The following is a 144,179-nucleotide window of genomic DNA, read 5'->3' as shown; positions in this document are numbered from 1 at the left end:
ACAGAAACTAGAAAGAGAGTTGTCAAATATATAAATAGGTTCTTGGTAAGTATCCCACTGTGTCAGTAGGAACAGTAAAAAAGATGCAGTAGGGGAGAAAAAGTAAAAGGAAGTGATACTGCACTTCTCTACCTGAAATGTGTATTTGCAAACACCATACTAAGAACAAACTATACAACCATAGTGATTTAATTGCTTGTTAGACATCATGTATGGGCTAGTCTTCTGCAAGTGTTTTTATTATAATATGAAAGTATGGAGTCTGGAATATTTTAGAAGTTAATATAGAGTACTCTTATTAGTTCCGGATAATTTTAGAGTCCTGTAAAGTCATTTTATACTTGAGTGTTTTATTTTTATGTTATGGTAACTAAGACTCAATTTTCATTTTCAATAGCCACCTTTGAACTTGTGTTTTATAAGCTATTTTCCTTGTTGTACTTCATAGTATACAAACAATAGAGAATACAAGTTCAATTGATTTATTGCTGTATTTATATTTTTTAAATCTTCCTTTGTGTATATACATTGAACATATATATTGAACATGCTACTGTGCTACATAATGTCATTCTCATATAAATGTGTACTGTATATTGAGCAAAAACCTTCATTTTTCCATTTCATTTAGTTTTTAATCAAAGACTTTTTATGAATATCCTACATAGAAAGCCTTATAGCTGACCACTTATCTTTTGTCTGTAACCCTTCATTACTTAACCTCATATGGCCATAAAAATAAGATAAAAGTATGATTTCATCAAGGTAAAGTTATTTTTCTAAAAATGCCAATTTCCCATGCTATCATTTAATTCAAACTCTGCATAATTTTCATTCTCCTTTCTGTTTTCAGAATTGCATAGAATATAACAATATGCTACTTCTCACCTAATCAAGTTTTAATTTCTTTATTCATCCTCTGTCTCTTCCTAAGATTATTTTTATTATGCTTACCAACTTCTACCTACCTGTCAGTTCTATTTCCTTGGCATCCTTCCTGAAGCCCTGAGTTACTTTGTTTGTAACCATGTAAATTTACACATGTGCCCATTTAACAGAGCAGGCCGCATGTCCTAAAAGGGAAATGAAATGCTCAATGAATATAAATGTTTCTTTTAAGTACCTTTTAGTGTTTAAAATGAACAACTACTTTTAAAAAACAGGATAGACATAAATGTTCTTTTAATAACATGCTACCTTATCATTCTATTAAATTATTACTCTTACTTTTCTCTCTTTTAACTAGCAAAAATTGTTTAAAGAATCTATTAAATAGTATGGTAAAATAGTATAATGTTTCTAAAAATAATTAATTAAAAATTAACATTTGTGTTTATTTATATAACTATTACCATTCATATGTATTGAAAATATAATTTTTCTAGATTTGTGAATCCACATTGTTCATTCATGGTACTTGAATGTCCTTAAGAATTTTGTGAAACCATATTTTAACATTATAATGGTGTAAAATGAAATTTCCAGAAATGTATTTTTGCTAAGGTAGCTGCTGTATATTGTTTTCAAGTTTTTCCTCTATTAGCCATTGTGTCCAACTGTACTTACATAATTCAACCTTGTTGAGGAAATAGAAAACATAATAATTTTAATTTATTCACATTTTAAGTGCAAGCATTTATTATGAAAACAATGCTTTTAATTCCCTATAATTTTTCAGAAAAAAAAAAAACAGTGATTTAGAGTCAAGAGAGCATGAGTAGTTACCATGCATACACCTAAAAACAGAGACATGTAGACTGTTTCCTCAGCAGCACATGTACATCCAACACTATTACCATGTTAGGAAGGACTTCATATTTTTAAGAAATCTAAGTCATAAGGAAATTCTTCCAAATATAGAAGCAATTTTTCTGTTTTTCTCTATCTTTGTTTTTTTATTTCTGAATGTATATTCTTCAAATTTAAGGTGACTGCAAAACATAAATTATTTCAAATCCAATCTTATAGTGAAATTTAATTTACTATATTATTTAGAAAATTTTTAAATTGCTTAACATGCCAAGAGATATGTGAATTATTAGTTGAGTTATTTAGAGAAAGCTGACTTTACAGTTTATGAAAGTAATAATATTACATTCTTAGCTAGATATTGTGCTTTGGAGAAATGAGGAAAAGAAAAAAAAACTGTGGTTATTATTTCTTCACCTCTGAAAATGTTGTCTCCTCATCTTCCAATTAATTTCATTGGCTGAAAGCATGTTGCTTTCCAGAAACTCAAGATTCTGAAAATGAATCTTTGAAACCAAGACCAAATATCAAATATGAGTGCTTTGTCCAGAGCCAGGGGATACTGAAGCATGTTACCACAGCAGCACAACCTGGATCCTAGGGATCCCTATATTCCTAATAGGGCAATTACCAACAGGCACAATTTTGACCAAGAGCAAAATCTTCTGGGAAAATGTATTGCAGTCACTGTTTCCACACATTTAGGTCTTTAATATGAGATGTTTCCAGGCTGTCAAGTTACATGCTAGTCTAAGATTGTGAGGAAAGTGAGAATAAATTTCACTCTGAGCAAGTTTCTAGATGAAATACCTGATTCTCATGGAATAATCTCCTTTATTAACATTATCAATATTCTCTGTATAATCAGAACATAATCTTGGAGATCCCCTAACCTGGATACAGGCAAATATATGACATGTCAACCATTGTACTAGGGATGGATTTTTCATATGTGGATTCTGTTGGAGATAAATGAGTTATCCACATTAATTTTTATGAAAAGGTTCTGTGATCAATAAATTTGAGAGGCCTCACATACAAACCTCTTAAAAACTCACAAAGTTCATTGGTACTTTTTTCAAATTCACAAAGCAAAGCACATTGGCTAGAGTTGATTGAGACTACTTTGTTCCAAATCATTTGCCTAAAACTATTTTCTTAAGTAATCTTGAGTAACACATATTAAGAACCCATATAAAACATATATTAAGACAAGTGTAGAGAGATGTCATCACAGAAACATGCTTTTAGAAATTGAGGGAGTACTGTCTTATTGACACCAGCCATAAATCAAGGCTAATAAACATACAAACAGCACAGATTTCATGAAGAACATGAACACAGAGATAATTCTTCTCTGTGATAACTTTCAGAATATTCTAAAGAGAAGACTCGGTTCATTCAATATCGTATCTTAAAACAATCTGGAAACAGGCATATGCATTAGAGAAAAGAAAGATGACCATTCCACAAAAGAAGCTGTCATTTTGAGACATATTTAAGGAATATACCTCTCTCAAGGTCTTCAGAGCAGGAACGGGACATCATTTGATCACTGTTGAATAGGGTCTAAATTAGCAGAAACTCTCTAATGCAAACACACTTTTAGATAAGCTATTAGGCACTGGGAAATGTTGATTCATTAATTAATACCTGTTAGATATGCCTCTGGTACCCTGGGTTCCTTGAGTGAAAAACCAAGGTGGCTAATTTTGTGTCAACTTGATACAAGCTACCATTGTCTGAGAAGAGGGAACCTCAATTGAGAAAATGTACCCACCGTATTAGCCAGCAAAAAAAAAAAAAAAAAAGCCTGTTGTGCATTTTCTTGATTGGTAATTAATGTAGGAGGATCCAGCACATTGTGGGTAGCGTTATCCCTTGACTGGTGGTGCTCTAAGAAAGCACACTTAACATACCATGGTCAAGCAAGCAGGTTTGCAGCACTTCTCCATTGCCCTGGCATCAATTTTTGCTTCCAGGTTCCTGCTTTGAATTCCTTCCCTGACTTCTCTAGATGATGAGCTGACTAAAAATTGTAAGATGAAATAAACCACCTCTTTCCCAAGTTATTTATGTTCATGATGTTTGAACTCAGCAATAGAAGCCCTTAGACACAGAACCTAAGCCAGGCAGCCAACTGGATGGCTCCCATGTCAAAATTGTCAGCTTCAAACATTGAAGTCTTGAGAAAGTCACAGAAAAACTACATTTGCTTGCTGCTGAAGCATAATGTCAGCTCCAGAAGGTACTATTGTAGCCATGGCTGCCTCATACAATTTGAGCCGGACCTTGCCATCACAAGCTCTGATAAACTTCAGATACTACTCATTCTTAGATATTCTTAACTCAGGCCACAGCAGGGAGAACTGTGGTAATAGCTTGCTTATACTCTAGCATGTAAAGCTTGCCTAAAAACCAGAGGGCAGAGGTAGTCACTAATTAATAATAGATGCCTGGAGGAGTGTAGAGACAGGTAAGAAGTGATATGTCTAGGCCAAGAGAGGGAAGGGATAAGGCAGAAAGGAGACAGAAGCTCAGTCTCTTTTTGGCTGGGAAGTTGGGTAGATAAGGTGGCTGTGGTTTTGCTCCTTCGTCTCTCTGATATCTCAGTATTTTCTCCTACATCTGATTCCACACTTTTATTATTAAGACTTATCAGAACTCGTGATACAGAGCACTTCTCTGCCAGCCCAACAGCAGGCCCATGATTGATTCAAAGTAAGTTCTTTCTATGTAAGGTCCATCTCAGAATTTCCTCTCAGAACTCTTTTGCTGTATCATAAAGATTCTGCAAGTTGTGTGTTCACTTGAATTTGATTCCAGGAACTTTCAAATTTCCTCCCTGATACCTTGAATGGTTCAATAGTCTTTCAAAAGTATCTTGTTCTATTCAAGGTGGATTTGTAGTTTCTGTGTGTTCTATTTATTTCTAGTTTTATTGTACTATAATATGGCATAATAAGAGGAAATAACTTTATTCTTTTGTTTTTATATTTCCATTGTTTTAAGATGCCCAAAGACCTAGAAACAAATGCTACCAAAACTGTTTAATGTAGAAACAAGATCTGAATTTACCTATAATGGTTCCATAGACTAAATCGGTGCTCATTTATAAGAGAAATAAGTCCTTGAACAGATGAGTTCTTTGATGTATTCTGCCAACCATTTAATAAAGGATAAATACTAACATTCAAACTCCTCCAAAAGATAGTAGAACATGGACTATGGCCCTCTCTTTTTGTTGCCCAAATCAGGTCAATAGTACGTCCTTTCATGAAGCCAAACAGATCTCTCATGGAACTAAAACTAAAACTAACATTGCTTGTAACAAGAATAAATTAATAACAATAACCTACCACACAATACTAGAGACCAAGGCAGCAGAGTAAAACAATTTACCCACTATATGATTTTTCTAAGTTATCAATAGGTGTATGATATCAGTAACATAATTATTGCAAATGATGTTTTCATTTCATAAAATGTTCCAAAATGTTTTCAGGATTTAAACAAAAGCAGATGATAAATTAGTTACAGAAGGGAATAACCAACATCTATGGCCACAGTCAACTCACTATGATGAGACGAAATCTTTATTCAGCTACCACTAACAAGATAAGAACATAATATTCATCAACGTAACTCTAAACTGAAAGTGCCAAGGTATGAATAAATGCTCTTGTTTGTGAGACTTGTTCTCCAGGAGATGTGGCAATGCTGTTACAGTAGAAAGATGATTAGGTTATTGGGACACTCCCCTTGTGGATAGAGTGACTCAGATGTTCTGCAATAGAACTATTTCTCAGGAGAAAGGGCTGTTGCAGAGTGAGGCTCCTCTGCACAGAGCTGTTGCCCGACCTGTAAAGACTCTCAGGAGGGCAATGAGATGCCTCCTGAAACTCACCAGTGAGAAGAGATTCTGAGTCTCCTGGGGAAAGTAAAATGAAAAGGACTCAGAACACAGAAAAATTTTAGTATAATATGCTTAGGGTTCATTATTTCTCAGGAAAGGAGAAAGTGGAGAAGTGTCTTTGGAGTAGCAAGGCATGAACACACACACACAAACACACACACACGTGTGTGTGTTTGTGTGTGTGTGTGTGTGTGTGTGTGTGAGAGAGAGAGAGAGAGAGAGAGAGAGAGAGAGAGAGAGATACTGGGGTATGACCTTGAAGGATATGGTGCTCTCTCCTGAGGCACTATCTTCTTGACATCAGACATGGTTTCTTACCTTAACATTTCAGTACAATGTAGAGATAAGGATGGGGATGGTGTCTGTCTCCTGTATGTTATAAGGAAAGGATGGCAAGAAAACCAGGAGTGGCTAATCAGAAGCAGATACCACCTAATTATTTCGTCAAGTACTGTAATTGGAGGTACGTGGCACAGTTAATTTATCAAGACTAGGCTTGGGAATAGTGAATTAAAATATATAAAAGATATCTGATACTCAAAACACTTTCTGTACTTGTTATTCTATATGGTTATTGTTTCCTTCTGTTAAGGCTAATAAAATTTGTGCACACTTGAACATTCATCTCAGAAAACAGCTGTCTATTGTTAGTTGCTTTTTAGTGATAAATTAGAATTCACTTGTCACTGTGATACTCATGTTATGTGGTAAACTATAATCAAATGATCCCACTATTAGACTAAAGTATCATTCAGCTGTATAAATGGTCCATGGTGAGTAAATGTGGTGAAACAGGGAAGCCAGGAATGAACTTCCTAATAATCTTTTCCTGATCAATCTACAGAAGTTGTGTGTGCTATTATAGAATTTTAGAAATATTCACTACACTATAGTGAAACTTTCACTTCCTGATAGTTTCTACATACAGACACTGCAGTGTTTCAGAAACAGTATCTAACACTGTGTTGTGACTTTAAAGATCAGATAAGGGACCAAACCCACCAATGAAAGTTCTAACCTCATGACACCAGATAAAATGAGATTTTTCACCTGCGCCATTCACAAAGCAGAACCATGTAGGATGAGCTTGACTTGGATCTCTGAGATATGTAAAGTATCATGCCAAACCAAGACTGTAATAGATAAAGATCCTCTCATCTCATGCACCATCTCTTGTATATATCCAGTTATCAAAAAGAAAAAAAGAAAAAGAAAGAAAGGAAGGAAGGAAGGAAGGAAGAAATGAAGGAAGGAAGGAACACAATTGTTGGTATCAATCTCCAGACTTTACCAATGTTTAGTGCATACTTTATAACACTGAAGGTTGATGTATAAAAGAGAGCTGAGTATTGGTAGGAAACAACTTCAAACCACTTCACTGGAAAGATGGGGAAAATTATATCTTGCAGTGTTTACAAGGAGCTAATGAATCCAAAATTTATGTCAAGAAAATGTACAAGATGAGAGGAAGATGGGATATTTGTATCAAAGTGTTCTGAATCTTATTTATTTATCAAGAATCTTGTTACTCCTTCTGAGTAACTCCACAGATTGAGATGAAAATATATCATTTTAGTTGTGTTTCCTAAGTTGAGTCCCTGAAAATTTAACTAAGATTCAAGACCACACTCTTCATATGGCAGGCTCTCCATACAAATACAGAAACCATTACTAAAAGGTAGGGTGTTTAAGAAAATATTTCAGATTAAAAATTAGCCATTTTCTTTGTTGACTTTTTGGTCTTCTGCTTTGTTCGATCATACACACATTTTGTTAGTACATAATAAATGAGAAATGTGAATATTTGCGCTAATATAGCATAGCTAAATGTTTATAATACTTTAAAGTCAGTGTAAAATGTATCACATCAGAGTATTCAGGGTTTCTGCAATTTTTACAAGAGCTGAGTCCCCTGAAAGTCCAAGTAATCAAAGACTTCCTGCTTCATGCTCATCAGAACTTTAAGTCAACCCATGTGTTTTCTATCCTTAAGTTTTTAGAACTTCTGCATGTAAGGGTAAATGTACTCTAACAGATTCAATAATGTATTATACACAAATATATCCCCTCAGAATAGAAGATTTGGGCACCATTTTTATATATGTATGCATGTTCTATTTTTTTTCTTTTCCATTATCCACAATATAAAAAATACAACATAAAGAACAATTAATAAATAGGAACAAAGTTTATGGATTATGGCATGAAATTCCCCCAAATAGCTGTGCACCAAAAGTAAACATATGTGGCTGTGTGTAGGTATACAACCATGTTCATGTCCTGTGTAGCTGAGAAGCATTCAACACCTGACCAACTGTTTTATTTTTTTATTTAATATTTTTTCTTATTTTACATATCAATCCCAGTTCCCCCCTACCAGCCTTCCATCCCCCTGACAGACTCCCCCATCCCATCTTCCATCCACTCCCCAGGAAGGGTGAGGCCTTCCATGAAGGATCATCAAAGTCTGACCTGACCAACTATTTAAGTGATTTGGGGAATTAACTTAATTCTCATTGCAGGAACCTCATGGGGAATATTATTTTTCTCCACCCCTTTTATAAGTGGTCAATTTGAGGAAGAGAGTTTGAGCAAATAATGTTATGCAGCATTGTTACCAACACTAAGATTTTAACTCATACACAACATCCCCAGAGTGATCTCTTGTTCTAAACCCTTGGACACTTGGTATAATGCTCAGTAAACTTTGGAAAATCACATGATGTGGTAAACAAAGAGTGAGATATGAAAATCTGTGAGAGTAATTACTTCTCAACTTTACTTTTATGACTGCAGGTAAAGATTCTGCCGCTGACTTAACTGGCTCTAAAAGTATTAAATTGAATTATTTCCCTCATCTTAAAGAATCATTCTGGTGACTTGTTGCTCTCTCTTCCAGGAGATGAATGTCAGTTGCTCTCTGTGGCAGGAGAACAGCTTGTCTGTCAAACGCTTTGTGTTTGCCAAGTTCTCTGAGGACCCTGGAGAATGCTTCCTCCTATTCACCCTCATCCTCCTCATGTTCCTGGCATCTCTGACAGGCAATGCACTCATAACCCTTGCCATTTGCACCAATCCAGCCCTACACACTCCCATGTACTTTTTCCTGGCCAACTTGTCTCTCTTGGAGATTGGCTACACTTGCTCTGTCATACCCAAGATGCTACAGAGCCTTGTGACTGAGGCCCGAGGGATTTCTCGAGAGGGTTGTGCCACACAGATGTTTTTCTTCACATTATTTGGAATAACTGAGTGCTGCCTGTTGGCAGCCATGGCCTTTGACCGCTGCATGGCCATATGCTCCCCACTCCACTATGCAACCCGAATGAGTCGTGGAGTATGTGCGCATTTGGCAATGGTTTCCTGGGGAATGGGATGCACAGTAGGGTTGGGACAGACCAATTTTATCTTTTCTTTGGACTTCTGTGGACCCTGTGAGATAGACCACTTCTTCTGTGACCTTCCACCTCTCCTGGCACTTGCCTGTGGAGATACATCCCATAATGAGGCTGCAGTCTTTGTGGTAGCAGTCCTGTGTATATCCAGCCCATTTTTACTCATCATTTCTTCCTATGTCAGAATACTGGTTGCTGTGCTGGTGATGCCTTCACCTGAGGGACGCCATAAAGCTCTCTCTACCTGTTCTTCCCACCTGCTTGTAGTCACACTCTTCTATGGATCAGGGTCTATTACCTATTTGAGGCCCAAGTCTAGCCACTCACCAGGAATGGATAAACTCTTAGCTCTCTTCTATACAGCAGTTACATCCATGCTGAACCCTATCATCTATAGTTTACGCAACAAGGAAGTCAAAGCAGCACTGAGGAGAACTCTGGGCCTGAGAAATATTATAACAATTAATAAGTAACAGGACTATGCAAAATTGTTCACTAATAAGAATTCACAAAGATCCAGAGTAAACAAACAAACTGATACATTTTTCTATCTGATTTATATTGAGTATCTTTGTAATTTTGAAGGTAGTTCTGTACTTAGTGTTATTTTCTAATTACTAATTCTGAAATGATGTTAAATGATTGGGGATGTCCTTCTGTATATATGTTTCTCTTATTGGTTGATGAATAAAACACTGATTGGCCAGTAGCCAGGAAGAAAGTATAGGCAGGGCTACCAAGCTAGGAGAATTCTGGGGAGAGGAAGGCAGAGAGAGGTCTTGAGGGGTATACCATATAGCAGCCAAGAAAACAAGAGGTCTGGGCATCATCAAGTAAGCCAAGAGCTCATGGAGATATACAGATTAATAGAAATGGGTTAATGGGGGAGGGCCTAGGCCCTGCCCCAAATGATGTGACTGACTTTGATGATTCCCCCATAAAAGGCCTCTTTCTATGGATCTGAAGATGGATGGTATGAGGGTCAGTGGGGGGGGGCATGGGAGAATGGGAGGGAGAGGAAACTGTGATTGATATATAAAATAAGATTGTTTCTAATTTAAATAAAAAAAGAAAAATAGAATGGTTTAATAATTAATAGAGAGCGAGCCAGTAAGTAAGCCTAAGCCATCAGCCAATTAATGTAAGTCTCTTATCTGGGTCTAAACAGCTATAGGACCTGATGGGACAGAAACCCCATGCACAGTCAAATACTAAGAAATACAAGTAAAGATTCAATACAGTAGAGAATATTCTATTACATTTTAATTCAGGATGACAATCTAAATTGACTAGTTATATCTCAGAAGTCTTGCAAACTCTAGCCCTTGGTGCCCCCTATGACTTCTGCTTTCTATCCAGACATATCTCACATGACTGTTTATTACATAGTCTCTGTATGCATGGTCTTGTTTCAGTCTGTATCTCTATTTTTATAGTGCCACATACTAAAAGTCCATGAATTCTTTTGTAAATTATATACACCAAAGTGTGTAAACATTACAATAAACTGTGCTATTAATATTTGAAACTATTTACTTTAAAATATTAAAGAAAACATGAGAAATATTTTCAAGAGTTTCCATGACAGTTTTTAAATGTTAAAAGTATCATTACCCTGGAACCACAGGCCAGTCAGGATAGGTAAGCAGGTCAGTTAACTGCATATCGTCACTTCTCCCTCATTTCTCCAAGTCCCATGCTCAGTCTCATTCCCAGCTCTGCAACAGAACACCTACTGTAATCTCCCCTTCCTCTCTGACTCCCAACCCCAACAATTCTCCTACAATATTTCTTCACCCAACTCATCCCACTATCCCTGCCTCTAACATCAAAAGGCATTCCCTGAGAGGAACTGGTCCTGGCTGTCAGGGAAACAGATAGGGTAACTATAGATCTTCACCTCTCCATCCTGTCTTTCAAATCAAGCCCCCTTTCACACCCCCAGCTCTACAGTAGACCACCTGCTTCAGCTTCATCTCCATACCTATCCCCAAATCCATTGGAACACATAGCTCTTCCTCTCCAATACTTCTTCCCTCACTCATCACTTTATCCCTGTCCCCAAATCCAGCAGGCATTCTCTGGGAACTCACATGCTATTCTTGCCAGGGAAAAAGTAATCTAAATGGGGATCTTCAATGCTCCCTCCTCTCCAGTAAATATAATCCTCCAGTCTCACATCTCTGTAGCAGATCATCTGATAAGGCTTCCCCCCCCTCTCTGTCTGTCTCTTTCTCTGTCTCTCTCTCTCTCTGTCTCTTTCTCTGTCTCTCTCTCTGTCTGTCTCTCCCTCTGTCTGTTTCTCTCTCTGTCTCTCTCTCTCTCTCTCTCTCTCTCTCTCTCTCTGTCCCTATCTCCAGTGGATCATGCAGAGCTTCTCCAAACTTCCTCCTCCACTCGTTCTCTTATCCCAGACCCAACTCCAGCTGGCCTTCTCTGGGAACCTGTCAGCCAAGCCTGACTGGGAAGCAAGTAGTCTAGTGAAGAAGGCAAGTGAGCTTCAGGCTTTTACTCGGCCTTCATCTTCCCCATATCTAATCCCCCATCTCATCCCCAGATCTGTAGCAGACTACCTGTTGTAGCCTCTCCTCACTCCTTGCCCCTATTCCTAGAGGACTGAGTAGATCCTGGTAGAACTCACTGCTTTCCTCATTCTAGTGGGTTCTCTCTGCCCCTCTATCTTAACCTATCCCCATTCATTAATGTTAGCTCCAAAAAACTAGAAACACATTTTACCTGGAACACCCAATGACAACATTTATCAGGATCCCAGAAGAATTTCTTACTAGGCAACACACAGCCACCACACTTTCCTAAGAACGAGAGAGGGCAACAGTAACCAAGGAATAAAACATCCATCTTTAAAATATATATATATATATGTGTGTGTGTGTGTGTGTGTGTGTGTGTGTACATATATATATATATATATATATATTTATCAGCATCTATAATCGCAATCTTTCCCCACTATAAAATATAATCAATAAAAGTCAGGACACTATATCTCCTAATAGACCCCAGCAACTCTACCATAGAAGTCTCTGAGCATTGCAACATAGTTGAAGCACAAGAAAAAGAATTTAAAATAGCCTTAATGAATATGACAGAGGTCCTTAAAGAGTAAATGAATTAATCCCTTAAACCCAGTCACAAAAAGAGGAACATGGTATGTACTTGCTCATATATGGATTTTAGACCTAGAGCAAAGGATCACCAGCCTATAATTCACACCACCAGAGGTGAAAGATTTTAGTTTGGAGAGCAAGGAATTAGGAAAGGGGCAGAAGAATAATTCTTGCAAGTGAAATATAGAAAATCATAAAGAATGGACGTTGACAAGGGAGGAAAAAAATCAGGAATTATGAGAACAAGAAAGGTTACTATGGTGATGGGGCTAGTGGTTATATGCTAGACTGATCTCGTTAAATAGGGCTAGTGACAGCCAAGAAAAAGCCAGAGTATGAAAGAAGTTTCTCACAGGTCTTGGCCCACAACAAGGAAATAGGTCCCTAACCCTGGAACAAATGATTCCAGATGAACAGCCCTGTCTGGGTCACTCCTGGCCAACAGTCTAGGGACTTTCCAAGTCATTCTATGGTTTATCCTTTGAATAAGAACAGGTCATACCTGGGTGATCTCTCAAACATGAGATCATACTTTGTAATCAGTCACCTTGTGCCCCATGCATGTATGCTGACTTGCGGCTTGTCTCTATAAAAAGAGCCTGGAACCTTTGAGGTGTGTGCATCTTTCCCCAAGATTGCTGACACCCAAGTGCACTCATTCAATAAACACCTCTTGCTTGTTGCATCTCCTGGTTTTGGTGTTTGTGTCATGGGGCTCTCCCACCCGCCCACCAGGACCCCGGAATTAGGGTCCAACATTGGAACTCGGATACAAAGTGTATTCTAAGAGATTCATATAAGGTCTCTCACAGAAGGGGGAAGGGACAAGTCCCCCAGAGCACATGGGAAGGGGGGGGCAGTGAATGGAGAGAGAAGTAGGACAAAGAAGGGGAGGAGAGGAAAGCATATATGACTAGGAAGATTGAGTCAGGGTAGGAATAGAAGACAGGAGAGAGAGAGAGAGAGATATGGAGGGAGAGAGAGAGAGAGAGAGAGAGAGAGAGAGAGAGAGAGAGAATGAACATAAAAGAGAGAGCCATTATTGGTTTGAAGAGAAAACTGAACCTAAAGAAAGGTCTAGAGACCTACAGGACTGTCACCAACTAACAATTTGAGCAACCGTGGAAAGGCTACCATAAATGCCCTTCCCAGATTGTGAGATCAACAACTAACTTATCCACCATCATGGAGCCCTCACCTAGTACCTGTCGGAAACAGAAGCAAACACCCACAACTAAACACAGAGTCGAACTAGAATCCAGATGCAGATAGAGAGGACAAGACTAGGTTGCACAAACACATAGAGACAGCTGACCTGAACAAGGAGGAGCTAACGGGCCCCCAGAGTGATAGCTGGGAAGCCAGCATGGGACTGACTCAGACCCCCTGACTATGGGTCTCAGCCAGAAGGACTGAGCAGTCTAAGGGACCTCAGACAGTGGAACCAGGATGTATTCCTGGTGCACAAAAGGACCCTGCAGACACATCCCCCATGGAGGGATACTGCCTTAACCTAGAGACAGGAGAGAAGTCCTAGTCCCTACTTCAAATGACCTGACAGATCTACAGGAGCCCACCTGGATGGCATTGCACTACATGTGGAATTGGGGTAGGGGGATGGGAGGGGAGGGTGGTCAGAGTGCATGTGAGGGGGGAGAGAGGGTAAGAGGGAGGGAGGGAGAGGGAGCTGGGATTGACATGCAAAATTAAATAAATAATAAATAAATAAATAAATAAATAAATAAATTTTAAAAACACAAACACTGGGAGAAAATGAGTGAAACTGTTCAAGACCTGAAAGTAGAATAGAGTCAATAAAGAAAACCCCAAATGAGAGAAATGTGGAAACAAAAAATTTAGAGACTCAAAGTAGAACTTCAGAGATAAGCATCACCAACAAAATACAAAATATGGAAGATATTAAGTATTCATCTAAATATTAAGTAAAAAAATACTAGTACAAAACAATGGATACCTAGCTTGTAGAGTTCCAGAAAGTCACTTAAAGACTCTATCAAGGCTAATGCATATTATGAATTAATAATCTGTGGTTCTGGTTCCTGGGGCTGAAAAAAATCAGTTGTGATTAATATAAGATCAGAACCACTAAAGTAGAACCTTTGCTTTACTCAGGCAGCTGATGCTGGTCAGCTGAAATGGAAAAATTAGCAATGATTAAGAAAAGGCCAGCATCAGAGGAGGAATAAGAAAAGAGGTCAAGACCAGGCTACAGAAACCCACAGAGACAGCTGACCTGAACAAGGAGGAGCTAATGGATCCCCAGACTGAGAGCTGGGAAACCTGCGTTGGACCGACTCAGACCCCGTGAACGCAGGTCTCAGTTAGAAGGCCTAGGCAGTCTAAGGGACCTCTGACGTGGAACCAGGATGTATCCCTGGTACTCAGAAGGACTTTGGGGGCACATTCCTCATGGAGGGATACTCCCTTAGCCTAGAGGCAGGAGGGAGGGCCTAATCCCTACTCCAAATGACTTGACAGATTGAGGTGACCCCTCCTGGAAGGCATCATCCTCCCTGTGCAGTGGGGGGGGGCGGATGGGGTGGAAGAAGGGTGGGGAGGCATGGGAGGGAGAGGGAACTGGGATCAATATGTAAAATAAGAAAAAATAAGAAAAAAAATAACCAAGAAAGAAAAAAAAAAAAAAAAAAAAAAGGAAAGATTAAATCTCCTGGGAATTTTTTTCTCAGAGCCAGTGTAGTAATGATGGCACAAAGCTTGTGGTACAAACCAATATATGATTTGACTTAAGGCTGATTCCACAAGATGAAACCCATATCAGACACTTCTTGTGAAACCAGATAGCCCAGAGATAGCCCAAAGACTACTGGTCTTTTTAAAAAGTGGCAATAAAATGACTCCTAATGAAATTCTGCTACACTCATAGGTCAGGGCCTTGCTCAGCCATCGTCAGAGATGCTTCCTCCTGCAGCAGACGGGAACAAATACAGACCCACAGCCAGACATCATGCATAGACTAAGAAACCTTAGGACACTCAGCTCTAAACGGGATGTCTCCATCAAATGCTCCCTTAGAGTGCAGGGAACCCAGAGGAAGAGGAGAAAGAAACAGTATGAGAGCCAGAGGCGATAAAAGACATCAATAAAACAAGGCTCTCTAAATCATTCTGAGCAAAGCTTGTATGAACTAAGAGAGACTGAAGCAACATATGTAGACCCTACATGAACTACACCAGAGGCAAAAGCTCTCAGTTCCTGTCTCCTCCTTTTATTCCTTTCTCTACCCAGCCGTATAAGTTGTCTCCTCCTTAGTGCTGGGATTAAAGGCTGGTGATCCCAGGTGCTGGAATTAAAGGCATGAACACTGTTACTCTTTTAGACTGATTCAATCTCATGTAGCCTTGGGTGGCCTGGAACTCAGAGCCATCTGCCTTGTATCCTGACTCCTGGGATTAAAGGTGTGTGCCACCACTGCCTGGCTTCTACAACTAACTAGTATCTCTGCTTTGCTATTTTGGTCTTCAGTGACTTTAATAAATCATAAACAATATATCACCACAGACACTTTCCAAGCATTGCTGCTGGAACAGATAATGATTCAACTACTGCCCACAGAAAAAATTTAGAGATGTAGATTGTTAGAAAAGTTAGAATAAGATATTGTTAATGGCTTTGATAAAGAAAATCTTGGGAAGTAATTTGAAGTTTAGAAAAGCACACTTTTAATAGTTAAGTGAGGGACTCATTGAGGTCAGGGAAGAACAATGGTAGCCAGTTTATTACTAGCTGACATGCCTTTCTTGCTAGGACTGGATGGTGATCAAAGGTGATGATTAGTTTCCTGATATGATTTAATATTGCACCAATGGCACATCATGCCTGGGATTGCAGCATGTTGGGTCCAGCACTAGATAAGACCATTAAAGTATTTTATCTCTAAGCAACCACCATAGCACCACTTGTCTTTATCAAGAAGGGAGTTTCATAGTCAGCTTAAAATTACTTTCTCTAGGTCTTGCAAAGACCATCTCCAGAAATATGCTATTATCATGTATTTATGAAGGGCAACCAGAGTGATGGCACTAGCTTGTGTTATTTTGGGGGACTCCCACGGCCCCTCCCACGGTCTATTAATATGTAGGGAGGTGTCCTATACATTGCACTGTAATTTTTAGTTAATAATTTATATTTTCTGAAAGTGAAATTGTGTACCATGCAGTATAATTCCATTTCATTTCTTTCATTTAAATTTGTATTTTGAAATTAAAATACTAACTAGTGGTCTTTTGAAAGGGTTTTCTTCATCTGTAGTTTCAGTTAATACACACCCTCTACCCTCTCAACTTTCCCACCCCACCTCCATCTACATTTAAACCTTTAACCCCAGAATTTCATCTCTTCTTTCACATTCAATGATACCTCGTCATTTTTAATTGGGTTGCTAAATAGCAGACTTCCATGTGTCTTTATGTCTTTTCATATGAACTTTCTTCTTGTTAGCTCTCTTGTCCACCCATTTTCTTTAGACTTCCATACTCTTTCCTGCTTAACCCTCTCTACCTTTCTGCTTTCATGTTATATCTAGTATTCTCCTCCCTGAAATGATCTCCCCACAAAAAAAGGCCCCTTTATATTTTCTTGGATTCTATGTGTGCCCCAAGTTAAATTCACAAGACAAAAGATTTTAAGCTAGACTCCATCAATGAGAGAAATTGCAGACTTCTTTTTTTTTAATTTGTGCTTGAGTTAATCTCACTCAATATTATCTTTCCTGTTCCATCTATTTACTTGCTTTTTTAAATGATTTTATTTTTCTTCATAGCTGAATGATGGTCTTCTAGGTTGATTGCATTTTTAGAGCATTAAGCAACATATATATATATATGTATATATATATATATATATATATATATATATACACACACACACACACACACACACACATATATGAATGCCTCTGTGGTGGTATATAAAGCCCATTAGACATATGCTTGGGAGTGTTATATCTAGGTCATATGGCAGAGCTATTGTCAGTTTTTTGAGAAAACTCTGGGCTTCAACGTGGCTTCACTAGTTTTATTCTTACCATTGGGATATAAAAGCCCCACTTTTGTCATATTAATGCCAGGATATTGAAGATGTGGTAAAGGAAGTCCACAAACAGCTGAATAAAAGAATAATAAATATTTACTTGGGGAGCACTCATACAATGGAGGTAAATAGCCACCATAATTTTCTGTCCCTGGAGGCACAGGATGCTGCCATGCCCAGACCACAACCCAAGAGAGAGAGAGCAAGGCCCCTGCTCTTCCTTATAAGGGATCATATCTATACACCGAAGTTACACTGTAAGGTCAGTACCTCAACTATATTGTCAGAACAAGATGCCACCAAACTTCCCCTTTTTGTCTAAAAAAAGAGAGTTTTAAACTTGATACATAAAACTATACACAGGGCTGGAGAGATGGCTCAGCCGTTAAAGCTAGGCTCACAACCAAAAAAAAAAAAAAAAAAAAAAAAAAAATATACAATGATAAGAAATACCAAGTATAGTCCATGAGAAATAAAGGTAAAAACATATACAAATTTAGAACTACAACCAGCAAGAGCAACATTAAGCAAGAAACACATACAAAATGTCTAGGGCAAGGGTAATGGCACATTACAGAGATTACTACAGAGATTACTCCAATAGCTGTCCTATTCTGGAAAGTCTAAGTCTTGAACCTAATATGTTCTAGCTAAAATAAAAGATGATATTAGCATTGACTATCTAGTCTTCAACCTCATCAAAGACCTGAAAAAGAATATATTATTATTTGGGTAAGCAGAAAATTCAAGCAGGTAACTTCCTAAAGGTGCAAGAAATGCCAGAAATATTAGCTACCTAGACTGTCACCCGAAGTCTCACAGTAATGTCAGGGCAAACAACTTTGCCTAAGGCCTAGAGTATCTGACAGATCATTATCAGAAACAGGAAAATTCAAAAGACTCCCCTGTCTTGGCAAGGTTCAGCAGTCTGTCTTTGCTTGTATCTTGCATGTTGAGTTAGGACAACATGGCCACTGTCAGCAGTCAAGGCAAGGGCAGTTCTTTGTCCAATAGGTCAGTTTTGCCAAGAATAAAATGAACTCCAAATGGAGTGTCACCAGTACCCATTATAGTCTCTGGAATAGCTCAGTGCTGCCAGGAGAAATTGTGTCTCATGTCAATAGAGTCCTAAATTATTAAAACATTTAAATGCCATATTCTGTAGGTCTGAAGATCATATGCCATATTCTGAAGATCAAATATCTATGTTTCATACATCTCTGAGCATTTAGAAAACCTGACTAATTCTCAAAAACATATATCGCTTACTGACTGAAGGTTCCCATATATAATCTTTAAAAAGATGTGCAGCATGAGGAGAATGACCTCAAAACTGTAACTATACACACACACACACACACACACACACACACATATATATATATATATATACACACACACACATATATATATATATATAAAATATCAGTGGTAGAACTGTATAGTGCAATATGACAAAATATTCTTAAATTGGAACAATATACAAAATATTTTCATTTTCAGCATATGTAGAAACATACATATATACAATATGATAAAAATAACTTTACACTTGTGTGCAAAAACATTGTAAACAGAACAAGGAACCTACACAATATGACAAATATAATTTCAAGTTTAAAACAATGTACAAATTATCTAAGACAGTATACAAAATTAATTTTATAGACTATGCTGTCATTTGTATTATTGAAATTGGCCATTATGACTGGGTAAGGTCAGCTCATGAACTGGTTAACTAATTAATTAAACCTAATTGAACTTTTTAAATGTTTCTTAGAAATTCACATTTCTTCCTTTGAGAATTTTCTATTTGGTTCTATACTCCTCGCCTTTTAAATTGCATTATCTCTTAATATTTAGGCTTCAAAAATTTCTTTGTATATTCCAGACCAGTATTTCTCAACCTGTGGATCATGACCCACTTAGAAGGAGCACATCAGATATCCAGAATATCAGATTTGTAACATTAGCAAAATTACAGTTATGAAGTAATAATGAAATAATTTTATGATTGGGGATCTCCACAACATGTGGGACTGTATTAAAGGGTCACAGCATTAGGATGGTTATGAACCACTGTTTTATATAGTAATCATCTACTTATTAATAACTGACAAAGGTTTTTTTCCATCACTCTGTGGGCTACATATTCACTTGCTTCATAGTTTCCTTTGCTTTATAGCAGCTTTCCACCAAAAACCCCCTACAGTTTTTAAATACATTCAACAAAGTTGCAGAGCACAAAATTAACATACAAATCAATAGCTTACTTAAAGAAAAATAGACTTAAAGAGAAGTCGTGGAAATAATCTTATTCACAAAATCCCCCAAAACATCTGGAAATAAACTTAACCAATAAAAATGAAAGCCCTGTACAATAAAAATTTAAGGCACTGAAGTAAGAAATTGAAGAAGACACTAGAAGATAGAAGGGCTTTCCATGCTCGTTGATTCAAAGAACCAATATTTTGAAAATGATTACCTGCCAAAAGCATTCAACAAACCCAATGCAATCATAATCAAAATCCCAACTCCATTTTTTACAGACAGAAAAAATCCAAAAGTTTATGTAATGGTACAAAATACTGAGGTTAGCCAAAGAAATCCTTAAAAAAAATTAAAGGCACTGCATGAGGCATCATCATAACTGAGTTCAAATTACACAATAGCATGGTACTGTCACAAAAACAGATAACAGTGAAATAGAACTGAGGACTCAGCTATAAACACATGCTTAATTTTTTTACAAAGAAGAAAAACTGACAAAAAGACAGACTCTTTAACAAACATATTGGAAAAACTGGACTTTATAATGCAGAAAAATGGAATTCAGTTCTTATCTTTCATGCTGCACAAAATCCGATTCCATATGGATCAAGGACCTCAACATAAGACTTGATACCCTGATACTATAAGAAGAAAAAGTATGTCATTTACTTCAACTTATAGACATAGTTGAAGACTTTCTGAATAATACTCTAGTAGCCCAGCAAATGAGATCAACAATAAACAAATATGATCTAATTTAACTAAATGTACTTTGCAGCCTATTGGCCATAATTAGTTATGGATGCCCTTAGATGTGCAAGAGAAAAAAATAACTTCATTGTTCAATTCCCATAAAACTAAGAGAATTCCTCTTGGTTTTATATCTCTTTTCCAAAATAGTAACTGCCAAGATCTAAACCATAATTAAATTCAAGAGATTATGTTTTCAATCAGGAAAAGTATATGTAAAAGTATGAACACTAATGTTTAAGGCTCAGACAACATGTACTACATGTGAACTGTCACAGACAGCACTGTGTCTAGTCATTGAAGATAATAGAATGTCCTACTCAAGAGTCACAATTATTTTCCCTACCATTCCTCTTTTACTTCAACAACACCTTAGATACTCAGTTATTGTGCAATAAATGTTCAGTACCTTACTCATATCTCCCTCACTAATATTCAACTTTTAACTACAAGTTTTGTTGCACATATTTTTGATAGAAATAAGTTGGACCATTGCCAAAATCATATGTGACTAGGAAAGTGCTAAATTTATTAATTTAAATATTTACAGTAAACATGGCAAACATAAGTTCCATCAAAAGATGACTTGAAAGTTAATTATGTAGTTTTCATGAATATTTTGATGACTCTTGGAAAATAAAAAAATAATTTAATATTTTCCTAAGGTCAAATAATATGTCACAATACTACATTTCATTTCATGTCACAGGATAAGGAGAGCTTACAATAGCAGTTGCCATTAAATCGCGTCATTCATTGCATTTAGTGCTGATTTGTCCACTAATTACATTTACTTCTTTTCCTTTCAAATGTCAGAACTTGCCAGCAAACACAGAGATATCCAGTCCAACTCTCAAGAGGGGACTCAGACTGCCTCCTGACATCCTCCAGTGAGAAAAAATGTCATTCTCCCTGAGAGAGTGAGAGGATAAGGACTCAAGAGTGCCTATCGCAGTGAAATATATTTACATCCATTGTTTTTAAGAATGTGGAAATCTGGAAATCTCAAATATACCATTGTGTGACTATCACAGCCCCCCCCATATTTGTGCTTGAGTATTTCTCTCGGTGTGTGTATTATGCTGAATTACTGCCTCAAAGGACGTGGTGTTCTCTCCTGGGACACACAATCCTCCTGACCTCAGGTGTGGTTCTTTACTGCATCAAAGGTTTTTAATGCACAGACTTGGAGATGAGAATGGGGACCATGTGAAACCCTGCATGTTGTAAGGAGAGCATCAGAGAAACGCCAGAAGGTAGCTAATCAGATGCAGAACCAATAACCCTTCTTTTGTGAAGGTATGTGTCACAGCTAAGTTGTCAATACTGGGCTTGAAGAGGTGGACTAAAGTAAAAAATGAATAGCTTTTTAAGATTTTTTTCTTTAGTTCTTATTCCTACACTCCATCTCTGAGGAGTGTAACACTCAACTCACATTCCTGACTTCTTTGTCAGAAAATAGCTTAAATTCGTGGGAAATCAACATATCACTTATTGCTGTGATTTGTAGACACCCACATTACATCATCCACTATTATTTAATGGATTGATTCAAAATTTTTTACTAGGTTGAGCAAAAGTGCTACTCACCTGCAAAATGGTCCTTGGTGAATGATTACAGGGAAACTAGGAAATTAGGAGTATAAGACTCCTAATAATAGTTTCCTAACAATCTACAGAAATTGTATGTACTAACATAGAATTTTAGAAATAGTGTCTACATGATGGTGAAGATGAATATTACCTGAGAATTTCCGCATACAAACACTGCAGTGTTTCAGAAATAATGTCAATGATGTATTATGCTTCCCTTCAGCTCACAGAGGATAAATAAACACTTAGGCAAAACAAAGATGAGATAAGGAACTGAGACCACCACTGAACATATCTAATCATGTGACACCAAAGGACAATGAATCCATTCACCTGGATAATTCATAAAGCAGAACCATACCACATGTGCTAGTCTTTGTAAGGTATAATATAAATCAAATTCAGTGAGATACTAAAATAATTTCATCTCATGTACCATATCTTGCCTATATTGACCTACCACTAAAGACACACCATGCCAGTGTTTACTGTCTACTACACTGTCTACTACACACAATCTTTATAACATTGAATTTCTATGTATAAAACAGAGCTCATAATTGGTAGGGAACACATTATATCATAAATACATGTGAATGGCTTCTTTCTGTTGTTGTGGCTTATACACTTAATACTACAGAGGATAACTATACAATGCCCCTGACTGCCTCCACATGAGGCATCTCAGGGCAAGCAGTTCTGTATTCTTATGAACATTTTATTGTGTATTTATAGTTGACTTCAAAAATGTTTGCAGCTTTAAGTTGAAAGAGTTCAAATTGATGAATCTGAAATTGTACTCTAAGAAAATATATGAGGCATTTTCTAGTGCTTTCTTCTTTCTGAATAGCTGAGGCTCTAAAATTAATAAAATGTGGTACTGCAGAAATAGTTCAGTGAATAGTGTGTTTTCTGTACATTGTGAGGAGGTGAGTTTGGATCCCCGGTGCCCATGAAAGGCTGGACAATCCAGTATATATATGTAATCCCAATGTTAAGGGTATAAGAGGCAAAAGCAGACAGATCTGCAATTCAGTCAAGCAAAAACAAGTAGCTCCAGGTTACGTAACAAAGTTTGCTTAAAAAAAAAAAAATAAGGTAGAGACTGACCAAGAAAAATATTTGAAGTTGACACCCGAAATGTATAAGTGCATGTATGTACATACATTACATATACATGCAACAGGCAGGCAGGCAGGCAGACAGACAGACAAAGTCTGAATAATTTCCTTCATCTGCAAGAATCCTTCTGGTGACTTGTTGCTCTCTCTTCCAGGAGATGAATGTCAGTTGCTCTCTGTGGCAGGAGAACAGCTTGTCTGTCAAACGCTTTGCATTTGCCAAGTTCTCTGAGGACCCTGGAGAATGCTTCCTCCTATTCACCCTCATCCTCCTCATGTTCCTGGCATCCCTGACAGGCAATGCACTTATAGCCCTTGCCATTTGCACCAATCCAGCCCTACACACTCCCATGTACTTTTTCCTGGCCAACTTGTCTCTCTTGGAGATTGGCTACACTTGCTCTGTCATACCCAAGATGCTGCAGAGCCTTGTGACTGAGGCCCGAGGGATTTCTCGAGAGGGTTGTGCCACACAGATGTTTTTCTTCATATTCTTTGGAATAACTGAGTGCTGCCTGTTGGCAGCCATGGCCTTTGACCGCTACTTGGCTATATGCTCCCCACTCCACTATGCAACCCGAATGAGTCGTGGAGTATGTGTGCATTTGGCAATGGTTTCCTGGGGAATGGGATGCACAGTAGGGTTGGGACAGACCAATTTTATTTTTTCTTTGGACTTCTGTGGACCCTGTGAGATAGACCACTTCTTCTGTGACCTTCCACCTCTCCTGGCACTTGCCTGTGGAGATACATCCCATAATGAGGCTGCAATCTTTGTGGCAGCAGTCCTCTGCATATTCAGCCCATTTTTACTCATCATTTCTTCCTATGTCAGAATATTGGTTGCCGTGCTGGTGATGCCTTCACCTGAGGGACGCCATAAAGCTCTCTCTACCTGTTCTTCCCACCTACTTGTGGTCACACTCTTCTATGGCTCAACATCTGCCACTTATTTGAGACCCAAGTCTAGCCACTCACCAGGAATGGATAAACTCTTAGCTCTCTTCTATACAGCAGTTACATCCATGCTGAACCCTATCATCTATAGTTTACGCAACAAGGAAGTCAAAGCAGCACTGAGGAAAACTCTATGTCTGAGAAAATTCTGACAATGAACAGGTAACTGTAGTAACCACAAATCATGAAGAGTTGCCCTCTGAGAAGTGTGCATAGCATGCCTGAGTAAACAAACAAAAACTGGTGTGCTTTTTCTAGCTGTGTTATAAGAACCTTTACTAATTATCACTTTGTTTTAGAGTACTCTCTTACTCAGCACTATTTTTAATTGCAAATAATGGGAAATGTTTTCTAATAAAGAATTTTAGTAGGTTAGTTCAATACTTAAATATTTCTGTCTAGACAGAGTTTAAATGAGCTATGACATCTCAGAAGTCTTAAGAAGTCTCTGTATATTTTCTCAGTATTAAACTTGTGACTTCTGCTTTTACACAGGATCTCACAACATGGCACTTAATTCCTTAATAATTCTAAGAAGCAGGATATTTTCTCTCAAAAAAAAGTTTTAAATTCTTCAGAGGTAATTATAGGCACATAACCTAGAATTAGATATTTCTTTTATGAATTTGTTTATAAAACATGTAAACACCTCAATAAAGCATACTCTCATCTTTTGAAAATACGTTCTACAAAGTATGAGAAACAATTGTTAACATTTGTCTGTTATGTAAATGATTTTTTATGGTTTCTCTCCAGTATGTGTTCTTTAATATTTTTTGAGATGATTGCATAGTGAAAAGACTTTACTACATTGATTACAGTCTTGTGTTTTCTCTCCAGTATGTGTTCTCATACATCTATTAAGCATAGTATGTCTTCCAAATACTTTACCACATTGACTACATTCATAGGTTTTCTCTGCCGTGTGGCATGCAAAGACTTCACCATACTGAACACTTCTGTATGGTTTCTCTCCAGTGTGAATTTTTACATGGCTCTGAAGATGTCTTGTATGTCATCTAGAATTTTGACAATGATCTTCTATATTATGTTCATCCCAAATATACCCTGTAGCAACGAGGTTCCTGTAGGTGTCTAGCATCACATCTGTGTAGAGACACTTCGGTGAAGGATTTAGCAAAGCCCACTCTTCCTGAGTGAAATGGATGTGCACATCATCATAGGTCACATCCTTGCTCAGTCTTGATAAAGGGTAGAGCAGCGTGGTCCTTCCTCAGCTTTGTATGCCAGACTTTGTTGACTCCTGAATGAGGGTCTTATCCTCTCTGACATGCTGCAGCTTCTGTGCTCATCCATGCTCCCCTCACAATTCCCCACAGCAGCACTCACAGAGCAGCAGTCAATCCTCTGGCACCTATTCTCATATAAAACCAAACCTGCAGCATGGCTCCAGGAAGTCTCCCTATGTAAATGATTTTAAAGGAAATATTAGTGACATTACAGTAGAAGAAAAAAGTAAACTAAAATTTATTGGTATATTTGTAAGATTTTCTAAAATTAATGAATGTATGTATATGTAGATGAATCTTGACTCATACATTTGGAGATCCTACAACAAATTACTTGTAAGTGATATCAGCTTGTTACGCTGCAATTCCATGTTTCTCAGCATATCTAAACCCATTGCTTGGATTGGAAAAGCTAGTTCTCAGGTATGTGATATATTATCACTTGCTCTCTGCACCATTAGCCCACTCCACCCTCTAGGCTTTGGGCACCCAAGGCCTGCAATTGTCAGCAGAAGAGTAGCTTCTCCTTTCCTATAAGACTCCTAGCTGAGTAGAATAAAAGAACTCCAGCCAGGTGATTCTCAACATCATTGTTTCAGATAAACACACATATAAGACATATATATTTATGACATATGTAAGTATTGAAAACATGAAGAGAAAGGCAGAAATGTCAGGAATATATGTTGGGTGGTACCAGTCATTATTACACCTGTGCTTTCTGCCTGTTGAATTGGGTCTTACAAGTGATGGAAGACTAATGTAAAAAGTTAACTAGTGTCAGATAAGAGGATTCTGGTTGTCATTCCCTAAGAAAGGAAATCAAAGCTCCTTGGAAAAGAGGTCAGTTTATTTAAAAAAAAAAGTTGTAGACAAGATGCAGAGAACATGCAGGATGCTGATAAGACACAGGAACCAACATGAAGTCAAAGTTGAAGCAGTTTGAGCATGAAAGCAATTTTTTAAAAAAAATTACCATTCACAAAAACTGTAGTACTCACTGCTGCAGGCATGATTCACCAAAGCAAAAGGGCAATAATTATCCACACCTTAGATTCAGTGTTCTGAACCTACTTACATGTGGTAAGGATCATTAAAGCAGAAGTGTTTGGAGAAAATTCACTAAGATGCTAAAATCAATGCCTAAAGTTTTGAAGAGACACAGGATATCTCCAAAGTCTCTAAATATTTCTCCTATGACTTCTATTACAAAAGATAAACACTTTACAAGGAAATACAAAAGGAAACTGCTTTAAAATAATTTCATTGCATACTTCCTTAACCAAGTGATAAAGATGCCTTTGCACCCTCCCTAATGCTGAACTGAGGCAAGCAAAGCAGGAAGCTCTTTTGTAATATTTATGCTAAATATGCACAATCTCAATCTAAAAGAGAGAAATCACTAAATAAACCCAAATTCGGAGACATTCTAGAAAAATAACTGATGATTTCTCTTCAAAGGTGTGGTCACAGAAGATAAAAATACCAATAAATTATCACACACTGGAATAGATTAATGTATATAATAACTAAAGGCCAACTTGAATACTGGATTGGATCCTGTAACTGAAGATATGCAATAGTAGAAACATTGCTGTTGTTATAACTAGGTCAACTTCTCAGGGGACTTATAGCATTATACTTTTTCCAATTTTCTGATTTTCAGAATTAGTATTATAGATTATAGATTATAAAATTTGGGAGTTGGGGTAAGATATAAAACATCTGTACTGTTTTCCTGTAAATTAAATCTGGCATTCTTAAACAGTTTAATTCTTTCTAAAAAAAAAAAATCAAAACATTTGGTGTCTGAAAAGATGCCTAGAAAAACCTGCAGCTGTTCATTTGCCCATGAATATGCAAATCTACAACAATGCTGATAGTGCAGACATCAAGGGAATAGGTGATCCTCAAAAATTAAATATCGTCCAACTACCAGCTTTTCAAAACCAGAAGAATCCCTTGTTAACCAACATACATACCATTGCATGGTATAAACAATAAAATTAAATGCAAGATTCTTACCAAGAGGATTCATGTGAATATGGAAGCACTCTAAGGAACAAAAATACCTTTGTAAAATGCATGGATAAAAATGATCAAAGAGGAATAAAACCAGATAGTAAAGTGCCTGGATTCATCTGAAGAGAGATGAGGGGAAGAAGCCTGACCTGCTAGGGTGTATGTATTCTGCATAATAATGTCTACAAAAGGAAGCCTGTAAAAAACAACAAACTAACCAGAAGCTACAATATTTACTGTAATACTTACAAAGCATAACAAACGCATGGAAAGTATTGGTTTTTCAGTTTATGTGAGTATGCTAACGTTTACTAACTTGTATATTTATTAAATTTTTGAGATGGATAGGTTTGAAATGGTTCAGGTAATCATCACTTTTCATGTATTTGGTTGTCCTGAGATATCAACAAAATGCTTATTTGAATGCAATTACCACTAAAAATATTAATGTAAAACAAATTATGTCGACCAAGAAATGTCATTCTTTTGAAATATGTTTTTATGTGTAAGAGTGTTTTGTCTGTGTGTGTATCTGGGTACCACATGCATTCCTGGTGCCTAGGAGGTCAAAAGAAGGTGTCAGATCCCCTGGGACTGAAGTTACAGACAGTTGTTTGCTGTCCCATGGGAGCTGGAAATTGGTCCCAGGTCCTCTGGAAGAGCAGTCTGTGCTCTTAATCACTGAGCCATTTCTTCACCTCCAATAAATGCCACTTTTTATAGATACAGTGCTGATCTATATTCTGCATAAATTATTTTTCTTCTTCAATGCAATAATTCAATTTTAAATACATATACAACTGATTGTTACATTCATGTAGAGTTAGTTATTTGCATCTAAGTGATCCTTTTGTATTAACCTCTGCTAAAATCATTTTTAAAAATCAGTGTTTAGGAAGTGTTTTATAAGTAAATATGTAGATTTAGGCAAAAATATGAACTTATTAAATTTTTAAAGAGGCCAAAAATCACTACACAGACTATTAGAAGAGATGAAATCTTTATATTCAACATAATGAAAAATCATCTTACACATTCTATTGTTATAGCATAAAGGAATACATTATATGAATACCAAATACCATACTATTTTATTGTTTTTAAAGCTTTATTTATTGAAAAACCTTCTTCATAAACTTTTATAATTAAAAACAATTTTATTTTGGAAAAAAACCTTTTACATGTTGAAAATAGCTGATAATGCTTAAAGTTGCATTGTGTATTTTGTTGTAGAGTCAATATTTGGATATAAATTAGGTTGATGAAAACAGCTATTTCAGACTCAGAAGTGATACTTCAAAGAGTTATCTTTTACCTTATTTATGTGTCTTCCTTTCTTTATTCTGAATGAAGTCTCATCTCCTTTCATCCTTGTCTATGAGTAACACTGATTAATCAGAAAGTGCATGAATGCATCTAACACCGAAGCCCCTGATGAAAAAGATAAGGATAAACGTTTCCAAATAAGACAGTTAGTAGAGGCTTTCTAGTAGATCTTAACACTTGAAACAACATGTAAAGAGAAAATTCACTGCCTAGAGTACTCTCTCACACAGTACCACAGTAGCAGTAGGAAGCATTCTCAGGTGATCTAAAAACTTCTGCACCTACGATCAAAACTGTGCCTCCATGAAGTTGAAAATGTACTTCTATTACAAGAAAATCAGCTTGTCACCTATCAGTTATGTCATCTGTCAGTCATTAGAGCAATCAATAGCCATGCTTTATGAACGTGAACAAAAACGTCTTCTTCTTACATATATATTCTTGATGACCTTCATTTGTCTTACTGATCTTGCTAAGATTTTAAGCACTATATTGAACAGGAAGGAAGAGAGTAGACATCCTTGTCTCATTCCTGATTTTAATGGAAATAATTGGTAGTTTCTGGGAGTGGAAAATTTACTTTTCTTTAAGGATGTGACTCCCTTGTAGGTAAAACAAGTTCCAGTCAATGGTAACACAGCCCAGAGTTGATATGGACTTAGGATAGATCAAAATGTGATGTCAAGTTGATGACACGTGCAAAGCTGTCTAATGATGTCATATACAAATTATCTGTCTGGTCACTGTGGACAAGTAGTGAACTGAAATCAAAGTGATGACTATAGCCATAGATTATGTGAAATACACAGGATAAAGATATACACCAAAATATATACAGAATAAACAAGATTTTGAAACACTTCAAAGAGAAGGATTTTAGAAACAGGTACAGTAAATTAATCATAATTTTAAGCATGAACAGTAATATATATAACTCTCAGTATTGCTTTTATTATGCAATTAATTATTAAAGATGGATGAAGTAATAACATGGAGGAAATGTTGATCTTTTTCAAACAATCCAATGATCTTTTGAAAGTGTATAAATTCAGAAGTGTAGTTTAAACTACTGATTAGCAAAGATTAAGAAACATAATCATAAAACTATATCTTTTTAATTTTAATTTTAGGACACCCCAGTGCTGTAGCTGTTTAAGTATCCGATGTAAATAATCATCCCATATCCCAAAGAAACCTTTCCAAGGAAATAATATAATTTCCCCATAAATATCCTAGTTCAAATGCAAAAACTTTCCCAAGTCTTGATGTATCCTAGCTGGATCCAGTTATGAAATGGTTCACTTTGACAAGATATTCCTTATTTTCTTTGGTGCCAATAGAATACTAAAATGTGTGCTAGAAATATGCCAAGAACAAGCAGTTTCAAGATCTAGTGACAATGGTCTTCCTTTTAGAATTACATAAGAAGATGGTAATGACCAAGACAGTTACCTTGCTTAGTGATTATCTAACTGTGTCCCCAGTGCTCTGATGGTGGATGTTCTTCTGCATATGTTTCTCTTATTGGTTGATGAATAAAACACTGATTGGCCAGTAGCCAGGCCAAAAATATAGGTAGGGCTACCAGATAGGGACAGAAGCTGCCTCAAGGGAGACACTATGTAGCAACCGTGAAGATCAGATGTGTGGGGAGTTCTCTGGTAAGATAAGATTTAATAGTTATGGTATAATAATTAAGAGAGAGCTAGTCAATAAGAAGCCAGAGTACTCGGCCAAACAGTTTATAATATAAGCATCAATGTGTTTATTTGGGGATAAACAGCTATGGGACCAGGAGAACATAACTCTGACCACAGCACTCTGATGCTCCAAAATTAGCAATGGCTTTAGATATCTAAGCACATTCATGTTGGAAAAAAATGATAATGATGAAAATGCAGTTAGAGGATACAGAAACTACTGGAAGAAAGACAATGGGTGAAGGCCCTCATGCACTTAATTTACTCTGTATCCTCACACCTGCTTTCCTTGTCCACTTATGTATCCATGAATCATTCACATTTTCCAAGAAGACTGAATGGCAAAATCCCTTCCTCATCATTCACATGAGTTTGAATTAAGTAGGGATGAGGTGATTTTGCATTCTAAACAAAGAAGGTTGTCGATAGATTAATAAAAACCCAGAGACAGATATTGGGAGTCAAGTTTCAAGTTGACAACAAGGAATGCAAAGAAGCCAAGCAACTAGAGAGTTCTTACCTCTGCCAAGGCTAAGACTAAAGAGGGGCGATCCTGTCCTCAGCATGACTGCAGACTGCAATGCTCTCCACCAAACCTCAGGCTGAACTGATCCTCTGCCTTATATTCCTCGCTAGTGCTGGGATTAAATGTGTGTCAATTCAAGTACTGGGATCAAAGGCATGAGTTGTGTTTCTCTTTTAGACTGATTCACTCTCATGTAGCCCAGAGTGGCCATGAACTCATAGAAATCCATCTGCCTCGGTCTCCTGAGTGCTGGGATTAAAGGTGTGGCCACCACTTCGTGTCCTCTATGGCTAACTAATGGCTTAGTGTGTATGTGTGACTAACTAGTGGCTTAGCTTTTACCTAGGTGTGTAGCTAATTATTGGCTTAGCTCTACACACTAGTCTTCAGCAAACTTTACTTGTTGGATTACAAACAAAATATTACTACAGAAGGTAACCAATTTTACATAACTAACAATAAAGCACTGTGTTATATGTAAAAACAAAATACTTTGTAAAGCAGCCTGGCCTTGAACTCAAAGAAATTCACCTGCCTCTGCCTCCTGAGTGCTGGAACCAAAGGTGTGCGCCACCACTGCCCTTCCCCAAATGATATGACATACTTTAATGTTCCCCCATGGAAGGCCTCACCCTCCCTGGGAAGTGGATAGGGGTGGGGTGGGGTGGGATGGGAGGATTGGTGGGGGGAGGGCATGGGAGGATGGGAGGGAGAAGGAACTGGGATTGATATGTAAAATAAGATTGTTTCTAAATAAAAAAAAAACATTGCTTTGATCATTATAAAGGGAAACTAGCAATGGATTTCATCAGATCTTAAACAAACTTTTAATTTTCTTAGAATATGAAAAGGAATTGCCAACCTTCCAATAGGAAGACAATCCAACTGTACAATCTGTGGGAGGATTATATATATATATATATTCTTGAAACACACAAACACACAAACATGCACATGGCTGACTTGCAGAGGGCAGCCTCCAGTCTACACTAGGGTATGTAAAAAATAAAATCCATGAATATGGCAAGTGCTTAGGAAATTTCTTATCTACCTGAGGGCTAGACTTTTTCTATTTGAGGGGGAAAAAACATACGGAAACACACATGCTTTCTGATGGCAACTTTCTCTTTTATTTCATTTTTCTAAAATGCTCTCTGGAAATCTCTGTCTCCACACAGCTACAGCTGCACATTGTATTTACATAGCTCTCTTACCATACAGTACTTTGCACAGTACCTTTACATAGCACAAGCTCTTTTACACAGCTCTCTCTCTCACACTCACACACATACTTCTACATCATTCATTCACTGTTAACTCATCAATTTATCAAAATAATGGTAGTACGTTCTTCCCTGGAACCCAGGACCTTATTGATGGGTCCTTAGCCAGATTGACAGTATTAGGCATAGGTTCCCTCTGGTTGAATAAATCATAAATCTAATCAGACAGATTTTGGTTATCCCCCCAAACATTGTGCCACTATTGTACCAATGGGCAATCTTCCAGCCAAATAATTATTGTAGTTCAGACTTTACAGGTTAGTAAGACTGTTGATACCTTTGCTCTCCTGACAACCTTCATAGCCTTTTGGAAGTATGCATCCTCACGGAGGAATTTTCTGGTTACTTTTTAGATTTCCTCATGCCCTATGATAAAAGTATGTGGTGTCTTCAGCAATAGGGTCTTACCATCAAATTCTGATAGACAATTAAGAGAAATGCCAATACCATGAGTTTTTTTGGGAGCCCATTAACCAACAACTCAAAAGGAAGTATACACACCTGGGACTAGTGTTTGTTTGTTTGTTTGTTTATTTGACAGTCTATGGTTTCTGAAAAAGCAGTATACCTCTGATTGTCTGTTGCACACTTTTACAAATATCCACAAAAACAATGCTTAATGCAAAATTAACAATTTGGGTAACATTAAAATAACTTAGTATACTGAAGCTCTTCATAACACCCAAAATTGAACATACTGTCTTTTCTTTTGAATCATAATCAATAATTAAATTATTGATTTATAAACTCATAGGTTAGTCTGAGAATTCTACTATATTATTTATATTCTGATACCAGTAAACTTCACAAATGCATTTGGAAAAAAAGCTAACAAAACGTTCTCATCTGAACTAGAAATAAACTACCAGTGTTGAGTGAAATAAGTGTAAGTCCAATATTTCATTTTCCTGATGCTAAAATTTGACAACCCGTGAATCACCTATTGTTCAAAAATAGTCAGTATTATTTCTCAGAACTATATTACACTGGAGAACTCCCTTTAAAACTTGTCTTTCAGTGAAATATTTTCCTCTTAGTTAAGTATTAATTTTCAGCCATAATAATTATCACAAATATGTTTGAAAAATAAAGAACACAAGGCATATTAATTAGTTTGATTTATCTGACTTCATCCTACTATATTAGTTTGCATATCCACAAAAGGCACTTTATTAGTTTGTATACCCACAAAATCACATTAAGGGACCCCTGCAAGTCTCTGCTACTGAACAAAATGAGAAAAACATTTCACCAGGAATCACTCTTCTACATTCTTCTATTTTTTCAAACCTAAAACCTAGTTTCCTGAAAATAAATTGATGAAAAATTTAAAGACTTAAGCAGGTACTATATAAGCTCTCTCCATGACATATTAAAAATGACAAACTATGTTAGACCCTAAGTTAACCTGTAAACCCCACCTGCTCCAATGACCCAAGGACCAGGTAACTTCCTAGGATTCTGGAAGTTGTAGTTCTTGAAAACAACAAAGCCTTCTGGGAAAGTTTAAGGGTCAATGGATTTTGTTCATATAAGCCTCCCACAACACACACTTTGGGGCCACTCACCTGGAAAGTTTCCAGGTGATGATAATCTTGACCAAATTCCATCTTGGTCAGTGTTTATCATCTGAGGAGTGCAAATGAGAATTATAATGTGATGCCCTTTGCATACTACAAAATTGCTTGACATTAAAAGGGCAAAAAGTGCTGTGACCCAGATGGTGGGTATCTGGTTGTAGAGTGTAAATATGAAGTGTGATGGAGGATACACCAATTTCCAATTTCCATAGATCCAAAGAGCCATCAACTCTGGGTGCATGCATATTTTGTGACTGAACAATCCTGTGCTAAAAGCTATTATCAAAATACTTAAAAGTTTTAATTACCAAAAATATACATGAAAAAATATCCAGAGCAGCATTATTTATTAAAGACGAAACCCATAAATGCAAATATAGCTACCAGCACCATTACAGATAAGTTTATGATATATTAAAATAGCAAAATACAGTGTGGGGGGTGGAGGTTGTCATCTGCTGCTAGCATGAACCAAAATAAATGAGTCACATAAAGATGGTATTGGATTAATGCAAAGACAAAACTAGCAACACATAATTTTGCTTACACTTGGTTAAATTCATAGCAATAGTTACACAGGGCCATACAAAACATATGCAAATGTGGTAGATAGATAAGAAGAAAAGACGTAGTAATATATTTAGTGATGGTTAAATGAATTTGAAGTTATCTATACAGTAAGCATGTACATACACACATGCTATAAAAGTTATTAATGAAAATTTAGCATAGAAACAGCTGAATTTTTTAAAAAAATATGTAAATAGGTTAGGAATACAAAAGTTATTGTCTTTGGATTTTTTGCTTATACTTAAATAACTTTGAAAGATCAAAAAAGCAATAGAATCCCCTTCTGAATGGCCTTCTGGAAAGTTCAGCTTTGGATGCAATACAACATGAGGCTAATTGCCATAATGGGAGATCTGTGTCCCTGGGTTCTTTCTAAAGCAGCACCCTGTATTCATGTACAATCTCTCTTGGTTTTTGGTCTTTAGAGAATTACACCCTTAAATAGTAGCCCTACAATCAACACAAAGCCTGAAACACTGATTTCCATTCAAGGTAATAACACTGTGTGCTCTGAGGCTCAGACTTCATTTTTGTTTCAACATTATCTCTATGAAAGAGTGAAGGAAATTATTTTATGTCTGTAGTGACATAGCCACCCTGCCCACACCTGTAGCACTGACCACGCCCTTTTGGCCACCAAAAGGGTGTGGTCACAGGGGAGGACATGATGGAAGGTTAGGTTAGGTCTGGGATCCTGGACCCCAGCTCTCTCTCTTGGTTCTGGTGGGGTCACAAAGAGCAGCCTAGGTGTGAATCCTTGGAGCAGAAACTTTCAGGTCATCAGTTTCTCATGTAAGTGACTTCTCCCTGAATAAAATTAATAACCTATTTTAAACCTATTCCCTTGTATCTTAATCTGTGCATCAGCTTCCAGGGTGATTATGTCATCTAGTTTTCTACCACATATGATTTGGGTTTTATAGACATGTGTGTGATTCTCAACAATGCTTGGGTTTCATGTGATGTTTGCTCACCTATGTGAAAAGAGAGCATGGAACTCACGAGTGATAAGGAGTGCATCAGGAAGAAAAACAATTCTTCTAAAAAGTCAAGATGAGCATATTCTAATAAATAGAGAATTGGTCTTTGGCCATAAAATTGTGTTATCACATTCTCTGGAGGTTGCCTGTATTTGTGAGTATCTTAGAAATGACATAAAGTTTTCACTTGACCAAGGTGAGTAAGATGCCCATGAACAGGAGTAGAACAGAAGTGGTATATCTGTCTTCACTTCATTCCTTTAATTGCAACAAAGAGAGGAAATGATAGTCATGTATTTGCGTTTGTATGGGTGCATGTGAATGCCTTTATTAGAGTTAAAACTACATATGTATATATATATATATGTGTGTGTGTGTGTGTGTATGTGTGTGTGTATGTGTGTATACACACATTATATTTAATGTAAGTTAACACGTTATGTATGAACATGTGTATATTCATATATGATAACAATGTGTATATAGATGTTTAGATGTATATATGTTATTAGCATATACACACAAGATGGTTTGATCCTTAAGGGTTCCTTCATAGTCCCTTTTTATCACTGTGTAGCCCTCTCTCTAATTTCAGTCATCACTCAGGTATACTTCACACAGTTTTTGGTTATTGGATATCTGGATCTGTTACCCATCCCTCCCAGATTTAATTTTCACTGAGTTCTGTAACAATTTTATATAAGTAAAATTTGTCAAAAGAATTATTTCATTCCTTACTTCATATGTTACTTCTACAATTATTTTCCCCAAAATAAAACAAGTACAGGATATGAAATTGTAATTAAGGAATAATTTTAAGGCCTCAATAGTTGTACTGATGCCAGGTACCAACTGCATTACACATGGGCATAGTAACAGTCTTTGGGCACAAATGATTACTATGTATAAAATTTCAAGTTCTTAAAGTTATTTCTTTATTATTCTTGAAGGAAATTAATGCTAGATACACAATGAAACTGCCTCTTCCACTTACCTGAGGAGCCCTAGTTACACTGGCAAATATGCCCTATACTCAAATGCACTCACCTTCTCTTTCAGAAAGCCAGTATCCACACTCAGGACCACACAACTGAGGAAGGGAGCTGTGCAAATGCACTATCTGATCCAATTTGCCACAAGCTAGTAGCTGGTACACTGGATGAACTAATGATTGCCACAGAAGCATGCTTCTGAACTCATGTGTGCATAAACCCTGATATAAATGTCAGTTTCATTAATACACAAATGTTTGATATTTTACATCAAAAGTAGAAGTATATTATAAATCTCCAGAACCCGTTTTTCATGCTTTTTAAACTAAAAAAAAAACCAACAAACAAATAAAGCCCTCACTAGTAGCTGAAGAAAGTAGATGTTTTAAAATAATTATTTATACTAAACATTAAAGAAACCAAACAATTCGAATGAATTGTTATAAGTGGATCAAGTACATTTATTCTTTTGATGGATTTTCCTCTGTGACAAACTGTCTCAGCTCCTAATAGCTTCTAATCAGGCAAATCTTCAACTTCTAAAAGGCACAGAACCATAAGTCACTGCAAATTTCTTCAGTGTCAGCATTTTAAATTATTTTATGAACATTGATATTGTGACTGTCTCTTAATTTTTAATGTTTTCATTGTTGTTTACACCAGGTGACAGGAATGATTAACAGCAGTGTCAATGATGACTTCATTCTGGTGGGTTTCTCAGACCAGCCAGAGCTGGAAAGAACACTCTTCGTAGTTATTTTGATTTCTTATCTTCTCACTCTGGTGGGAAATTCGATAATTATTCTGATCTCTTCGATAGATCCTAAACTCAAAACCCCTATGTACTTTTTTCTTACTCACCTCTCCCTCGTGGACATCTGCTTCACCACCAGTATTGTCCCCCAACTGCTGTGGAACCTGAAAGGACCAGCCAAGACCATTACAGCTGTGGGCTGTGCAGTGCAGCTTTATGTCTCTTTGACTCTGGGCTCTACTGAGTGCATTCTCCTGGCAGTAATGGCTTTTGACCGCTATGCTGCTGTCTGCAAACCTCTCCACTATGTTGCTGTGATGAATCCACAGCTCTGTCGGGCTCTAGCAGGAATCTCGTGGCTCAGTGGAATAGGAAATGCTCTCATCCAGGGAACAGTCACTCTTTGGCTTCCCCGCTGTGGCCACCTGTGGCTGCACCATTTCTTCTGTGAAGTCCCTTCCATGATCAAGCTTGCCTGTGTGGATATTCATGCCAATGAGATCCAGCTCTTTGTGGCCTCATTGGTCTTGCTGCTTTTACCCTTAACACTGATACTGACATCGTATGGATACATAGTCAAAGCAGTTGTAAGAATCAAGTCAGCCCAGGCGTGGCGCAGAGCCCTGGGCACATGTGGATCCCACTTGATGGTGGTGTCTCTGTTTTATGGGAGCAGCACTGCCATCTACATCCAGCCGAACAGCTCATATGCCCACACCCACGGGAAGTTCATCTCTCTCTTCTATACTGTCATGACCCCGACCCTTAATCCCCTCATCTACACACTGCGTAATAAGGAGGTGAAAGGGGCTCTGAGACGGCTCCTTAATAGAGATTCTGGAGTGTGTAAAGGAAGCACAGCACATGATGGCAGTGAGTTTATGACTAGAGGATCCTGAACATACTGTCTTATATTCTTGCCCTGGAGTCCTCTCAGCCTTTGACGCTCACTGAAGGTTTGCCAGTGTTGCATTGCTCTTGGCCTTGCTGTCTTTTAGATCTTTTCCCAGGATGCTCCGGGCCCAGGATATAGTTCCCTAAACCCTCAAAGTCCCTGACTGTTCTGCTTCTCACAATCTCTAGATTCTCCCTACCTTTCTTTTATTTCTCCTTTGCACACGAGCTCACAAACACTACCGTAATTCCTCATTGCATGTCCCTTCCCACAAATATTTTAGTAACCCTACAAAGCAGCTGTTCCCACTTTTACAGCAAACCCCACCATCAACATTGTAGAGAAAAAAAAAGTGGGGAACTTAGAATACAGACTTAGGATTTTTAACTCCATTACTTCTTTCTTTTTGAACTTCTGCAAATTTTAGTCAAATCTTCATTGACTAAATGAAGATTTAGCTGTTATAAGCTAAAAAGTAATGTTCATCATTATAATGAAGAACACTTAGCTGTACTGACTTTGAAATGGAGTAGGCACTTCCCTGACAGAGAGAATACCATTAATAACAGACTGGATAACTTTGTCCTGTGCAAAATGTAAGTTACTGAGAACTGACACATTAAGTTACAGCCCATAACCTGTGTCTCTAACCTCTGAGCTGACTTAACTGTGTCAAGCAAGATTGCACACATCTGCATAGGAGAGTTTGATGCTTGGAAACTGAATACTGAATAGTTCAATCTATCCTCCTTAATTGTACACCCACCAACTCTGTCTGTCTTCATTCATGTGGAAGGAATCAATACATGATGGGAAATTACAGAGAATGTCAATCACCATGCCCCATCAGTCTTTCTTTGTAATGGAGTCCCCTGCAGCTCACTCTCCTAAACTTCAGTCTGTGATCTAGCTACTTTCTAGTCTGTTTTTGCCTGTAGTGTAAACAGTACACAGTTTCCTCATCTTCTGGTCTGAAGAGAGGCCATACTCCACACACAAATCCATTACCTGTTCTGCCATGGATGGGCCATCCACTATGTAACTCAAGTTAGTAATTTTACAACTCTGTGGTGCTGCAAACATGTAATCCAAGATTTAGGGTGGTTAGTCAGGAGGATAACAAAGGCAATGCCCTGTGGGGCTACAGACAGGGTTCAGGTCCACCTCAATCAATATGGGAGGTCTTGACTCGAAGCTGCTTTTGCAAAAGAATGAAGATGCAGATGTTCTAGAATTAATATAACACATCAGAACTTAATGTTGGTTGTGACCCTGTAATAGACCCTTGAGCAGCATTTAGAGGCCAGATTTTTAATGGCAGGATGAGCCCTTCTGACAATTGTAAATCAGGGTTTTCTCCTTTGTTATGGGAATATAGCTGGTTAATCCTGAGTAACAAACATTTACATTTTATGCTAATCTCTAACAGGCACCATTATTATGGTACTTACCTTTGGGATTTGGGGATGCACACCTCCTTTACCTAAATTCTACTTTGTGACTTGATGTCTCCAAATGACTGGTTGTTCCTCATACCATCAATTCTACTCCTCTACAGCACAGTTTAGCAGTGGAGTGCTACTCTACACAGGAAATACTGTTTACAAGCTCCACAGAATTACCTTCAGATGGATCCTAAACTTAAATATTAAATGTTCAAAATACTAGAGAGACCATGGATCCCTAACTTTGATAAATCTGTTTCCTAGTGACAACACAGGCACTGAGGGTACCGGCATTTCACAGTGATATCAATAACAAGGATATTTCAAAGTACAGTTTCACCCCCAATGCTCTACAGAGATGCAGCCGGCAGAGGGAAGTTACTCAGAGGCTGCCAGACTGGCCCCTGGAATTACAAAGATCACATCGGACCATGCTGGACCATACAGGACATGGGGAACTCTTGTGTCTGGTTCCTGGCTCCCACCCGGCCAAGGGAGGACCCACCACACTAGTTCCCATGGCTCAACTGGCCACTCCTCCCACTCTGTGGATAGCAACCCATAGCTCACCATGCCTTGTTTTTCCAGCTTGCCCATGCTCTCTGCTGAGCTCCCTGCAGCACTCACAGCACAGCACAGCACACAGGTGGTGTCAGCTTCTCTCCAAAGCCAAACCTGAAGTTGGCAGCTCAAAGGGCCCTAAGCAGGCTCAGTTAACAAAACTATTTCTGAAGATGATAACAGTGTTAAAACAGAGACATTTGGGTGCATTCTTACTTCAAAGTCATGGAAAAACATATAAATTATGAAAATGATGGAAAGAAATGTCTCTGGCATGTTTGTCTTGAACCACAAAATCTAGCTGAAAATCACATAAATGACATAGTAAAAGGAGATTGCTTGGGGAGACTATGTGACCTATCAATCTTGGTTTCAAATTTAAAAAATAACTAACAACACAACTGTAAGGATTCAAGCATCCTGAAGAAGCTGGCCTGATAGAAATATGGAATGGTCTTTTGAAGACACAGTTACAACATCAATTAGGTGGCAGCATTTTGAAGGCTGAGGCAAGGTTCTCCAGAGGGTAGTATATGCTCTGAATGAGTATCCAATATATGGTATAGTTTCTTCTATAGCCAGGATCCATGGGTCCAGGAATCAAGGGATAGAAAAAAATAAATAGTTCCACTCACTACCACCCCTAGTAACCACCTAGGGAAGTTTTTGCTTCCTGTTTTTTTCATCTCTAAATTCTGCTGACCTAGAAGTTTTGATTCAAGAGTGGGGAATGCTCCTTCCAAAAGCCATAACAAACATTATATAGAAATGGAAACTCAGACTTCCCTGTGGTCATTTTGGGCTTCAAATGTCCTTAAACCAACAGTCTGAAGGAGGAATAACACCATTATGAGAGGTGATATATCCAGATTACCATAGGGAAATTGGATTGCCTCTCAATAATGGAGGAAAGAAGGATTATGTCTGGAGTTCAAGAGATCCTTTAGGGCATCTCTTGTTACTACTATACCCTGTGATTAACATTAATGGGGAACTACAACAATCTAATCCAGGAAGGATGATATGGGTCACAGAGCGATCAGGAATGAAGGTATGGGTCTTGTGTTTTGCTTCTTTCTTGTAGTAACTTTGTTGAGTATACTGAGATAACTATTTGTACATTAGTTGTCTGAAAACAATTTTCCCAATCAAAAGGGAATACCAATTAAAGAACAAGAGGCATACACAACACCAAATAGACTGGCCCAGAAAAGAAACCCTGCATAAATAATCAAAATACTAAACGTGCCAGGTGGGTGGTACCTTTAATCCCAGCACTCAAGAGGCAGAGGCAGCCCAGCCTGGTCCAGAAAGTGAGTTCAAGGACAGGGTCCAAAGATACACAGAGAAACTCTGTCCCAAAAAGCCAAACCAAATAAAAAAAAAATCAAAACAAACAAATAAAAACAATAAAGTGCAAAAATACACTGAAACCTGCAAAGGAAAGAGACCATACCACATACAAAAGCTGACTCATTAGATTAATTCCTGACTTTTAAATGGATTCTCTGAAATACTGAGGTACCTGGGTGCATGTTCTACAAGATGCCAGCATAAACTACTATACCCAGCAAAGCTGTCATTCATATCAATGGAAGAGGAGAAACATTTTACAATAAAATCAACTTTAGCCAATTTCTGTCCATAAATCCAGGCCTAAAAAAATAAGTATCAGTCTGAAGATAAGGCTTACTACATGTAAGAAAAGGGAAATGATACATAATCCTGTAACAGTTCATCAAAAGAGGGAGAAAACCTGGGAAGAGAAATTAGATTCTATCTACAGGGTAAATTGGGGGTAGGGAATATAGTAAGCAGGAGGGGATGAAGGATGAAAACCGGAGGGAACAAGATGTCCTAGACATGGAGGGATGCAATGGAAGAGCAATTAAAATGATATCTTAATAAAGAAAGCCACTATGGGCTTAGGGAGAAACCTGGTGCTAGGGTAACTCCCAAGAAACCAAAAGGAGAACCCCTAAGACTTCTAGCCATAGTAGAGAGGATGTCTGAACTGGCCTTGTAATCAGATCAATGAATACACCAACTGTCATTATAGAGCCCTCTAGATGCTGAGATCACAACCAAGAAAAAGGTCAACCTCCAGGAATTCAGGTGAAGACTGGGAGGAATGAACATAAGAGTAAGGGAAGTCAATATCATGATGGAGAAATTTACAGACAGCTGCACCAAGCTCATGGCCACTCATGGCCACTAGACCTATAACTGTAGAGACTCCAGGGAACCAAACTAAACCTTCCATAAGTGAAAGACATCTGGGAAGCTTGAACTATCAGAGGGGCCCCTGACAGTAGGATCATGATACAAACCCTGTACATAAGCTACCTTGTTGGAGCCCATTCTTTAGGGTGAGATGCCATGCTCAGAGGCAGTAGGACCATGATATAATCCCAATACATGAGCTAGTTTGTTGGAGCCCATTCCCTATGGTGGGTTGCCATGGCCAGTCTTAATGCATGGGAGAGGGGCTGGGCCCTGACCCAACCTATTACAGCAGGCAATGTTGTCTCCTCATGGGAGCCCTTACCCATGAGGAGGAGTGGACTGGGGGTGGTATAGAGGGAGCTAGGTGTTGCTTGGTGTCATTTAACACACAGTAAAACTTTCTTCAAAATCAAGGGCTAAGACTATAGTATAGTTCAGTAGTAGTTTGAGGCCATAAATCTCAATTCTCAGGATAAACATAAGTAGGGAGAAGGGCATAGATAACCTTGCAAGCTACCTGACACTTATCACAAGAACCCACAGTGAAAATCCCTAGGAAGATACTGGTAGATTGATATAGAATGTTCCAGCCTACAGCATAGTAGGTAAACACATTTCCATTTCTTGTAAGATACCCAACATCAGACATTTTATTATAAAAAACAACAGACTAATGTATGTTTTATCATCTGCATTCTAAGCACCTGTGGATTACTTTCAGGTTGCCTGCTTGTAATATGGTTGCTTTCTTATGGGAGACAATAGAGGTCTCCCTGGTTTTGTTGTTTCAAGTAGACCTACAGTGATCTGTTACAATAACTTTTTCCCACCCCATCCTGACTCTACAACTGTGTCAGCCCCAAATGAACACTCAAATGCTGTATTAGTTATGAAGCTGTTGGCCAATGACTAGGGCTTATTTGCTAGCCCTGTCTTAATTATAAACCCATTTCTATTAATCTATGTATTCCCACATGGTCTTATCTTACTGGAGGAACTTCCAGACCTCCTTCCTCCACTAAGTAGCAACTCCTCTCTGCCTACACTTCCCAGAATCCTCCTCATCCCCTAGTCCCACCTATCTTGCTGTCCTATTGGTCACAGTGTCTTATTCATCAATCAATAAAATAAACCTATACAGACTAAAAGGAGAATTGTAGGTATGTGGTCTGTGGACTTGTAACCGCAGCCACCACCCCCCCCTTCAGGCAGATGGAAGTGGAAAGAGAGAGGAGCTTGAGACATGGCTTTCCTTTGTGCACTCTTTCTGGCAGGTCAGCAGATCCAATAGGAAGAGCAGGGAAATGCTCCAGCGGTTCTTTGTAGTGTGTGTGTGTGTGTGTGTGTGTGTGTGTGTGTGTGTGTGTGTGTATGTGTAATTCTTCCCCAATAAGCAACCATCTATCATTTATCTTGGGTCTAGTGACATAATTATATCCTTGCCTTCAGTGGTCAGCCCTATAATGGAGGGGAAGGGAGCTATAGAGTGAAAAGAGGCCATACACAGAGCTTCAGAGCAAAGAGACAAGTCTTGCAATAATAGGGGACCTGCAAGTCAGGTGCAGGACCAGAGTTAAAAACAGGTGCTCATCACAGGAAAGGTGACCCATCCTGGTGAATGACTGAAAGGCAGGGTCTTAGTCTGGTCATTCTATATCCAGAATCCCTCCCCTCCCCCATTCCCTGGAGAACTTGAGATGGCACTTTGGGGACATAAAGGAGACTTTCAATGCAAGAGACACCCATATTTCCCAGAATGGAGCCTCTGTGAACTCTTGAGCTTCTGCAGCTATAGCCAAGGTTCTCAGCCTGAAGGTATTTTGAGGGGAAGAACTATCTCCAACAGAGGGAATGCTCATGCAGGGATCTCTTAATGGAGGTAGAATGGTAGCCATCAAGCTTGTAAGAGAACAGCCTTGTTCTTTGTCTATTTTAAAAAATGACAAGGCTGGGGGTGGGGGAGTAATAAGCTCATTTGGTAGAGAGCTTGCCCAGGATGAAAAGCTCTGAGTTTCATTTCCTGAGCCTAATATAAAGTGGACACACCATTACTTGCCTATAATTTTAGCATTTAGGTGGTGGAGGCAAGAAGACCAGAAGTTCAAAGTCATCCAGTTCAGGCCCAGCAAGGACTAAAGGAGACCCTGTCCCACCATCACCACCAAAAGTACATCTGAATTCAAGCTGAGAAAAAACCGGCTACTGTAACTGGACATTTCTCTTCCTACCACTTTTAAATTTTAAGCTGTTTTTAATTATAAGCTGTTTGGCCTATTACCTCAGGCTTATTATTAACTAGCTCTCACAATTTAAATTAACCAATTTCTACTAGTCTATATTTTACCATGAGGCTTAGGTGGAGCTGCAGGATAGGCAACCTGAGTTAGATCTGAGATTAGAAACCTAAAAGTGGGAAAAGAAACCAGATGGACAAGTGGAGCCTAGAAAACCATACTGAAAGGAGGCACTGTTGCAAGTTGTGAAACAATGTGGTGGAGTACACTGAGCTTAGGTAGTTATGCTGAGCTAAGGTAGTCAGTGTTCAACTCTGACCACCGACATTGTCAGGAATGACTGGTGGAGGTCTGGCCCCAGCTAGCCACACTGCTCTGGCCAGTAGGGGGCACCAGGCCTCCATTGATATAGGGCTCTAGACAGCCTGAAAAAGCTCCTGCACTCCAAGCATCTGGTGGGCCTGCAGGCCACACATGAATATCATTATATCCTGACCAATACTGGTCTCCTTCAAGGGCAGAGCCACCTGCTGCTGGGATGTGGGGCCAACTGTAATGAAGCAGTGTTCTAAGAAGGAGGCCTCCATCTCCATGAATATGCTCAGCCTTTGCCCCACATTAATGACCATATTGAACTTAATTTTCTCTTCCTTAGTGACAACAGCCCAGAAACCACTATAGGGCCTTTTTCTGGGACCTTTTCCATATAAAATCAAGGTAAAGGATTTGCCATGCCAAGCCTTGAAGGGAGCCAACCCTGTAGGGAGAGGACATTACGTGTTTTCAGAGTCGTTTCTGCATGCCTTCCCATTTTTCCTGGTCAGCAGCAATATCTGCCTCCACCTCCACCCCCACACCTACCAAAGATGGAAGTTCCTGTAAGTATCTATCCACCAAAAAAGAAGGAAGGAAGGAAGGAAGGAATGTGGGAGTGTTCAGTGGTGATAGATCATTGTGTCCTATTCACTGGTCAGCTGAGTCAAACGTGAAGGCTTCATCGGTGCTTGATAAGCTGTGCCTTTGTGGTGACCTGCCAACTCAGCCCTCTGCTAGAAACCAGTGATGGGGAGATGCTTGAGCCTGCCCTAGACCCTGACTCCTCCTTTTTCCTGGTCACAACCACTCAAGTTTCACAAAGAAATAGAAGTCTTATCTCAACTTGAAAGGTCATGCTTTGTTGGAAGGGGTAGATTGGGGATGGGGGCAAAGGGAAGGTGGGACAGGGAATGAGTAAAGAGAAGAGGGGAAACTATGGTCAGGATGTAAAGTAAATTGAAATTTTTAATTAATAAAATGAATAAATAGGCCAGGTGGTGGTGGTTCATGCCTTTAATTCCAGGCAGAGAGGCAGGTGGATCTTGTCTACAGAGTGAGTTCCAGAACAGCCAGGATTGCTTCAAACAGAAATCTTGTCTCAAAAATCAAAACAAAAAACCTAAATAAATAAATGAGTAAATACATTCTGAATTAGAAAAAAAAGAAATCTAACTGTATTCAAAATCATATGAAGATGGCATCATGTATCTTTTCTAATGTACGGGACTTTCTGTATCAACAAAAGTGCTATTCACCTATCTCAGCCAAAGGAAAGGGCCCTGAAATATGGACAAAAGCCAAAGAACCTGGTTAAGTTGGAACGAAGCAATGGCCAGGTGAGATGCCAAAGCAAGGCAAAATTCTGTCCTGCAGTTGGGTGAAGCAACCTCTTCAGTAAAAAGGTAGAAAGAATACCTGAAATTTTCATGTAAAATAATGTAGTCAATGATAGCTGGGAAACAAGCATAGGACCAACCCAGACCCCCTGAACGTGGGTCTCAGTTAGAAGGCCTGGGCAGTCTATAGAACCTCTGGCAGTGGAACCAGGATGTATCCCTAGTGCTTGAAAGGACTTCAAGAGCCTATTCCCCATGGAGGGGATACTCCCTTAGCCTAGAGATATGGGGGGAGGGCCTAAGTCCTACCCCAAATGACTTGACAGATTGTGATAATCCCTCATGGAAGGCCTTACCCTCCCTGGGGAGTGGTTGAAGAATGGGATGGGGGAGTTGGTGGGCATTTTGGGAGGGAGGGAAAGGGAACTAGGATCAATATTAAAATAAGAAAAAATATTAAATAATAATAATAAATAATGTAGTCAAGATGTATCACATAGTTTTTATTAGATGACCTTAGCCTTATTTCGTTTGAACAATATTGATTAGAAATCTAGAATCTCAGTGTAATTGGCAATATATGTGAGGGCCCATTTAGTGCTCCTGTGAGTATCTGTGCATGTGGGTCTTCATGCCTACATTAAATAGTTATGCTATCATTACAAAACTTAAGGCAGTCCCCACCAGCTGGCAAGCAGGCGAGAGACCTGGCTCTATGATGCACCACCACTTCTGCAATCCACTGGTCTCTACAAAACCCTCTCTATTACCCAACCCCATGTACCCAAATATCCTCCCAGTGGCCATCCATTCCCCTCAACACCAGTAGACTACATAAGCAAGGCACAAATCACACTAGTGGGAAAAATAGATGAGTGATATGTCTCCTAGCTGAACTACCCCAAGGTCCAGACCCTAAATCCCAAGACACATCTGATGTCCCTACTCCTCCCATCCAAGCACCAGCAAGGCAATTGGGTTTTGCCCCTACCCTGGTCAAACTCCACTGCTCTGGGGCAGTCCCCACTGTTATGAGTGGTTTTCCCCGCTAACCCCCAATAACACACAGAGACTCTATATTACATATAAAAGCTGTAAGCCTGTTACTAGCATTTCTTATTGGCTAGCTATGTCTTAAATATTGACCCATTTCTATTAATATAAGTATTCCCATGTGGTCTTATCTTACCAGAGAGAGGGGCTGGCATTCTACTCTCCCCATCCTACATCTTGAATCTCCTCCCTACTACTTCCCGAATCCTCCTTTTCTCCTGGTCCTGCCTATCTTGCTTTCCTATTGGCCAACAATGCTTTATTCATTAACCAATAAGAGAAACATATTTACAGAATGACATCTCCCATCACTCCACCAGCTACAGCCATCACTGCACCACTACATCCACCAACCACTGGGCTCTGTCCCTCCAAGACCACTTTTCTACCAAACCCCATGCACCTGAACATCCTCCCCATGGCCAGTCCTTGACTGCAACCCCAGGAGACTACCCAGGTAGCCCATGCCAGTTGTAAAAACAAGCAGTTCTTATACCAGTTGGAAGAACAGACTACATAGGCACAGGTATGTCCACACCAGTTAAGAACAGATGAGTAAACACCAGTGTAAGAATACACTCAAAAACCAGAAGAGCAATATGGCACCTCCAGAACCCAGTCTTCCTACAACAGCAAAACCTGAACATTCCAATGCTGCTGAAACACAGGGAAATACCTTTATGAAGATGATAGAGCCCTTTAAAGAGGAAATAAAAAAAATTATAATAAAGAAATTGTAAGAAATCAATAAATCTCTCATAGAAAACCAAGAAAAACATGATCAACAGCTAAAGGAAACAGTACAAACAGTTCAAAACTGGAAATAAACAAGAACCACAGATGCAAGCATAACCAACAGAATGCAAAAAAAAAAAAAAAAGAGAGAGAGAGAGAGAGAGAGAGAGACTCTCAGGCATTAAAGATACGATAGAGGATTCATCAGTCAAAGAAAATGTCAGATCTAACAAATTCTTAACACAAAATATTTTAAATATCTAATAAATCTGGGACACCATGAAAAAAACAAATCTAAGAATAATACGGATGGAAGGAATTGTAGAGGGAAACTTTCCAAACATAAAGAAGGACATGCCTATGAAGGTACAAGTAGCTTACAGAACACCAAATAGACTGGACCAGAGGGGGTGAGAGGGGGAGAGAGAGAGAGCCCTTACCATATAATAATCAAAACACTAAACGCAGAATAAAGAAAGGATATTAAGAGCTGCAAAAGAAAAAGGCCAGGTAACATATAAAGACAGACGTAGCAGAATTAAATCTAAATTCTCACTAAAGACTCTGAAAGCCAGAAGGTCCCAGACAGACTTTTGCATACATTATGAGATCACAGATGCCAGCCCAAACTACTATGTGCAGGGAATTTTTTGATGAACATAGATGGAGAAAACAGATATCCCATGACAAAACCATATTTAAACAATACCTAACCATAAATCTAGCCCTACATAAAGTACTAGAAGGAAAACTCCAACCCAAGGAAGTTAGCTACACTCACAAAAATGGCAAATCCCAAAGAAGGGAAACACACACTACCACCACCAAAACAAAACCAAAAAGTAGCAGGAATTAACACTCTTTGATCATTAAAAGACACAGCCTAACCGAAAGGATGCAAAAACAGGTTCCATCCTTCTACTACATAAAAGAAGCACACTGCAACTTCAAATACAGACATTACCTCAGAGTAAAAGGTTGGGAAAAGATGTTCAAATCAAACAGCTAAGAAACAAGCTGGGGTAGCTATCCTAATATCTAACAAAATAGACTTCAAACCAAAATTAATCAAAAGAGATGGAGATGGACATTTCATATTCATCATAGGAAAAATCCAACAAGATGAAGTCTCAATTCTGAACATCTATGCCCAGAATACAAAGGCATCCATCCACATATTTACAGCCTCCTAGTCATTTCTTGTTTTATGGTTATCCAAATTATTACCAATATTGGAAAAGAATGGAGAGCAGGTAGAGAGCAGATCACTGGGTAGATTAAGCAAAACCTTGGTGATAAGGTCCCAAGAATCCCCTGAGGTGAACTGACTGCCTCCCATTGACTTGGAGATCAAGCAATAGGAAGATAGAGAGCAACCTCTGCATTTGCAACCTCAGGCATGTGTTGGAAATACAAAAATTCTCTATGATTGCCTGCAAAGAATCTGCTAGCACCAGGTCATGAAACCCCTGGGTCCTGTACACTAAACTAGAGAAGACAGGAAATTATGGCCAACCGAGGCAGAAGCAGATGGCTCATTGCACTGGGGGAGTGACTGATTGCAGGCTGTGTGTGGGAGAACACTCACCTGGTGAAGCTATAGAAAGTCTAACAGAAGAGAGTGGCTTTAAAGCATTGCATGGAATACAGAACCAAGGCCAGAGTACATACACACTATCAAGTTCAAAAAGTTGATGGCTGGCCTTTCTTGCTTATCAAACCTGCTGATAAAATGACAAGGAAGCTATGCTGATTGGTTTTAATTGTCAGTTTGACATAACTTAGAATCACCTGGGAAGGAAGTATGTTTCTCAGGAATTGTCTAATAGATTGTCCCATGAGCATCTACGTGGATTGTCTTCATAGCCTTAATTGATGTTGGAAACCTAGCCTGAAAGTAGGTGGTGCTATTCCTTGTTTTTGAGGTCTGATTTGTACAGAGTAAAGAAAGCTAGGTTAGTTAGGACTAGGCACTACCTCATTGATTCTCTCTCTGAATGTGATGAGCTTGAAGTTTCTGTCTCTAGGACTGTAACCACTAATTGGGAGCTAAAGTAAACCTTTTCTTTCTTAAATTACTTTTGGTTAGAGCATTCTGTTTGTTATTGTTTTTTAGACAGGGCTTTTCCTGCTGACCCGGAACTTGCCAGGCAGGTTAGGCTAGCTGGCTGTCAAGCTCCAGGGATTCACCAGTCTCTGCCCCTTAGCACTACCCCCCACCTCACCCTCTTTTCTTTTTTTCTTTCTTGTTTTCTTTTGTATTAACATTGGTTCTGGCTATCAAACTCAGATACTCTTGCATCTGCAGCATTCACTCTATAAAATGAGCCATGTCCCTTCTTTGGTAGTTTGAATGAGAAATAGTCTTCATAGGCTCAGGCATTTGAACACCTACCCTCCAATCTGAGGTACTATTTGAGGCAATTTAAGAGTCCAGCCTTGCTAGAGTGACTATGTCATTAAGGGTGAGCTTGAAAATTGTACACATTCTCTCCTACTTCCACTTTGCTCTCTCTGATTCTTGCTTGCATTTGAAGATGTGATCTCTCAGCTTTCTGCATGCCTGCTGCCTTATCTTCTGACCATGATGAACTTGTCATCCTCTGGATCCATAAGACAAAAGAATTTTTTTTTTCTTAAGCTGTCATAGCCATGGTGTTTTATCACAGCAACAGAAAAGTAACTAATACACTTTTCCTATTTTTTGTTTCTTCTCGAAAGAACAACTAAGGATCACGTCTTGAATACATTATAAACATCTCTCACCTTCCAATTCTGAAAATGCTTGGGCTGGAGAGATGGCTCAGACACTAAGAGCACTGACTACTCTTACAGAGGTTCTGAGTTCAGTTCCTGGCAACCACATGGTGGCTCACAACCATCTGTAATGATGTCTGGTACCCTCTTCTGGCCTTCAGACAGAATATTGTATACGCAATAAATAAAATCTTTAAAGAAAAGAAAATACTTGACAATATTATTCAATCAATTTGATGCTTTATGTTCAAGCTTTTACCTTTGGTAGACATGGATCTATAAAAAATTTATCATGTGATCTTTCTAGTAAAATCAATTGCTTTGAAGCTTAATTAGTGAGAAACAATATGTATTGTGGGTGGGGGCAATATATTTCAGTGCTTTCTTTCACTCTCTTTACATTCACTTGGTCTGAACAAACAATAGTTTCCCACAGAGATTTTTATACATGATTTCATTTACAAGAAATCTGTCAATCTTTGTTCAAAACTCACCCTCACAGATGTGAAGGCTTTTCAAATAACACCTTTTCTTAAAAGATGCAAGGCTTAAATGGAATTGGTTAGCTAAATACTGTTATTAAAGATTATTTTAATGATATAAAAGTCAAAGCCATAAACAATTCTACAAAGAAGTCTGCCTATTATAAAACCCACCTATTTCCACCTTATGTCTTCTTTATAGTCCCCACCCCCCTTTTCCTACTCCTTCTTGGTCCCAAGAGTACCAAACATTCTCATCAAAACTACCTATTCTGAGCCTAGTAGGTGGCACATGCATGCCATGCTAAGACTTGGGAGGAGGAGACAAGAAGAAAGAAGTTCAAGGCCATCCTTGGCTACATAGTGAATCTGGATACAGCATGCACTAAAAACAAGCAAAGTAAAACAACATTTAAAAAGCAGGGCTGCTGTGGAATGATCCTCTTAAGAACTGTAAAGATTTGTCACGTGAATTGGTTTAATACAATTCTGATTGCAAGCAGCCAGGCAGGAAGTATAGACATGGTGAGCAAACTAAGGATAATGAGAAGGAGAATGGCAGAGTCTAGAGTAGCCAGCCAAATACAGAGGGAGCAGGAGATGAATGTAAATAAAGGTACCTCTACACAGCAGAGAGTAAATGAGGAATATGGTAACTTAAAATGTAAAAGCTCATTAGTAATAAGCCTGAACTATTGTCTGAGCATTTATAAATAATACTATGTGTCTGTGTGGTAACTTGGAAGCAGCTACTGGGCAGGGAAGCAGGCAGTCATGAGAAAAATGTCCATTTACAAAAAGACATAATCATACATGTCAGTCTAAGAAGACAAAAACCAGGACTGGAGTTATTGTTCAGTAGTTAAGAGTACTTGCTGCTCTTCCAAAGGACAGATTTGATTCCCAGCACCCACATGGCAACTCACAATCCTCTATAACTATAGTTCCAAGGAATCAACACCTTCTCCCGGCCTCCATGGTCACTTGGACATATGTGGAGCACAGACATACTCAAACACACACACACACACACACTTTTTTAATGAAATAATTAAATTGTCTTGATGGATAAGTGTGGGAAGAGGGTAAGAAAATGGAGGTTAGAGGAAAATGGGAAGGATATGTTCAACACCCCCAATATACTTGCATAAAAATTAATAAAACAGAGAACATAAAGATTTGTTTGTCATTAATTTTGGAAATCTTAAGTCTAGATGCTGGCTTCTAGCATAGGAGTCCTTGCTGCTAAAACCAATAGTGTAAGGTGAAAGGGTAAAAGTAGAGAGAAACTGACTTGATAACCTGAAGACATCCATGCATCTGGAATTCTCATGACTTAAACAATACCCACTAGACCCTTCTTCCCAGCTCTGTCCATCAGGTCCATCCTCACACCCTTGTCTTTGAGCCCCTCTCACAATCTTATCCATAAGCCCACCCCTCCCCCAACTTTGTCTATGAGGCCCCTGTCTTAATTAGGGTTTTTATTGCTGTGGAGAGACACCAAGACCATTGCAACTCTTATAAGGAAAACATTTAACTTGAATAGCTCACTTCCAGCTTCAGAAGTTCATTCCATTATCATCATGGTGGGGATCATATTAGCATGCAGGCAGACATGGTGCTAGCTCCATCTTGATCAGAAAGCAACAGGAAGTAGACTGACTCACTGGGCATGGCTTGAACATATACGAGACTTTAATGTCTGTCTCAACAGGTACACACTTCCTCCAATAAGACAACACCTACTCCAGCAAATCCACACCTGCTAATAGTGCCACTCCCTATGAGATTATGGGGACCAATTTCATCCAAACTACCATAGCCCCTCTTTCCTATTGTGTCCATATGCCTTCTCTTTGCATCTTTGTCCTTAGGACTACTCCTCCTAACCATATTTATGACATCACTCCTCCTACCCTTGTCTATGAAGTCTCTCCTCCCAACTCTGTCCACAAAGCTTCTCCAGACTACTTTGTCTTTAGACCTTTCTGCACAATTCTGTCCTTCAGGCTCCTCTTCCCAACTCTTTTATGACTCTCCTTTATGCCATGAGTCCTTCCCTCCAAACTCTGTCTTTAAACCCCCTCCTGCCAACCCTGTTGCATTGAAGACTGAACTTTAAAAACAGACTTTAAAAAAAAGAGGTCATTTGCTATTGCACTAACTTCATACAACTGTGTGTGTGTGTGTGTGTGTGTACAAATAAGCATGTTTCTACCAGTTGCAAACAGAAAAGCTTCAGCAGATTTTAAACAGCTCTCTGCCTGGCCCATGCCCAACATCATCACATCCAAATAAAGCAAACTTAGCTGTCAGTCTTGGTCAATCAGCAGTTTCCGTTTGGCTTTCATTAAGGATGTGAAGATCCCTGCTTCTTGTTGGGTGAAGCTCTTCCAACTCTAGTTCTTAGCACTGCCTGATGCATGGACCATTCTTTGTTCAAATGAGAATCATTGTTTTCATTCATTAAAGCCAGTGAGATGGCTCCGTGAGTGTGTAAAAGTATGTGTCACCAAAGCTGACAACTCGGAATCTGTCCCTGGGAATCTCATGATGGAAGAAATAACTAACTTCTAAGAGTTGTCTCCTGACCCACATATGTGTGACCCTGCATGTACGCACACTTATATACACACATCTGTAAAATAAATACAGTAATTTGATATGTCTTAGGTTGTTATTTTGTGTATGCACACATGTGTATATCAAAATGCTCACGAGGAGGTAAGAGACAAAGTCTTCATTGTCTGTTCACTCCTTCCACAAAGTGGATCCCAGGAATCAAACTCAGGTCATCAGGCTTGGTAGCAAGCATCAGTAATCAATCCCTGGCCTAAAGTTATTTTCATAACTAGTCAGTGTGCAACATTCAGACAAAATCTTCTTGTCAAGCGTCAGTATAACCACTGGATTGAATTGTTTAAAGTCTTTGATGTGATTGCAGGACAACTTTGGTTTTCCCATTGGCAGGTTCTTCTCTCTTTGCTTTGCCCTCTACCTGTGAATCTGAAAGCTGTCCATTTAACCCTATGAACTCTGACCTCTGCTTTGGAGTCACTCTCCTCAAGAGCCACTTGCAGCCTCCATGTTTTTCCAAGCATTACTAATGATTCCAGCCTTTTTCACCTGCAATTATATAATAAACACACTTCACCTGAACGATAAGATGTTGATATTGAATAAACACAGGTAAGATTTTTCTCTCCAACTTAAAAGTTTCAAATGCTTAAATTTGAAAGCAGGTATAGGACATGGTATAACATATATATTTACAGATAGGAAAAAATATGGGGCCAGTGATTTAGTTCAGTTGTAGATAGCTTGCCTATCACATACCAGGTCCAGGGGTTGATTCCCAGCACTATGTACAACAGGGCGGTAGTCAATGTCTGTAATCCCAGCATCTGGGATGTAGAAGCAGGAGGATAAAATGTTTAAAGTTATCATCAGATACATAAACAGTTCAAGGCCAGCCTGGGCTATGTAAGTCCCTATCTCAAAATAAATAAATAAACTTCTGACAAAATGTCTCAGAGAGTAAAGGAATTTGTCACGAAGCCTGACCACCTGAGTATGATTCCCTAGGATGATGGAAGGGGAAAACTGACTCCTTGAGGTTCCTTTCTTTCACATATGCACTGTGGCATATATTTACTGTCCTCCCATAGTCAAATGTAATTACAAATTAAAAAAAGAAATCTTGCCGTTTTCAGGAAAGTGGATGAATCTGAATGTCATCATGTCAAGCCAAATCGCCAGATTTGGAAGACAAATATTGCATCCTCCCACTGATTCACAAACATATATTAAAAGAATATGACGGGAACACCAAAGGGGGAGTATTTTGATGAGGAAGAGGGGAAGAAAGGGCAATGTCAGATGAGACAAATATAGCATGCTTTTCCACATATGTAGAACCTACACAGGCAAACATACAAATATAAAAGCAGTAAGGACTATTTGCTAATTGGGTTAGTGAAGGTTTGAAGATTAGGATTCACCAGACCCGGTATAATTGAAGTGGAATTTATTAGTAAATAACTTACATGGAAAACAGTAAGTAACAGCTACAGTGTTCCTGCTTCAAGGAGACAGACCCTGCTCCCCATGCTCTCTGAGACCCAAAGAGGGTTCCCAATTTCCAATCCTCCCTCTTAAACCCAAAAGTCATGGCCACTGTTACCGGATCTCAGGCAAATATTTCCCTACAGGTTAGGGGGTGAGTGGGCTGGGTCGGCTGAAAGGGGTAAGTAAAGTCAAGTGGCATGTGAACAGAGTACCTGGTACGTGTATATGCAAATGTCATAATGAATTCCATTAGTTAGTACACCAAAAGGCTAAAGACACAGGAGGGGCTGCTGAAATGGTCCAGTATTGGAGGTCCAGATATTGAGGAGCAAGATGTGACTCAGAGATAGACTATGACCTCAAAGACGGTGCTCAAAGTCGGTGAGCTCACAGGAAGTGTTCACATCTTGAAATAAAGAGTGTGTGTGCAGAATATATTTAATCCTTAGTCATACACATTTATGACAAAGTTTAATTTACAGTTTAGGTACAGTAAGAAAGAAAACCCCAGGAAGCTGAAGCAGGAGAACTGTGATAAGTTGAGGCTAGCCTAGACAATGTAGTTAGACTGTATTTTAAAACAAAGGAAATAAGAGGGGCTCGAGGTACACAGCTCAATACTTAAGAACATGTATTGCTCTTGAAGACAACTGGTGTTCATTTCCTAGCACCCCATCCTGAGTGGTTCGCAGCTGCCTGTCACTCAAGATCCAGGATATCTGACGCCCTCTCCTGGTGTCTATAGGCACCTGTACACACAAGTATCTTAGCCAAAGTGAGTTTCAGACCATAGTGAGATCCTATCTAAAAACAAAACCCAACAACTATTAGGAGGGGCTGGGGGCGGCAGAACTGTGGCCTAACATGTCTGACTTTCTGTATTCAATTCCCAGTAGTGGAAAAAAAATAACCATAGAATATTAAAAAAAAAAAGTCCTGCTCTCTTGTTTGGCCTCATAAATTATAAAATAATGTTTTATATTATAGGATATATAACACAGTTAATTATATAATAATTAAGATTAAAGACTGAATAAACAGTCATTAACAGGATTGGGTATGCGGGAACCTCCAGGGTATGCTGTTAAAACAGGTGGTCCTACCTGAGGAGAAAAATGACAGCGCACCACAGGCATACAAAATTCCCTTTGTACCCCTCGAATGTCCTTAGGTTCTAATAGGCTGCTCACAATATTCTTGTCCATATTCTCTGGCCTCTCCTGTCTCTCCTGGTTCGTACCGCCAGCATCTTCATAACTCTTTGCCTCTTCTTGCCTGGCAGCCCACCAGCCCACCAGTCCCCAAAAGCTGCTCACATTCTCCTCTCCACTCCTTCCTCCTTGGTCCTGGTCCCTATCCAGCAGAGGGGAGGCGTCCTTCTCCATCTTTTTCTCACCAGCTCACCCAGGCCCCAGAAAGGTCTGACAATCAGCTCTGACCCACACCTTGCTCTTGCTCAAAATGCTTCAGGGCTCCTAGTTAGCCTCAGGCAACTTCGTTCTGAGCTTGGCCTTGAACACGTTCAGAACTGCCCGCCCACTCACCCTATCCTCTGCTGCGCTTCGTGGCTCTGGGCCCCTAATCACACTGGACTGCTTTGTTACCTGCTCCGCTATCACCCTGGTTCCTGCCTTTGGGCCTTTGCCTAAACTGTGCCCTTGGCCTGGACCTCCGTTACTGCTGCCCTCAACAATTCAGGTCTAAGTTCTGATTCTCTGAGGTTGCACCAGCAACCACGCCTTCTTGGCGGGTCATCTGCTGACTGCTGTAGGGTGGGTTTCCATCCGCCGCCCCACCCACCCCCTATCTCCTGAGTCTCCAGTCTCGACACCCCCTACCTCACCCCACCCCCGTCACACTCCATCACTCTGGAATGGGACATTCTGCCGCTGGGTGTGCTTCCTTCATCAGACCGTGAGCTCAGTGTGCAAGGGTAGATTCGGGGGTCTCATTCACCTTTGAGTTCTAGTGCCAGGGAGGGGAGAAACACTGCGCTGGAGAAGGGGGGCGGTGGGCTGGGAGAGCCGAAAGGGGTGGGTGGGAATGCAGCCCCTGGTTGGGAAAGGTGCACAGAGGAGAGAGAGAAAACACCCAGCCAGAAAGGGAGAAAAACAGAAAATGCAAGAGCCGTCGCTAGGAAAAAAAAAAAAAAAAGGTGGGGGGTGAAAATACGGAGACAGGCAAAGGCAGAAAGGGAAGACAGAAGGGAGGCCAGAAAAAAAGAATAGCTGGGGGGGGGGGTGGAGAAGAGGGAGGAGGCCGAGAGGCACGAAGGGAGGTGAGATGGAGGGAACCGAGGGGTAGAAAGCTGCAGAGACTGAGCGGGCACTAGCCGAGGAGGAGGAGGGAGGGAGGGAGCCTACCTCCACTGCCTCCCGGCCTCTCTTTTGTCCCTTCCCTTCTCCCTGCGTCATGCTCCCCTAGCCCGGCCTCCCCTCCCGCTCCCTCCTCCGCCCCGCTCCTCCTCCCTAGGGCTGGATGGAATTTTTTCCCCTGGACCGGGGCCAGCTACAGGGCAGGGGGGTGGGGGGGAAGCCTGGCCGGACTGGGCTGGGCGGTGGGGAGGGGCTGGGCAGGGGCCCCCCGGGGAGGGGGCCGGTCCCAGGCCACGCTGCCCGCGGGGTCTAGGGCGGGGGAGCCCGGGCGCGCAGTGCCGGGAGGAGGCACCGGCCGGAGGCAGCAGGCGACTGGGGGCGGAGGATGGCGGGGCTGGCGGGAGGAAGGGGAGAGGCTGCGGGCGGCAGAGGGAGAGGATGGAGAACCTGGGGCTGGAGGGGGACACTGGGTCCCCTCGACGCTGGAGCCGCGGAGCGGTGAGTCTGCGGAACCGGAGGGGGATGGAACCTGGGCCGGACTCCACGGTCCCCAAGGGAGGAGGCAGCCAGCCTGGGCCTGGATTTCTGGGTTCTGACTTGGATGGCAGAGAAGTGGTGGTGGTGGTTGGGGGTGGGGAGGTGAGCTGGGAGTCCGAACTCCTCTGTCTTTGATGGAGGGGACTGGAGGTCTACGTTCAGGGTTCCCGGGCTATCGAAGCTGCGAGGGTCTCTGAGATTCTAAAGGAAGGATGTAGGATCCTAGAGTGTAAGGGACTGGGGACCAGATACCGGAGGCCGCAGGGGAGGTGGAAGAAGGCTGTCTGTCTGGCTTTGGAGGTGCCTCCGGCTGCCCAAGGGTTAACGTCTGGCTGGAAGGGAGGGGGAGGGGCAGAGATGGGGCTGCGGGGCTTTGCGGGGTCAAGGGTGAGCTGTGTGAGTGGGAGGGTGCCAGAAGGAGGGGGAGGTTGTCTGGGCTGCCAGACGGGCCCGGGTCAGCGCCCGGGGCAAGGGATGTCTGGTAGTGGAGAGGCCCAGCGTCCAGGTTTCCTCCGGGGACCCAGGATTCCACGCCTCAGCCCCCTCCTCCCTCAGAGCCCACCATCCAGCCCCTTACCAAAATTCCACAATCCGAAACGCTAGCTGAGGTCTGCCCAGGACCCAGGAGTCTGGGCCACCCAGCTGCTTCTTGCCACCACCTCCTGCCTAGACGCATAGGCCACCCCCATCTCCTCCCCTTCATAACCTAAGAGTCGGGGGCCCCTTAGCTGCCACGGCTTGGCGGGGGGAGGTCGGGCGCTCCTTACCCGGAACCACGAGTCCCCCCCATCCCTTCTTAGCCCCAGCTGGAGTTCAGCCCTCCAGGGGTTAAGAAGGCGGGGCCAGTTGGTTGCTATGGTGCCAGACTGTTTGGGTCTGCTCTCTGACCCTTGGGGGCTCCCTAGGGTCTGCAAAGAGGGGGAGGGGACCCAGGCCCTGGGGGAAAGTCCAGCGCCTACCGGTTCCCCAAAGCAAGCCTGTGAACCCAAGGGAGATGCACCCACGCCTGGGGCAGTGACCTTGAACCAGTCCGGAGCCTTCTCTCTGAGCCTCAGTTTCCCCTCGGAGGAAAAACTTGCTGGGTGCGAGAGAGATGCTCTGGTCTGGAGAATCTTTTAAGATTCTTGCTTCCCCGCTTCCCTCACCCCCCTCCTCAGGCCCCAGGCAGCCCCAGGGCATGCTGGGAACCCAGGCCTGGGCTCTGGGCCAGGTTGGTTGGGGGGGGGCTCCTCCCTTCCCCTTCCTCCCCACCTTGGCCTGACTGTCGCCCCGCCTGAGGGTCTGGGAGGTTGGGAAGGAGGGAAAGGAGGGCTTGTGCTGGGGCCCGAAGACCCATCCTAGGCCCCCGCCTCCCGCTTTGCTTCTCCGCCCCCTTCCCGCCTCTCCTCCCCCCTCCTCAGCAGGTCGCTACCCCGGCCCAGGGCCCCTTCTCGACCCACCCCCACTCCACCCCCAGCTCCAGACCTGGCTCTGAGCAGCCAAGGGGAGGGAGGGAGAGAGGGAAGGAGAAAAAGAGAGAGAGGGTGGGGGAGGGGAGGGAGGAGAGAGAAGGAGACCTGGGAGGGAAGGAGAGAGAAGGCTGGAAGATGAGAGGAGGGTGGAGGCTAGACTGAATAGCGGGGAGGAAAAAGGAGAGGGAGACCGAAAGAAATTAAGAGAAAATGAGAGACAAAGCCAGGGAAGAAGGGGGCCAAAGAACACACTGAAAAAGAGGGAGACTCTTGAGAGATAGATATAGAAGATAGAGAAGGTTGAGGAAGAGGAGAGGTGAACGTAGAGAGAGGGTCAGCCAGAACAGAGACAAGAGTGAGGACCAGTAAGTATGTCAAGAGAGCCTAGACAAGGAAGATACAAACTGAGAAAGCGAGAAACGAGAAAAGGCAGGGTAAGGGAGAAACAAACAAACAAAACAAAACAAAAACGGGCGGAGAGAAAGAAAGAAGATGGACATGGAACCTGGGAGCCCCAGAGGACCAGTTCTGAGCTCTGAGCCTCGGGATGGGTGCAGATCCTCAGAGCTTCTCCCACCTGCAGCCATCTAACTTTGGCCAAGTGCTTTCCTCTCTAGGGGCTCAGGGGTGCAGGCAGCAGCCTCATCCCTGAGTTGGGAGGAGTCTAGGAGGTGGCCCTGGTCGGTGTCATCACTCCTGGATTTTTATAGCTGTCACCCTAAAGGTTGAGAGTGGGGGAAAGGTAGAAGGGAGCATTCTTCGGAGAGGGTAATGAGTATTTCTGATACCCAGAAACCCTCATGCTCAGACTTGGGGTCTGAAATCTTGGGTTTTCAGGAGGGGGGTCAGATTACCAAGACAAATGAGGCCCCCTCCTTTCTGCACTCCAAAAGCCAGATCTCTTCCCTGGCTGTGGGCCTCTGAGGGAAATGCCTGTGGTTGGACCCAGGGTCTGTGGGGGCGGGGGGGGAGGGGGAGATAGACTGGTGAGTCTGAGGTAAGAGTGCTAGGGACTGGACCCCTGGGTCTGATAGAGAACTGGGCTCTTGGGTGTGGAGCACTGCATCTGAGGGAGGAAGGATTGGGACCTGAACCCCTAAGTCTGAGGTAGGAGTTCTGAAGCCAGTACACCCCCCCCCACCAGGGTCTGAGGAGGCCTGGAATCTGGATCCCTGGATTTGAAGGAGGGGGGCTGGGACATAGATTGTGGGAGAAGGGCTGGGACTGAATTCCTGGGTTCCTTGGGGAGGAGGGGGCCGGGGGCCCGGACTCCTGGGTCCTGGCACCCACCCGTAGAACCGACCTTGCGGGGCCTTCGCCGCACACAAGCTCGTGTCTGTGGGTCCGTGTCGGGGGCTCACCATCGCGGCTGGGACCTCCCCGGCCCTCCCCACCCTCCCTACTTCTCCTGGTCCCCCCATCATTCCATCTGTCAATCTGCACACCTGCCGCGCCCCCCGGGCTGAGGTAGGAGGTTGTATAGTTGAGGAAGACACCCGAGGAGATCACTATACGGCCTCCTAGCTTTCCCCAGGCTGCGCCCTGCACGGAAAGGGGCCGGCGGGGACCCCAGGTCCACACCACTGCCCCAGAGTTTCTGGGAGGAGCTGGGTGCCTTCTCTATGCACACCCTGTGCCCTACCTAGCCCTTTTCTTTGCAGTCTCTCTGCCATCAGATTTCCTTGTTTTCCATCCCTCTTACCCCACTGTCTTTGGGGTTTTCTCCACGCTTCCATTTCTCTAGAACTGTGAATCTATCTCTGTGACATTGTGGGCTCTGGGCCTCTCGATAATCCCTCCAAGTTTCTCTGTGGTCTTTGCCCGGTTTCTGTCTTCTGGGGCTCAGTGTATCTCTCATTTCCCTGCTCCAACTCTGGGGGAAAGGGCTTTTCTGGTCCACCATAGCTACATTGCCGGCCTCTGGGTCCCTGAGACCCTTTAACCTGTGAGGATGTCCAGGGTCACAGGTGAGGTTCTTGGGAGCCTGGCGCCTGGCTCAGCCACAAATGTAGGGATTGCAGGTGAACCCCGACAATCTTCCTCTAGGGTGAAGCCTGACACTTGGCAACCTGAAAGACAAATCTCCGATCTTAGGCAACTGCCCCCTCCCTTCCCCATAGTGACCTCACAAAGGTTGCTAGCGTCTCCTCAGACCCAGAGATCCTCTGTGATGGCCCTTGTTGCCCTAGTGGGGAGCATCATCCTGTTGTTCCCGCTGATCTTCAGGGCGTCCACGTGGGCATGTCTCCTCTGCTTCACCACCTACGAGGAACGCCTCCATCTCTGCCAGATGTTTGTGGACACAGAGGGCCCCAAGCTGAGCCAGTGTAAAGATGCTCTCACAACTGCCTTTGAGGGTCTCTCAGACACGGAAATCAGTGAGGAGACAGACCCTCGTCCCTGAACCAGGGCCTTGGGGAGGGGCAGGAGAAACCTTGAGCGACTCAGAGAAGAAAAGCTGAGTACAGGATCATGGCAGAGACACAGGGAAGAAAGACAGGTGGAAACAATGGAAGAAAAACACCTTCAGAGAGGAGTGGAGATAGAGACTAGAGACAGTGCCTCCTCAGAGAGCTGCTAAGGCCACTGAAGGCCTTGACAGGATTACAAGGAAGAGATGAAAATTAGAATGAGGAGTATTGCTTGAAGAGAGGAGAGTATGGACGGGAAACACAGATGAATGGGGTGATCAGAGACCCAGAGTAAGGGAGAAAGGGACTGATGGGGTGTGGGGGCAGGGACCTAGAGAGTCAAGAAAGACACCGATGAGGATGGAATAGACTGAGAGGAAGTAAAAGATCCAGGGTGGTGTGACAGAGACAGGCCTAGAGAGATAAGGAGAAACTAGAGAGAAGGAGGGACAGATACCCAGATTAGGGGTTAGGGTTGATGACAAAAAAACACAGAAAGTATTATTTCTCCAGAGAGCGCACAGGGACCCTGGGGTGGGGTGGGGGATGGACACTTTCAGCCATGAATCAGACGTAGAAAGTACCCTGGCACCAGATATGTACCACTGTGCTTCCTTAGCATGCTTCTCATCCACCCTCAGACTATGATGAGAGAAGCCACCTGCATGATGCATTTACACAGATGATCTTCTCCCTCCAGGAGGTGGCTGCAACTCAGGGTGAGTGTTTTATGGAATTTGGCTTCGGCTTCCCCCCAACTCTTCACTCACTACCCCGCCCCCCATCTCCTTGCCCTATGTGAAGGCATAAAGCGATCCCCCTGGTTGGAGGGAGTGATAATGGAAGCCTGTGTGAAGTAGGTTATTTGTTGGGGAACGTGCAGAAGCAAGTGAAGTCGAAGATGGTAAGAAACCGAGGGAGGCATAGAAGCCAGAGTCTGAAGCCCTGGGGTTCTAGTCCATGTGACCTATCTGTGGTTCTGGGTGTGTTCCTGCCTCACCTGGTCACCACTTAACTCACCTATAAGGTAAAACATTTCTCATCTCCTAGGGTGAGATGTTCTCCCAGTCAGAGCTCACTGGGAGGAAATGTTTCTTTTTGAGATAGGTGTTAGGGAGGACACAATCCCTTAGGGCAAAGCACTCATATATTTCTCATGGCTAACAGAGACAGGTAGCCATTCATGGGACAGACTCCTTGCTTGAGCCATTTGGGAAGAGCATGTCCATGTAGCTGTGTGGGATCAACCTTAAGGCGTGGGACATGTAAACATGATTAGCAATATTCATGCCAGATCACCCCAGCCACAGAGCACACAGTCCTCTCATGCAGCGTGTATTGCAGCATGAGAACTCATTTTTGCGTGTTGGAAGATAAATTGGCCATTCCCAGGATCTGGGAGTTTAAGACTCCTCCCCACACACCCCCCCCCCAATCATGGAGAGGATTTTCTGTGTGTCCCTAATCCCAAAGAAAAACTTGAGGGACCTGAAAGATGGAAGGAAATGCAGGGTTCTGGGTGATGCCTTCTGGTCTTATCTGGGCTTGTCTCCTTTTTGGAAATTTGGAAAAGGCTACCAAGTGCAGATCCGGGAGTAGACGATATTTCTAGTGTTCGACAGAGACTTGGGGGAGGGTGGAGGCTGGGGTTAGAGGGGAGGTAGCCTATGACACAGATCTGAGACCACAGAGAAGGGGAAGGACTAGGAAATATTAAAGTGGTCCCGGATCTGGTGGTTTGTTCCAGAGAAGGGAAAGAGCTGGGGTTATAGGCGTGCCTTCACCTGGGGTCTTACTTCTTAGGAGTGACATCAGTTAAGATGGGGAGCAGGGAGGCAAGAACTGGACTGGGCACAGATGATTAGGGTAATTACACAATAACCATGAAGGGATGTTGGTGACATGCACAAGACATCCAGACACCTGGATGTTAGGGAGACTTACGAGGATGTCCTGAGGGATCTGGAGAACCACAGAGTGATATAGGCAGGTTGGAGGGACTTCTGCTCTGGGTGTAGACAGACTTTCTGGGACCCCACAGAGGGAGAGAATGGAGACTGGGAGAAACTGGACCAGTAAATTCCTCAGACAGAGGCTTATGGAATATTCCAGAACCACCTGTGGGGTCAGAGCTGGACCAAAACTGCAGGTGTCCTGCCCTAGAGGTGCTTGCAATTAAGGGCAGAGCATAGACAATAAACAGCCAATAAAATGTGAGGCTGAGGGTGTGTCTCGGGGGCGCAGAGAACCTGTTTAGAATACACCAGTGAGGCTCTAGGTTCATGGCTTCGCAATAAAGCTCTCACTTAGAAGCCAGCAGTGCAGGGCTGGGGCTATGTCTAAGCTGTAGAGTATTTGCCTAGAGGTGCTATGTCTCCTGCACTGTCATTTATGCTAATTATTATCCTAAGGGATGTTCAGCCCTGTGAGATGGAGTTTCAATGCCCTATCTTCCAGGGAAAGTTAGCACTGAGCTGGGCTTGAAAACATGTAGTCAGAATTAATGATGACTGTGCATTGAATGAACCAGACTAGTGCTGTTTCTTGGGGATCACACGGGTGATAATGCCTCTATATATACAGCATAAGTTTATAATATGAGTATAGGTTGCATATCTTTAGTCCAATAATCTGTTTCTAAACTGGATGTGATTTGTCACTCCTTTGACATTAAGTAATCTCCATTCAGATTAAGTAGAGGGGTCAAGAGTTGAGGGAACCTTGGACTACAGAGTGAAAAAAAAAAAAAAAATTAAAGGTTAGAGGTGTAGCTCAGTTGGTAGAATGCTTGCCCATTAAGCATGAAGTCATGGGCTTTATCCACAGCCCCTAGTATACTTCTTGCTTGGTTACACTCATCTGTGATCTCAGTGGAGGCAGGAGGATCATCCTTGATTACTTTGTGAGTTTGAAGCCAGCCCAAGCTACAAGAGACCCTGACTAAAGGAAAATAAAGGCTCACACAATGCTAGTATTTGGGAGGCTGAGGCAGTAGGATTGAAGGAGCCTAGGTTACATAGACTGTCTCAAAACAAAATAAAACAGTGACATATATGTTTTCTTTACCTGTGTGGATGTGTGTGTATATAAAATGTTCCAAAATCCAAATCCTTTTTGAATGTCAACTTAGTTCCACATAACATCACATGACAGGTCACAGGTAAAACTCAGGCCCGCTCAAAATATTGTGTGAACTCAACCTTCAGACTGTGTGTAGAACATTATGAACCAAGTAAATTTCCATTTTTACTTTTTATTTATGTGGATGAATGTTTGCCTATATGTATGTCTGTGTACCATGTTCATGTTTGGTGTGTGAAGAGACCAGAAAAACAATTTCAGATCCACTGGAGTTGTAGTTACTGGTGGTTTTGAGCACCATGTGGGTATTGGCTGGGAACTGAAACCAGGTCCTCTGTCAAAGAAGCAATTGCTTAGTCATGTTTCCAGCTCCTGTTTTTATTTTTTATCATGTATATGTCCAAGAGTGTACTGGAGACTAGGATTACTCTGGATTATGGGAGACCCTGATTCAACGAACAAGGTGTGTGTGTGGGGGCAGCTAGAGATAGTTCAGTGGTTAAGTGTTTGCTGTGCAAGCATGAGAAATACAGTTTGAGTCCCAAAAGCACTGAACTAAGTGTTGCCATGTCCTTAGACACTTACAACCCCACATCCAAAGTAAATGAAGAAAGGGGGTTTGATGGGGCTTGCTGGCTTCCAACCTTCCTGAGAACACATTAATCTGGCTTCCAGCCTACCTGAGGACACATTAATTGTAGCATCAGAGAGATCCTGCCTCACAGCAAAGGCCAGGGTGTTATATGAGGACACTTGATGCTGCATTCTGACTTCCGTGGGTAAGAACAGATGCATGTCCTGCAGGTTTATGAACACACTCACACAGACACGCAGGTAAATAAATCTTTTGTAAAATGCTGCATGAATAGTTCAGTATGGAGGCCCAAATTTACAAGTCACTGTGTGACCTTGACTTTTACTATATTTATCCTTTTTGTTTGCTTTAAGGGACGGTCTCACTACATAGCCCAGGCTAGCCTTGATCTCATGATCTTCCTCGGTCCCCAGAAGCCTGTGCTATCAGATCCAACTTCCCTAACCTCTTCGCACCTCTGTTAACCCATCTCAGGTTTGGAGGGGATAGAAGTAGATGATACTCTGTGTAGCCAGAAGCACTCAGACTCAAGGCTTATGGGCACTCCAAAGCAAGCCACAGAACAGCTGAGAATGAAAAAGTTTCCATCTCCCATGGCACTCAGTGCTGGCCACACAGGTCTTTGTGGTAGACACTGCCACCACTGCTGTTTTATGCATGGGGAAACCGAGGACAAGAGAATGGTCACCTGACCAAGCTCACATATGGAGGTGGGCTTGTGATCTGTGTATAGATATACCTCAGTGTGAAACAGGTGTCCTCATAGCTGTACAGACATGCCAGGATGAAATCCCAGTGTCAGAGCTCCTAACACATGCCCCTCACCAGCTGCAGCAGTCTTTATACAATTGTGGTTCAGTTGACCTAATCCGTGTTCCATTTACCCTGTTTAGGATATTTCCCTCTACCCCTGACCCCATGTGTACTAGATATATAAGCCTATACCACCCCTGCCTACCTCACAGGTCTCTGTGGTGCACCTGATCCATCCCACCCACTCACAGCCTCCCGTGAGTCATTGCTTTGGCGCTGAGCCTCTCCATGAGGGCTCCACTCTGAACATATCCTCCTTACAGCATCACACACTCCTGCTCTCATGGTTAAAAGGATGATCCCAGATTTTTCATTTTGAGGTAGTTTCTTGGCTTTGGTGCTTCTTTCCTTGTAGACAGCAATGTGCCATTCTTATTTAGCTAATACCTTTACTTCTTTAACAGTTTCATACACACATATATTCTGGTCATCACCCTCATTGCTGTGACAGAATACAAGACAATCACCTTAATGAAAAGGTTTATTCTGGCTCATTGTTTAGAGTATAGTCTAGATGTTCTCAACCTGTGGGTCTTGACCTCTCTGGGACCCTTTCACAAGGGTCGCCTAAGACATTGGAAAACACTGATGTTTACATCCCAATTCATAGCAGTAGCAAAATTACAGTTATGAGGTAGCAACAAAAATAATTTTATGATTGGGGTCACCACAAATGAGCCTCTGGAATATTGTGACAGGAAGTTAAAACAGCAATGTGGGGTGGCTGATCTCATTGCATACACAGTTGGGAAGCAGGAAGAGATGACTGTTAGTTTTCATCTTGCCTTTTTATTCACTCTGCTACCCCAGCCCATGATTTAGTACCAGCTTCATACAGGATGGATCTTCCCTTCACCCCCAACAGGACCAGAGGTTTGTTCCCATGTTGATTCTAAATCCTATGAAACTGACCAAAAAAAAAAAAAAAAGATGAACTATCATACTTTGTGTCTAAGGAGTGCACAAATGACATCATTTTAACCTCTTTAAGAAAATTGTCTCCAAATACTGTGGCAGTCTTCCACACTTCACTGGGGATTAATATTTCACATATGAAAGGGGTGCAGGTGGACACTGCCATAGCCATTTCCACCATAAGGCCCACCTACCTTGTTTCTAGTCTCTGGAGAGCTCCCCCTCATGGTCTGGATGGTTCTATGGTGGTGAAAATCAAGTACTCAGAACATAAGAGCAGAGGGGTAGAAATAAATGGTGGCTGGGACTGGGAAGTGCTCTATTCAAAGGGAGTGGTGTGGGGGTCATTGAACTCCTGCTAATTACTGCCTTAGGTACTGTGGCCTATGTTTTATATTGTAACTTTGTACTTTTTTTTTTTTTTTAAGATGCTAAGCACTGGGCAGTGGAGAGGCACACTTTTAATCCCAGCACTAAAGAGAGGCAGAGGCAGGCAGATCTCTGAGTGTGGGGCCAACCTGGTCTTCAAAGTGAGTTATAGGATAGCCAGGGCTACACAGTGAAATCCTGTCCAAAAAAAAAAAAAAAAAAAAAAAAGATGCTAATTATTTTTGTGATCTCAGTTTTTGACAATCAATTCATTTAGTTATTTATTTTTCTTTTTGGTTACTTGAGACAGGGTGTCTGTGTGTAACAGCCCTGGCTGTCCTTGTGCTAGTTCTGTAGACCAAACTGTCCTTGAACTCCCAGAGATATGCTTGCCTTTGTCTTCTGAGTGCTGGGATCAAAGGCATGTTTGACCACTGTCCAGCTTCATTTGGTTATTTTTTAAAATTTATTTTATTTTTAATTATTTGGATAAAGGGGCTGTGTTGGTACATGTGAGTGCCACGCAGGAGCCTTTGACGACCTGAAGCAGTAGATGCAGAAGCTGATGCCCTGAAGTTGGAGTTACAGGTGGTTGTGAAACTGCCGTCGTGCTTGCTAGGTCTTCTGCAAGGCATTAGCTTAACTGCAAAGCCATCTCTTCAGCACCCCCCTTCTTTTATTTTTAAGAGATAACAAGATTTGTGGTTTTTTTGAGACAGGGTTTCTCTGTGTAGCCTTGGCTGTCCTGGAACTCACCCTGTAGACCAGGCTGGCTTTGAACTCATAGAGATCCTTCTGCCTCCAAATTTCTGGGATTAAAGGCATGCAACACTATTTCCTGACTGAGATATCAAACTTTTGTATACTTGTCCCCAAATTATATATCAGCAACCTGTTCATATATAGAAAAAGAAACAAGCCAGCAGTCATGGTGCACACCTTTAATCCCAATGCTTGGCAGGCAGAAGCAGATGGATTTCGAAGTTCAAGGCCTGCCTGGTCTACAAAGTGAGTTCCAGGACAGCCAGGGCTAAACAGAGAAACCCTGGCAACAAAACAAAAACAAAGAAGAAGAAGAAAAACAAAGAAGAGAAAAAGAAACACTTTCCTGTCTGGTTTTTATCACATCCAGGTGATGGCATTTGGGTCTAAGGCCACTTAACTGCTGGTGACCTACAGTTCCTCCTGGACCCTAAAATTCACTGACATATACTTACTGGGCTGTTTTGTAAGACTTGGGGCCCTTTTGTGGGTTCTGAGGGTTTAAGAGGTAGATGCTTGGGGAACATTGAGAAGAGAGAGTGGAAAGATTAAGAATCAGAGGTTGGGGGGACTAGATAAATCGGTGTGTTCTGGAAATGACAAAACCAATGTACTCCTGAATTCATAGCAGCTGTAGCTGCCTGCACAAGATCTAGTTGTTCAGCATTCCAGTGCTGTGGGGGAGGGGCTCACAAACCTCCATCCAAAACTGATAGGGAGGAGAGAGAGCCAGTTAGTTATCTTCAAGGGTACATAAAGTCCCTGATAGGATGGTAGGTTCAATGTGCTCCAGTAGATGGTCAGCACAGATTGGACTGAATGAATTATATTTGCAAAAAAAAAAAAAAAAAAAAAAGACATGAAGAAGGTTAGGAGGAGTAGGAAGTATATGGTTCTGGAAGAAGATAGGGAAGGGGAGGGGAATGAATATAATACAATGCATGCATGCATGTATGAAACTCTCAACAAAAAAAAATATTAATTAAAAGAATACCAAAAAGGAGCCGAGTGTGGTTATGTGTGCCTTTAATCCCAACACTGGAGAGGCAGAAGTAGGCAGGTCTCTGAATTCAAGGCTACATAGAGATAGAGAGGCCTAGGCTAGCCTGGAACACAGTGAGCCACTGTCTTAAACCAAAATGCCATAAAGATGGACTTAAGCTGTTATCAAATGTAAATATCTAACTTATAAGAAGCATCTAATTTGCATACACAGCCTCTATTTTGCATATGTGTAATTGCAAACTAGTGGGGAATTTTAGTATGGATTTGGGGTAATCAAAGATGGTAAGATATACAGAATGATGGAGATATGTGCAAAAAATGTTTGTAAACAAATTAAGGGTGCTACTCGTAACATGAAAATTGGAAGTGGACAAGAGGTCTGCATCAGAGAAAGGAAACAGCCAACATTGTAGGGCATGGTAAACCCTCCAGAAGACTTGATCATTGTCCTCCCCTTCCCACTGAGATTTAAGTGTAGAGTGCTGTCAGGAGGCAGAAGGAGCACCTTGTAGAAGTTTGCCAGCCATCCCTTTGGACCTGTAGGAGGCAGGAACACAGCATGTACTTACTACCGGACAGACCGCAAGTCCTGACTACTATGCAGGGTTAGGGTTAGGGAAGGTTCTCTTAGTGCAAACACCCTACTTCATCCTCCAGGGTCCTTTAAGGCCGCCTTCCCCAGTGCTGCAGCAAAAATGAAGAGGACCATAAAACAGCTTAAAAAAGGTAAACCAGCCTCCAGTTCTGCCCCCTGCAGACACACAATACACCACACACAATTACTTACACACTGAATCCAGACTAAACCTTGGGGCCAGAGGATTTCCTATCCAAGGACTGATCATATGACAGTAGGTCTGCATCAAAGGCATCCTCTGTAGTTGGTGCTTCTCTAACTGGGCCTACTAGTGAGGTGCTGACTCCTTGAAGGACTGCCTGAGATCTACTCCCCTCCCTGTTTCGATTCTCATAGTTAGCTGCAGGCAGGCCTTAAACACACTTGGCCTAGCTTCACCCCCTGAATGAAGTGCTATGAACCTGGCCCTGGCCCTTAGGAACAATGTGCTCTGTTCTCCAAAGGAGAGGGTTCCCTGCCTGTAATACCTTCTGGAGGAGCTTTAGGTAGTAGGTCTCTGTGTCAACTACCTGGGTCCTAATGCTTCCTTTCTCTCCACAGTCCAGGACTGCATCCCTCCTTGTGGTAAGGAATTAGACCCAAACTTAAAAAGTCAGTGGAAGCTGGGTTGGAAACACGGAACTTAGGGTGGAGAAAATGACTGGGCCTTAGATACAAAGGAAGCCATTAGGAAAGCACATAAACTAGAGGTCTAGGCGGGAAGATCACACATCCAAGGCCAGCCTGGGCTACATAGAGTTCTAGGCCATGCTGGGCAACTTAGGGGAACCAGTTTCAAAACAAAATCTAAAAAGAGCTCTGAAGATACAGAGCAATGGAACACTTGCCTAGAATCTCCCAGTCAGGGACTGGGGGAGAGGGGGTGCGGGGGAGGCGTGCCTCTGGTAAATTCCCAGCCTAGACTCTTCCAGAGGGGCTGGGAGTGTGTCTCAGTAATAGGGAGCTTGGCAAGCATGCACAAATTCCTAGGTTCCATTACCAATGGCTATAACACACACACGCAACATATATGTTGTAGAAAACTGGCTTTACAAGCCAGCAGGTGATCCAGGTGCCAACTGGACATGGTTATCTAAATAGTTCAGAAAAGGCGGGGTCGATCTTCTACCCTGAGGGTCCCCGTAGATTAAACAGGGTCCGGAGAATTGGACTGGAGACGCTTCTGGTCTCGGCTCACAGGCGTCCAGGAGGTCACTAGGCGTTTCTACTGCTGGGGTTGCTTTTCCACAATCTGCGACCTCCCTCTGGACTGTCCAGGTGAGGGGCCTGCGCTGGGATGCCAGGGAAGGGGCGGGGCTTGTGCAAGCCTCCCAGAATCACCTTTCCTCCCTCCAGTTCGGGATGTAACGGTGAAGCGAGGGGACCAGGCTTTGTTTTCTTGTGTCGTGGGCTTCCAGTTGCCAGAATCAGAGATCACTTATTCCTGGAAATTCGCGGGAGGAGGTGTGAGTCCGGACAGGGCCAGCTGGAGGGCTTAAGGGGTGGGTTTTGCTCCAGGAAAGGAGGAGGCTAAGTTCAGACTAATTCACATTGGGTTTAGTGCAAGAGGAGGATCGGGAACCTGGAGAAAGACTGAGGTTAAATATATGGAAGATCAGTGCTTGGATGTGCGTTATGAGTCAGGCTTTAAGGAATGCCGGAAAGGGTTGCTTAGGGCAGCCCAAAGAGTCAGAGGCTTGCGAGTTGAGTCAGGGCCAGAGGAGGTGGCGTGCACTGGGCGGGGTTTGCCGTTCTGGGTAAGTCCGGGTGCTTTTGAGCTCCTCAGCCTCACCCTGGCTATCTCGCAGCTCCGAACTCAGGACGTGTCCTACTTCCGTGATGTACCAGGAGCCCACGGGTACCTGGCGCGGATTCGGCCAGTGCAACCCACGCATCGCGGGACCTTCTCCTGCGTGATTCTGCACGACCAGCGTCCCCTGGCTCGGCTCTACTTCTATCTGAACGGTGCGGGAGGGGCGAGGATGTGAGGTGGGGCCGAGGGCAGGCCTCTGCCCTCTAACGTGCGCGCCCCGGCAGTGACCGGCCCTCCTCCGCCTGGGGAGACTGAGCTCCAGGTCACGTTCCGGGAAGTGATGCATTGGACGCCGCGGGAGGCGGAAATGATCGAGCCCTGGAGGCCCAGCCTACGCGAACTGCTTGCCAGGCCCCGGGCTCTGACGCTTGGCAACCTGTTCCTGCTCGCAGCAATCGCTGCACTCTTGTCTGCTAGTGTCACTGTGCTAGTATGGTGAGTGCCAGCTTCCACCTTCCCCTCCCCCAGCACCCTTTGTCCACACCGCAGGCCTCCGCCCCCGACCCGATCCAGGAGTCCATTCAGGCTCCATCGGTCCTCCAACCCCAGACCCCACCCTCCTTCCTCACTCGTACTAAGGTCTTCTCTCAGACTCAGGAATCCAGTTCCTAGATTGCCTTCCTCAGACTCGGTACTACCCTCCAGTCTTCCTTCATATGTAACATAGCTCCCACCCTCTAGGACCTAGGAGGCCTAACCCTTTTTTTGTCAAATCCAGGAGTGGAAGTCCTAGCCCTCCTTGCTCACGCTGAGAAATCCAGGTCTCTGTCCTTATGTCTCATAACCTAGTTTTGGCCCTGACATCAGGCCTCCCTCCCTTGCATTATGAAACCCAAATGTGTTTCTATCACTGGGCCCTCCAACAGCACACACTCCTTTGTTTTCCCAGGGTGTTTTTTCAATGGTACTTAAGCGGCAACTAACAAGGGTGTCTGCCCAGATTTGACATTCATCCTTGAAATAAAGAATATATTTCAGTTCTGGATTTTCTTTCTCTCTTTTTATTTATTGTTTGTTTGTTATTTATTTTGATGAGGTCATTGCTCACCTAGGGAGGAAGACAGAATACTCCCCAAGTGCATGGACCCATAGTGACAGGATACAAGCTATCAGTTTAGGGAGCTCTTTGTTGAGGCCTTTGGCCACCAGCTCAGACCCTTCTCTGTTCTGTAGCAGATTCCTTGACATTTCCATCTGTAGAAAATACTCTCGGAGTACTATATGGTACACCACACAAAAGAAAAACACTTTATTGGCTTTCTCCCTTTCAGAAACAGAACCCATAGTCTTCAAGCAGTTCAGTGCAGAAAACATTGGGACTACACCCCTAGCCTCTCACTGGGGCATTCTAAGCAGGAACTCTACTACTGAGCAATACCCCAGACACTCACTGGAATATTTTAGATAGGACTCTACCACTAAATTACCTCCCCAGCCCCTGCTGCTAGGCAGTGGCTCTAGCAGTAGTCCTTACCTCCAGCCCCATACAGTGAATTCTAGACAGGTACTGTACAGGTGAGCTACATGCCTAGTCTGGTTTCTGGGGTGGGGTAATTTGTGTACATGCATGTGATGTGGAGGCCAGAGATCAACCTCAAGTGTCATTCCTCAGACATGATCTGAGGAATGTTTTAGGTGTTTTGGTGACAGGGTTTCTCAATGGCTAGGACTTGTCTGATTAGACTAGCTGGCCAGCAAGGCCCAAGGATCAACATGCCACCACCTCACCGGCCCCAGAATTACAACTGCGTGCTTTTTACACCCAGGTTCTGGGGATGGACTCAGATCCCCTACTAGTTCCCAATCTAGTATTTGTAAGTGTATCACAGTAGGTTACTTCTTTGCCCTAAACTCATCCATAGCTTCTGTTCTCACTGGAATCAAATCTAATTCTTTGTTATAACTTCCAAAGCTTGACACATTCTGTCCCTTATTGGTTGTTATGGTAAAGCTTGAGGGGGGAATCTTGTGTAGGGGACCTTGGCAGATTTTATGGCAGGCGAAGATGATGGAGGCAGGGGACAGACATGCCGGGCAGTCAGAGCTTAGTGAGTTTTATTAGAAAGGGGAGGGAGGAGGAAGGAAAGAGACAATAGGTAAAAAGACAGACAGAGGACAGAAGAGAAGAGGGAGACAGGACAAGCCCTGTCTGCCCCTCCCCCCCCAACAGAGGGAAAGAGAACAAAAGTGGGTGGTAGTCTTTCTTATAAAGGGGTCCTTTGCACCTGCATGCAAACTATGCATACATGGAACCCTGGTCTGACCAGGGCACTGCCTTAGTGCATTCTGTAAGGTGGCAGGGAAGGCCAGCATTATGCCTGAATCCTTACATTACCTAGTTGTGTCTGCCACACAAGGAAGAGAGCTTACCAACCTGTCCTGCAGTTTCCCTTTCTCCCTGTGGTGTCAATTATGATTTTGCATGTTTCCTATTTACAATGATGTGTTTCTTCCCTCCCTCCATCCTCATCACCTCCTTTCCTCTGCCACCCCTTACTCATTTCTACCGATAGGAGTCCAGTAAGTGCTCATAACAACCATCCAAAGCCAGCACTGTTTTATCATGCAGGCTTTATCTCTTGTCATGTCTTCTTTGTTACTTTTCAGCTCAGGTGGCTTCAGCTTTGGTCCACTGATCTTTGAGAGCTCTTTCCCATGTCTGAATGCTCTTCCTCCATCTTGAAATGACTACCCTTTGAACTTCATGAACTCACTTCCTGCCCCTTTGTACAGGCTCCACAATTTTTTTTTCTTACTAGATCCTGCTCCTGATGTAGTTCGTGTTGTCCCATGTACCCTCCTTCCATGTTCCATGTAAGCATGATAGACAGCTAGTTTTTGAGATTAAGTCTCCTGCACCCAAGAATCACCTAAAACTCAGATAATCTGGAACTTTTGATCCTCCTGCCTCCACCTCCCAAGTGCACTGAGACCAGTGTGCACTGCTGGTCCCAGTTTTATGCAGTGTTGGAGGCAGAATGGGGTGCTTTGTGCCTGTTAGGTATTTACTATGATAATATATATATATATATATATATATATATATATATATATATATATTCCTAGCCCTAGACATGATTAATTATTAAGCACTTTCCAGCTTTGTTTCCTTTTCCAGTGATCATAGCAAAGGCTGAGTCTTTTCATGTTCTGAATATGGCATACTTAGTCTTGCTAGTGACAAGCCCCTATCTCACTAGTATCCTTTCTTCTATCAACTGTTCTTTCTTTTGTTTTTTGAGTGTCCTCTATGCACATGTATGTGGATGCATGGTTCATGTAGAGAGCAGTGATTGGTATCAGGTGTCTTCCTCAATTGATATCCACTTTATAATTTGAGACGGAGTGTCTTACTGGATCCAGGTCTTTTGGATTAGGCCAGACAGTCCTGTCAGGACTTCTCAGGCTGCTGGCTCTACCTCCACAGAGCTGGGATTACCTGTACCAATATTCCTAGTTGGTGGATATCTGGGTTCAGGTCACTCGAAGCACTGAATGAGCCATTATGTCCTGGGCAGTAAACAAGAAATTAAGTGAAGCACTTAATGTTTGTGAGGGAAAGATAAGGGAGAGTTTTGGAATACCATGTGAGGAACAGTAGCAGTCGGCTCCAGAGACAGTCTGACTGGGAAGCTGACATTTCAGGAAGGACTGGAAAGTGCAAGCTGTGTAAATGTTTGTGAGCAGTAGTTCCAAGTATGTAGGAGGGACTGAAGCATAGTTTTAGGAAATGAACATACTGTGAGGGCAGAGAGCATGGAGGGAGAGGGATAGGCGGGGCAGGTTGTGTAGGATATTTCCCATTGCAAGATTTCAGTTTTCCTTTGCCTTGAGTTGCGAACAATTTCTGAATGTATTAGTTAATATTCGGTTGCTATGATAAAGCATGAACAAAAAAGCGACTTATAGAAGAGTTCATTTTAGCTTGTGGTTCCAAAGGGATAGGCCATAATGACCAGAAGATATAGGCAGCAGGCAGCTGAGAGATCACATATTAATGCAAGAGGAAGCCAAGGGAGCCAACTGGAAGAGGGGTAAGGCAGCTAGCTATATGTTCAAGAAGGCCATCCACAGTGGCATGCATCCTCCAGCTAGGCTTCACCCTATAAAGTTCCATAACCTCCTACAAACAGCACCACCAACAGAATAAGGGACACAATGTGTGAACTTATGGGGGACATTTCTCATTGGAATCACCACACCCAGCCGTGGAAGGTCATACACTACACAGCTAGTTCACCAGTTACTTTCCTGTTTCTATAATCACAGTACCCAACATAAACAAGAAAGGGATCTTTGATTATGGCTCCTGGTTTCAGATCTGTTATGTTTTGGCAGTGTCAAGGAGCTCCATCCAAGGCAGTAAGAGTGTGTGAGAACAGGTTTGTGGCCTGCCAGCAAGAAGAGAGTTACAGGAATCTGGGTTGTGACTAACAAACCTTCAGAGGCTATCTCGACCTATTCTGGTGGGTCACAGATCCTCCATAACCTTTCCAAACCTCATAAAAGGGTCCATAACCTTCCCAAATGATGTGATCTACCAGGGACCAAACAACACAAGCCTATGGATGGTCTCAGAGGTGACACTTTGGGCTGCTGTAGGGGTCAGGTAAAAACCAGAGATCTGGGACAAAGGTGAAGGGAGGGTAACTCCCAGTGTAAGAGTTAATTTCAGTTGGGCATTGGTTTCAGCCTTTAGTCCCAGCACTCAGGAGGCAGAGGCAGGCAAATCTCTGTGAGTTCGAGGCCAGCCTGGTCTACAGAGCTAGTTCCAGGACAGGCTCCAAAGCAATACAGAGAAACCCTGTCTCAAAAGTAAAAATTAAAAAGAGTTACGTTTCTGTTGCTGTGATAAAATACTAGGACCAAAAGCAACCTAAGGGAGGTTTTTTTTTTGGCATATGGTACCGGACTGATTGACAGTCCCTCATGGTGGGGAAAGCCTGGTAGTGGGCAGGGGGAGGCATGAAGATGGGAAAAGGAAGTGGCTGATCATAGCTCCATCTACACATAGACAGTGCAGAGACAATAAAAGGTAGAGTGGGATGAGAGCCACTCAAAGCCTGATCCGAGTGATACACTTAAGATTCCATAACCTCCCCAAACAGCACAAATTGGGGATTACATGTTCAAATACACAGGGACATATCTCACTTAAACCATAACTCCATTCTATCCAGAAGGTGAATCCAACAGCATCTGCAGGCAGATGTGAATGCAGGATCTAAGAGACAAGAAGACATCAAGGAAAAGATAACAGTGTTCTTTGTAATGGACTTGACCTAATCCTGTTCTGTCCACAGCTGAAGCACCAGCTGCCTACACTCTGTGAATCACTTGAAAGGGATAAGTCTTGCTGAATATATTTACAGCTAGAGGTAACTATAATTAGTATAGTCCTTGCTCGGGGCTTTTTTTTTTTTTTTTTTAATTTTAATGTCTGCATGTGTGAAATACAATGGTGTGTTCCTGTCTGTGGAAACCAGAGATGGATGCTGGGCATCTCCCTCCAATCACTCCACCTTGATAGTATTTTTGAGGCAGAGTTTCTGATTGAACCTGGAACTCACCCACTTAACTAGACTTACTGGCCTCCAGGTATCCCCACCTATCTCTACCTCCCCAAACCTGGAATTGCAGACATGCACTACTGCACCCAGGTTTTTATGTAAGTTACAGGACAGGGACTGTGGTCTTTGTGTTTGTGCAACAAGCACAAACTGAGACACCTTTCTAACATTATTATGTTTTGTTGACAGAGTCTCATTTTGTATCAAAGCTGTCATGGTATTCAGGATTTTCTTTCTTCAGTCTCCCAAATACTGGGAGAATCTGTATGTGACACCATACTCATTATCTAGATATTCTTAACCTTTTTGTATTGTATTGTTTTGTTTTGGACACAGCATCTCCATGTCTAACCTAGACTGGCCTGGAACCTTGGGTCTTATCTCTGTTCCCAAAGTGCTTGCATTATAGGTATGTGCCAGCATGTCTATCCCTTCTGGGTAGCCTTTAAAAAAATTTTTTTAATGAATTATTTATTTCTATAGAGGCTAAAGTACAACCTACAGGGTTGGATTCTCCTACTTTGTAGGTACCAGGGGTTGAGGTCAGGTTGCCAGACTTGGTAGTAAGAAAACTACTACACACGCCAGTGGTTCTCAACCTATAGGTTGTGACCCCTTCAGAGTTGAATGACCTTTTCATAGGGGTCACGTATCAGTTATCCTGCATATCAGATATTTACATTACCGTTCATCACAGTAGAAAACTTACAGTTATAAAGTAGCAATGAAATAATTTGATTGTTAGATGTCACAACAGCATGGAAAACTGTATTAAAGGGTTGTAGCATTAGGAAGTTAAAGGGTTACAGTATTAGGAACCTCTGCAATGGGCAACCAATGTGTTGGCTTGGAGCCCCTTGTGATCTTACCTATATCTCTTTCCTTTTGAATTGCTAGCTTACATGGTAAATGGGATTTGTGACTGAATCAGTGATGGAGGAAAGAGCTGTAGTGGTTACTCTGATTGGCAACATGGCTCTTGAATCTGTGATCCAGGGAGCTTGAATGATGCCATTGTGTTTGTTGAGACAGGGAAGAAAGTTTGGAGTTGGGTGTGAGATTCCAGTTAACTATTAGGTGGAATCTCGGAGGTTGTTTGATACACTAGTCTGGAATTTAGACAATATTTAGTAATTCTGTCTCTACGTGGAAGAGTGTAATTAGGATTCTTAGAACCATAATGCTAAGTATGAAGCAGGACCATGTGTAGACAGATGAGAAAAGTGGTTCTCTAATGGCTGCATCGAAAGGAACCAGAAGAAAAGCTTTGAAACATTTGTATGTTTATATTGACTGACAGTATGAGTATTTTACTATGCAAATGGGCGTGCTTGCCCATTCATGCATGTGGAGTCTAAGAGAGAGAGAGTCTCATGTGTCCTTGTCTATCTTTCTTTCTATTTTGAGGCTGAGTTTCAGCCTGAATGTGGAGCTTGTGCTTTCTGGGCTAGTTTGGACAAAGAGAGCCTAGAAGTCCTGGTCCTCCCACCTCCATGTGCTAGGATCAGAGGTTTGCACTGACATTTGTAGTTTAAACAGTGTTGTGTCAAACTCAGCTTCACGCATGCTCGGAAGTACTGAAGCAGCTAAGAACCAGCCCAGAACCAGAACAAAACAAACAAACCGAGGGGCAGAGATTGTGGAGACTCCTGTTTCTTCCTGACAGCCAAGCGGAGAAAACATTCCTTGTCAGGTTATGATGGCACGTGCCTTGAATCCTAGCACTCAGGGAAGCTAAAGCAGAGGCAGGTGGATCTCTGAGCTCCAGGCCAGCCAGAACTTCTTAGTGAGACCCTGTCTCAGAAACAGACAAAAAAGAAATCAAATAAAAAAGAACAGAAACAAAAACCAGCTCCCTCAGTGATTTTAGCAATGGTGATATCATGAATGAACTTAATGACCAATTTTGTGGAATGGGGAAGAGGTGAGGAGTGAGTGCTAGTCATGTGATTGGCTTAGATTTTTTTTTCCTTTTTTTTAAACAATGGTAATCAACATTAGTCATTAGGAAAGTGGAAATCAAAACCACAAAAAGAAACCAAACCACAGTCTCAAGGATAGATTGTAATTAAAGCAGGATATAATAAGTTTGGCAAGGGGTAGGGAGATCAAAAACTTTATCACATTTACTATCAATGAAGTAAAATGGAGTAGTCTTTGTGGAAAAGTCTGCCATTTCCTCCCAGAATTAGGGTCTGGAAAGTTGTTCTGGTGAGCCAAAGACTTGCAGTGGAATGTGAGGACCTGAGTTTGGATCCTCAGAGCCCATGTATAATGGCACAAACTATTGAGCTTCTGTAATCCCAACTCTCCTATGATGATAGAGTCAGGAAAATCCTTGTGGGACACCCAGGCTGGCAGATGCAGTGTCGAATTGGAGACCCTACCTCAAAGAAGATGGAAAACAAGGACTGGATGGTCAGGTAACATGTCCTTTTACCTCCACCTTGTATGCATGCACACAGACACCTACACGAGTATACACACAAAGATAACACAAAATTAAAGAAATGGCTGAGGCTGTAGATGTGGCTGAGTTAGTGGAGAAATTGCCTAGCATGTTCAAAGCTCCTGCTTCCATCCCTGGAACTCCATGAACACAACATGTTGGTTTGTGTCTATAATTCCAGAACCCAGGAGATAAAGGGTAGAGAACCAGAAGCTCAAGCCTTGCCAAGTTTGAGGCTAACCTGTGTTCTATGAGAGCCTGTCTCAAAATAATTAAAAAGTTATAAAAATAATTATTTTTTTAAAATTAAGCAAGTTATTATATATACTAAAATAAATTATTTTAAAATAATTTTTAATTAAAAGTTATTATTAAAAAGATCTATAAGACCTAGCAATTCTTTTCCTAGGTGTATACTTAAGAATTAAAGTTCACACAAAGAAACCCACCAAGGAATATCATAGTCCCAAGTTGGAGACAACCTAAATATCTGCCTGTTGATAATAGGGTAGATAAAAATGGTTTGTGTTCTGTAATCATATATTGCTTAACAATAAAAGTAATGACTCAGAGATCCAATGGATTGAGTAAGCGTTGAAAGTGTTATGCTAAATCAAGTCATAAAAGGTCACAGACTGCCTGCTTCCATTTATAGGGTCTATCTAGAAGAAGTAAATTCACAGACAGAAGATGCCTGGCCGCCTTCAGTGTGTATGTGAGGGGCAGTGGAATGAGGCATGACCACCTGTGGATATGGAATCCCCTGTGGATAGATGAAAATACAAAGTTAGATAACGACTGTGGATGCCCAATGATCAAGTTACTAAAATCAATGTTTTTTTTTTTTTTTTTTATAGACTGTTGGCTGTCCAGGAGTGGCACGGTAGTTTAGGAAGAAACATATATCATGAGTGTCTTAGAAGAAGTCTGGTGGTGGTGGTGCATGTGTTTAATTCTAGTACCTGGGAGGCAGAGGCAGAGGCAGGTGGATCGCAGTTCAAGGATAGCCTGGTCTACAAAGAAAGTTCCACAACAGCAGGACTGTTAGCAGAGAAACCCTGTCATGAACCACCCCTCCAAAAAAAAAAAAAAAAAAAAAAAAAAAGTCTTAGGTTTTTGAGACAAGATTTCGAGTAGGCAGGGTGGCCTTGAACTCCCGGTGTATCAGATCATGATGTTTAGTTTTGATTGTCCACTTGACACATAGAATCACTTGGGTTCCAGTGGCCTTTAGGGATGACTGTGGGTGATTTTTTTAACTGGGTTAACAGAAGTGGGATGACTCTTCCTGAATGTAGGCAGCACCATTTTATGGGCTGGGCCCTGAACTGCTTGACAAGGAGACCTTGTGCTGAGCCAGCAGGTGTGTGTTAATCCATTGCTCTTGACTGTGTATGTGATGTGACTAGATGCTTCAAGTTCCTGCTGGTTTGACTTCCCCTGCATAGTGGACAGTGGCCTGGGATTAGCCAAATAAACCTTTTCTTCCTTGCTCCTTTTGTTGGGATATTTTCTCACAGCAACAGGAAACAAAACTAATCAAGAATGACTTCAATTTCCAGGTGACGGATTTTAGGTGTGCCTCACATCCCCTGCCTCGTATTTGCATTTTCTTTCATTTTTATCTAAGATGTGTGGGTACTTTGCCCTGGATGTATCCTTATACACTACAATCACAGAGGCTAGAAAAAAGGTGTCAGAGCCCCTGGAATTGAAGTTACAGATGGTTGTGAGCCACCATGTGGGTGCTGGCAATTGAACCCAAGTCTTCTGGAAGAGAAGCCAGTGCTCTTAACAGCTAAGCCATCTCCCCAGCTCCAATACCTGTATTGTATGAAGGCAGAACACAGGCTCCCAGGAAGGAGAGTACCCTATGGAGGCTAACACCCCTTACAGGAGGACCCTGTGTCCCTAGTTCTCAAAGACAAGAAAAATGGGAAGAGGTGCTTGAAAGAAAATAAATTAAATTTTTTTATTACATCTTAATCACAGTACAAACACATTAAATAGCAACAGGGAGAAAGTGGGTACCTTCTGGCCCTGATCCTACAAACCCACACCCTGATCAATAAATTACCCCTCCCCAGAGACCCAGAAGTCTTTGAGTTCCAATACAGTCCATTGGATGTGTTTCAAGAATGACTCCCTCATTTCAAAGAGAAAGGAAATTGAGGGCATGGAATTATTGGCTCCTGGGGCTACCCTGCAGGATTCCTCTAGCCTCTCCTGCAGCCCTCTGTGGGCATGTTCATGGCCAGACTCACACCTGAACACGGTAGCCACCACTACGACGCCTGCAGAGCCTCCGCACAACCACCCAATAGAGAGTCAGCATTACCACCCAGTAAGCCACATAGGCGCCTGCCCCAGCAGCGAGGTGGTAGGCCTCGGCTGCCCGAGATGGGCCACTCCAGTCCGCCTGTGCTTCCTGGGCAACACTGCGGACCAGGCCTCCAAGCAGCAGCAGAGCCCAGAGTGCCAGGGGTAGCACCGGTACATAGTTAGCAGCCAGCTTCTTCCGGCCTGAGGTGCCCCAGCCACTTTGATTCATAGTGACCAACGCCAGGAACTTGGCGGGCAGCAGTCCACACATATAGAGTGGTGCATAGAGTGACAGCAGCACCATGCGCAGGCAGCCTCGCAGCCAAGCTGCAAAAGCTGCCTTAGCCAGTGCCACACCCTGCACGCACAACAGCACCCAGAGCAGAGCCCACGGGCGCCCAGCGTAGAAAAGCCGCAGCACTGTGGCAGCCACGAAGAAAGGGAAGAGGCCCGAGACCACCGCTTCATAGGTCATCCATGCATGGTGGCGGTGCCACCACAGGGCGTTGTAGAGCCACTCCCGGAAATAAGACTTGGACCAGCGAGTCTGTTGGCTCAGCCAGCGCAGGAAAGAGGAGGGCGTCTCTGAGTAGCATCTGGAGCGTGAGGTGTACCTGGCAGGCGCAAAGAAAAAAGGGCGGGCATCAGTGTGGTTCTCCCTGGGACCTGGGCAGGAGTTTTAAATTTTAAGCTCATTTCATGTTCTTGAATGCTTTGATTGCATGTATGTATGTGTGCTACATGTATTCCTGGTGCCTAAGGAGCCTAGAAGAGGGGATAACTTGTTACACAGATGCTTGTGAGCTGCCATGTGGGTGCTGGGAATTGGACCCTGGTCTTACTAGCTGAGCCATCCAGTGGGGAGAATTTTGAAGTGACCAGTTTCACTGCTGTTGGGGCAAGGATTTTTGTTGGTTTATTTGTGTTTGTGTCTGTTATGACTCATAGTTCAAAAATAAAGTCTGGCCTGGAAGAGAAAGCATGGAAACAGGAATATGAGGCATCTGTCTGATCACATTGCATCCATGGACAGGAAGCAGAGAGGTTGCTGCTGCTGCTGCTGTAGTGTGTGTGTGTGTGGGGGGGTGTTTTTATATGTGATATGTGTGTGGTGTGTGTGTGTGAGTGTACCAAAATGTATGGATGCTCAAAGAGGCCTGAGGAGCATCTCAGTTCCCCTGGAGATGGAGTTACAGGCCATTAGGTGTGGGTACTAGAATTCAACTCTGCTCCTCTGGAAGAGATCCTCTTAACCAGTAGCCTCCTCGACATCCTTTCTATGGGTCTATATGGTTGTTTAATATTTATAACAGCCAAAACTGCTTGAAGATCATATGCCAAGCAGTTTCTAGTAATTGCTCAACCAGTGTGAGCTACTGCTGTTTTTACTGTGACTAACACTGCTATTAAAGACGTGACTAATATTAGTCATTGATACTAACATCATCAGTGACATGACTAAGTGCTGACTAAATTGGCAGGTCCTGTCATGAGGACTAAGGCAAGACTGGCCACTGCCTGAGTTAGTCTCTGTGTGAGGACTTCTCAAAAGAACAGTTGGACCCCTTCCTGTGGCTGAGGCAGAAACCATTCATTTGTCCTTACATGGCTCAGCCATACCAATGCAGGGTAGATGGAATTCCAATTAAGGAAACATCATGGGTGGCTATTGGCAGTTAGTTCATTTGGTAACATCAAACTAGTCTCTCACCAAGGATGGTACTTGACAGTGTCTCTCTTTTCCTTGTGTCATTTGGCACCTTCAGTGTTCTGCTTACTTCTGCCTTTGCTGTTTGTACAGAAAATAATCTGCCTGGAGAATGCTGTTACATGCCAGTCTTCTCCTCAAAGCCCTCCATGATAAATTTTAGTGAAGGTCCTATGAGCCTTTCAAAAGGGGAACCCTGCTGACTCTCTGTCCTCTCTCCTGGTGCTCTTGGCTGAAATGAGATTAGTGCTCCAACTCTAGCTGTTTCCTCCAAATTTAAACATTTCCTCTTGGAGGGAGAAGGAGAGACTTAAAAAGTTATTGGCAGATCGAGGAATTTACAAGAGACAGGAAGGTTAAAATATTACAAGATTAAGGAGAGCCTTAAGGAAGTGAACAGTTGTGGGGTGGGGTGGGAGCAGGCGACTCTTCAGTGGAGCTGCCTACAAAATGTTCAGAGAGCTCTACAGTTGCAGCGTTTATGAGCAGGCAAAGCTGCCTCAGAATCAACCGTGCATAAGTAAACCCAGTGAGCTCACTGGTACCAAGTTAGACTTGGGTAGATGTGGTGATGTGTAATGTGTGGCATTAAGTGAAATGCATAGTAAAGCCTTTGCACCTGGCTTTGAGAGAAATGTTTCAGCAAAGCCGTTGCTACATTTGGGTTGACCAGCAGATGCTGTGAAATTGTTTAAACTTTGAGAAAAATGTCTCTCTGGACAAAATCAAAAGAGATAAGTATGGGTTGTCTGCTCTCACAGGTAGCAAGAGTAAGTTAAACTTTGGTAGTTGAAGCTTTTCCCAGCCCCTATTAACCTTCCATATGTTTGAATAAAGTAACTGGAGTGAGCTAGCTGGGGGTTGCTGAACAACTATGCCCCATCAGAAAATGAAGGCTTAACATCTTGGCGAGCTTCTCTTTCTACTGCAGTACCTCCAACTGGCATCAAATAGGTATAATTGTTTATTTATTTATTTATAATCATTTATTTTTGGTCTGTCATCTGTGCCCTGTCTGGGCTGGATGGATGTTTGCTTACATCTACGCTAGGTAGTTTTCACTGTCAACTTGCCACAAGCTAGCATCATCTGAGAAGCAAGCCTCCACTGAGGAACTGTCTAGATCACGTTGACCTGTGGGCATGTCTGTGGGAACTGTCTTGATTGTTCGTTGACATGGGAAGTCTCACCCTAAATTTGGGTAGCAGTATTTCACAGGGTAGGTACTAAATAGTGTAAGTGTAGAGAAGGCTAGCTAAAAGTAAGCAGAGGGTGGCAGCCTACTAGAGTCCATTAATTTCTCTCTGCTTTTGACTGTGGATGAGATACAACTGGCTGCTTGAGTTCCTGCCTTGATTTTATCAGTGATGAACTGTGATCTGGAATTGTAAGCCAAATAAACAATCCCTCACTTAAGTTGCTTTCGGTCAGGGATATTTGTTGCAGAAACAAAAATGAAATTAGAATACCACTCCCTCTCCAGGAAAAGTCACACAACATACTACATAGGTTACCACACTTGGTAGATAATATTGTCTCCTTAGTATAAGGGAGAATTTATGCCCCATTTGCTTACTGCTGTGTCTCAAGGGCATCCAACTTAGTGTCACTGAAAGGCCTCCTCCAGAGTGGTTAGTGGAGACCAAGTGCTCTCCTCCTCTCTGGCCTCTTTTCTTATTGCTTCTCTCACTGATTTACACCCACCCCATCTACTTACCTCACCCTCCTCACTTCCCTTCTGAGTGATCCACACTGACCTGGTCTCCATGGTACAGCCCACTTATCCTGTCTACTTCTATGTGGGGTTACTCACCCTGATCTTGTCTTACTTGGTGGAAGTGAAAAGGGTTCACAAAACACTTTACAACCTTTATAGTACCTCCAATTCTCTCCTAATATCAAACTCTTTGAAGGCCATTGGCTGAATACCTATGGCTCCTCTGCCTCTTATAATAGTATCCTCTGCCACTCTCTGTCCATCTGTCTCTCTTACTTAGGGACACTCTTCACACACATGACCACGTGGCCCCCTCTACTTACTTGGTAGCATAGCCCATGCTGAGCATGCGGTTGGTGAGGTGTCTGTCATCCCCAAAAGTGCAGTGGGTGCCCAGGAACTTCTGGTTGTACCAGGCTTCCAGAAACTGTTGCAGGAGATTGTTCCGATACAGGCCTAGGTAGGGTGGGGAGTATCCAAGCATCAGGCTCTGATGTGGTCAATGTTGTTGTTCAACATATCTCTGTTTCCCTCTCTGCTTCCTCATCTCCATCCTAGTCTCAACCTTTTCCATCATTATCCCCAAATATAGCCCTACTCTTATCTTAACCCCCTGCCCATTCCAGTCTGTCTGTTACCTGACCATGCTCTATAAAGTCACCACTACCCCCACAATGCCACAGCATTCTCAGTGCCCTGCTCAACCCCATCTCCACCCCAACCTCATCTCACTCACTTCCACAAACACTTTTGTAGCAACTTACCCAATCTCCATCCCTTTACCTTTCCCAACTTCATTCCCTCCAGCAAACCCAGTGCAGCTGCAACACCATCTCTACCCACTCCCCAATCTTAGGTTACTACAATCTGGACCCCAGCCCTATCTTGGTCCTCAACTTTACCCTGCCTCTGGCTTCCTATCTCCCTCATTACACACCCACAAGACTTCCAAGCCCCACTTTCACTCACCCAGAGGACCACTGATGCAGGACACACAGTGGAAGTAGCTCTGGCAAGCTCGCTCCACATTGAAGGCTACCCAATATCGAAGGCTGCTCAAGAAACTGACCCAGGAATCCAGAGGGTTAAGGATCCTCACATCTCCTCCAACAGCTCCTACTCGGGGGTCTTCATCCAGCACTCGAACAAGCTCTAGCAGGGCCATGGGATCTAGCCTTGTGTCTGAGTCACAGACCTGTGAAGAGGAAGGGACCAGGCTCAGACCAAAACCCTACAGAGGGTTGGTCCTTGGAAGGGCTTCTAGATTGTTTACACCATTCCCCTGGGTTAGGATCCTGAACTGTATAAAAAGAGAAGATGAAGCTGGCTGTTGGTGGTGCACACCCTCAATCCCAGCACTCCACAGGCAGAAACAGGTGGATCTCTGTGAGTTTGAGGCCAGCCTGGTCTACAGAGCCAGTGCTAGGATAGGCTCCACCCCCCCCACACACACACACACGAGAAGACATAATTGACAATACATCAAAGAAATGAATCCTCTATTGGAGGATAGATAAAAAAAACACGAATAACTATAGAAAGATTTCTTAGCGGGATGAATAAAGAGGAAAAGGTTTCTTCAAATCTGTTAGAAACAGTATCTCCTGTTTCAAAGTTCAAAGCCTGACTTTGAACTTCTGATCCTCCTGCCTGCCTCCACCTCCCAAAGCCTGGAATGTACCCTACTCTTTCTGAAGCTGAGGGTGTGACACCACACTCACCTGCACATAGTCCACGGAGTCTCCCAGCGCCTTGAAGGCCGTGTACATGACCTCGCGCTTGCCTCCCCAGCGCTGTGCCACGCACACACACCTGCGCGTCCTCACCAGCGCCTCCACTGCCAGCTGCCCGGGGTCCTCCGCCTCCACCTCGCGGTAGGCACCAACACCCACTGCGCCTACCGCCTCCGCCGGCTCCCAGGGCTGATGATAGTTGCCATCCCACACGTAGGTGGCGGGATCCTCATCCGCGAAGACTTCGCGGAACATGTCCACCATGTACATATCCTCGGCACGGTTGCCGTCCACAACCATGAGGACTCGCAGCCGGGCGCGCGGGTACAGCAGGGCGCGCGCCGAGGTCAGGCACTGCCGCAGGTATGCGGGGTCCTCCTGGTAGGCAGAGATGGTGAGCGCCACACTGCGTGCAGTGGCAGAGTCCAGGGGTCCTTTTGCCGCGGCGCGCCGTGCTGCCGCCGCCACCCTCCGGTGCTCCAGGTAAGCGAAGAGGCTCTGTGCCACCAGATGCGCGCTGAGGAATGCCCCGTAGAGGCCAAAAGCCAGGAGGCCGTAGCGATCGGTGGCGAGAGGGACGCCGGCTGCATAGGCCCAGGTCATGAGACCCAGGATGAGCAGAGCGAATGTAATCGTGAGCACCCGCCTAGCGAGGCCGGAGCAGCGGCGGGCTGCCTCTGAGGGTTTTGGCATGTCCTATGGGAGCCAAGGAGAATGATCAGTACTGAAGGCTTTGAGGAGACCTCCTTATTCCTGAAGATCCCCCTTCTAAGCTGGAAAAATAGCATCCCAGAACTTTAAAAATTATCTATCTTATATTTTAAAAGTTTATTTATTTATTTTTATTTTATTTGTGTGGGTGTTTTGCCAGCACATATGCTCATGTAACGAAGGCGAGAAGAGGGCCTCGTATGCCCTGGAATTGGAGTTATAGGCAATTGTGAAGCCGTTAGGGAGTACTGGGAAGACAGTGAGCTGCCAAGCCTGGCAGCTTTTACTTGATGCCTTCTAAACTAAGTTATTATGCCTCCCCTCCCCCAGCTTTAGCATCTCTTCTATACAAAAGGAGTAGACAATACAGCTCCCCAGGCTTTCCCTGTTTTTGTTAGTGGCCCATAAAATGGTGCTGGCTTGTGGGATGGATTAGTGGGTTAAAGGTGCCAGGCTTCCAAGTCTGACAAGTGAGTTTTATCCTTGGAACCCATAGGATAGAAGGAGAGAAATCAACTTGCTTTTCTGTGATTAAAACACATGCTTTGGCATACCCTCTCCCAAAAAGTAATTTTTAAAATTATAAAGAAACTATAATAATGTCAAGAATAACCCTACAAACAAATGTTTCTCAGTGTCAAGACAGTACTAAACAGTTTATACAAAAAAGTGTAAAGTGCTGTTTTAACCCTTTTATATGAATTAGTTTGTTTTAGAGATAAGGTCTCCAGTAGCCCAACCTGTCCTGCTTTGAACTTCTGATCCTACTGTCTCAACTTCTGGAGTGCTGGGATGAAAAGCATACAACCTTGCATCCAGATTATGTGGTGTTGGAGATAGGGCAATGCTAGGAAAGTGTGCTACCAACTGAACTGTATTTCCAACCCCAGGTAAGTACTCTTATCACTGCCATTTTTCACACAGAACTGCAATCAAAGATTATGGGACTTGAACCCAGGATTATAGTCATTAATCACAATCTTGCTAGACTGTTTTCCTCTATCAGGAGAGCCTCTAGTGACAGAATTTGCAGTCATGGTACAGAGAGCAAAACAGGGTAGCCAAACCTTGTGACAGGTGACAGAATAGCACCTCTGACTTTCCCAGAAGCCTGATGTGTGCCTGTTCACCACTGCCCAGTGACTTGGCAGGCCCACTTACATTTACATATCAGTAGAGACTGGAAAGGGTCTCTATCATCTCATCCATAAAATGGGTGAGTAGCAGCTTCCAGAGCCAGACACTGGTTTACAGAAAGCCTCCCAAGTGGGTACTATTGCAGTGTTCTGTTATCAAGGCTAGAAGAGATGAATTCTCTTGCTAAAGGTTACTCAGATTGTAAGCAGAGGACTTAGGGTTCACACACAGATAATCTGGCTGTCAGGCTTCCTCTATTTTAGGCTACCAGATTCTCCTCCTTCAGCTGACTGTGGGATAAGGCATCAACATAAGGTAGGCAACACTGCCCACAACTGAAATGCATCCAGTATGATCAGTGTATGAGTTTCTAATCTTAATCTACAATGTAACATTAACAGTCTTGGGAGATGTCTCAGCACACACACACACACACACACACACACACACACACACACACACAAAACTGAGTGCCCACCTGTAATCTCAGCACCAGGCAGGCAGGCAGGTAGATGCCTAGAGCTTGCTGGCCAGCCATTATAGCTGACATTGTGAGCTCTATGTTTTGTGGAAGCCCTATCTTTAACACAGAGTTAAAGAACAGATAGAGGAAGGCATTGATGTTGACCTCCATAGGAGCAGGCTCAACTGAGCACACACCTATACAACATATACATACAGACATTAAAATGAAAGGCCCAGTGACATAAGCATGTCATCCTAGCTACTTTTGAGGCTGAATGATACAAGAGGATTTCAAGTTCAAGGCCTGTCTGGTTAATTTAGTGGTCAATCCTCTCTCAAAATAAAAATGAAGAGGCCAGCAAGATGGCTTAGTAGGTAAAGGTACTTGCTACCGAGCTTGAGGACTCCAGTTTGATCTCTAGAATTCACTTGGAGGAAGGAGAGAATAGACTGGGAAGTTGTATTCTGACCTCCACACTTGATTTGAGCAAGCACACAGGTTCTTGCTCTCAAGCACACACACATACATACACACACATGCATACACACACATACACAATACATACATATACACATGCATACACATAACACATGCATACATACACACACAAGCATACACATACATACAGACATACAAACATACACACACGTACATATACACATACATATGCACACACACATACATAAATTCAAATGCATGCATACACAAATACAGACATACATACAAGCATACACACATGCATATACACATACACACATATATACATATATTCATACATACATGTATCCACATGCAAATAAATGTTAAAAGAAAGTAAAAAGATGGCAGGTATAAAGCTCAATGTGGAACATTTGCTAAGGACACATGAGGCCCTGGATTCAGTTCCCGGTACTTCATACATGAATGAACACATACACGTACATTTAAATGTAAATCCATAATTTAAATATATACATTCAAACAACTATTCCAATTACTTCTGTTCAATTATTGAAAGACTTTTAAATATGCTTTGAACACGTGTGATTCATGACTCTTCTCCTTTTATCTGTAGATTTAACAAAAAGCTAAACCCTGGTAAGCCATTTTTTTCATGCACAATGTATTTTGTAGTAGTCCTAGACTGGGGTGGGTGATAAAAACAAAAGATCTCATTTTTGTGTGAAAATGATCACTTTGTTTTCCAGATAACATGACGTGAAGTTCAGGCTGGCTTAGGCTTCACTGTGTGGCTGAGAATGATATTGAATTTCTGATCTTTCTGCCTTGGCCTTCTGAGTGATGACATGACAGAGGTAGGCCACCGAATTCAGTTTATTTGGCACTGGGTATTGAACCTGGGGCTTTGTGAATGCTGAGTAAGCACTCTATCAGTTGAATTACATCTTTAAATCAATAATGCTTCAAAAATATTTACTGGTTTGCTTATTAATTAGTTAATTAATCTTAGAGTGAATATATGTATGCACACATGCCATGGTGTGTGAGTGGCAGTCAGGGTAATTTTCACACCTTTCATCATGTGGGGGAAACAAACTGGGGTATCAGGTTTGGCAGCAAACACCTTTCTCTCTGAGCAATCTTATCAACCCCAATCATGCAATAGTGGTTAGGACACAGGTTTCCAATACCACTTACAAATCAATATCTTTTTACATTTGAGAAGTATTTTAAGCCAAAAAGGAAATAAAAGAGTTTTGTGAAGCGTGAAAATTACTTTCAGTTCAAACCCCAATGTCGAACACTACACTATCCTGATTGTACTGTAGAATACTGGGGTCGAGTATCTTTATCAGATGCAAGGTCTTCTATTCCTCAAATGTTTCTTGTCTGGGGTTTAGTAGAAAAGTTTTCAGTCATCTCATACACTGGGATGAAGCAAATAAATTACCAAAATTAGTTTCATTTAAAAACTCACATTTATGTATTTGCTTATTTTTTATATAGGCATATGCATGTCCCAGGGCATGTGCAGGTGTGTGTGTGTGTCTGTGTCTGTGTATGTGTGTCGGGATTGTTGGAGGACAGTTATGGTACTACATTGTCTCTTCCCACCATGTAGATCTTGGTGACCAAACTCGGATTGTCAGGCTTAGCAGCAAGAACCTTTATCCTCAAAGTCATCTTTTAGGCCCCTCTTTTTTCTTTTTCAAGAGGATTAAAAAATGTTATGTTTTTGAACAATAGAGGTGAGTTAGGGGTTGGGGGATTTAAAAAGAACTGGCCTCAAACTCATAGACTCAAGTGTCCTCTAGTCTCAGCCTCCCAAGTATCTGGGACCTCAGGTACATGGTACCTAACTTGAGACAGAACTTTTAAATACCCACTAACAGTTATTCTTTCTTTTAAACTCTTTCATTCCTATCTTTTTTTGCCTCAAACACAGCTGTGCCTGGGCTCCTGGGGGTGGCTCAGATTATGAAGAAGTTTTCATTGCCAACAATATGGACACCTCTACCTACAGCTGTATTCACAACATTAAGAGCCACACAGATCGAAAACATCCATGTTTCACAAGACAACCTCATATACTGTGTACTATGTCTCAGGCTGAACACAGCAGTCCTGAGATCTCCCACTGAAGGGTACGCAGGGAACCTGTGGCTACAAGCCCCTTAGCATCAGAAAGAAGCAATGTCAAGATGATAAACAACATGCCAATAAACACCCAGACAGCCACTAAGAGTCTGGGCTGATGGAACAGATAGAGAAGGTTTCAGAAGAAATGGTGAACAGTTCAAATTGGTGGTTCTTTACCTTCCCAATGATGCCACCATTTTATACAGTTCCTCATGTGGTAACCCAGAAGCATAAAATTATTTCAGTTGTTACTTTATAACTAACTTTGCTACTGTTATGAATTGTAAACATCTGATATACAGAATGTATTTTCATTGTTATAAATTGACCAAAGGGGTCATGGCCCACATGTTGAGAACCACTGGTTCAAATAAACCCCAGCCGTATGAAATTGCTGTTTTTCCAGGTCAAGAGAGGTTGAGTATTTGTGCATGCATGTAGTTCAGCTATGTAGATTCTGAACCCAAAAAATCAAAACCGAAATGTGTGTATTACACACATGCAATCTTCTCTGGAAGCACCAACATAAACTTAAAGAATCGTAGACATGCATGGATGACAGACCATATGGCAAGGAACTTAAAGAAGGAAACTCACTCCACCTCAGATGCTCACTGAGCACACACAGTTGCTGTCACAAGTAGATATACACACATGTACACATTCTCAATAGTCCCCAGTACACATGGTCTCACATATGGTAGCAATTTCCCTTTATGGCAGCAGACACCACACACACACACACACACACACACACACACACACACACACACACACACGTACATACGTATATCATGGCTGTGGGTTCTGCTGGCTGAATTCTCTCCTCTCAGTCTTGCTCTGCAGTCAGTTTGTGTCTGGAGCTAGCTGGAGGGGGGCCATTTGAAGACCAGCAACTGCGGGGGTGGAGGAGGGCTGACGTCAAGCTAGCCTGTCTAGGGGCTCTGAGGTCAGGCAGTCCCATGACTCCACCCTCTTTGATTCCCGATTCCCGACATTGCCCCCATCCCCCTCGCCAGACAGGACCTCCCTTCACCGCCCCTCAGACTGGCTCTTCATCCCCCTCTCATTTCTCCCAGCCTTTATGCTGTTTTCTTTTTCTCCTCTTTTCTTTTGCATAGAGTTCACTTTACCTTTCACTTGTTCAAGCTGTATATCCCTTCCCACCTTTACCCCATTCCCCATCTTCCTCAGCTGCTTGTCTTGTGTTTTGTCTGTATTTCTCTCTCCCCATTTGATTTATCACTTTCCATCACCCACCCTGTATCCCTGCCCATCCCCCTCTCCTTCCTCACTTATCCCTCTTCTTCCTCACTTATCCCTCATCTCCCCTCCCCCCCCCCCCCAGCCCACCTTTCCTTTCCTCAGGAACTGGCAGATAAAGTGCAGACATATGCATGTCTGTGGCTGTGGCTGTGTTGTTGGCATGTGTTTCACAGCAGCCTGGAGTTACAGCCATAATTCCCAGCCAGCTCTTTGATGGACTGATGTCTGTCTGTGTATCTGTGGTGTGTGTGTGTGTGTGTGTGTGTGTGTGTGTGTGTGTGTGTGTGTACACATGTGTCCATGTCAAGGTCTGGCTGGGGGTGAAGACTGGAATACTGGGATCGTTCTTCTGAGGGACTTAAGAGACTTCCAAGAATGGCTTGGTCTCAGTGCTCTGATATACATCATGGGTACTGGGTCAGAACACTACTAGGAAGAAAAGGGATCCCCAGGTGTATCCCAGCTTTTCTGAGTCTGAAGGGTAGTGATCCTTGTCACTCTTTTATATTATTTTATAGGGGTTTTTGTTGTTATTGTTGTTAGCTCTAAGACTATCTTTCTCAACATCCCTCTTACTGTGAACTGATGGTGGGTAGTGTCCAGTAACTTTCTCTTCCTGCTTCATTCTGTGTGGTGATGCTGATAGTTTATGTTCTTTCTTTCTTCCTCTCTCCCATGCTCTTGCTCTCTCATTTTGTACTTGGCACCCTATTTCTCTTCCCATCTGTATTCCCATTTCTCTTCTCCTTCTTTTCTCCCAATCTTCCCCTCTCATGTCTATTACCAATTACCATCTCTCATCTACCTATATATCTGTCTGTGTGACTCTTATCTATCATCTTCTATTAAGCTTCCATCTGTGTATCTATCTTCATCTCTCCTTCTATCCCCTCTAAGTCCCTAGTATCATCTGCCCGCCTCTTTGTGAGACTCTTTTGTTCTCCCTTCTACCTATTTATGTTCCTGTCTTTTCCTTTCTTCTGTTGCTTCATTTCTCTTAGACATTCCAGACTCTCCTGAACAGAGCCAACAGGTGTGTGAACTTTGCTAGACAGAGTGTAGGACCAGTGCTAGGTTGACCTTTGCTTGAACCTGGCCACTGGGGTGGGGGTGAGGGAGGGAAGGTCCCTGGTGGTGGGAACCTAGGCACCACCTACCCATCAGGGGAGTGCAAGCTGTGTCTGATGCTTTTGCCAGGAGCTTAGTGTCTGGCTGTGTCAGGATGATGAAGGCAAGCCCAGAGCAGGGGATAAGAGGAGTTCCTGTGCCTAGGAAGGGATAGCCCAAGCTCCTCCCAGGAGCTGGGCATTTGACTGCCTAGCCTGAACACCGCCCTGCCTGGGTGGAGCAGCTGTATAAAACCAGATGTTTCTAAAACCAGAGTGAGTGCACACGAGAGACAGACTGGGATTTCAAACCCTGGGGGTTTTCTCTGCCAGGGCACTAGAAATCTGGCTAAAGCCCAGACTCCTCCTTCAGACCCAGGTGTCCAGGCTTAGTCTTCCTCTGTTAGACCAAGGCCTACAGACTCTAGCACTCCTTCTCCAGACCCCAGCCTTCCTCCCTCAGACTCAGGTGTCTAAGCCAGTGTCCTTCTTCCTCAGACCCAAAGGACCATTATTCAGTCCTCCTCCTTTAGATTCAGGAGCCTTCTTCTCTCAGACAGGCCTAGCCCTCTTCCCTCAGACATAGAGGTGCTGTTTCCCATAATTCCTTGTAAGCACAGATGATCAGGACTGAATGTAGTAAAGACAAGGTAACAAAGAGAGATGATGGTAGTTTATAACTGGTGCCTGACCTGAGCCTACAGTGCCCTTCCTTCTCCAGATAGAATCATCATTTAACTTCAGGATGAGAAGACAAAGAAGAAAGGTAAGAGTGGTAGCCATAAATGTGGAAGAAACAGAGGAAAAACATGTTATTCATTATAGGGACAACTCTTGAGCCCCATGGGTGGGGCCATGGACTAAGTGATGCCAGGCACACATAAATGATTCAGCAGGGGGCCCTGCCTCTGAGAAGATGCCAGTCAATAGGGTAGGGGAAACAGCTGTGTAAATAGAGAATTGGGCACTGATGGAGTAATAATAATTCTCCCCAAGTAAAAAGCAGGAAGGGCTTCCCTGAGGAGATGCTCCTGACTGATGAGGAATTAGAGGAGTGGAAAATAAAGAAGGGAAAAAGCATCTAAGGCAAGACACGGTGTGGCTACTTTATAAAGCACACAATGAGTGGTGCTGTGCAAACACTAAGTAGCTGAGAAGTAATGAGATACATAAAGGTAAGATTACTTTAAAAATGATTTTAGGGGGTTAACCACATGGCTCAGTGGTTAAGAGTACTTGATGCCCTTGCAGAGAATCTGGGTTGAGGCTCAAGGTCTTATGACAGGTAGCTTACAACCACCTGCAACTCCAGCTCCAGGCTATCTATCCGATGCCTTCTTCTAGTCTCTGTGGACATCTGTACACATGTGACATACACATAAAAATAAACAAAATCTTAAAAATTGGAGGCATGGGTGGCTGTAGAGATGACTTAGCGGTAAGAGTACTTGCTACTCTTGCAAAGGACCTGGGTTCAGTTTTCAACACTCCCATGGAAGCTCAATTGCCCATGACTCCAGATCTAGTAGTTCCAATGCCTTCTTCTGAACCTCTGTGGGTACTCTATGTACATGATACACAATTATACATGCAAGTCAAATACTCATACACATAAAATAAATCTTTAAAAGTGACTTTTAGGTTGAAAGGCAAAACTATATATTCCAGATGTGGATGTCGCTCAGTTGTAGAGAACTTGCCTACATGTATTTAGAATGTGGGTTTGATCTTTAGCACTACATACCCTGGGTGTGGCGGTGCATGCCTGCAATGTCAGCAGTTGGGAAGTGGAGGGAGGAGAGGCAGAAGTTCATGGTTGTCTTAGACTACAAAGCAAAATTTAAGGCCATTCTGGGCCACATCAGATCCTGTCTCAAAATAAATAAATAGGGTTAGATAAGATGGTTCAATGGGTGAAGATACTTGCCAGTAAGCCTGAAAACCTGAGTCCATCCTCCAGAACTCACATGATAGGAGAGAAATTCTGCAACTTGCCCTCTGACCTCTGAGCGCAAACCCTAAAAATTAATAAAACTTTGAAAAAAGTTTAAATTGTATATTCATATATTCAAAGATACAACATCATTCTTTATGATAAAATCACACTATTATAGGATGTGTAATATACAAAGTTTGAATGTCAGATTCAAGGGCTGGACTCTTGTCATAGAGATTCTATATTTATATGAATTGCTAAGTAGTCAGAGAGACAAGGGCTTCTTGGCCAGGCAACTCAGTGGGTGGCTATGTCAGAAATTCTAGAATGTCCTTCAGGATGGGGGTTGTTGGCTGAATGTGAGCTTCGAAAGAGTGGAAGCTTTGGAGCTGGTGGGACTCTGGAGAAGTGTGAATAAGGGTGGGCAGAGTTGCTGTGTACAATACTTTGAGGAGTGAGGACTGAGAGGTGGCTCAGACACAGCCCAAAATGAATGGAACCCTTTATCAAACCTTGCCCGTGCCACTCTAGCTCCACACTCCCTTCTCTATTTCATCAAACACTGTTCTCCAATAACTTAGGGCCTCCTTATCTGGTTTCCCTTTATGACATTGCAGTTAGCTTCATCAACTGACGTCCAAAAATACCCAATGGAGACATCCTAGGAATAAAAAATTTGTAATTTTAAAAGCTTATTTTTATTTTATTATTTTGTATGCACAGGTGATTTGACTGTCTGCATATCTAGGAATCAAACCCAGGTCCTATATGATAGCACCCAGTGATCTTAACCACTGAGCCATTTCTCCAGGCTGACAATCCATAAATGAAAATAATGATAATTATATATATATATATATTTTTTTTTTAAATTATAAGACAATAACAACATTCTGGCCTCTCTTTCCTTCCTTTCATGTACCCATAGTCCACCTCAAATTGATGATCTTTTTTTTTCTTTAGATGACATTGTTAAATATGTGTGTATAATGAATATATATTTAATGTATGTATTTTAATAAATGTATAATAACAAACATGTTATATAGACTACAGATATATAACAATAAACACATCTGTATATAACCTGCTTGTTATGATAAAGTGTGTGGAGAACCTTGGCAGATTCCATGGCGGGTGAGGTTGACCAAGGCAGAGGGACAAACATGCCTGCAGACAGAGTTTAAGTGAGAAGTTTTATTAGAAAAGGGAGGGAGGAAGAAGGAGAGAGAATCGAGATATAGAGACAGAAAGAGAACAGAAGAGAAGATGGAGACAGGAATAGTCCTGTCTGCCACAGGGCAACAGCAGGAAAGATAGAAAAAGAGTGTAAGTGGGAAGGGGTCTTTTTTTTCTTTTTTTGAGTGGTCCTTTGCACCAGCTTGCATGAAACCCTGGGCTGACCAGGGCACTATCTAAGTGCGGTCTGTCAGGTAACAGGGGCATGGCAGCACAGTGCCTGAACCCTTACACTGTCCTTGATGTGAATCTTCCTTTGGCCCAAGGTATCATCCATACTGCATTTGTAACCAGCTCTTAGTTAGTCAGCCATCTATTGGATTTATTATGGCCATATATTATCTTTGAATTCCAATAGTGCTTATTTTATTTGAAAGTTCACCCTTGACCATTTCTCCTTTTGGCTAAGATCACACAACAATAGCTATTCAAGTGCACTAAAAAGAAATCACGAGGAGCAAGGTTCTTAGTTCCTGTGTAGAACTGGGAGCTATGCATAGTTTCAAGCATTCAACAAGGGTATTGAAAAATAAGCTCCTTGGATAACCAAGGGAGGGGATTTTTGTTGGTGTTTTGAGGCAGGGTCTCTCATGAATGAAAAAGAAAAGAAAGAAAAAGGTACATGGTACAAGACTGCTCCTAAGTATGGTGGAACAGGAAGTTTATTGTGGAAAAAAGGGAGACAAACGGTCACAGGCAGGGATGTCTGGGAGAGCCAAGCCTGGATGTGACCCTGAGTCACGTGAGAAGAGAGGGGAGGGGAACGGAGAGGGGGAGAGAGAGGAACAAGGGGCAGCAGCCAGGAGGGCAAAAAAGAAAGTACACAAAAACACCAGGTAACCAAATGGTTGGGTTCTGTAGGGAAGGGCAATTGAGGAAACGGCAGCTGGGGGAAGGGCAGCCCTGCCTCAGGGCAGGAAAAGTTTAGGAGAGCTGGGAGGGGTATGCTACCCAGGAGGGCTCTGTAACAGAAGGGATTGCTGGAGGCCAGGAGAACCGGGTGGCCAAATCTGCTTTGATATGTTAAGTAAGTACCTCAATTCATTGTCTCAGGTTTGAAACCTGAGGTCTCTGAGCTCTAACTCTCCCCTTAGCTAAGCATGACTTTGAATTCCTGGTCCTCAGGCAATCCTAGGATCCCAAGCATACGGTAGCATGACTGGCATATGCAGTTCTGGGGGAAAGAATCCAGAGATTTGTGCATGCTAAACAAGAAATCTATTAACTGCACTACAGCCTCAGCTTAAGGTAAAAGACTTTAAACTTCCTTCCTGGAGAAGTGGGGGGGGGGGAGGGGGGGTAAATGGCAGTTGAAAAGTTCATTTAAAGAGAGCTGCATTTTCTTAAATGCTTCTGTAGAGCCAGGTGGTTACTCTCTGAAGTGTTTTGACCTGGAAAGGAAATACTTCGAAGAGATCCAGATACTGAGAGACAAAGGAGAGGTGGAAGGAGATATCACTCATAGTTTCATGTGTTTGAACACTAACCAGCTGGTGGCGCTATGTTAAAAGATGAGGAGCTGTTATGTTGTGTGTGTGTGTGTGTGTGTGTGTGTGTGTGTGTGCGCACGCACGCGTGTTGAGGAGGGGTGTCTCAGTTCTTGTCTTGAAGAAAACTGTTCAGTCAAGAGATAGTTTAAGCAAAAGTTGCTTTTTCAAAGCTAAACAAATAAACTATAAAGGAATACTTAATTGGACTTTCTGAAGGTGGGTACTACACTGAGTTCTGTGTCGCAGATTTTAGAGAAATTTTAATGAATATTTATGGGGTGCGTGGCTTATTTGTGGAATTAAGTAACCCTTTTCTCCTTCCCAAATCTTGGTGGACTAGGTCTTCTTTTTAAGGTTATTTCTTCCCACTATCCTCTACCGCAAGCCACAAACAGACAAACAAAAAAAACAGTGAAAACCAGAATTCAAGTGATTATGTGTGTGTGTGTGTGTGTGTGTGTGTTTGTGTATAAAATCAGGTAATTTGAATGTGTAGACCTTTGGTTACTGCACATGTGTTAGAGAGTTTCCTGATATGTTAGTTTCTGACATAACAAGAAAAACCTAACTGCTTCCAGGATGTTTAACCACAAAGAGGTTGTGACCACAGGGGGACACACCAACCAAGATGCAGTTAGCTTTTTTCCCCTCCTCAGTTAAGCTCTTTTCTAGTTAGCTTAAGGTGTCAGCTTTATCCAGGCTGGAGTTATTTGGGAGGAGAGGCTCTAGATCAGATTTGCTTGTGGCCATGTCTGACAATGTCTTGACTGGTGACATAGGAGGGCCCAGCTCACTATGCATACTATCCCAAGGCAGGTGATCCTGGGCTGTAGAATAGCTAAGCATGAGCCTGCAAGTGAGTTAGTTCTGTTTATGATCCATTGTGACCTGAAATTATAAACCAAATAATAAATCCCTTCCTTTTCCACATTGCTTTTGATCAATGTTTTATCACAGAAAACAGGAACACTTCTTTTTGCACTCCTTGTCTAATAAGAATTAGAATCTAATAAGAATTAGGCGCTATGTCTAGCTGGCAGACACTGGCCACAGGGTAGGTGAAGGGGTTTGAGTGTTATAACCCAGGTCTCTCTTCCTGATCCAATGTCTCCTGATCCACAGAAATGTGAACAAGTCATGTAATGAGCTCCTGCTGTCATGGATCGAGTCACTCAAATGTCATACTTTTCTCACTATTATGGACCATAGACCCTGATTCTCTGCCCGCCCCCACCTTCGGTCAGCTTCTTATATAATGCATAGACAGGATTGCTCAGCGTCTACTTTGGTGTAATAAGGGCCTTTCTTGTTAGAATGTAAGCTCTCCAAGGACAGAATTCCTTACCTGTTCTACACATATCTTTCTCTGCCCTAAGAGCCTAGGGCAGTTCATAGACTAAGCAGGTGGTAGATAAGCAGGTGTTGACTGATTGATTAGGTGTTGACTGTGATTAGGATGAAAAGTCAGAACAGGGGAGAGGAAGGGTAAATTGTGTTCCTCTTTAAAACTCTAACCTTTATAATTCTGTCTCCTTCCCTCCCTCCCTCCCTCTCTCCCTCTCTTCGTCCTTCCCTTCCTGTGTCCCTCTCTTCCTCTCTGCCTCCCTCCTTCAGCCCTTCCTTCCTTTTCTCTCTTTTCCCTCTTTCTTTGTTTTTTTTTTTTCTCTCTTCCCTCTCTATCCACCACTCCTTCCCATCTGACATTGTCTCCCTTTGCAGCTCAGACTGGGCTTGAACTCACCCTGTAGCCTGGTTTACTCTCCAGCTTGCCACTTCCAGTTGCCTAGCAAGTGCTAGATTAAGGAAATAAAGGAAAGGATGTATGGTTGCCGGAGTACCTACCCTCCACGACTTTATTTTCTGTGTGTTTGTCTATTGACCTGTCTCTGTCTTTATTCTCACACATATAATCTCATTCTCTGTTTGTCTGTCTGTTGCACTTTCTCTTCATTCTCCCCAACTCCCTATTGTTTCCTTCTGCTCTCTTTTGCCTTTCATTTTTGCTATACTACTTCTGCATACAATTCTTCACACACTGGGATTTCCCAGGGAGGCAGAAGAGGAGGGAGAGAGAAGGGTGGGGGAGGAGGGATGACAGCAGAGAGGAAGAAGGAGGGGTATGGGGAGTGACAGGAGGAGGAACAGGGCCCAGCAGCTGGGAGGCCCACACCCCACAGCTCTGTGGCCACCACTCAGTTGGGCAGGATGTGTTACTCCCATCTGGGGAAGAGGGACCTGAGGCAAGGAGTCCCCAGGATGGGCACAGATCCCAGACATTCGAGCAGTCTGCTCCTGACTTCCAGGAACTGGGAGGGCTTGGATCCTAATAGGGCCTCCCTGAGCCATTTCTTCCCCACACTCAAGATTCCAGGAAACACCTAAGCCTTCAAGAAAGATTCCTAGGACACCACTGAGTAGAGGGAGTTTGGTTTCGTGCCTCTGGAAGGTAGAGGCTCCTGTGCCTAGATATTCGCCAGGAATTTTCATAACTTCCAGCCTTCCCACAGGAGGAAAAAGAAAGAACAAGGAAAAGAAAGAGTACAGGGAGTTTCATCAGAGCTCTCTGTCTGCCCAGACCAGCAGGAGGCGGGATCTTGGTCTCCATAAAGAAGAATGGAGATGCAAGAAAAGTAGTATTCCAGACAGAAAGATGCAGCAAGGATGTGGAATAGTTGAGCCAGCTGACCAAACAGATGTTCTGAATTAGGTTTCTTTCTATGGAAAGAGATTGGGGCCTGTACCTCTCTGTGTGCAGGAAGAAGGGACAAGGCCTGGGCCTATGATCTGAGAGAGGAGGCTGGGATGTGGACACTTGAGTATGAGGGAGGTGAGAAGGGCTGGGATCTGGATCTCTGAGTCTGAGGGAGGAGGACTAGTTGGACCTCTATGTCTGTGGGAGGAAGGTTAAGGTCTGGACTTCTGGCCTTGATACTGGAAAAAAAAAGAAACCTTGGCTCACTTTTCTTAAAATTATTTTTATTCTTTATACAATTTTGCATATATACTGGGGATTTGTACTCACATGCCAGGGTACACAGCTGAAGGTCAGAGAACAGTTTGTGGTAGTTAACTCTTCCCTTCTACCACATTGGCCCCAGAGATCCCACAGTGGGAGGCACCATTCCCTGGGCATGTTGTATAAGGAAGCTAGCTCTGCATGAACCTGCCAGCAAGCAGCATCCTTCGTGGTTCCTGTCACACATCTTTGGTGGTAAAGTGAGTTTCTTACTTGTAGGTGGTGTGTGGTTAAGATAGCTTGCTTCCTTTCAAGTTCTTGCTGTGAATTCCCTTGGTGATAGCCCGTGGCCTGAATTTTTAACCCAAATATATCATTTTCTCCATCAAAGTAGATTTTTGTCACATTTCTACTGAAATGTAATTAGACCTACTGCCTGTCTTGGGCTCCCTCCTCACCTGGTTGCTTAGGATTCCCACTGTGGATTTTAGAGGGACAAATACCCTGGTAATATCATAGCCACTTGCATGCTATTTGGTCTCTTTAATCATCTATAAAATAAGATTTTTGTTTGTTTTTCTTTTCTTCTTTTTTTTGGGGGGTGGTGTTTAGAGACAGGGTTTCGCTGTGGCTTTGGAGGCTGTCCTGGAACTAGCTCTTGTAGACCAGGCTGGTCTCAAACTCTTAGAGATTGGCCTACCTCTTCCTCCCAAGTGCTGGGATCAAAGGCATGCTCCACCACTGCCGACAATTTATTTATTTATTATTATTATTTGGTTTTTTGAGACAGGGTTTCTCTGTATTACTTTGGAGCCTGTCCTAGAACTAGATCTTTAGACCGGGCTGGCCTCAAACTCACAGAGATCCATCCCCCTGCCTCTGCCTCTGCCTCTGGAGTACTGGGACTAAAGGCATGCACCACCAACGCCCAGCTGTTTGTTTGTTTTTCAAGACAGGGTTTCTCTGTATAACAGTCTTAGCTGTCCTAGAACTTACTCTGTAGACCAGGCTGGCCTCAAACTCAAAGAGATCCAGCTGCCTCTATCTCCCAAGTGCTGGGATTACAGGTGTGAACCACCACTACTCAGCAAAATGAGATTATTTCAAGTCTTCCCTCATGGCATAACCCATAAGCAAGCAAGAGTCTGCCCAACACAGGTTATGAAGTGATGTTATCCATCTGTGGAGATTGCTGGTGCTGTGCTGTAGCCACCATACCAGACAGAAACAAAGTCAAAGGAGGAAAGATTTGCTTTGGTTCATGCGTTTCAAAGGTTTCCATCTGTCACAGTAAGAAAAGCATGTCAGAGCAGCTCAGTTCATGGGAGCCAAGTGATAGGGTCTAATTGTATTATGTCAGACCATGAAGGCATGGGGTTGCGGGGAGCAGGGGCTGTGAATTACCTGCAAAATATCACTCTAGTAGCTAGGCCTGTATTAGCTTTTTTTTTTTTTTTTTTTTTTTTTAATGAAGGATTTTTATCTTGGCTCATAGTTGCAAAGTACCCTCTGGTCATGACATAGTAGCAGGAGCTTGAGGCAACTGGTCACATTGCAATATAGAAGGGAGGAAGAGGGCTATGAATGCTGTTCAACTCACTTTCTGGTCTGGAGCCACAGCCCTAGTTGGGATTGTACCACTTGCAATGGGAAGTCCTCCCAATCCTCAATTGATCTAACCAAGGTAACCCCTATAGGCATGTCCAGAGGCTAACCTAATCTAAATAATCTCTCACAGGAGTGGTAGACACTTATCTCCTAAGTAATAACTCTGAGAAGTTGGCAAGCAACACCATCACAAACCCCCATCTCCTAAATATTTACAACCTTTCCAATTAGCATCACAAGCTAGGAGACAAGTGGAGATATTGTAGATTGGAGCTGCAGCATGGTGCTGAACCACCAGCAGCCACTGAGGTGTGTGTGTGTGTGTGTGTGTGTGTGTGTGTGTGTGTCAGGAGCTGCTAATGAATGTGCTGCTTTGGGAGCAGAGACAAGACTGTTTCTTTCTTAACTATATCAGCTCTTATCAGAAGAGTCAGCCAGGTGGAAATTGTAAAGAGGCTGTGTTCTGAGTCATACAGGATTCCAAAGACTGGTTGCCTTGGGCCAGCTACCTCCATACTCTCTTTTCTTTATCCACTTTAGACCACAAGATCCAGCCACTGTTTACCTATGTGGACAGTCTTAGTTCCTGGACTGATATTTCTCACTTCTGGAGGGTGGGGTAAGGAGGCCATCCTTCTTCTCAGGGCTATTAGAGGAGATTGCTCAGTGGGAAGGTTGGAATGTTTTGGGGACTAGCCAGAGAGTCTGCAGCATAGACAATGGATACATAAAGGAGTGCATGGAAGGGGCCAAGTGGAAGATGCTAGGTCAGAGGCCTAGAGGCCACTTTTGTGGCAAATGTTTTAGTTACCCATAGGGCAGTGGTCCAAAGTCACAACCTTGACATTCACAGTGAGACAGAGAAAAGGATATAGTGTTGTCATGTTTCCTCTCTGCTGTTGAGATTTGAAAAGTAAGGCAGAACCATCACTTTGGATTGCAAAGTGGCAATAGTGTAGCAGCAGGAGTAGGTAGGGCTTTTATTGCAGTTTCCCTTGCCTGCCTGAATACAAGGTCTACAAGAAAGAAATACAATTACCCACAGCCTCCCTCTGTTATTGCATCAACTGGGGAAAACTGAAGTTATCACAGAAGAGACTGAGGGACAAGCACCATCCTGAAGATCAGGTAAGTGTTCTTCCTGAACACCATCTACTCTTCAGGGTTATTCATGTCCCATAAAAGTAATTTCCTCTCCCTTTAAATGGCCTACAGCCCTCACTTCTGTTTTGCTATAAAGAAGGGAATACCACTGTAAATATTATAGGATATTCACTTTTCATTGCCAGGATGCCTCCTTGTGTGGAACAAACATAACAGACATGACTTTTTTTTTTTTTTTTTTAAATTCTAACTTGATTATTTCTGAAATTCAAAAGTCAACTTTTACCTTCTGCCTCTATATTTATCCCAGGAGATTCCCAGTCAACCAAAGACTGCAAACTGCTCCAAACTCAACAAACAGCCCTAGGTGCTTCTGGTGGAATTTCCAAAAAGATTGCCTACATCCAAGATGGCTCCAAAGGTGCTAGCCCCAGGTAGTCCAACCTCACAGAATGCTCCATCATGGCCTGAATTTCCCTAGCCTCAGATGGTTCCACAGAGCCCGGACAGTAAGTAAAACAGCCAGCACTCTTTCTTTCTGGCCTTGGCCAGCATCCCAGCTTTCTTGGGTCCCCAACCTTTGTTTGCATAATCAGCAGTGTCATAGGAAAGATCACATCACTTCTTATCTTTCCTTAGCAACAAAGAGGCTAAGATGATAGGTCTCAAACTCCAGACAAATGACTAGCTGAGGTGCCTGGCCTCTAGGTTCTCCCAGCATCCCTCAGTACCTACTTGTTATAGTGTATGGTTGGCATACCCTGCCCCTCTACTGTAGATTTCTCCAGTCCAGAAGCAGGGCTCCCCTTCCCCATATAAGCCTGCCATTTTTGTTATCTGGCCCTTTTTATCTATCCTTTACCTTCCTTGGAATCCTGACTCTCCCCTCTCCCCATTCCCCTCTTCTCACATGGCCTGGCTCAGGGTCTGTCCACTCTGGACTCTCTCAAATGTCCCTGCCTCTGGATATGTTCTCTCTTTTATCTACAATACACGTCCACCACACATGGGATCATTCATGTCCCACTTTTTTGTTCATCAGGAAAGACAATTTTTCCTCTCTTTCTCCCTCTCCTTCCTTCCTTCCTTCCTTCCTTCCTCCCTCCCTCCCTCCCTCCCTCCCTCCCTCCCTCCCTCCCTTTCTTCCTTTCTTCTCTGAGACAGGTCTTTTATAGCCAGGTTTGCCTTAGACTCTCAATGTCTCTGAAGACTTTGAGCTACTGGTCCTCCTGCCTCTACTCCACAGAAAGTGTTGGGATTACAAGTGTGCACTACCATGCCCAATTTCATGAGGTGCTAGGGATCAAACTCAAGGCTTCACCCATGCTAACCAAACCCCCTACCAACTGAGGCACATCCCTAGCAGATCTTGTCTTCTTACCAGTAATTTTGTATATCATCCTATGAGCTCCAAGTAGCGATTAAAAAAATATATATATGTATATACATATATATATATGTGTGTGTGTGTGTGTGTGTGTGTGTGTGTGTGTATGTATGTATGTATGTATGTATGTGCATCTGGTTACAGAGCCTCCAGAGGCCAGAAGGCATCACTGGATTCCCTGGATCTGGAATTACAGATGATCGTGAACTACTATGTGGATCCTGGGAACTGAACACAGGACCCCTAGAAGAGCAGCCAGTGCTCTTGACTCTGAGTCCCTAAATGATCTAAAGCTATGATACATTTGTTAATACTCAGATTTAAGGACCTCTGTCTTATGTTTCTGTGAACCCCAGAACTCTTCATGTGCTATCAACTTTGGAGATCACAAGACTAGGGAAAATTGGTCCTGAGGTAAAGTAGCATAATCCAGTCTATTAATTTATAAATGACAATGGCCTGGGTGCAGCTTCTCATTTAGCATTCTCCAGAAACATCTGCAGGAAGTGTTATAATGTCCATTTTAAAGCAAAAGAAACCAAGACTCTGTTATATTCAGTGTCATGAAGAAACCCAATAGTTCTTGGAGGTAGGAGAGGGTGTGTGTAAAAGAACTTAGGGGTACAAAGAGAAGAGGTAGAAGACAGAGGGTAATGGAGTAAGAACTATGAGAGCATAGTGGGGACTATTTAAGTGGTAAGGATCAAACTAAAATAATACCTTCAACCTGAATATGCATATAACATCAAAGAGAATATGACAATCTCAATTTCTCTCCCGTGACTCCTGGAACAAAGATTACATCACAGAATGCACAAGGACTTCTCTGAATGTAGTAAGCCAGTTGATGGCCTCCTAAAGGTAGCTCTAAGTTTCAGTGCTCAGAATCTGAGGACATTGGTCCCATTTACAGATATGATGAAGTTAAGGACTCTGAGATGAGCTCATCCTGTGTATAGGGTGGGTCCTAAACACCAACACTGCTGAGAAAGTTACGGGAAGACAAGCTGAACTGTGACACATCTATGAGCCAAGCGATTTCATTTGTTATAGCTTCCTTGGTAACCAAGGCTGGTGAGACAACAGAAAATAGCCACTGCACAATTCTGGAAGCTATAAATTCAAGATCAAAGTATTACTGTTTCCTCCTGAGTCTGTGAGAGACGATGTGTTCCAAGCCCATAATTCAGCTGCTGTTGTATGTTGACAGTCATTTGCAACATGCTGTTTTTCCTCTCTCTCTCTCTCTCTCTCTCTCTCTCTCTCTCTCTCTCTCTCTGTGTGTGTGTGTGTGTGTGTGTGTGTGTGTGTGTTGATGTCGAGATTTCCCTTTACGTAAGGATTGCAGTCATACTGTATTACAGCTCCACCCTGCCCTGGTGTGAGGCAATCTGAATTTAAGTAAGAGAGAGGAGACAGGGGAAGGGGAGAGAAAGAAGGAGGAAGAGAGAGAGAGAGAGAGAGAGAGAGAGAGAGAGAGAGAGAGAGAGGGAGGGAGGGAGGGAGGGAGGGAGGGAGGAAGGAAGGGAGAGGGAGAGGGAGAGGGAGGGAGTTTCTTAGAAAATGTTTCAAGTTTCTCTTCTCCCTGTCTCTTTCCCTCACTTCCCCCACCTCTTCTCTCTTCCCCTTTCTGTGTTCTTCTCTCTTTTTTTCTTTCATTTGACACAGGGTCTCATGTAACCTAGGATGGCCTAAACCTCTTTAGGTAGATGAAGAAGATTTTAAACTGATTTTCCCATTTTATCTCCTGAGAGCTGGGATGACAGACGTACACAACCATGCCTGGCTTGTTTGGTTCTGGGGATGAAACTTGGGAATTTGTGAATAAGAAAGCACTGTACCAACTTAGTATTATCTGCAGAGTCAACTTTAAATTTTCTAATGCTATGGTCAATAATCACGTCACAATAGCAAACCACAAATATTAAACTGCATAGCACAGAGTTAAGAGAGATGGCTCAGTAGTTAAGGGCACTGGCTGCTCTTCCAGAAGATCTGGGTTCGATTTCCAGCACACTCATGGCTGCTCATAACCACCTGTAAGTCCAGTTCCAGGGAATCCAGTGCTACCCTCTGACTTCTGTGGGCACCAGGCACACACATGGTACACAGATGCACATGAAGAAATCACTCAGATACATAAAATAAAGCAAATCTTTAAAGAGCAAGGAAAGCGACTCTCCATTACTTAGCAGCTATCTACCACCAATAGCTGCTCTGCCATGGTATGGCTTCAGGAGCCCGTTCCCACTCCATGTTGAAATTCTTCATTGGCATAATCTTCCATAGATCTAGTATGTGTAAGTATATCTGCTGTGTGTTTATGCCTGCAGCAGCCATGCCGTAAAGACAGCATTTCACAGCACTCCTTCCCATCTTCCAGTTCCAACATTCTTTCAGCCCCTCCCTACTCTTCCACAATGCTCTCTGAGTCTGGGACATTTGATATAGATGTCTTCTTGTGTGTCTTTCACTTATCTTATTGAACAACATATAAATAATAGGTGCAGCATTTTCTATGCATATTATGCTTCCAAAGTTTTACTGTGAATGCAAGGATAAGGGGGGGCACAGAGAAGAGATACAAAAGAAAATGTTGAAATTATAACAAAGATGTCATTGCAACTTGGTGTGAACCATCACAGAACCTCACTGGGGAGGCATTCCCAGCACATGTGTAAGAAAGAGAAATTTGGGGTTTTTTCATGTCTGATTCCCAGAAATCAAGGCTTCTGCCTATTCTGTGGTGTAGGAAGATCACCCACCATCCACGGAAATATTAGGGTGCTAGAGTGAATTTGTCAGATGTGACATCTCTACCCCTGGTGCAGTTTAAATGCCTCAAATACCTGGCACAGAGATCCTTTATGCCCAGATACTCCTGTTTTCACAGTTGCCATCTTCCCAGCCTCCCCTCTGTACCTCTGGATTTTCAGATGAACAAAGAGGTAGGAAAGGATGGGAAGTTATTATATATATATTTGTGTGTTGGGGGCTTGTTGTATGAGTAGACACAGTGCCACAGAGGATAGAGATAACTTGAAGGAAGGAATTAGTTCTTTCCAAGGATACTTGCTGTGGAACTCCGGTTGCCAGGCTTGGTGACAAGAGTCTTTGCCTGCTGAAGTATCTCAGCCCCCAGAAATGGTTTTTAGTAGTTTTCCTGATCCCTGTGTCAGTTCATCCCATCTTATTTTCTCAGATGCAAAATCATTCTAAAAGCCAGCCCTAATTTTCCTATACGTTTACATCCTAAACGATCTCGGATGTAAGCCCTGTCTTACTAATATTTGATCTGTGCCAAGCCTGCAGATATTTAGGCAGCTGAAGCAGAAGGATAGGAAATTCTAGCCAGGAATGAGTTCAAGACTATCCTGAACAACTTAGTGAAATCCTACCTGAAAATTAAAAGAAATAAAATAAAAAAAAATAAAAATAGAAAAGGGGCTAGAGCCAAGTATGGTAGTAGACACCTTTTATCCTACCACTCAGCTGGCAAATGCAGGACAATCTGTGATCTCAGTGACAGCCAGGACTGCATAGAGAGACTCTGTCACCAAAGACCAGTTAGTTAGTTAATTAATTAATTACAAAAGGAAAATATAAGAAGGGCTGCAAACTGTAGCTCAGTAGCAGAAAATTCCCTATATATCCTCAGGGAGGGTCTGGGGCATGACTTGATGGTAGAGTCCCTACCTAGAACCTCCCAATGAGGGGCCAAGGTGACTCAGTGGTAGAATCCCTGCCTAGAATCCACAGTGAGGGTTGGGGGGGGGGTAGCTCATTGTAGATAGTAGGACATTTTTTTTTCACCATACAAAGAGGCCAGATTTTCATTCTCTGTCCTGACTGCAATCCCCCCAACACAAAAACAAACAAAAAAATCAAACAAAAATAAGAAAACCAACCAAATAGCCCTAAAACAAAACAAAATAAACCAGAGGCTACAGAGCATGGATTATTTTCCTCCTTTTATTGACGTGTGTGTTGTGTGTGTGTGTGTGTGTGTGTGTGTGTGTGTGTATCTGTGTCACAATGTATGTATGGATATGTATGGAGGTCAGTGAAGAGCTTTTAAGAATCAATTGTTTTTCCACCATGTGAGTTCCTGGGATTGAACTTAGGACAGAAGGCTTGGCAGTATGCATCCCTCCCTACTGAGCCATCTTGTAGACCCCTAGCTGCTTTATGTTTTAGCTTTATGTAGGTGGAGATACCTAGGATGTCTATGTTTGTTCATAGTATCTTTCATAACTTTATGTCTGTGAGTCACAGCTGCAGTAACTAACGTAGTGACAATTTACTCCTCCACCCTGAAAAACAATTAATTTTGCCTTTGTATTATACAGTCTTCTCTGGGAGGGATTGTCAGCAAACTCTTTGTCCTCGTTGGTTTCTGTGGCTGTGATAAGCACCATAATCACCATCTTACAACTTTTAGTCCTCCAAGAGGGGAAACGATTCAGGACTAAAACTCAAGGCAGGAGTCTGGAGGCAGAAACTGAGGCAAAGGCCATGGAGGAGTGCTGCTTACTAGCCTACTTGCTCAGCATGGCTTGCTCAACTTGCCATTGCCTCTTCTTCTCCCTCTTCTTTAAAAATTCACTCATTTTATTTTGCATAACATGAATCACATAAATCCAGGGACAGATATTGGGGTTCGAGCTGAAGATCATGGCGAATTAGTGTGGCTGGCTTTGCATTCTGATTTTCAGTGGCTCTATCAGATTGTAAACAATGAATCACCACATGAGTGTTTTGTCTACATGTGTGTATGTGCACCACATGCATGTGCTTGGTACCTGCAGAGGCCAGGAGTGAGTGGACCTTCTAGAACTGGAATTACAGATGTTTGTGTATCACCATGTGGGAGCTGAAAACATAACTCAGGCCCTCTACAAGAGCAGTCAAATGCTGTTAACCACTATGCGATCCCTCCAGCTTGAAAGCTTGTCTGTTATACAATGCAACATGACTTGCCCAGTGGTGGCACTGCACACAGTGGGTGGGCCCTCCCACATCAATAATTAATTAAGAAAATGCCCTACAGACCTGCCTACAGGTCAAACACTTGTTTTACAAACCAGAAGACAGAAGCTCAGAGAGATGAAGTACTGAATCCCAGGAGTCTACCCTCAGGTCTTTGTGTCTTTTAAATTCCCTACTCAAGAAATATATATTTCAGACACAGACTATATCCTCCTGATCTAACTCTGGGGTTTTTCCGGTCATCTGTGGAGTATGTCTCAATCTTCAGGGATTTCTGAACAGAATTTAGAGAAAAAAAAAAAGGTGGGGGGAGAGTAGGCTTGGGACTATTTGGGTAACAGGAAGTATGTTTCCTTTTGATTTTCAAATAACAAGGGTTTCATTGTGTCAATACAAATAGTGGTTAAGACAGAACCACCTAGAACTGAGGTACCACCCATTCCCCCTCAATCCTCAGCTCCTTATATTCCCAAGTTCACCATAACCCAAGATCCCTTTCTCACAGTATGCTTCACCTTGGTGGTAATTTTGTTCTTCTTTGGCATGGGGACTGAAAGGAAAATGTATTTATTTATAGCACATGTGAAAACAGATGTATGTCCTAAACAATTCTCCAGGGTTTGTACGTGTGTGTCTTCTCAGAGTGGTACTATTTGATTATATTCTGATACTATACTCTGGGTTAGAGCAGCCCATAGATGCTAATTACTCTGGGTTAACAGCTCAGTAGCCTCAGGCTAGTGATACAATTCCTGATAGGCTGGAAGCTACGGATTTCATCCCTAGCACCACACCAACCAGGTGTGGTAATATGTGTTTGTAATACTAACATGCAGGCAGGATGTTCATGGGCTGGGGGAGTGGTTCAGGTGACAAAGTGTTTGCTATGGAAACATGGGGACCTTATTTCAGCTCTTCAGAACCCATTTAAAAGATAAGAACGATATTGCACACCCATGATGCCAGACCAAGGAATGGCTGAGACAAGCAGAACTCCAGAGTGCAGAGTACACTGGCCATCTAGTCCAGTAAGTTGGTAATCTCTGGTTTCACTGAGAAACACATTCTCGAAATAAGGTGGAGAGCAATAGAGGAACATACCAGACAATGACCCAATGACCTCTGGCATCTATAGACCTCAGACACAGACACAGACACGTATACATGTACACATGCACGCACACAGAAGTTAAAGGTCATCTTTACTTGGAATGCATGGAATCCTGTCTCAAAAAGAAGAAGAAGAGGAGGAGGAAGAGGAGGAGGAGGAAGAGGAGGAAGAGGAAGAAGAAGAAGAAGAAGAAGAAGAAGAAGAAGAAGAAGAAGAAGAAGAAGAAGAAGAAGAAGAAGAAGGAGAAGAGAAAGGGCTTTCACAGAGTAATTTACACATCTGTCTGACTTGGTCACAAATCAAGGATATCCTCAGATGCATTTTTCTTTTTCCCATTTCTTTATTAGTTCTTTGAGAATTTCATACAATGTATTTTGATCATATTAATCTACTCATCCAACTCCTCCCAGATCTACTCCTTCTTTCCTATCTTCTTAGCTTTTTATCCTCTTATTATTTTTTTTAAACCCATCCAATAGTTGGTGCTACCCACATACTCTCTGATGTGTGGCCTTCCAGTGGAGCATGGTTGATTTACCAGAAACTATACCCTTAAAAACAAACAAACAAAGACATCTCTCCCACAAGCTTTCGGTTATCAGTAACTCCTCAGCTTGGTGTGGTATTTCATGCTCAGCTCTCCTTTTCAGACTGGGATTTGGTTTGGCTTGGCCTTGCACGGTCATACTGTCGTCATAACCCCTGTGAATTTGTGTATTCAACTGCCCTGTTGTGCCCAGAAAACACTATTTCCTTGTAGTTGGCTACTACCTATGGGTCATACAGTCTTTCTGTGACCTGTTTCATAATTATCCCTGAACCTTGGGAGGGTTCTGAGGGTTGTATGTGATATACATTTTTCAATTTAGGATTAAGCATTCATTAGTCTGTGGTTCTCTACACCTTAACCAACTGTGAGTCTCTATATTTGCTATTATCTACAAGAAAATGAGAGAGTTGAGAAATGTACCAATCTATGTGTAGAATGACAGTCATTACTAGTTGGTTAACATTATGTCTGGTTTAGCAGAATAGCAGAAGCTTCTCCATGAGGGCCTATGACTCTCTAGTTGTAGGCTCTTGGCTCCAACAGTGGTGGCAGGTATGGGTTTTGATTTGTGGAGTGGGTCTTAAATCCAATAAGAAAGTGGTTGGCTAATCTCATAATGTTTATGCCAATATAGTATCAATGGATATGTCTTGTCAGTAGTTCTCAGTATTCACAAATGGGTAAGACTGGTGATTCCTTTTCTTGGGGCATGCATAGCACCTCCTAGAACTATATAACTATGCTATAGATCTATACAGATCTAATAAAAATGGCATGCTACTGGCCTAAAAACAAACTCATTGATCACTGAAACTGAATTGAGGGTCTAGATATAAGTCCATGCTCCCACAATAATCATTATAGTAAACAGCATCTTCAACAAATGATGCTAGGTAAACTTGACAGCCACATGTAGAAGAAAAACAGCTGTATCCTTATTTTCAATTTGTGTAAAAAACTCCTCTCTAATTGGATCAGGGACTATAACATCAAACATGTTGCCCTGAATCTGATATAGAATAAAATAAGGAATACACTTGAACTCATTGCATCAGGAAAGACTTTTTAAATAGAACCTTAAAGTACAGATTAACAATAAAAAATGGAACCAAATAACACTAAAAAACTTCCATACAACAAAGAATAACATCACTCAAGTATAGAGGCAGTCTACAGAATGGAAAAAAATCTTTAGCAGTTGGACATTGGACAGAGGTTAGTATCTAAAATATACAAAGAACTAAAGCAACAACAACAATAATAATAAATGCTAAACATCAAGAAAACAAGCAACCCACTTAAAAAGCAGGCAATAGAGAAGGTAGATTTCTCAAAGGACGAGTTACTAATGGTTGCAAAACATTTAAATAAATGTTTAAAGTCCTTAGCTAGCAGGAAACTTCATATTAAAACTATTTTTAGGTTTCACCTTACTCTAGTCAGAGTGGCCAAGACCAAAGGAACACAAATGACAACAAATTATGGCATGTGTGGGGGTGAGGTGGTGAGGTGGGTGGGCGGCACCGCAGCTGAGAATAAAACTTGGAGTACCATTCCGGAGTCATTCACTTTGGAGCAGGTACTTGAATACCAGGTACTGTACAAACTGGGTAAATTTGGTTGTAGCTACACTGAGAGACATAAGTGGAAACATTTTTTTTTGTTTTTGTTTGTTTGTTTGTTTTTTTCAAGACATAGTTTCTTTTTGAAGGTTTGGAGCCTGTCCTGGAACTCCTCGCTTTGTAGATAGACCAGGCTGGCCTTAAACTCACAGAGATCTACCTGCCTCAACCTCCCAAGTCCTGGAATTAAAAATGTGTACCACCAGAAAACACTGATCTTATGACAGTAAGTGGTATATTTCAAAACAAGGGATCAGGAAATTGTGTAATTCAAGAGCTAGGAGTCTCTCCCCTTCCTCCTTCATTACCTAAGGGAAATATACACCTATTACCCACAGAATGACACTTATGAGAATTTGCATGTTTACAGCCTGTGAGGGGACTAGAAGTGGATAGTATTAGTAACAATGCTATAGCACTAGCTGCCATTTGTATCTATCTCAGACTAACAAGAAAATGTATATTATTCTTGTCTTTTTATTGACCTGCTTGGGTTGAGGTAACAAAAGTCCAAAAAATCATCTCAAGTTTTTCTGTTGAGTGTGTAGCTCAAAGGTCAAAAGGGAATATCCATTACAGCACAGGGGAACTCAAAGCAGACAAAACTTGAGTTGGAGCCCTCTCTTTACTTTGCCTGTACATTGTCTTCAGAAGGTAAAGAGGAATTGTTGCCCAAGTTGATGCCTGTGTCACTGGTTTGGGCTGAGTCCTCACTCAGGGCTCTCTCTAGACTGGCAGGCAGGGAGTGGATTAGTCTCTCTCTGAAGTCCTGGCCCATGAAGACGTAGAGAATTGGGTTGAGGCAGCTGTTGAAGAAGGCCAAGGAACTTGTGACGTTCACTGCAGTTGTGATTCCTGGAATCATACCACTCAAGCGTTCTCTGACTCTGATTGTGGATATGAGGGCCACTACCTGAAATGGGCACCAGCAGAGGAAAAAGGCAGCCACGACAAAAGATAGGACCCTCAGGGGACGGCTGGATTTGATCAGGCCTTGCCTGTGGATTTTAGTGGCTATGAGCCCATAGCAAATGGCAACAATGGACATGGGTGTGCTGAAGCCAACGATGAACCTGATGATTCCTCTGATGGTAAGCATGGTGATGGCCACCTTTTTCTTCTCTACCGGATCTTCGGTCCAGGGGGAAAAGTCAAACGTGCAGGCTGTTTTCCCTGGCCCAAGTTTATTGGGGATTGTGGTCACACGAATGATAACTGGCAAGGTAAGGAGAAAAGCACAAATCCAGGGTCCGATAATTACTTTCTTGGCCAGGCTTACGGTTCTGTGGTTCTGAGCCCAGACCGGATGCAGGACACAAATACAACGGTCTAGAGCAATGAGGGCGATCAGGAAGACACTTCCAAACAGATTTATGTCTACTATGGTAAATATGAACTTGCACATGAACCAACCAAATGGCCATTGTCCTCCCATGGCCTTAGAAGTGATGAAAAATGGCAACGTGGAGGTGAAGCAGAAGTCAGCCACGGCCAGGTTCAGGTAAGAGATGGTGGTGACTGTGCGTACCATGCGGAAGCCGGCCACCCAGATCACGAGCCCATTGCCCAGCACTCCAAGGACAAAGGTGATTGCAAACATCAAATATGAGAAGACATTCAGAGCAGTGTAGCCAGCAGATACTGACTGGGTCCTTGCAGATACATTCATGGAGTTCACTGCAGAGAGGTTCATGAGGAGAGAGATGTTGGTGTCCATCTTGTTCACTGCTAGAACATTAAGAAACAGGGATATTTTTATTTATTTATTTATTTATTTATTTATTTATTACTTAACTTTTTCTTTTCTCAGTATACATCAGTATACAGGGTCTCAGTATACATCATTTTCTAGCCTAGAACTCTCTCTATTGACAAAAGTAGCTGTAATCTCAGGGAAATCTGCCTGCCTCTTTCTCTTGAGCGCTGGGATGAAGGACATATGCCACTATGCCTGTCTTTATTTTTCCCAGTTTCTACGAGTGTGTGTTTTCTTAGCATGTATGAGTGGATGCATGTTTGTGAATGCTTCTGCATATATGTGGAGCACCGAGGTTGCTGTCAGGCTTCATACTTCATACTCTACCACTCTTCCAACATATTCGTCAAGACAGGTTCTCTCAGTCAAACTCAAAGCTCACAGCAATGACTAACCTTGTTAGGTAGATTGGCTCTCTATCCCTTCTGAGACTGAGATTGTAGGTGAGCCACTGAGCCCAACTGATATTTACATGGGTTTCTGGGAATTCAAACTCTGGTCTTCACACTTATATGCAAGTGCTTTAACCCTCAGGGCCTATTTTTTGAACATGCCAAAAAAGACAGTTTTCCTTGCCTTTATTGCAATACCCAATATATTTTCCTTCCCACTACCTCACACTCAAGCTAGCACAAGCTCACCACTGCCTGACATGCTTACCCATGTTGTTAACTGCTTATCAGATAGGGGAACTATTTCGCTGATGTAGATCCTTAACTTGCAAGAGGAAAAAACAAAATAAAGCCAGACAAAACCAAAACCTGGGCGAACAGTATGTAGATAAAATTTGTGTTCAACACTTCAGTACAAGATCAAGCCAAAAGGATGGGTTAATATTCCAGCAGGCAGTTCTCATTGGACTGTTAAGAACAGAAGGAGAGGACGTGGTGGCACAGGAGGTCTGTGCTGCGTGATGTTATGAGGGCAAGAGTGTAAGGATGATTGTGCATTCAGATGCTGAAGATTAAATAAAAGTTATGGTTAAAAAACGTGTATTCAAAAAAAGTTGTGCAAATTTCTATAGCAGCATTTTCCATTACAGGTTGAATATAAAGACAACCCGTCCAAGTTTGCTTTCCAACAGCAATTTGGGAAGAAAAAGGGTTATTTCAGTTAATATTTTATATTCCATAATGAAGAAAAGACAAGGTTGGAATCTGAAGGCAAAAGCTGAAGCAGAGGCCATGGAGAAATGCTGCTTTTTGACTTGAACTTGAGGATTGCTCAGCATGCTTTCTTATACAACACAGGTCTAACCACTGAAGGGTGGCACCACACACAGTAAGCTGAAACCTCCTATATCATTTTTTTTTCTTTTAAAGAGTTATTTATTTATTACATATACAGTGTTTTGCTGTATGCCAGAAGAGGGCACTACATCTCATTATACATGGTTATGAGCCACCATGTGGTTGCTGGAAATTGAACTCAGGCCTCTGGAAGAGCAGCCAGTGTTCTTAATTAACCTCTGAGCGATTTCTCCAGCCCTCCCACATCTATTACTAATCAAGAAAATGGCACACAGACTGATCTCCCGGCCAATTTGATCAAGGCACTTTCTCAGTTGAGGTTTCCTCTTTCCAGATAACTCTAGCATGTGTCTAGTTGAGGAAAACTGAACAAATAAATTGGACACCCAAAATGTGATACTTTCATTTGATATATAGGTTTCAGACATAAAAAAGGAATGAAACATGCTAATTGTGGTATCTTGTAATCACAGCATTTTGGGATACTATGGCATGAGGATGGCTAAGTTTGAGGTCTTTATTCTATAGGATATACAAAGAGACTCTCTCCAAAAGTAAAACAAAATAATGAAGAACTAATACATGGTATGACAGATACACTTTAAAGGCACAGCACAAAGTAATCCAGACCCAAAATGTTATATGATGCATTATTCAGCTTATAACGAATACCCATGAAGAAACAGCATGTTAGTGGGTACAGAGCATGATGGAGGGGGAGAAAAGAATTATTGCTCAAAGGGTATGGAATTTGTTTTCTTTTGAGTGATGTAACAATTCTAGAATTAGATAGGGGTATGGTTGCAAAACATTTTAAATGCACTTAATGACATTTAATTTTTCAAGTGGTAAAATTTAAGCTGGGTGTGTACCCTCGTCACCTCAGCTCTTGGAAGACAGGGCAGAAAAATCTGTGACAGGCATGGGTTACAGAATGAGTTTAAGACTAGACTGAAAGGCATGACAAGACCTTGTCTCAAAAACTGAGGTTTGTGGCCCTTTTATGCAAGCAATAGCACCAGCAAAAAGTATCAGGTAGATTTTTTTAAACGTGCATTTTACCACAAAATTATATATATATACACACACACACACACACACACACACACACGTGTGTGTGTGTGTGTGTGTGTACATTAGGAAACTGGCAAAAGATAGCTTCAGTGGCCCAAAAGGACAACCATAAACCTATCACTCTTCTTAAAGGACTTCATTACACACCTACCTCCCTTATTCCTGGGGCTTCAATAGAGACTCTTCTCCTCTGCTTAGAGGGGGCATTTACACAGATAATGGCTTCAGGTAACATCTCTGAAATTGTCTTTTTATACTATTTCTTTTCTATTTGCTATTATAATGTAATTTTATCATTTCCTCTTTCTCTTTTCTCCCTCCAAACCATCTGTCTCATATGCTCCCCCACCTGGCTCTCTTTCAAATGCATGGACTCTTTTTTCATTAATTGCTGTTATATCACACACACTCATGCACACAAACACATACAAACACACAACACAGTCCTAAATACATGTCACTTATAAATATATTTTCAAGGCAAACCATTTGATATTGGATAACCAGTTGAAATCAGCTTTTAAAAATCAATTTTAAATTATTTTTACTTAGGTATGGGTTTGTGTATATGTGTGTGAATATGTGCAAGTATGCAGATGACTGAAAAAGCCAGAGAGGATAGACACAAGTTGTGACCTGCCTGGCTTACTCTGGTCCTCTCCAAGAGCAGCAAGCACTCTTAACCACTGATTATCTTAGTGGAAGGAAATAATGTTCTCTCTGTTTATGAGATTTCCTCAAGACGCTTGAGGATGGGAAAGGGCAAGAGAGAAATGAGTCTTCCAATATGTGTTAGGAATGACATTTGTCTGGGTTAAGTATGTAAAGTATTGCTCATGTCAAAAATGGCTTTCTCTAATATTAACTATGGACTTCCTTAAATGGCCTGGGGGGACATAAAATGAGTTAATAGCCTTGGATGTGAGTTAGTGATTGACAGGTAGCATGTACTGAATAATGACAGGCGTGTGTGTGTGTGTGTGTGTGTGTGTGTGTGTGTGTGTGTGTGTGTGTGAGATGTCTTCCTTAATTACTCTTCACCTTACGTTTTTGAGACACTGTCTCTCACTAAACTTAGAGCCACACTGCTTGACTAATGAGCTCCAGATATCTGACCATCTCCTCTCCCCACTCCCAGGGCTGAAGTTGAAGACCCACACAGTCCTGCACTTGGCTTTTATGTGGGTGCTGGTGATCTAAATACAGGTCTTCATTGACTGAGCCATCTCTTCAGCCAGAGGTTTTACTCTTTTTTATTACTGGCACTTGTGAAAGTGAGAAAACTGACCTGAAACATTAACTTCTTATAGTCACTCAGTCTCTCAGTCTGAAATTCCGGCAAAGGTCTTTTTCTGACTCTGCTCTGTCACACTACCTTCATTGGAAGAGTGCTGACTCACATAGCATCAACTCCAATTTGAGATGGGAAAGAGCAACAGTGGCCATCAGATTTGAAAATCTTTGAAGGAAGCAACTTTTGATGCCTCATTAATAATGTTTACAGCTCTAGATGCAATTGTTGAACCAATAGTTGTTGCTATTGGTTCTTTCCTGCCATCCTGGTCTCACAGCTCCTTCAACCCCACATAAACACATAGAGAAGCTATACTAATTATTAAACTGTTGACTGGTAGCTAGGGCTTCTTATTGGCTAGCTCTCTCTTAATTATTAACCCATAACTACTCATCTATGTATTTCTATATGGTCTTGGCTTGCAGGAGAATGTCTGGACCAGTTACTCCTTTTTTGTGGTCAACATGGCAACTCTCTTTGGCAGGCTCTTTCTGCCTACCTTTCCCAGAATTCTCCTTGCCCTAGTCCGGTAGCCCCACCTATCCTTCCTGCCTGGCCACTAGCCAAACAGTGTTTTATTCATTAGCCAATAAGAGAAAGATATATACAGAAGGACATTCCCCCCATCAAATAGTGAATTAGAAATTCATTCCCATCTCCTCCCTTCTGCTCCCTCCTCCATTTCCCACCTCTTTCTTCCCCTCCTCCTAGTCCATATAAGTTCCTTTGTGTCCCTGATTGGCCTGGAACATTCTGTGAAGAATAGGCTATCCTTGAACTTATAACAGTCCTCTTGCCTCTGCTTCGCGAGTGGTAGGACTACAGATATGTGCTATCAAGCCCAGACAGTTGTCCCTTTCCTTCTACTCTCCTTCTCTTCTTCCTCTGTTTTGTTTTTGAATTTAAAGATACGATTTCATGAATCCCACACTTGCAAAAGATAGACTTAAACTTCTTGTCTTCCTCTAACTTTAAAATTCTGGGATTGCAGGTATGCACAATACTCAATTTAGGTGACACTGGGTTTTAAATCCAGGGCTTGTATGGTATGCTAGACACATGCTTTTCCTGCTGAGCTGTAACCTCACCCCTGCCATTCTCTCTATTTCTTTAAAGCACCCACAGGACAGCCTAAAATCAGATCTGTAGCTCACATTATGCTTTACAGTATCAGAAACAATTTGCAAGTGACTCTTCTTTCCCTACCTTCCACCAACTACCAACCACCAAGCTGGGCTGAGGCTGTTTGTTCTCAAGAATCTCTGAGGCAATGGTTAAAAAGTTTACAAAATGAACAAGGAAGCTTTTTCAGTGACAGGCCAGAACATGCAACAGCAGAAGAACAATGAGATATGGCCCCACCTGTGGTTAGAGGAGGAAGAATGTGGTTTGAGTTGAATAGGAATGTTGTTAGCCACCATTTAGAGTGGCCTTTAAACCTGTCAATCACTGCACCACATCATCATAAAAGTTAAACCTGAATAAATAGGAAAACAACCAAAATTAGCAGTTCTGGAGTAAGCAGAGACAAATTCTGCAACAAGAATCCATGAAGCATGTGGGACCTCTCTGCTTGCAGGCTCATCACTACCCTCACATTGGCCCTTTTCCTCAAATTGACTATGACTTGTAAGAACAATGTCATTCCTTCTGTATTTTGCTTAAAGCTTTGAGAATTTTCTCCATCCACTCAAACACAGCCCATGCCTGTCTTCATGTTCTAGTACAGCCACAGCCCTCCACACTCCTAAAGGGCCTTCTCTGGCCTTATATCTATGACCAGAAGACAAGTATCTCAGTCTAAGACTTTCCCTTTGCTCACCCCACAAATCCTTCACAACCTACTTTTTTTTCCAGGAGTGCTATCCCTGACTAGTACACATTTAACACTTTTTCTTGATTCCTCCCAATGATGAACACATCAATATGCTCTAGAGCATTGCATCTTTAATACAAGTTATTATTCACTTCCATATCCCCTTTTAATTCTCAACCATGCCTTTGACTTTCTTTGCAGTAAATCCTGAAAAAGTGTTATATATTTCTGTATTCACTTCTTTATCTTATATTTTCCCACGACTGAGCTTTATTTATTCTTTTACTTTTCTCTTCCTTCCTTCCTTCCTTTCTTTCTTTTCTTTACTTTTCTCTTTAGACAGGCTCTCATATACTCCAGGCTGACCCTGAACTTAGCCAAGAATAACAGACCTCTGCTTCTCTTGTCTCTCCAACTCTGATGTTGAGATTGCAAGAGTGTGCCACTGTGTATTAGAGATAAAAGCCAGGCTTTGTGCTTGTTAGGTAAGCAGTCTAGCCACGAAATCGTATCCCCAGCCCTCTGTTATACAGACCAAACTCTATTCTGCCACCAATCTGCTGATTGCAACCTCACCAAGTTGTGCAGACCCTGAGGGAAAGTTTTCCCACCTTTACTTTCCAACAGCTGTGGGCCTTCTTCTGGAAAGCTCTAATTCTGATGTCCTGGAGAGAGTGGCCTGTCTCCAATGGCCTCAACAGAAAATATGTAAGTGGATGGGGGCGGGGTAACAGAGCAGAAATGAATTGGGAAACAGGAAACAGGAAACTAGGACTTCCCGTGATTTGCATTGTCCCTGAAATAATATCCAAATCACATTTTTAAAAAAAGCATTTGGTGATTGAACTGGATCCTTCTAGAAACTCAAGAGCCTAAAATCCTCTCCCTGCTTCATCTTTGGTGGGGTATAGAGGTCCAATCTTATCTATATCAGAGGTGAAGGGCCCTGGGTTTTCAGGAGCCTTCTCAGCATAAGGAAAACAGTGAAAGGCAGAGGTGGAGGAAAAGAAAGAGAAACAAGAGACCCAGAGAGAAGAAGATAACTGAATAATTCAGACAATCAGTGAGGATCAAACATTCTACACTTGGTCACAATTGCCAAGGCCAATACCATAATTGCCCACACTTCTGCCAACTCATCTTTGTGGTCATTCATAACAGACACCTTTTAGAATGTTTCCAAGGAAGGAAGGTGTTGACTTCCTGGAAGGGCATCAAAAAATGTCTATCCACCCCAGACAGGACATTGGGGACAAAGAAAAGCAACGAACATGCTGAATCCAAGTTGGCAAACCAGTGAGCTCAATGGGGGACACTAACAGAGTATATGTGCCTGAGGGTTTACTTACAGGAACCAGTGTGACTCAGAGACTGTTGCGTCACCAAAAAATCCCACCTTAGTCTGAATGACAGTGAAGAAACAGCAAACCTGCAGCTTTCTGAAGAACTTACAGGCAATTCATTATGTTGGAAAATCTTCCACAGATAAGCTCCTTAATCTGAGAGCCTCCTCCAGGCAACTTGAGCTCCTCTCTTCTTTAAAACATTTGTTTACTGCTTCCTTAACCTTGTAGAGGGGTCTAAATATTTTGTAAGTTTCTGCTTTCCCTGAAACATGTTTTCCTAGGGGGAAATGTTTCAAGTTTTAACTTCCTCAAACTTTAAGGATCTTCTCTCCACAGTGTCTCAGTAGGAAAAACACTGCTACACAATTGATAAAGCATAAAAATGAAGTTATACCAACTCACAAGGAACTGAGCTGTAAAGGGCATCATTTTACACAGTGAAGGATTCAGATCCCAAGAGAAAACAAGAAAGGGTAGAGGGTAACTAGTGTCAGGTCTTTGAAGTCTGATGGCTCTCCTTGCAGATGGTTTGATGGGAGTTCCCTACCTGCTCCTCCACAGTCCACCACACCTCTGACTTGAGGCACAGGATGCTGTGTGGTAATCATAGGCTAGTGATTACCACACAGCACCTGTGAGAATGCAGAGGCATGTGTGTGTAGGGTAGAGTTTAGAGGGTAAAGAAATTCAGGAAAGTCCCAGGGCAGACTTCTGCTTTGTGGGCCCCATTTACACAATCTAGGTAAACCCAAAGGAAATGGCTGTGAGCTGTGCTGGGTTGGAGTAATCTGCTTGAGATGGCAAATTATTCTGTCAGAAAATAGACTGCTGGCAACTCACATTGGGAACAGTGAAGGTTCTCAGAACCTGGACTAGGTTTGTCATTAGTTAGGCAAACAGACAAGCCATTTAACCAGGGATGAACATTTTCTATCAAAGGAGAGAAAGTCAGTATTTAATACCTGGTAGGCTTCATGATTCCTCAGTTCAACCTTATATCGTGAAACACAGATAATATGCCCAACAGTACATCATCTAAGAACACAGCAATTGGATTTCACATCACTTCACACACCATATTTTATTCTTCTGATGCTCTTTAGGCAGAAAAACAAACAAGAAAACTATTCCTGGTTTTCAGGCTGTGCAGAAACTAGTGTTGGTGGGACTGGAGAAGAGGGCTAAATGATTAAGAGCACTTGATGCTCTTATAGACTGCAACAACAAACAATCAGGTGTTGGCTGGATGTGACCATGATTTAGGAGGTTCAGTAACTTCACCTGTGAATTCAGAGTCATAGTAGTTACAAAAAGAATTTTTATTTCAGTACAACAGACAAGACAACTGATGCAGAGCACGCAGCACAGATTCCAGTGTCATAAATATTATCTACATCTTAGAAAACATTCTTATCTCCTGACAGGCTTTCTGTGTAGACATTTCCATGACACCACTTCCCACTGTCTGCAGCTCAGACCTTGCTTTTGAACTGCAGGCATTTCTTAGGATCATTTATCCCTTTAGGCTTACCTCTAGAATTTTCTCTCATCAATTCGTAGATTAATCCTGTTTTCTGTCATGAACTGGTGTCTTCTTCAATCTCAAGTTAATACCCAAATTCCCATTCCATACAGAGTGAGACTATTCAAAGTTAGGGCATTTAAAGAACTAATTAAAACTAAGTAAAGTCATAAGGATGGGGCCCTAATCCAATATAAGTGGTGACCTTTTAAGAAGAAACACAAGGGCTGTGTAAGCTTATAGAGATGTCTCTGCAAGGACACAGAGAGGAGAAATTGGCTATCTGCGAGCCGAAGAGAAGCCCCAGGACCAACATCATGAGCTTGGGTCTCCAGCATCCACAACTGTGACAAAACCAGTTGCTATGCTTTAAGATACCCAGTATGTGGGTGCTTTGTAGTGACAGCCTTAGTAAACTAACCCATTCTGCTTTAGTACAGGGATTCCTGCCTCCAGTCTCCCTAGTTCCCACAGTGCATTAAAGAAGATGGCCATCGACTGGGGGGTATAGATCAGTTAGCAGAGGGACGGCTTAGTCTGCAGGAAGTCCTGCCTAAACTGGGTGTGATAGTACATGATTCTAATTCCAGCATTTGGGAGGTGGAGAAAGGAGGATAGGGTGTTCATTTGTTTACTTAGTGTGATACATGGGAACCTGTTTTCAAAATGTGGGAGTAAGAGAGGTTGGTGGGAACATGGGGAGAGACAGAGACAAGGCAGAGCCACAATGGCACATACAGAAAGGATGTGACCAGGCGGTTGTTTTTAAAATTTCCTTCACTACGGTAGTGTCTATGCCATCTCTCTTTACATCTGAATTAGGAAAGAACTGAATTGTTGTGTCACCCAGTTAGTGTCCACAGAGAATGGAGAGTTCTTGGTGTGGAAAGGAACCCACACATGTGCTGTTGGAACTCTTGTAATAAGCAGAGAGGCAAGATTGTGTTTGGTTATCATCTCAGTCTTCATATGTGTATGTTCCTGAGCCAATAGAGGCAAGAGGAGATGTCTAATCTCCCTGGATCTGGAGTATGGAGTATGTGCTGGTGATGTGTTTGATTTAGGTACTGAGAAATGAGATTTGGTCTCCTGGAACAGCCACAAGTGTTCTTAGCCACTGAGACACCCAGATACTCCCATTTGTGTTTTAAAAGCAGACTTATTTATTTTTAAATGAACGAATGCTTTGCCTGCATGTATAAAGCATGGGAAATAAGATTCCAGGGCAAAATATTGTCTGATGGATGTTTATTCAGAGAGAAATTACTTACACCAGAAACAGATGACCACTGCAGGCTCCCATTCCAAGGATGCCTCTGGATGCTCTCTGTCTCTGACCAGGAAGAGAGCAAGCTGGAGTCTGGGACCACAGACCTAGTCCACACAGGTTATGCCCTGCACCAGTCCCCACACCCCAATGGGTGTGGTCAGTGCAACAGGTTCAAGTGGGGTTGATTTCTCACTATACATGTACGACTGTGCATCATGTTTGTGTCTGGTACCTGCAGAGGCCAGAAGAGGACATTGAATCCCAAGGAACTGGAGTGACAGATGGTGTGAGTGGCCATGTGGATGTTGGAAATCCAACTCGAGTTCTTCTTAAGAGCATTCAGTGCTCTGAGTCTCAGAGCCATCTGTCAACACACCATCTTTTGTTTTAAAGAATAACGGAGGGATGTCACAGTGGTTAAGAACAAGTACAGCTCTTGTGTAAGACCTTACTTTGGTTATCACAGCCCATGTCAGACTGTTCACAACTGTCTAACTTCAGATCAGGAGATACAAAGGACCAGAACTCTGAATGTCCACAGATGCCTGAATCATGTGTTCCTCAGATCAGCAGTGGGAGAACATTTACACTTCCATGTTTCTAAGAACTCCACTTCGGGAAGAGAGAAGGCTTAGTAATTAGAGCCCTGGCTGCTCTTCCAGAGGACCCAGGTTCAATTTCCAGCTAACAGCTGCCTATAATTCCAGTTCCAAAGGATCCAATACTTTCTTTGGCCTCTAAGGACACCAGGCATGTGTGTAGTGGGTGCACAGACATACAGGCAAAACCTCCACACATTTAAAACAATAAAATAAAATGACTCCAATAGCATCGCAATTGCATAGCTTCTGGATCTCTTAAGAAACATCAAATTTCTGCCACCTCATTGGTTCCAGGTTTCTTGTTCCTCTTTGTGTTTTCTTAAGTCTTTGATAAGAGCCAAGTGCTCCACTTACACACCATAGGAACCCAGGAATCAGCCAGAGGAAGGGGATCTTAGCTGGTGGTAAGTTGTACTCCAACAACTCAAAACTTAATTTTTGAATGCCTTTTATATGATGGATACTTTCTAAAATCCTGTGTGGAGATGTGAAATATCACATTTACTTCTATTGGATGACTTCTGAGTTCTTGACTTAGAATGTGCTGAGGACAGTATGCAGTTGGAGGTGTGGGAAAATGGCCCAGTTGGCAAGTAGGTACCTTGCAAGCATGCAGGCGTGAGCCAAACCCACTTTTAAAAAGTCAAATGGAGACAGTCTGATCCTTAGGCTGTGATACATCTAGCCATTGAGCTATAAAGCCAACCAAGAATGTGCTGTGTATATCTTTTGTCATCTTAAAGCACAAGAAAAATGTTACTTAGGAAAAAAAAAAAAAAAAGGGGGGGTATAATTGGTACTGTGCCATGGGAGATACCAGGATTAGAACTGAGAACAATGGTTCAATGGCTTTGACTACCCGGAATACACATACTTGATGGGGGCAATTTGGTGCAGTGCCAAGGGCCCAAGTCAGTATGCAGTGGGTTAATGAGAAGTATCGAGGTAAGAAAGTATAAAGCGTGATTATAGGTTCTAAGGTTGATTCAGAGCTTATATCTTTTTCTTTCTTCTCTTCTCCATTCTCAACTGAATATAATGTCTCTCATATATACCCAGATGCTGTGTTGATGAACCCTGCAGCTCAATGGGAATCCTACACAGGAGCTCTATCACTGAGTGACATTGCCGAATCCCTCACTACTGAGCATCTAGGCAGATGCTCTGCCATTGAGCTACATCCCCAGCACTGTATTTTCTTTTTCAACTTTTAAAAAATGTATATGGGTATTTTCCCCAAATGTGTGTCTGTGTACCAGGTGCTTTCTTGGTACATGAGAAGGCCAAAAGAGACCATTGGACCCCTTGGAGTTAAAGTTTCAGATGGTTTATAAACCTATATGACAGTGTTGGGAACTGAACTGAGGCCTACTGGAAGAATAGGCAATGCTCTTCTAAATAATCTTTACAGGCCTCTTAATTTTACTTTTATTGAGAGGCATGATCCCAGTAAATTACTGCACTGGAACTTGTCCTGTAACTGAGGCAGGCCTTGAATAGGCAATTCTTATCTCAGTCTCCAAAAATAGTTGGGATTACTGGTGTGAAAGATAAGGATTGGCTGGAAATGGTTTGTTCTTGAAGAGAAGTGACATGACAGTATTTACATGTCAATGAGAATGGTCTGCTGGAAAGTATTTCCTGGTGTTTTGTCTTTGTTTGGAAGAAAAGAGACAGAAAAACTCAGGAGTCTAATATCTGGGAGGGTGAAAAACAGGTCCAGAGACAGTGTGTGTAAAGAGGCCATTTGAAATGAATGACAATCCTTTCCTCTTAGGAACTCATACATGTAATAGCTTAGAGAGATGACTGATGATATAGTAAAATTTTCCCAATTAATTGGTACCATTTTTTTTTAAAGAACACATCCTAGGAATGGCAGAGGAAATGATATAGTTTGGGGAACAATCAAAGGGACAGAATAATCAGTTTAATATGTGTGTGGGGGTTTCTGTTTGTATGTATTCCTGTATGTGCATAAGCTCAGGTACTTGGAGGTTAGTGGCCAACATTAGGCATCTAACTCAGTTAATCTCTGTCCTTTTTATTTTTATGAGGCAAAGTATCTCCTTGAAGTTGTAACTTACTAATGATCTATATAGTCTGGCCAGGAAGCTCCTCAGATCTTTCTGTCTCCTTCCTGTCCCACAGCTGGAGTCATAGATGTATGCCACCACACCTGGTTTTTATGTAGATGATGAACATATGAACTCAGGTTCTCAGTGAATGGCAAATACTATATAGTGAGCCATCAGCCTAGCTAGCCCTGAGTACTCACTTTGTAGCCAGGAAATGAGTATGGCAAAAAGTAGAGAGAATTAGCAAAAAATAAAGTGCTATTTCTGCAAAGCCACTTCCTGTTCAGAGTCATGGTTTCATCTCTTATAGAATGGTGATGTGTGTCCTAAGATAACAGTGTTAAAATGAAATGATGGGCATATGTTAGGGTTTAATGACACAAACAAGGATCATCCTAATGGGTGCATATTTTCTTCTGTGTCTCACAGTTCCTCCACTTTGCAAAAAAAAAAAAAAAAAAAAAAAAAAAAAAAAAAAAATGGTGGTCCCACCGATTAGCACCTTTGTCTTTCCATTAGCCTTTTCTTGCTGTGCTAACTTTTTTTTTTTTTTTTGCAAGGATTTAAAGATTATGGAATGCATATGCAGTGGCTTGTAGAAGTGGGAAAAACCTGAATGCAGTGAGGAACATAGGGTGGGACAGGGTTAAGAGCTGGGTTGGGCTCAAATGATGACTCTACTACTTTCTAACTAGGAGCTTGAACAATGAATTTACTGTTCTAAATCTTAACTCATTTAATTATTCAGTGGCTATTCTTATTGTAGATTATATTATTCAATAATCACAAAATCTCGGAATACACATAATGTTTTACATTATTAACTTTTGTAATCTGCAAGAGCTAGGATGAGTTGTAAATTCTTAATGAACATGTTTAAGTGTGGACAATGTCCATTTAACTAGTTACTATTGTCACAACCATGCTCTTCTCTATGTAGCTCTTGAACTCAATATATAGTCAAGGATAACCTCATGCATGTACCGGGATTAAAGATGTATACAAACATATTCAGTTTTGTACAGTGCTGGCGATCAAACCCAGAAACAAGTACTTGCTAGTCAGGTACCTTGCCACTTGAGGCACATCCTTAGCCAGAGAAACATGTTTTTCTCTGAATGTTAACTTCTCCAATGTATAGCCCACAAATGAGCCCTAAAACACCATATAGAACATGGTGAGGACAGTGTTAACATTTATTAAAGACTCACTTGGCTCAACCTGGAGAGTTTCTGTGTTTATTCTCATACTATCCTTACTTGAAAAATCACTCTCCACCATAACATCATTCCTGATCAACAGATGATGAAACTAAGGCTCAAAGAAATGACATTGACAGCATTAGAGATATGATCAGAAAACAATTTGTCAGGACTTAGGATATGACTTGGTGGGTAAAGTGGGATCCAAGCTCACAACAGTAAGAGAATCTGAGCTTGGATCCCAAGTACCTATATAAAAAACTTAAATGAACAATCAAACAGGCACTACAAAACCCATTGATAACCACAGTTCTAGGGAGTCAAAGATAGCAGGAAATCTGGAGTTAACTAGCTAGCAAGCCATCCAGTCAGTAAGCCTCAAGTTGGATAAGACACCATGTCTCAGAAAATAAGGTGGAGGATTGACTATCAGAGACAATAGACATTGACCGGTGGTATCCGCATGTACAAAAGCAGGCACATGATGTACACAGGTGCACCCATGTGGATAATACAGACAAAAAAAAAGTATTTATCTGACTGCAGAAAACCCAGCAATATTTATACTCCATCAATGGTTTTCCACTGTAGATGGTTTTGTCTGCCAGAAGATATTTTACATCTACAGATAATTTTGGTTATCATAGCTGCATAAGGGTTGATCCTGGAATCTAGTAGATGGCATCAAAGAGCTGCTATACATCTTGTGATGTACAGGAATTACCACACCCAAGCACAGTTAAGTAGTGGCAGATGTCAACAGTGCCAGGGTTGAGAAATCCTGTATCCTATTGCATCATGTCCTGCATAGGACCTTGGCGAAAGTGATAGGCGACAAAAAGAAAGTAGGAAACCAAGGAGGGAAATCACTATCCTATCAAATGTGAGGATAGTCAGTTATTGTGGCAGGTCCTGTCAACATAGTAAGGCAAATTTGGGAGTTCTGGAATTAGTTTTATTAGGGTTCTAGTGCTTGTTGATGTTAACAAAAACAAAGGCAAATCAAAAGCCATACCAAAATCTGTTGAGTATGGCTTTGGCCTGATAAAAGAGGAATGCAGCTATCTCTCAGTATTATCATGAGAATTAAAGGAGAGAAACTTCTGGGTATGTGTTGTGCAAGTTTCCTGAGGAAACAAGAAACACATGTCTACTCAGCCCAGAGAAACCATGGCATATCAAAATAATGATTACATCAGAGTGCAACTTGGTGAATCCACAATTTTTTATTGGGTTTACTAACAGGAGTATGGGTAAGGAGTTACAGGAGCAGAGATAACAAAGATGCAGTCCTACCATACAGAATCCCACCCCAACAGGGGTGAAGACTCATAAAAGCTGTATCCATGGAACATTCTGAATGACTTACATGGAGAACTTGGCACATCAGGAAGTCTCTTCTAGGTAGCAATGCTGGTTAGAGCCTCCTCTCCCAGCTGATATTTACTGTTTTTTTTTTTTTTTGGCTTGAAGAAAAGCAATTCTGAATTTTATAAGTTTCAGCTCTCCAAGACATGTGAAATTTCTTTACTTTCTGAAACCCAGGAAGCTCCTTTCTGCCTCCTGAAGGGTATGTTTGAGCTTGAAGGAAATTTCTATGCAAAGCTGTTGTAGTACACGTCTGTGATTTCAGCATTCTAGAAGTTGAAGCAGAAGGGTTAGGAGTATGAGGCCAGTTTGACTACATAGCAAGGCCCTATCTCAACCATCCATGTATCCAAATAACCAACCAATCAGTCAATGCAGTGCTCAGTATTACTGCTTCTTTTTATTTAAAGATAGATCAATAAGTCTAAAAGTTTTATGGCTGATAATTACCCTAGATTTTATGTGAATACATTTTAAGGCAGGTTTCATAAATAATTGAGATGTTTCTTTCTACATTTTAATTTTATTATACTTCTAGGGATTGAACCTAAGTTTTCTTGCATACTACAAAAGTGCTCTAACACGGAGCCACAGCCTGAGCATCTCCCTGCAGGATTCCAGGCAGGTAGATGCTCTATCATTAAGCAATGTTCATATCCCCTCACAGTATGTTACGGACAAGCATTCTATTACCGATACAATGTCCACAGGCTTATAAATATGTTTCAACAAATAACCTGTATGTAGATTTTATAGCCCACACACCACAGCAGAATTATTCCAAGTTTCCTGAACCTGGGTAGGAGTGCACATGGAGACTTCTTGGTTGAATTGGCTACAGACATGATCTGATCATAAGTTAGGTAACATAGTAAAAATAAGTTTTGTTCTTAAGAAGCTAAAAAAGCAATCACAAAGGCTCACTGAGGACTTAGTCACATTGTGTTATCATCTAGAACTATGTTCTGTGTGCATGGCTCCATCAATTTCTTAGGAAGCACTGTAGATACTCTTTAGACTGATCAGGATTTAGACTAAAAAGTAGATACAGGGACAAAACTGTGGTTTGCTTAGCAGAGAGCAGCCCATGTTTAACATTATCTGTCACATTTGGCATGGCAGAAGAAGGACTTGTCACATTTGGCACGGCAGAGGAAGGACTCAGAGGTCAGACCCAGCTAGATTAAAATATGTCTTATCATTATTTGCGTAGACTTTCCTCTAAGCATCATTCTCATCTTACAAAAACTAAAAATAATGAACCTTTTAGAATTCTTATATAGACAAATATAAATTCCATAATAATCACACAATATGTGGTCTTTAAGAAGTCCTCAAACTCCAACAAAATTCATTAAGTCTCACCCTCTGCCCCACATAACACTTGAGTATGCAGTCATACATACTCTTTGTATACCAAAGAATAAGGGACTTCATAACAAGTGGAAGTAATGGTAGGTACTCATTTGGAGGTAGAGATGTTATTCACCACTCAGTAACTTCCTCCTATTGCAAAATCTCAAAGTAGAATACATTATCAAGCAGTGGTAGTAACCATTCAGTCTCCTTCTCAACTATAAGCTAAAACCAGTGTCTTAGATGAACAGAAATAATGGACAAACACTATGTCAAGGATTCTCACAGTAAAGAGAAGCAGATACTTGAAAGCTGCATTAACCTGGGGTTGAAAGAAGGTAATGAGTTTGAAAGGTGGAGATCTTGGCACCATTTGCCAAGTCCTGGTAGAATTATTTTTGTACTTGAGACCATGGAAGTAAAAAGTTAGATGTGAAGAAAACTGTTGCTGTCTTGGCAGCTGTGTCCAGAATGCCACTTTGTGTTTAAACAGTCTTTATGCTGTAGTTAAGGACTTTTACTATATAAGAAACCAAGCCAGTTGCTGTACTTACACATTACACTGATATGAATGTGACCTCAGCTTTGTGATGATATTCTTTGGACTGTGTTTTTTACCGCCCATCTTTATAAAATTTCAAAAAAATTTATAGTAATCAGTAGTCAAAATTGGCATCTGGTCTACCACAAGTTTAAACAAAAGTGGGTCACCTTATTTCCATCTCATCAATTTCTGGAAAAAAAAATGTCTTTGAAATCCACAATGCAGAGCTCAATGGACTGCTGTTAATCATTCTTTGCTTCAGCCCACTCTAATATCTCTCAGCTGTCTGTCTGTCTCTGTCTGTCTTTTTCTCTCTTTCTATGGATTATACAGGCCTTGGCTTTGTTAAACAAACTTTTGGCATCTCTCAGTTCTCTCAGTTAAATTATTTCTTTTGTGAACAGGAGAACTGAGGAAAAGCCTTCACCAAGAAAAAATGTCTACTGCATCTACTGCTTTGCTCCGAGTGCTATGTTTTCCTATCTGTTCACCTTCAGTTCAGTATCACTGCTGGAAGCTTATTATTCTTTTTGTAATCAGTATGAAAAACATAAATAGTTCTAGGAATATGGAAAATGTGGAGAATTATGCTATCTCAGAAAGGCATCGAGTAGAATGGTAGTTTTACAGTATTACAGGTACAATGGATCTCCTGTGGTGCCAGGTGGTGTGGATTCTGAATTTGTGTAATGTTAGATCTGAGAGATGGCTGTTGTTGAAATTTTTCAGGTGCAGAGAAAATGGAAGTCAACTACTCCATCCCTCTGAATGGATCAGAAGTGGTGGTCTATGATTCTATCACCTCCAAAGTTTTGTGGATCTTCTCAATGGTGGTCATCTCCATCACTTTTTTCCTCGGGATTCTGGGCAATGGGCTTGTGATCTGGGTAGCTGGATTCCGGATGGCACACACTGTTACAACTATCTGTTATCTGAACCTGGCTTTGGCTGACTTCTCTTTCACGGCTACTCTACCATTCTTAGTCACTTCAATGGCCTTGAAAGAAAAATGGCCTTTTGGCTGGTTCATGTGTAAATTAGTTCACATTGTGGTGGACATAAATCTATTTGGAAGTGTCTTCTTAATTTCTCTCATTGCCTTGGATCGCTGTATTTGTGTCCTGCATCCAGTCTGGGCTCAGAACCACCGCACTGTGAGCCTGGCTAGGAAGGTGATAATTGGACCCTGGATTCTTGCTCTCATCCTCACATTGCCCATTTTCCTCTTCTTGACTACAATTAGAGTTCCAGGAGGGGATGTGTACTGTACATTCAGCTTTGTGTCTTGGGGTGACACTGCTGTGGAACGGTTGAATGCAGCTACCACTATGCTAACAGCTAGAGGGATCATCAGGTTCGTTATTGGCTTCAGCATGCCCATGTCCATCGTTGCCATCTGCTATGGACTCATTGCTGCCAAGATGCACAGAAGAGCCCTTGTCAATTCCAGCCGTCCTTTACGTGTCCTTACTGCAGTTGTGGCTTCCTTCTTTATCTGTTGGTTTCCCTTTCAACTGGTTGCCCTTTTACAGACAGTCTGGCTAAAAGAGACACTTTTCAATGGTGGTTTAAAAATTCTTGATATGTTGGTTCACCCAACAAGCTCATTGGCCTTCTTCAACAGTTGCCTCAACCCGATGCTCTATGTTTTTGTGGGCCAGAACTTCAGAAAAAGACTGATCCATTCCCTGCCTTCCAGTTTGGAGAGAGCCCTGAGTGAGGACACTGCTCAGACCAGTGGTACACACACCAATTTTGCTTCACCTCCAGCAAACATTGAGATAAAGGCAATATGAGGAGAGGACTGGGGATCTGGGGATGCTTTTTTTTTGTTGTCCCACACCAGTCCCATTTCATGTCTATCTTACTTGATATTGTGTTCTAGAGCAATATTAATCTGGAAAGATAGCTATGTGTTCCCTGAATTGAAGAAAAAAAAAATAAAAATCAAAGCTAATATTGCTGTCCTTTCAGGGATTTTTTTCAACTAAGATCATAGCCTGGAGTAAGACTAATGTGGCAAAACAATAAAAAAGAGAAAAATAGTAATTCATATTTGCAAGGATTAGATAGGATAGTAGATGTTAAAATCAAAATTATACTATTTCAGGAGTTGGAGAGATGGCTCAGTGGTTAAGAGAAATTTCGGCTCTAACAGAGGATCTGGGTTTACTTCTAAGTGCCCATATCATTTAACTTACAATTACTAGTAATGACATCTCTAGGCATTTATACACACACACACACACACACACACACACACACACACACACACAGAAACACACACATACACACACAAATAAAATCCTTAAAAATTATTTTATCATTAACAGGTAAAATTTTGCTGGCCTTTGTGGTGCATGCCTATAATTCAGCATTTGGTAGGCTGAGGCAGGAGAGAATAGTTCAAGACCCATCCCCAAAACAAAATTATGTGGTTTTCAGAAAAACAGATGCAACTGGAGAAAGGGATATTAAATGAATTAAACCAGGCACAGAAAGATAGGTATTATGTGCCATCTCTCAATTTTGGTTCCTAGATTTTATATAGAAACATACAAATTGTGTGTGTGTGTGTGTGTGTGTGTGTGTGTGTGTGTGTGTGTGTGTAAGTCTGTCTAGGGAGACAAAGGGGATTAACAGGAGTGAGAATAGGTAAGGAAAGGAGGATGGTGGGTTTGAAGGGGAACATAGGAAACAGTGTACACATGCACAAAAGCTTAAATCCCAAAACAAATGAAATGATAATGTAGACAAGATAAAGGAAGAAAGAAAGAAGAGGTGGGGGAAAATGATTCAAACATGTTTCCAGGTCTTTGGTTCATCTAGATATCACTTAGAAGATCGCCACTACTGATGGTCCTCCTGAGCAAGCAACTGCCATCTTGGGGGATTTAGTTGCTCCCCTTTGCATAAGATAATCCCGGTTCAGTTTGCTGGCAATTTGCACCCTGCATAGTGGGACAGAGTAAGGAATATAACATTCATCCGAGTATCTAGCCATCCCCAAACACCTGACAACTCTTCATGTGGCCTTTAGAGGGAGCTAGAATATACAGAGGCTGGAGAAGACTAGAATATGCACTCTGTATGTAGTGGTGGAGAAGCCCTCAACCCTGCAGGGAGAGGCTTTTTAGGTGACGTTTGCTGGGGGAAAGAGTGACTGTACTCCTTCAAGGAACCCATCACCTACGGTCTGTGAGGAAGCTTAATATACTCATTGGTTCTCAAAGTTAGCGTTGACCAAGCGATGCCCTATGACCTTCTGAGAAGGGTATACCTGAAAAGATTTTGGGAATGTAAGGGAAGAGGTGGAAATTGCTTATGTTTCCTCTGGGAAGGAATTTAACAAGAGGCTGAGAGGTCGTTAACTCATAAGAAGTAATGTATGTCAGGGTAGCTGAACCACTGTAGTAAAGAACTCAAAAATCTCAAAAAAAAGGGGGGGGGAGTTAAATTGTTTTTATTGATGATAAAGAAGGGTGAATGAAAAAAGAAAATTAAAGAATTTTTGTTTTAATCATTGCCCATATATTTTTTAACTTATTAAATTCATTGGTCAATCTCTCCCATCACTCCTTCTATGTCCCTTCCCCACGTTTTCCTTTCTTTTTTTCCCCCTGAGATTATAATACAGTTACATTATTTCTCCCTTTCTTTTCTTCTTTCCAAACTCTTCCATATACTACTCCTTGAACTTTTTTTTTAAATTTAAATTCATTGTTTTTTTTTCTTCATTGTTTGTTGTTACATACATATAGGTTGTATTCATTTACTTGCTATTACGAATACAGCAGCAATAAGCATGGATGAGCAGGTATCCATGCGAGGCTATGGAGCCCCTTGGGTACACGACCACGAGTGGAATAGCTAAGTCTAAGTGTTTTTAAAAAGAAAGATAAATTAAACTGGAGTCCCTTTTCTTTCATCTCGTTTCGAGTCAGGGTACTTTAATAAAGAGAACCCATTCATGTAGAAGCAGAAGTTCTTCAAGCCTGAATCTTCTTCTTTTTTTTTTTCTTTATATAACCAAGTCCATTTAAATGAAAACAAACATTTATAGACAATATTTGGGAATTTGGGCATCATTCTTTCCAAACTACTTCCTGCTGGTAAGGGGCACTGTCATGGGGGATTCTAAGAAGATGCAGAAATCCTGGCTGTAGTCTGTAAGGCTGCTTTGTCCAGCTGTTTTGAATGTAGGATCACGTGGTACTCTGTTTCAGGTGGTCTGGCTTGATCAAACCATGTTAGTCGGAAGGAATCCACATCTTTTCATTTTCTGTGGAAACAAAAATAGAAATCCTTTTCCCCAGTAACTTGTCCTTGAACTTAAATTTTGGAGTCAAAGCATTTTTTTAAATTTAATTTATTATTTTACATGTCGATCCCAGTTCCCCCTCCCTCCCTCCTTCCTTCCCTTTTACCCTCGCTGCCCTCTCACATGCACTTTAACCACCCTTCCCTCCCATCCCCCCACCCCAAGCCTGAATCTTCTAATAGAGAAGCAAAGATAGGCATGATCAAAGTTCCTGGTGTGGGTGGTTTCAGTCTTTCAATTTGTCTGAAGCTCAGATGCAAAGCAACTTTCTGGATACTGTGCGCCATCTTGTGGTTTTTCAGACTCACAGCAAGGAAACGTGTCAGCCTTAGTGTTCTGTTCTGTGACCTTGGAACTGCTTCTTTTCCTCTGAGCGCCCCCTGCTGAGTTCCTACTTGCTCCTGGGAAAGCCAGGAACTTCTTTTCGTTTCAGAACGTGCCTTTCAGCTTTGATTGTGGAAGCCATCTGGGGATGACTTCTCATTTCACCCACCCTGAGGAATACCATGAGTTTATGTTAAGGAAAGCCTACCCGCTGATTCATCATCTTGGCCAGCTACTTTGCTTCACCACATCCCAAGCTCTCTTCTCTGTCCTGCAGTTTCACATTCCATCCGAACAATGGTTTCTCTCTTTCCTTTTTTCCCCTCTGAAACTGTTGGTTTATTTTTTGTTTGTTTGTTTTCAACTACTGGTGAGGATACAGAAGCTTCGAGGCATCTGATTCATAAAATCTGTTGTATGTGTAGCTCAGTTGAGAGTGCTTCCTCAGCATTCTGACATCCTGGGTTCAGTTCTACCACTGCATAAAATCATCCTGTAATTGCATTGCGACAATCAGGAGATAAAGGCAGGAGAATCAGGAGTTCAAACTCAGCTGTCCGGAAAGTTTCATGTCAGCTTCGGTTCAACGAGCTCTGTATTAACAACAAAACAACACCCATAAATGTGAAGTCTGGTGAAGAAATCAAAGTAGCTGCTATTCACACACAGTTTGGCTCCGTTCATGTTGACTTCACTGACATTCCCAGTTGAATCAGCATTGCCTTCAATAAAAGAATATAATTCCCACACCAGAGCTTGTGGGATTCTTCACAGGGGCCTGGTGCAAGTGATTACTGGAAGGAGGGTATGGGCAAAAATCCAGTAACCAACATAAGCTTAACCTGATGTTCCTATCATCTTGTGCAAAAACCTGTGGGACCTACTGTTGTCTTGAAGCAGCAGGTGGCTGCAAATTCAATGCCAATATTTTATTCTTTTGAAAGAGCAAGTTCTCAGGAGAAGCTGGTAGAATTAATGATTAATTAGAAAGTGATACTTCCTCATTCCCACCACAAATCATGATTCTGGTAAATCAATACATCTGGATCAGATGTGCCTGGGTAGATAAAGCTTATGTGATATATTGAGACAGAGAATAAGGATAGCCTTCGATTCAACAACAAACTCCCATTTATATCCACCCTACTCTTACTACCCTTCTCACATTTCAAATTTGAGTTCACCACACTGTTACTTTGTTTTATTTTATTTGTTATGCTTATAATGTGTGCCTGCATGTATATATGCAGTGTATGAATACTTGGTGCCTGTGGAGGCCAGAAGAGGGAGTCAGATCACCTGACATTTGTGCTATAGGTTGGTGAGAACTATAATGTGAGAGCTGGGAGCAGAACCCTTGTCCTCTGAAAAAGCATCAAGGGCTCTTAACCATTAAGCCATCTCTTCAACTCCCAAATAATTACTTTTGACCAGTGAAGTTGCAATCTCAGAACACATTTTGGAAGACAGAATCAAAGAATTAACTCATTAAAGCTGATCACATTGGGCCAGTTCCATCATGGAAAGCCTAGAACCTTGTTAGTGGTGGAGACCTTTATAAGGGATGTTATTTTGCTTTATAGACCAATGGAGCTGCTACCAAAACCACCATCTTATGAATTAGCCATAGTTCCTTCAAGATCATGTGGCTCACTGAGAGCAAATGAACTGTGTTGATGGACCCACACTGGAAATCATAGGCTTTGCCATTTTTCCCACCAACCACGAGTCAGGACAGTGGTGGCTTCACTTTTTGGAGAATCAGTTATGGCACCATATCGATGTAGTACCTTTCTGGACTGGAGCAACGTCCTGAGAAATTATATATGATCTACATCAGCACCCAATATGTGGTACTGTCTCTCCTATATTCAGGATTCATAGTTCCAAGAAGGAAGATGGAAAAAATGGGAGTGACATGGCTCACCACTAGTCCGAGGTACCCACTAGTAAAATACCCATTTTCTATCCCTGTGAATTTATTCTTTGTTGGTTTGATGATCTTTGTTACAGAGGAAGAAATGCTTCCATTCACAGACATAACCATTCCAATGAAGAAGTATTTTCACTCATTTATCCTTCCTACATTGTAATTTTTCCTAATTTTGTTTTTATAAGCAACATAACTTACATTCACAAACCATTTCCCCACCTCGATCTCTTTTGACATGGTCTCTCTATGATTTCTATACTGTCCTTGAACTCCTGTGATCAAAGTCATCTTCCTGCATGAGCTACCTTAATAAAAGGGCCTACAGGAGTAATCTACCATGCCCATCTAGAATCCACCACTCTGGATTCCTCTTGTTCCCAATCTGCAGATAGATAAGAGAGCTATTGAACTAGTTGAGGGTGATTCATTCTGACTACATTGAGAAGGTCCTAAATTATGGAGAAGTAAGAATACACATGCAATATTGGAGACCTTTTAGGGCATCTCAGGATGACTGTGTACTTTCATTACGTGTCCAGAGTCAGGCAGATATGCTGGTGGCTCAGCTTTCCAAAAGTTCAGGTTTTATTCATCTACCCTGGCCAAAAATTATGATTGGATGAGTGAAGAAAATGGGATATGGAATTTGCCAGATTTCTCATTGAACTTATTTTTTTATTCATTTATTTTATATAACCACATCCATTTAAATGAAAACAAACATTTATAGACAATATTTGGGAATTTGGGCATCATTCTTTCCAAACTACTTCCTGCTAGTAAGGGGCGCTGTCATGGGGGATTCCAAGAAGATGCAGAAATCCTGGCTGTAGTCTGTAAGGCTGCTTTGTCCAGCTGTTTTGAATGTAGGATCACGTGGTACTCTGTTTCAGGTGGTCTGGCTTGATCAAACCATGTTAGTCGGAAGGAATCCACAGCTTTTCATTTTCTGTGGAAAACAAAAATGGAAATCCTTTTCCCCAGTAACTTGTCCTTGAACTTAAATTTTGGAGTCAAAGCATTTTTTTAAATTTAATTTATTATTTTACATGTTGATCCCAGTTCTCTCTCCCTCCCTCCCTTTTATCCTCTGTGCCCTCTCACATGCCCGCTAACCACCCTTCCCTCCCATCCCCCCACCCCAATTCCATATGTAGGGGAATGCCATCCAGTTGGGGTCATGTAGTATGGTTTCTTTTACAAATGTGGGTGCCTTTGTATTGGGGCATAGATGTTCAGAACTGAGACTTTGTGTTGATGGATTTCTCCTGCAATGAATACGAAATGACTGTCTTCATGTCTTTTGATTAATTTTGGTTTGAAGTCTAACTTGTTAAATATTAGGACAGCCACGCCTGCTTGTTTCTTGGTTCCATTTGATTGGAAAATCTTTTCCCAACCTTTTACTCTGAGGTAATGTCTATCTTTGAAGCTTAGATGTGTTTCTTGTATGTAGCAGAAGGATGGATTCTTTGTATCCATTCTGTTAACCTGTGTCTTTTTATAGGTGAGTTAAGACCATTAATGTTGAGGGTGAGTAAGGACCATTGCTTGTTGATGCTTGTTTGTTTTAGGTTTGTTGTTGGCAGTGTTATTGTGAATACCCTCGGTTTCTGGTGTAGTTAGATTATCTGTTGCCTACATTTTTTGTGGGCGTAGTTACCTTCCTTGGGTTGGAGTTTTCCTTCTAATACTTTCTGTAGGGCTGGATTTGTAGATACGTATTGGGAAAATCTGGTTTTGTCATTAAATATCTTGCTTTCTCCATCTATAGTGATTGAGAGTTTTGCTGGGTATAGTAGCCTGGGCTGGCATCTGTGTTCTCTTAATACTTGTAGAACATCTATCCAGGACCTTCTGGCCTGGAGGGTTTCCATGGAGAAGTTAGGTGTAATTTTGATAGGTCTGCCTTTATATGTTACCTGTCCTTTTTCCTTCACTGCCCTTAATATTCTTTCTTTATTCTGTATGCTAGGTGTTTTATTATATGTCGAGGGGTCTTTTTTCTTTGGTCCAGCCTATTTGGGGTTCGGTATGCTTCTTGTACTTTCTTCAGATTGGGAAAGTTTTCCTCGATGATTTTGTTGAATATGTTTTCAGCACCTTTGAGCTGGGCTTTCTCACCTTCCTCCATGCCTATTATTCTTAGGTTTGGCCTTTTCACGGTGTCCCACATTTCCTGGATGTTTTGTGTTAAGGATTTGTTGGATTTATGATTTTCTTTGGTCGAAAAATCTATTTCTTCTAGTTTATCTTCTGCGCCTGAGATTCTCTCTTCCATCTCTTGAATTCTGTTGGTTATGCTTGTGTCTGTAGTTGCCGAATTTTTTGCCCAGTTTTTCTATTTCCAGCATTCCTTCAGTTTGTGTTGCCTTTATTTTCTCTATTTCAATTTTCAAGTCTTGAACCGTTTCCTTCACCTGCTTAATTGTTTTTTCTTGGCTTTCTGAACTTTCTTTACTTTCCTTAAGGAATTTGTTCATTTCTTCCACTTTTTTGTTTGTTTTTTCCTCCATTTCTTTAAGGGATTTTCTCACATCTTCTTTATGGGCCTCTATCATTTTTATGATGGTAATTTTTAAGTCTTTCCATTCTTCTTCCTCTGCTTTGTTGTTGTGTTCCATTCTAATTAGTGTAGGTTCCCTAGATTCTGGTGGTGTCATGCTTGTCTTTCTGTTGTTAAGTGTTTTCTTGTATTGCCGTCTTCCCATAGCTTCTTCCAGTAGGTGTTGGTGGGGTCTCCCCCTGTCTCTATGGTACTTCCCTGGTAGGCTTATGTGGGTAAGAGGTTCAATATCTGTAGCTCTGGGTGGTCCAAGCTTTATAGGAAGTCTCTCCGCAGACAGGGACTCAGGGATGGGGTCAGGGATGAGGATCCAGTAGAAGATACTTGCAGAAACTCAGAGTGGTCCCGCAGAGATAGGCAGATCTCTGGGAGGGGCCCGGGACTCCAGCAGAGGACTGGAGGTGGGGTCAGAGACCAAGCAGGTGGAAATTATGTGTGGTCCCACATGGATAGGCCGGTCTCCTTTGTTCAGAGTTGCTCTGAGAAGTCCCCGAAGTAGGGTGGACTGTTGGCTCCACCCTCTGTCCCAGTGCTCAACCAGAGCGGTGGCGGGACAGTGGACAGGGTAGGGTACAGGGTAGGGAGGGCAGGCTCGGGTGGGGATGGATGGGGGTGTATCAGCGCTCCAAGGATGCTCTCGATGGGGACAGGACACAGGAGCAGCAGGATCAGGGGCCAACCCCCATATTTTTCTTTCTTAAAATTAATTTTTTATTTAAGTTGAATACAAGCAAATATTTGTCCATATTTCAGTTTTGTCTCCATCCCTTCCTCCTCTCCCCCTGCCGTCTCCCAATCCCACCCCTTATCTACTTCTCAGAGTGGGTGAGCCTTCTATGGTGGATCAACGGTCTGTCATATAACAATTTGAAGATGATATGATTGTTTACATAAATTATGTAAGTTTAATTAGAACCTTTCCATTTCTCTCAAGGAGATAAGGAAACAAGCAAGCTTGAACCATAACGTCTTATACTTTAGAATATAATTTAGAAGGAAACTAAGTTGCTTGTCCCACAGGCAGGTCAGGTTAGGGGAATAATAGAGAAGGAGAACACACAAAGAAAAATCTTGATAGATCGAAGCTTTATGGGTTTAATGAGAAACCCACACTAAGGAAATTCCCAGGAACCCACATGTACAACTCAACTAAGAATCTAAGCAATAGTAAAGAGTGAGTCAGAACAGGTCTTCCCCATGATGAGGTTGATGACTACCTTAAATGTCATCACAGAGCCTTTATTCTGTAGCTGATGGAAGCAGGAGCAGACACCTACAGCTAAGCACTGAGACAACATCTTGGAATCTGGCTGTAGAGAGGGAGCAGTAATGAGCAATGGGACCAAGACCATACTGGTAAACCCACATAAACAGCTGATACAAACAAGTGGGAGCTCTTCAATGACTTAGGCTGAAAGCTGTGGAAACTGCATGAGACCAAACTACAACTCCTTATTGTGGCTGTCTGTTGGGTGGCTTGGACTGTTTGGGACCACTGGCAGTGGGACCAGTATTTATCTATAATGCATGAGTGGGCTTTTTGCAAACTATTTACTTTTGAGGGATACCCTCTCAGCCTTGATACAGGTAGGAATGCCTTGGTCTTGCCACAACTGATGTGAAAGACTTTGATGATCCTTCATGGAAGGCCTCAACCACTTTAAGGAGTGGATGGGGTTGTAACGGGCTTTTGGTGGGCAGCATGGGAGGATGGGAGGGGGAAGGAACTATGCTTGGGATGTAAAATAAGATTGCTTTTAATTTAAATAAAAATTAACTTAAAAATAAATGTTACTAATTCAGTTAGAGAACAGGATATGCATAGATTTCACAAGCAAATGAGAACAATCGCATGAAAATTATCAATGTACTTTAATGGTGGATACAAATTCTAAACACAGTACAGGTGTGATCCACCTATTCTTAAGCTCAGAACTGTGGAAGGATGAGTAGTTAGATTGCCATGATTTCAAAATATCATGGTATTCATAGAAGATTCAAGGCAAATACACATTATAGTAAGGTCCTATATGCATGAATATACAACCTAGATCTGATATGTGAAAAGGTAAG

General features: G+C 42.0%; 7 protein-coding genes across 11 annotated transcripts; 5 read left to right on the top strand and 2 right to left on the bottom strand.

The window, feature by feature from the left end:
* Window positions 1-8,564: 8,564 nt before the first annotated feature.
* LOC127239078 (olfactory receptor 10C1) lies at window positions 8,565-9,533 on the top strand. Its single transcript, XM_051207868.1, has one exon. The coding sequence runs from the start codon at window positions 8,568-8,570 to the stop codon at window positions 9,531-9,533; it is 966 nt and encodes a 321-aa protein (XP_051063825.1). The 5' UTR covers window positions 8,565-8,567.
* Window positions 9,534-23,151: 13,618 nt separating this feature from the next.
* Window positions 23,152-24,102, top strand: LOC127239073 (olfactory receptor 10C1). Its single transcript, XM_051207862.1, has one exon. The coding sequence runs from the start codon at window positions 23,152-23,154 to the stop codon at window positions 24,100-24,102; it is 951 nt and encodes a 316-aa protein (XP_051063819.1).
* A 12,737-nt stretch (window positions 24,103-36,839) lies between these two features.
* On the top strand, window positions 36,840-37,832 carry LOC127239108 (olfactory receptor 2G3). The gene has a single exon (XM_051207897.1). The coding sequence runs from the start codon at window positions 36,852-36,854 to the stop codon at window positions 37,830-37,832; it is 981 nt and encodes a 326-aa protein (XP_051063854.1). The 5' UTR covers window positions 36,840-36,851.
* Window positions 37,833-61,492: 23,660 nt separating this feature from the next.
* Spaca6 (sperm acrosome associated 6) lies at window positions 61,493-72,707 on the top strand. Of its 2 annotated transcripts, XM_051207856.1 has the most exons (8): window positions 61,493-61,725; window positions 62,400-62,477; window positions 69,956-70,024; window positions 70,476-70,499; window positions 71,115-71,192; window positions 71,271-71,380; window positions 71,723-71,879; window positions 71,952-72,707. In XM_051207856.1, exons 1-8 carry the CDS (start codon window positions 61,518-61,520, stop codon window positions 72,164-72,166), a joined length of 939 nt encoding a protein of 312 aa, XP_051063813.1. In that variant the 5' UTR covers window positions 61,493-61,517; the 3' UTR covers window positions 72,167-72,707. The 2 variants fall into 2 exon arrangements, with proteins under 2 accessions (XP_051063813.1, XP_051063812.1); XM_051207855.1 differs by lacking the exon at window positions 69,956-70,024 and having other exon boundaries at window positions 61,511-61,725.
* An 8,986-nt stretch (window positions 72,708-81,693) lies between these two features.
* Window positions 81,694-93,579, bottom strand: Has1 (hyaluronan synthase 1). Its single transcript, XM_051207896.1, is given in 5 exon segments — window positions 81,694-82,682; window positions 85,817-85,949; window positions 86,463-86,688; window positions 87,215-87,972; window positions 93,474-93,579. Coding segments are annotated over 5 exon segments (1,899 nt in total). The 3' UTR covers window positions 81,694-82,006.
* A 19,051-nt stretch (window positions 93,580-112,630) lies between these two features.
* Fpr1 (formyl peptide receptor 1) lies at window positions 112,631-122,364 on the bottom strand. 4 transcript variants are annotated; one of them, XM_051207869.1, is made up of 2 exons: window positions 122,251-122,364; window positions 112,631-116,212 (listed from the first exon to the last, which is right to left on the bottom strand). In XM_051207869.1, the coding sequence occupies exon 2, from the start codon at window positions 116,199-116,201 to the stop codon at window positions 115,110-115,112; it is 1,092 nt and encodes a 363-aa protein (XP_051063826.1). In that variant the 5' UTR covers window positions 116,202-116,212; window positions 122,251-122,364; the 3' UTR covers window positions 112,631-115,109. The 4 variants fall into 4 exon arrangements, with proteins under 4 accessions (XP_051063826.1, XP_051063828.1, XP_051063827.1 ...); XM_051207871.1 differs by having other exon boundaries at window positions 112,631-116,209; window positions 122,251-122,350; XM_051207870.1 differs by having other exon boundaries at window positions 122,286-122,350.
* A 4,424-nt stretch (window positions 122,365-126,788) lies between these two features.
* Window positions 126,789-134,923, top strand: Fpr2 (formyl peptide receptor 2). The gene is made up of 2 exons (XM_051207875.1): window positions 126,789-126,818; window positions 133,692-134,923. Exon 2 carries the CDS (start codon window positions 133,703-133,705, stop codon window positions 134,756-134,758), a length of 1,056 nt encoding a protein of 351 aa, XP_051063832.1. The 5' UTR covers window positions 126,789-126,818; window positions 133,692-133,702; the 3' UTR covers window positions 134,759-134,923.
* The last annotated feature ends 9,256 nt before the right edge of the window (window positions 134,924-144,179 follow it).

The sequence above is a fragment of the Phodopus roborovskii genome, unplaced genomic scaffold (assembly GCF_943737965.1).
Source record: "Phodopus roborovskii unplaced genomic scaffold, PHOROB, whole genome shotgun sequence".
In the NCBI taxonomy this organism is placed as follows: Eukaryota; Metazoa; Chordata; class Mammalia; order Rodentia; family Cricetidae; genus Phodopus; species Phodopus roborovskii.
The sequence above is the reverse complement of the archived record's forward strand: the minus strand, read 5'-3'. Positions and strand labels throughout refer to the sequence as shown.

What these genes read in the sequence shown, in the direction of transcription:
- Fpr1 (XM_051207869.1), bottom strand. Translation starts at nt 116,201, where the DNA reads ATGGACACCAACATCTCTCTCCTCATGAACCTCTCTGCAGTGAACTCC.
- Fpr2 (XM_051207875.1), top strand. Translation starts at nt 133,703, where the DNA reads ATGGAAGTCAACTACTCCATCCCTCTGAATGGATCAGAAGTGGTGGTC.
- Spaca6 (XM_051207856.1), top strand. Translation starts at nt 61,518, where the DNA reads ATGGCCCTTGTTGCCCTAGTGGGGAGCATCATCCTGTTGTTCCCGCTG. An exon ending in TCTCTCAGACACGGAAATCA is followed by an intron (nt 61,726 to 62,399) that starts GTGAGGAGACAG and finishes ATCCACCCTCAG; the next exon opens with ACTATGATGAGAGAAGCCAC. An exon ending in GCTCTACTTCTATCTGAACG is followed by an intron (nt 71,880 to 71,951) that starts GTGCGGGAGGGG and finishes GCGCCCCGGCAG; the next exon opens with TGACCGGCCCTCCTCCGCCT.
- LOC127239108 (XM_051207897.1), top strand. Translation starts at nt 36,852, where the DNA reads ATGATTAACAGCAGTGTCAATGATGACTTCATTCTGGTGGGTTTCTCA.
- LOC127239078 (XM_051207868.1), top strand. Translation starts at nt 8,568, where the DNA reads ATGAATGTCAGTTGCTCTCTGTGGCAGGAGAACAGCTTGTCTGTCAAA.
- LOC127239073 (XM_051207862.1), top strand. Translation starts at nt 23,152, where the DNA reads ATGAATGTCAGTTGCTCTCTGTGGCAGGAGAACAGCTTGTCTGTCAAA.